Source organism: Eublepharis macularius, chromosome 3 (assembly GCF_028583425.1).
Source record: "Eublepharis macularius isolate TG4126 chromosome 3, MPM_Emac_v1.0, whole genome shotgun sequence".
Taxonomy (NCBI): Eukaryota; Metazoa; Chordata; class Lepidosauria; order Squamata; family Eublepharidae; genus Eublepharis; species Eublepharis macularius.
In genome coordinates, this window is record NC_072792.1 from 5586650 (window position 1) to 5730828 (window position 144179).

General features: G+C 45.7%; 1 protein-coding gene and 1 pseudogene across 1 annotated transcript; one reads left to right on the forward strand and one right to left on the reverse strand.

Annotated features, from left to right (window-relative positions):
* The first annotated feature begins 5590 nt into the window (after nucleotides 1–5590).
* Nucleotides 5591–69646, forward strand: LOC129325668 (protocadherin-8-like). Its single transcript, XM_054973489.1, is given in 3 exon segments — nucleotides 5591–5695; nucleotides 67650–69369; nucleotides 69372–69646. Coding segments are annotated over 3 exon segments (2100 nt in total).
* A 27352-nt stretch (nucleotides 69647–96998) lies between these two features.
* On the reverse strand, nucleotides 96999–97952 carry LOC129325669 (serine/threonine-protein kinase MAK-like; annotated as a pseudogene).
* Between the last annotated feature and the right edge of the window lie 46227 nt (nucleotides 97953–144179).

Consider the following 144179-nt stretch of genomic DNA (forward strand, 5'->3'; position numbering starts at 1 on the left):
CCGCATAGAGAGGGCAGCCACCAAGAAATCCCATCGTCCTTCAGAGGTGGCCGCCCATAGAGGTGTGTGGATGGGTACATGGGGGGTGCCACCAGGTGGCAGCCAACCTCCCTGCCCCCTAGAAGGGAGGAAGCCATCTGACTGACTGCTTCCCTGACATTGTTTATGTTTGGGGGTCTCTCCCATAGTCAATTGGCATGGATGGCTCCAATTGTATTGAATGGGACTTTCCTGGAGGCACCATGTTTGGGGATGTATAACTTGGAGATCCATGCTGGAATCTTGTGGAAACTTGGAGGGTGGCTGAAGCAGAGGCTCCTGAAAAGTCCCTGTGAGTATGGGCTGTCTGAGCATCAAGGGGGTGCCAGGGGGATCCACAGAACATGAACCATGAACTGGTTAATGAAGCGGTGGAAGTTCGTCAGTTTCATTTATTTTATTTATATTTATTTATTTATTTCAAATTTGTATCCCGCCCTCCCCGCAAGCGGGCTCAGGGCGGATAACAACATATTAAAATACAATTAAAATACAGTTAAAAATTCATATTCATTAAAAACAACACATTTAAAACAAGATGGTGGACAGCTTTCACAGGGAGGGTTTTATACACCCCTTTTTTCCAGGCCGGCGGAGGCCCAGCCTCAGCCATATGCCTGGCAGAACAACTCTGTCTTGCAGGCCTGGCGGGCCCTGATTTCAGCAGACAGAACGTTCCACCAGGTGGGAGCCAGGTCCGAAAAGGCCCTGGCTCTAGTCAAGGCTAGGCGGGCCTCCTTGGGGCCAGGGACCACCAACAACTGTTTGTCCCCTGATCAGAGTGTCCTCTGGGGAATATATGGGGAGAAACAGTCCCGTAGATATGCTGGTCCCAGTCCGCACAGGGCTTTATAGGTCAATACCAGAACCTTGAATCTGATCCGGTCCTCCACTGGCAACCAATGCAGCTCGCATAAGAATGGTGTTATATGCACCTTATTTGGCACTCTCGTAATAACATGCACCGCTGCATTTTGTACCAGCTGTAATCTCTGGGTCAGGCTCAAAGGCAGCCCTGCATAGAGCAAGTTACAGTAATCTAGCCTAGAGATGACCATTGCTTGGATCACTGTAGTTAAGTCACGGGTTGACAGGTAAGGGACAAGTTACCTGGTCTGCCGCAAATGGAAAAAAGAGGACGACAACCACTGTGACCTGTGCCTCCATTTTCAGGGAGGCATCCAAGATCACCCCCAGGCTCTTAACCTTTGGAACTGGCACTAATGGTGCCCCATCGAGGGCCAGGAGCCGGGGTCCCAAACCTAATCCCCCGTGGCTCAAGTACAGGACCTCCATGGTTCGTGGTGCATCAAAAACGAATGAACCCCGGAACTCACAGTTCGGGTTTTTTTTCGGTTTGTGCCCATGTCTAGTCTTGTGTATAGCAGAACAGGGCTTAATGCCACAGAGGGAGTGTAGCGGAGAGGAAGGAGCAAATAGGAGCTGGAGAGAGAGAGAATTGGAAAAGAATAGGGGAGCTCCTAACTAACAAACTACCTATCTGGAGGTTAAAAACATATACCCATGCATTCATAAATATTTCAAGTATATATTTTTTGGAAAAGCGCAAAATGCAAAAAGTGCTCAGACTATTATGAAGGTATATAGAAATATACACATTATCAGTAATCCACTGTTTACTAATATCCACAGATTATTACATTCAGTAACAATTTTCCATATCAATAAATAAATACTATAAATAGTGAATAGTCAATGCAATAAATAAACAATGCAATAAATAGACAACAATTGTACATTCCAACTGGTGAAGAACAGTCCTGTATGAGGAGGACTACTGGAATATGAATGTCCTGTTCCAGAGGCGGTAAGTAAATTCCCAAGTGTCTATATATAATGATTCAACTTTTCTTTATTTTCAGGTGCAGTTTCTCCTGCTGTGAAAAGCGTTAGGGGAATTTTTATTAATATTACTCTGCTTCCAATTTGTAAGTCCCCTACTACCACTAACCCATACGTATTTCAAGACACAAACACAGTGATTACAGAAAAAATTGGGTTTATTATTTATTTCAATAACCCCATGACACTGCCTTTCATTTGTAGAAGACATGTAAAGACCAGTAGCATTGGAGGGCCTTATATACCCTTCAGTACTGATTGTTTACAGAATAATTGCTATTTGTTTACAGAATAAAAGATCAGAGGTTAGGATGAAACCCTGTTAAAATGATGCATGTTCCAAGAGAAGATGACATGTGATATGCTTGAGTGTCAAATGATTTATACAAATACTAGTAACAACAAAGCCCATTGTAGGAAAAAATACAACGGGCTCTAGGAAGGGGAGGACAGGCAAGCGGGCATTGTCTCCTCCTCCGTGACTGATCCCGGCCGGGCGAAGGTGGGGGGGTAGACATTGTCACCTGCTCTGCTCCTTGATCACGGCCACATGAAGAGGGGGAAGGCATTGCCATCTTCTCCAGGCCTGATCTCAGCCAGATTGGGGTGGGGGGCAGGTATTGCCACCTACTCCGCTCCTGATCTCAAAATGTAAAGAGAAAGAAACATTGCGCCTTGCGCTTTTTCCCACTCCTGATCCTGGCCAGGTAAAGGGGGGAGGCAGGCATTGTCTCTGCTCTGCACCTGATTCTGTCCAGGTGAAGGGGGTGGGCATTGCTGCCTGCTACATAAGAGTGTGTCATTTTGGGAGTTGAAAATTAATTTTCACAAATGTCCTAGTGAGAGGGTTTAAAAATATGTTTTTGGGTGTCAGGAATTCAAATCTGCAAATATTTTTTTGATTGGACAACATTTAGCTTGGTAAATCTACATTTGAGCAAAACACACATGCACTGTTCTCAGAAAAATGAAATGAAATCATGCCCTCAAGTCATAGCTGACGTATGGCAACTCCTGGTGGGGTTTTCAAGGCAAGAGACTACAGAGGTGGCTTGACATTGCCTGCCTCTGCAACCCTGGTTTTCATTGGAGGTCTCCCATCCATTTACTAACTAAGACCAACCCTGCTTAGCTTCTGAGATCTGACAAGATCAGGCTCTCCTGGGCTATCCAGGTCAGAGCACTCTCAGAAAACAACATATAATAATTTTAGCTTCTGGAAAAGTCAGGTAATGCTATCATTTTTTTCTCTGTATAAAACCTATCCTATTACACATAAAACATATCCTTGTAATCATAAAACAACATGAGAAAGTAATGACATCAGTTAAAATATTCAAACAATCAGTTTCATCAAGTCTTGCTTTGATTCGTTCTTGGACATCAGCTGCCAATTTGCTTCTTGGCCGCTTGATATACTCCTCCCGTTTCTCGTGTGTATACACCCTGCCTGCTGCCTCTGTGACTTGTTTCACACACCCCTCTATAGACTGACCATGACAGGGCCACTGTGGCGCTTGCATGGGCTCATCGATGAACTTCTTTACTTTCACTGTCATCAGTTTGCATGTCAAAGGAGGTTCATATACCCCCATCAGACCAGTCTATCATCTCCAACAGGGAAGAAGCACTGGGATTGATGGAAGATGTCTTCCTGGGGTGTACAGAAAGATCTCCCAGTGAGTCATCATCTCTACCTCTCAAGTCAACCTTTTACACACCTGCTCTCCTCACTGTCATTGGAGCACAAGAGTGTCTGGATTATCATTTTGCTGAATACATGACATGCTGAGCATTGGATGGTTGGCAAAATAGCATCCACTACAGCCTGCTTTTGCAGCCTAAGTAGCCACAGCTGAAACCAGGTGTGGCATGGGCCTTCCACTCAAGACTGATTTACTTTGATCTTGAATCAGCAGGAGAATAAGTCAAGGATGTATTCCACTGTCAGTCTTAAGTTGCTGAGAGTTTTGCCTGTAAGGCCGTGTTTTGAAAACCATATGTGGCAAACCCTGTGTCATATATGTCTTACATATCTGCCATGAATATTCTCTGTGCTCTGTATTATGTGTTGAACCTCTGAGAGTATGAGAAGTGGCACTTTGAAGCCTGTCTAGCTGAGGGTGCTTATCTCACAGATGCCTGCCACAAAGTCTACTTTCGTTTTCACAGCCGCTTGGGAATGTGTCCTTGAGTACTGGCTCCTCCAGGGAACTGACAATAACTTCATCTCTCCTACAGTTCTTCTCACCTCCTGTCTCAACTCCCCTTCTCCCCCGGCTCCTTCGCGCCAGAAACATAACCGTCCCTATCATAAAGGTGGGAACCTTCCCTTCGACCTTATATACGTCACTTCTGCCAATTATCTTGTCTGCATTTGCTGATACTAATGGATCTCTAATAAAGTAACTTTAACTCATACCTTGGAGTGTGTGCAGTGGAGTGCTGTGGGGATCTCACTGCCAGAGCCTGACATTTTGGCAGAAGTCCTTTTAGATCCTTGGACCTCATTCTCTACGGTTGCTACCTGCCCCATGGCGGAAGCAGTGGACCAGAAAATCAACGAGAAACCAAAGGAGCCTACCACCAACATCATACAGATGCTGGCCTCTGTGGGGAGAGGACTGGGAGCCATTCCCAAGTTTGGGGTGAACCACAAGGACCGGTTGCTAACTACTCCACGCGAATGGGTGCCCCGCAGATCCAAGAATCGACCAGACCTAGAGGTGAAGCAGAGATGCCAAGGCAGGCAGTTCACCCAGAGCATGATCGACCTTGAGGAATTTCTAAAAGGGAACCGGGGGAACCCAAAGAAGTCCCCCTGATCCTAGAACAGACCCAGGCAGTTCCAGACGACAAGGGAGACGATTGGGCCGGACTGGATGACCAGGTGGAGCCGGATAAACCTGAGGAAACTCCTGTCAACTCTGATGAGGAGAAGGGCCCCAATAAGGGGAATGACAACCATGAACCCACTGACCCCGTCATCTCCCCCCCAAGAAGACAGATGATGAGATGGAGGATGAGGAAGGGTCAAGTGGGAGCGAAATGGAGGGCCCCGATGTGGCTGAGAGCCTACAGCATGCAAAGCAAGATGCAGATTATTTGGGGGAGAGTTAAGCAACCTCAAGACTGATATGAAGCAAGTGATGGGAGGCATACAGGAGCTGATGCATCGCCTGCCTGTCCCTGGACCCCTGGCCAGACCAGGGCCAAGTGGAGTCCCTACAACCCCACCAAGACAAACCCTGGTGGCCACACCACCTCGAAGAGCACCTGCCACTCCACTGGGGACACCTCGTGCCACCCCATAACCTCCAGGAGGGCTGGTAGCCCCACCGGGGGTTCTGGTGGTCCCACTGGGAGCTCCCCCTCCTGCCGGATGGCACAAACTAGAGACCCGTTTTGAAGGAGACCCTGAGGAACTAGGATTTTTCCTGGAACAAGCAATAGAATTCTTCAAAGAGTGGGGTCACACCTTCCCAAATGAACACAGTGAAGTAAGCCATTTGGGCTTGCCGCCAAGTGGTATGTAACTCTGTATGAAGTCAGAGCCCCGAAGCTGAATGATTTGGAAGCGTTTGTGTGGGCCCTCCGAGCTCAATTCGAGGACCCTCTAGAAGAGAAGCAGGCCAGAACCAAGCTGAAACAGATAAGACAAGGCAACCAGCCTGTGTGAGAGTATGCAATGGAGTTCCAGCAATATGCAGCCAAGGTGCAGGACTGGATGGAGGGGATCAAGATTGAGCTTTTCTGGGCCGGCCTGAACCCCAACTTAGTAGCCAACGCCCTGGTACAAGATGATCCCAGAACATTGTTGGGATGGATCCAACTCAGCATGGAAAACCGAGAGCAAGTAGTTAAACTTCTGAAAATGCAACACCAAGTGGGGGTGTGGAGAACCCACCTGGAGGGACCCTCAAGAGAGAAGAGGCTCCCAAAGACATGGTCCCCAGAGACAAAAAAGGCCATCCGGATGAGAAGAGGTCTTTGTCGCCGGTGCAGAGGAACCAGCCACTTTGCCGCCGACTGCCCTTGAGAGAAGAGGGACCCCTCAGAGAAACCAACGGCCATGTGGAAGGCTGCCACATCAACGAGTAAGACCCCCTCCCCCCGTAAAACCTCTAAGAGACGGGGAGAGGCTGCAAACAGCCTGGATGTGGGAGGAAACATGGAACCCTCCATTGAGAAGCCTTCGGAGGAGGAAGAAACACCCCCCCTGCACCAGCGGGAGATACCACCAACCTGTTGTGAGGAAGCCTCACCAGCAGGTTGCAGAGGAACTGGCACCCACCGAGGTGAGACTGAAAGGAGTTTTACTTTACATGCCAGTGACTCTAGTTAATCCCCGGAGGGGGACTCACATTTGAGTGCATGCTCTAATTGACTCGGGGTGCACTCGGGATTTGATTGCCCCTGCACTAGTTACAGGGTTGGAGCTAAATGTTTGTAAATTAGCCCACCCTTTAATTTTCAAACAAATGGATGGGTTGCAAATGAAAGGGGCTTCCCCCAGTTACGGGACTGAATTAACCCTCATGGGAATGGGGAGTCATTGGGAAGCCAAGAGCTTCATACTTACCGAAACCTCCAAATTTCCTAAGGTGCTGGGGATACGATGGTTATGGGATCATTACCTATACGTTAGGTGGAAGACGGGCGAGCTATGTTTTGTGGGAGGGAGCTGCCAAGACCATGTGTGGAATAAAGAATGGGGCCCAGCCAGCCCCCATCTCCCAGAGGTGGCGTTAATAAGTTGGGAGGAGCAAGGGCAAATCCCCTCAGAATACCATGATTTGAGGCAAGTGTTCAATGAAAAAGAGGAGGATGAGCTTCCCCCCATAGAGGGGGAAGATCTGCCAAAAAAAGAACTGGAAAAAGGTGAAAACAGCAGCTGGTACCAAAAAGGTAAAATGTTCGTCCCAGCTAGCCTTAGAAGGGAATGTTTAAAGAACTGTCATGATTCCAAGCTAGTTGGACATTTTGGGTATGTGAAAATGTTGCATTTAGTACAGAGACAGTTTTGCTGGCCCAACATGAGACGGGACATTTCTCAATATGTTTCTTCTTACCAAGTGTGCTTGATGGGGGGGAGGGGGGAAACCACTCGGGCTACTACAATCCTTGGAAACCCCCTCCCAACCATGGGCTGTGGTATCAATGGATTTTATTACTGATTTCCCACCTTCTGAGGGGAAAACTGTGATTCTGGTGGTGGATCTGTTTTCCAAGCAAGCCCATTTCATCCCATGCTCCAGAATCCCAACTACCCAGAAACTGGCCAGCCTTTTCATGCAACACGTAGTCAGGCTGGACTCGTCCCTGAGAAAGTAATTTCAGACCACGGAGTACAATTCATTGCCAACTTCTGGCGGGAGCTAATGAAAGTCGTGGGGATTGAACAGGGAATTAGCTCCATCCATCATCCCAAGACCGATGGCCAAACCAAAAGAGTTAATCAAGTGTTGGAACAGTTCTTACATTGCTATATCAATTAACAACAAGGCAGTGGGTGGGCATTGCTACCTGCTCCACTCCTGATCCCAGTTGGGAGAAGGTGGAGGGCAGGCATTGCCACCTGCTCTGCGCCTGATCCTGGCCTGGGCTTCCTGCCGTAGCACATTCTCTGGAGGGACAGGCTGCCTTGTCTGGGCTTCCCTCCACAGCAGCGCCCTCTGGAGGAGTACCAAGGTAGGAAGTGAGTTGTCTAGAACATAGTTAGCCTTTTATATAGTAGGATTTGATAAGTTGGCGCCATGAGCCTGACTTTTCTTGGGAAAGGAATGCAATCAAGGTTAAATCTTACTTGTCTAATTAGAATAACCCAAAACAACAAAATGTTTACAAATTGCTCAGGAATGTGACACTTACAGCAAGCCTTTATTACTTGTTTACAGATTTTTGTGTGCTGGTAGCTTGAATGTATGCTCAGAATAAGATTTTATGAAATGGAGCCTAAAAATTTCTTAACAAAAAACCTCTCTGAAGAGATCACATCAAAATGCAATCCCAGAGCCTAACGGGGTTTGACAGCATATCCCAAAACTTCCTGTTTTGCAGTAAACTTTTTGAAAGGCTCGTTAAATTGTTCACTGTCAATAAAACATAAAATAGTTCTCAGAAATCTCAATCTCATCATTTAGTTGCCACTATCCTTAGTAACCCAAGACTGCTCAAGGAACAGAAAATTCTCCCACTGAACCAGGTTTTGAGGCCAAAGTTTAAAGTCAGTCTCTGAGTTTTGAATCAGCATTCTGTAAAGTTGTGTTTGAGCCCTGTGAAGCATCTGTCACATGGTACAGCCTTCTTTGTCCACTGGGACAGAGGCAAAAGGCACAAATTTGAGATGCTTCACATGATAGTGAGTTGGAAGGACTGGTTGTGTAAATCCAACTGCCGAGGCAGGCTGATTTAAATATGCAACGCATGATTTCAAGCTCCAACGATTCTTAATTAACATTCAATGTCAGTTCTCTTAAATCAAGACCAAGTCTATATAGGAAACAATTAATTAGAAGGGATCTAAATCAGAACTGAACTTGAGCAGGCTTGATGGCTGATGAGATTAGGAAAGAAGGAGAAAGCATTAGCACAGCATTTAAAGGAAGCTTGTTCAAATCTGGGTCTTGTCTGAAGTCATTAGCAACTTTTATCCTCTGGTAGAATGTGTCATTGGTTAACATCTGTAGCAGGACTTGAAGGCCACGGCTTCATTTTGTTTTGCCACTCTGAGGTTGAGAACATCTTGCGATGCCTTGGAAGACTGAAAAAAGCCCAAAAAGTGTTTCCAGTAGCTGAATCCCTGGAAATTACTCCTCCAAGTGGAACATATGCAAACCTATGGTGTATCAATGGCTCAGACACAAGGATGTATCCCTGCACTGTTGGGCTATAGCATGAGGGCAGAGCACAGGTTCAATCCAGTTCAGACATTTTCAGGCATCAGGGCCCAAAATCTTGGAGAAACATTATCAGTTGGAGTAAGCACAGTTACCTTAGATGGACTAATGATTGTCATTTTAACATTTATTAAACATAAAAAGACCAAGCCTGAATTCTCCCTAGAAGCTAACATGTTCACATCATGAGAAGGCAAGATTCTCTGGAAAAGTAAATAATGCTAGGAAAAGTGAAAGCTGTAGGAAAAGAGGAAGACCTGAAACGAGATGGCTGGACTCAATAAAAGAAGCCACGCCCTCCAGTCTGAGCAAGTCTGTTAATGATAGGACATTTTGGAGGTCTTTCATTCATAGGGTCACCATTGGTTGGAGGCGACTTGACGACACATAACACACACACAAACATAAAAAATACTTTTTGAAGAAAGAGATCGGGAAAGTTTTGTTCACGTACTCATCACCTGAAAAATGGCCATGCCTAATCCAAGCTGTAATAGCAGAGAATTCTGAAGGTTCTTCTGAAGAGAAGTATCGAAAACTGGAGGGGCTCATAGATCTCAGGCTATTTTCTCAGGCCAGAGTCATGGTTTATCTCTGCTTCCTTAATTTTTAATTGCCCCCCTTTGCAATTTTAATTACCCCTGCCTAGGAAAACAATCCAGCTAAATAGATATAAGCCACCGGCAGAGAAAAGCAGACGGTGGCTGCAGTTGCTTCCAAGAAGACTTTGGGACAGAGTCTGGCTTCCATGACATTCCTCTCCATGGGCAGCCATACTGAGCTTGAAAAGTTTTTCTGATCACAATGATATTTTCAAGGAACAGCACAATAAAATTGTATGAAAGACTTGAACAAATAATTCAAAGGAAATGAGCTACGAAGCAAAATAATCCTTAAACGGGAGGCAAAGCATCCCATTCCTGTACTATAAATAATTCATTTTTATTTGAAGAAGCAAATTAAAAAGTGTAGACATAGCCTGCCATGATCATGTACACTGACATCAGAGCTTCTCAATGCCTGCAAAAAAAGAGTCAGAATTAGTGGCAGTTGTGCTCAGCCGTGAGGGGCTTAATGAGGAATGATGTGCATGTTAAACACCTCCTGACTTCAAGGTTGGAAAGACAAGCCCTTGAAAGATCAAATGTGGCAGGAAGGCTAGTGAGGAAGAAAGCAGAAGGGACATAGTCCATTTTAAAACAAAGCAGAATCATAGAATCTTAGGGTTGGAAGGTATCTCCAGGGTCATCTAGTCCAACCCCCTGCACAATGCAGGAAATCCACAACTAGGAAGCCTGAAACAAATCTTGGTCCAGTTTTTAGAACGGAGGCAGTGAATTATATGCCAGTTATCAAAGAAGTGAGTGTGGGAGCAGCTTCTTTGGATTTTCTGATTCGATATTGAACTCCATGTGCAGACTGTATGGGTCTTGCTTTGCCCAGTGGGAAACACGGAACCAGGAAGGCACACAAACTTGTTGGGGCACAAGATTCTGTTCCAGAGACTCTGATCAGAACCAATCCTTGAAAGAGAAGGCAGAGCAACTTAAGATAGACACAAATGCTTAAACAGTGAATCCAATGAAGCTGAGGTGATGATAGAAAATACATTAGTGAGGAAAAGATAATATGTGCTGCAAATTAAAGGAGAGCAGCAAATGGCTGCAAATGGTTGCCTAGTAATAAAACTCAGTTCTGCCTCTAGCAGCCTGCCCTCCTAATCCATCCACTACTTGAAAGCTAAGCCTTATAAATCACTTTAAGTTTCAAATGCATTTCCACTATAGTGACTTATCTGTGGATTGGGCCCAGGATTCCTTCCGGTAACACCAAGGAGGAAGAGAGGAAGTGAGGAGAGGAGACCCATATAAACCATTTTGGGTCCCTGTTGGGGAGAAAGGTGGGGTACAAAACCTATAAATAAATACCAAAAACTTGCTGTAAAGAAGCATGAACTGATTTGGGGATCACGTGAGGAGGACTACAGCCTAGCCCACACTTCCCAATCCCATCCCCAAGCACAGCTGAGAAAGAGGCCAAAGAAATATTTATATACTGGCCTGCCAGTGCTTGGCAACAAGCACCACTAGCCACCCCTGAGGTAAACTGGGACGGTGCTACTGCCTCAAGAAGAACGAAGATGTCAAGGGAATGGCTATTTTACAGCCAGGAAACACTGGAGATGTTTAACACCAGCTTTAGACGAATTAGAGACAGAGACAGAGAGATCCATTTTCTTAATAGAATATACACCTTGTGTCAGAATGGCAAGAATGCCAACAGCTGCCAAACATCTTTGCACTTCAAAAAGCAGTGACTTCCTTCCTCAGGTTTCCTGACCTCGTTGGTTATATTAATGCTTTTTTAAGCTGCACACCTCCACTTGCCTATAGCTTCCGAATCATCCTGAGGACCACGTGTCCTACATTCACTAATGATGATGAGGAGGAGGATAAGATTTATATCTCGCCCTTCAGGACAACTTAACACCCACCCAGAGTGGTTTACAAAGTATGTCATTATTATCACTGGCTCTCAGGGAATGGCTAAGCAGCCCACTCCCTTCCGAAGTGACTGGCGGCAGAATGAGAGCCATTCCCCCATCTGCCTAAGGATCCTCTAAACCAGCTTTGAACCAAATATCCATTAAGCCACTCTTTCCCCCTCTGCTCCTCCCTCTCCCTTCTCCCTGACAGCCCTGATTGGCTGTTGCTTGCTTTCTCTGCCAGACCACCAGGGTACAAAGGGGGTTGGCAGGTACAAAAAAGGCGGTGGGCTTGGCTCTGTTCAGCACACCTGCAGGTTCAGATAAGGGTGCAGCCGGGTCTGCACATGGGTGCTTGGCTGTCACATCACAGCCATTACACCTTTATTTACTTAATTTGTTTTTTCGATTTCTATCCCGCCTTCCCCATGAAGAGCTCAGGGCGGACTGATGTTGCAGGCAAACATTCCCCTCTGTTTGTAGGTGGCTGGTACTGGCAGCACTTACTGGCAGTATCTGAAACAAGCCCTGAATACAGTAAAATACGTGAACTGTGAAGGGGCTGTAGACAGCTGTTCTGGTGATTTATGTTAAGTGGGGCATTGACAAGACAGAGCAGGTTGCAGAACGTATTGGAAGTGAGCGAGCAAGGATGCCTGCGCTGCATGTGTAATAACCCCCCTAAAATTCTACAGAAAGAAAAGCTCAATTCTTTAGCCTGGTGTATGTTTTTAAAAATTAAATGGAACCCGATGAACGTGCACAATTATTTTGCAAATCCTCTTCTGGGGAGGAACCTAAAGGCACTTATGCAGCCATCAATTAGGCTTCTGATAGTCATCTGGCATTCTCCCCCTCCCCCCTCCGCAGACAATTTTCAAGTTTATTGTTGCAGCCATAGGGGCTAGAAAATTGAGTCACTAACAGTGAAATCCTAAGCAGAGTTACTCCAGTCTAAGCCCTGTAGTAACATTGCTTAGGATTTCACCATAATACATTTTAAATCCCACTGATTCCAGTGAAAGAAAGTGAGGTATGTTACAAGTGGTAACCTTGGCTGGATTATGCTCTTGCTCCTGTTCGCTTTTGTTTCAATGGAGGTTCTGATTCTTACAAATCTGACTTCTGTGTCCAGCATCTCAATGTAATTTTTTCTGGGCTTACACAGAGTAGCCATCGAAATGACCTCCTTGTCTTCCAAGCAGAAACCCACACACAGTGACCAAGGAGGAGATTCATGTTTCACTGTCACAGCAAATTGATGCCTGAGCCCTAGAAAGGAAACTCGGGCCACTTGGCGCTGAAACTCTACCACTTGATCTCCCTCCCCAAGGAGAAAACAAAATCTACTCCATTTCTCCGAAGTTGTCTGGGTTTCTTTAAGTCAACTTGGAACTTGAAAATGTTTCAATTTTCTGGGCAAAATCTGATCTGGGAAAGGATGTTGTAATTTTTTTCCTAAAGAAAAAGGAGGGGGGGAAACCCTCTTGTGTTTAATTTTTGGCATATGAAAGAACGGAATGTTTATTCGAGAAAAGATTTGAAGCCTTTTGTTGTTTCCTTTTTAAAAAATAGAGATAAAGGCAATTCGTGCTGCAGTTCATGAGTAAAGTTGTTTTACAAGCAAGCTCTCCCGGGAACTGAGAGCTACTCCCCAGTGTTTTGGCATTATTCAGTATAATTAAGGATATTTTTTTCTCCCTTCCAATAATATTTTTCCAGAAGCTGATATTTCAAAGGCTTTCAGTTCTCTATGTTATTATCAAATAATCTTTCTTCTTTTTTTTTTGGTACTTGGCTGTTTATTATTGGATTGCAACAACGATAAAGCTCTCAGGGTTTTTTTTGTCTCCTTTGGTATGTTAATTAGCCACTTTCCCTTTGATCTTTCTTTTACTGAAAACAGTGAAAGCTATCTCGGCAGGGAATCTTACTGATGTACATTCATCCCCTCATCTCCATAATCTGAGGATCAGACAGAGAGAGAGAGAGAGAGAGAGAGAGACAACATTTTCACTGCCGAATGGGACTGCTCACTTTATCATAGCGCCTGCTTCTAAAGAAGGCTCAGCACAATTTATGCGGGATATATTAGATGGGGCGGGGACGAAACTGTGAGCAAGACATGAAAAATAAATCCTCACTCTGACCTGCAAGGAAAAGGCACGGATCAATTTAACACTTTTTAATTTTTATTAAAGTCCCACTTTTTAATTTTTATTGAGTCTCACTGAGGGTATGGATGCATGAGGGTTTGGATTGCAAAAAATTGAAAACAAGCAGAAGTCAAATACAGAGCAGGAACAATGCTGCAACGAAGCACAAGCAATTTGGCATGACACTTTAAATGGTGCTGAAGCGGCCCAGTAGGAGCATACTTACACTAACAGACAGTGTACAGAAGCGTAGTCCACTGTCCCGGTCACTTGACCAAAGCATCTCTTGGAACCATTTCCTTACCGCCCAGCCCTATTGCCTGTGTAAAAAAGCCCTCCTGAATGATTCAGTTTTGCTCTCCAAACCTCATTAGGCGAGCCATTCCATAAGGTGGGGGGCCACAACAGAAAAAGCACCATGCACAGGCACTTTTTGATTTTGCCCATTTGCAGCGTGGCACCTACAAAAAGCCCTGCTCAGATGAATGAAGCTGCCACAGCATAGGGAGACAGGTGGTTCTGCAGATATGAGGGGTCAAAGCTATGAAGGCTTTGTATGTGATAGCTGATTCCTTGAACTGAGCCTGGTAACTGAAAGGTAGCCAGTGGAGTGACTGTGGGATGGGAGTAATAGGCATGCTCCACCTAGCATTTTATAATAGCCGAGCTGCAGCATTTTGCACCAACTGGAGTCTTCAAGTTAAGTTTGGGGGGAGACCTGTAGAGAGGATATTAAATTAGTCTAATCTTGACGTTTCCATGGAGTGGATCTAGGTGGCAAGACTGGCCATGTCAAGGTAGGGGGCAATCTTCCAAGTCAATCTGAGTTGGAAGAAGGCCTTTTTTTCCAGCTGTAGTTACTGGCTTCTCTAGCAGCAGTGCTGGTTCCAGTATACCCTCTAGGCTCTTAACTGAGTCAGCCAGGGTCAACTGAACACCACTGAAAGCGGAATGCACAATGACCTTCAAGATTTTTGCCTTCCCAGCCAGCATCATTTCCACCTTGTCTGGGTTGAGTTTCAATTTGTTTACTTTCAGCTATCTCATCACAGCTGTCAGGCAGCAACTCAGGATTTCTACTGCATCACCAGGGGATTTGAATAGCAAAATATAGCACTGGGCATTATCTGCATTCTGACGACATCCAGTTCCATAGCTACAAATGATTTATCCTAAAGGCTTTACAAAGAAGTTGACTAACATGGGGGATAAGATTGTGCCTTGTGGAACTCCACAAGGTAATTCCCACCAACAGCAAAACTTTGAGTTTGCTCCATGAAGAACAATTTAAACCAGTCCAAGGAACATCACCTACTTCTGCCACTAAATGCCACAACAGAATGGCATGATCTGATGAAGACAACTGTGGTTCTCAAAAGCTTATCCTACTATATAAAAGGCTAACTGTGTTCCAGATAATTCACTTCCTATGCTGGTGCACCTCCAAAGGGCACTGCCATGCAGGGAAGCCCAGAAGATGGAGCCCTTCCCTCTGAGAGCGCACCGCAGCGGGAAGCCCAGGCTGGGATCAGGCATGGAGCAGGCGGCAATGCCTGCCCCCGCCTTCACCCAGCTGGGGAGCAGGGCAGGTGGCAAAGCCCACTCCCTGCCCTCACCCAGCTGGGATCAGGGGTGAAGCAGGTGGAAATGCCCACCTCCTGCCTTCACCCAAGTTGGGATCAGGAGTGAAGCAAGTGGCAATGCCAGCCCACGCCTTCACCCAGCTGGGATCAGGAGTGGGGCAGGTGGCAATTCCCACTCCCTGTCCTCACCCAGCTGGGATCAGGGATGGAGCAAGTGGAAATGCCCACCCCCTGCCTTCACCCAGCCGGGATCAGGAGTGGAGCAGGTGGCAATGCCCGCTCCACCTTCAACCCACTTGAATCAGGTGTGGAGCAAGCAGGAATGCCTGCCCCCTCCTTCACCCAGCCAGGATCAGATGCGGAGCAGGCAACAATACCCGCCCCCTTCACCTGGACGGAATCAGGCAGGAGGCAATGTTTGCCCCCCTTCACACGGGTGGGATTAGTCACAGAGAAGGAGGCAATGCCTGTCTGCCTGCCCTCCTCTTTTTACAGCCTCTTGTATTTTTCCCCACAATGAGCTTTGTTACTAGTGCTACAATAAAGCTGGTTAGTCTTAAAGGTACTACTGGACTCTTTACTGTTTTGCAAGATAGATACAGGAGACCATGTCCATGCACAATTTCTTCAGGAGGGATCTCCCTACCCCTTCTTTCAAACAAGCTGGAATAACACCCTCTCATAGTGAGGTTGACCTCTTGGACACACATGAGCAGTTCTTGTAGTTAGAAACTATCAAAGGGCCAAAGTTGAGCCTACATAGGTGTAAGCCAAAGGGGGGGGTGAGGGGCTCAAGCCCATCCAGATTTGGCTGGGAAGGGGCAACCAGTGACAAACTCGCATGAGGTATATATTTTCTTTGGGGCTCTGTTCCTGTTTTTTGCTCATATGTATTGGTGTGTTTATTAAGTATTTATAATTTTAAAAAGGCACTGCAGTTTATATAAACAATTTATTTAAAAAGTTACAGAAGAATTAAGAGATTCTGATGGAAGATATATGATTTTGAAAATCAGGCTCCTGGAAGACAAGATTTACTCACTTGCAACAATATATGCACCAAACAATGCAAGAGAAAAATTTTATGAAACTGTTTTCCAGTCCATTTTAGATTTTCAAGAAGATAATGATCTTCGGATATATGAATGGGGTAATGGATCTAAACAAAAAGATAGGTGAAGGGGGGGAAGAAGGTCTATGTTTTTAAGGTAGAGTTTTTAAGCCATGTGCTATGAAAGCAAGGTATATATAATCCTAAGTAGTATAACTGTGAGTTTTCTTTGGGGTCATGACAAGCACTGTTATGAATTGCCTCAAAATGTGCTTGTACTCACTTATAGGATACGAGTTTGAAATGAAAAGGTGATTGCTACTACTCTGAACTCTGTACTTTGCAAAGAAATCGAGCGCACAGCAACTGTTTTGTATTCTGCCCTTGTTCAGACTTCAACCATACATTTATTTTTTATTTATTATTTATTATATGAGATTTTTTGTCCGCCCTCCCCACCAAGCATCTGTGATGCTACAATTTAGTGAATTTCAGTACTAAGTCACCCTTATGAATAAGGCAGAATCAAGACTCCTGTAAATGAACATCCAGGAAAACTTTAAAAATGTTCCCTTGCCTAGCTAAAGTTTGGGACCAACTTATTATAGACAAAATAACAGAAAATTTAGCTAAAGACTCATCCTTGTCTAATTTTTATGAAAAATGGTGGCATTTTCTAGAATTTATAGACAGGACAGAAGTACACCCTCCAAATCATCTATATCAAAAAATTTTGGATAGCTAGTTTTACAAGCATATTACATTAACCGCATTTTGCACATTGTTTACAAGTTGTATAAGATAAAAATTTCAAAATCTTGTTAAAAGTTTAATTGTAAGCAACTTTATTGATATTCCACAATTACACCTTCTGTATTTACTGTTTATCTTTAATGTTTATTGTTGTTCATTATTAAAATAATTTTTTTTTAAAAAAATGTTCCCATACAAGCCTTTCTGTGTTGCCTTTCTTAGTGTCAAATTTGTGACCATTAATTTGTTACAGATCACAGAATCACAGAGTTGGAAGAGGTCATAGAGACCTTCTAGTCCAACCTCCTTCCCAATGCAGGATGAGCCTAAAGCATCCCTGACAAATATTCATCCAGCCTCTTCTTGAAAACTGCCAGTGAAGGGGAGCTCACCACCTCTCTAGGCAGCTGATTCCACTTTTGAACTACTCTGGCCGTGAAAAAGTTTTTTCAGCTGGTACCTTTGTGCATGTAATTTAAACCAGTTGCGTTGACTCCTACCCTCTGCTGCCAACTGGAATAGCCCTTTGCCCTCCTCCAAATGACAGACTTTCAAATATTTAAAGAGAGCAATCATGTCCCCCCTCAATCTCCTCTTCTCCAAATTAAACATTCCCAAGGCCCTCAGCCTTTCCTCGTAAGGCTCAGTCTCCAGACCCCTGATCATCTTCATTGCTCTCCTCTGTACCCTCTCGATTTTGGCCACATCCTTTTTGAAGTGAGGCCTCCAGAACTGCACACAATACTCCAGGTGTGGCCTGACCAAGGCAGTATAGAGAGGGGCTATGACCTCCTGCGATTTCGACGCTATGGCCCCTTGGATACAACCCAAGATTGAATTAGCCTTTTTTGCCACCGCATCACACAGACTGCTCATATTTAGTTTACAGTCCACTCTTACACCAAGATCTTTTCGCATACACTACTACCCAGAAGTGTATCCTCCATCCTGTATTTGTGCTTCCCATTTTTGTGGCCCAGATGTAATACTGTGCACTTGTCTTTGTTGAATTGCATCCTATTCACAGCTGTCCACTTCTCCAGAGTATTCAGGTCTTGTTGAATTTTAACTCAGGTAAATCACATCGACAGAGTTCCAACGATCCAGTAAGCTCGTCACTTGATCAAAGACGGAAACCAGATTGGTCTGACAAGATCTGCTGGGGACAAAACCATGCTGACTTCCTCAGATCACTAAGTGGTCCTTCAGATGTTTACAGATCAATCCCTTTAAAATCTGCTCTAATATCTTCCCAGCAACAGAAGTCAGACTGACCAGCCTGTAGTTTCCCGGGTCATCCTTCTTCCCTTTCTTAACGATTGGGATAACAGTCTCTCTTCTCCAATCTTTGGCACATCTCCAGTCCTCCAGGAGGCCTTGAAGATGATGGACAGAGGCTCTGCAAGTTCTCTAGAAAGTTCTTTCAGCACTCTTGGGTGCACACCATCTGGCCCAGGGGATTTGTATTCATCCAATGCAGCCAGGTGCCTCTCCACAACCTCTCTGTCAATGTCAACTAGCTCCCCAGGTGTCCTGTCGTGTCTACTACCATCTCTAGATGGGCTTGAGTTCTTCAGGGAGAAAACAGAGACAAAAAAGTCATTAAGCCTGTCTGCTTTTTCTCTGTCCTCCATCAGAGTTTCTCCTTCCACTCCCAACAGCGGTCCAATTGCCTCTTTTCCCTTGCATTTGCTTCTCAAATAGCTGTAAAGGTTATTCTTATTGTAGCGAGCCCTCCTGGCCAGACCCAGCTCATACTGAGCTTTGGCTTCTCTGATGGCTGATTTGCAGTACCTAGTAACCCTCATATATTCCTCTTTAGAGGTCTGACCTTCTCTCCATTTCCTGAACATTTCCTTTTTCTCCCTTAGCTTATTCTGGAGCTCTCTGTTCATCAACATCAATTTATTTGGAGCCCTTTGTCAGGTCCAGTGTATATCTAAACTGTACTGACTCCATTTTCTAATGCTTCTAGTGTTTAAGTGCTTTCTTCCCAGGTGCACCAGTTCCCAGGCAGCATTCCCACCGGAGACGACTGTTTTGTCTAACACCGTTCCACCAAGCATTGGCCTTGAAGGAGAGCAGCTTCCCAGGACTGAGAGATGTTGTTTTGAGAACTGTGGGGGGAGGCAAATCCAGATGGGTATTGTTACTCTGTACCTCATGCTTTGCCCTTCATTGGTAACAATGACTATGTACCATCCTGAGTCTCCTATTCAGGACAGTGGACTATAATGGACCTTTTCTGCAGTAAAGTTTCCTTGTTCAATCAATGGACTCCTGTTTGCTTTTGAAAGGGAACCTGTAGGAAGCGCCTTATCTAGCCACAAGCTGACATTTTGTTACCAATCATGCCTGAGTCGGGCCCAGTGGAATCCAAGGTTGTCCCGGACAGGGATCCTTTGTTTGATCCGTATGCGTCCCCCGACAGTCAAACAGTGCAACCCCAAGAATCTCATGTGCCAGCCGGGGCTGGAGCTTCGACGTCTACATCGCCTCTCATCGACCTCAGCAGTGAGGGGACAAGGCCGACGGCTACCGCTCTCCCCTTGATCTCGTTACCCACCCCGTCAGAGTGGGGAGCCAGACCCCGAGAAACGCGAGAGCGCCGGGCCGGAGGGCTTCATCCAAGAATTTCGATGGACGGACGCCGAAGCCTAGAGACTGTCCCTGAGCTGGATAGCAGCCAACCGTGGCTGTTTTGGAACAGGACGGCCGAACAGACGGACGGGAACACATCTCGCCGCGGTGCCCTGAGTTGGGATTATTCGGAACTTGTCCCATGGAAAGAGCCAACGGAAGTTCCTGAACAAAGTTGGGTGCAAATGCAAAGTCGCACCCATGCTGACTTCCGGTTTGGGATTCATGGAGGTCTAACGCAGCTCCATTCGCGGAGCTGACCGGACTGCCGTTTTAACCGGCCGGAGGGGTGAAAATAGCCCGCGGCCGACTGCTCTCAGGCGGGGAGCAGGCAAAGAACGCTCAAGACCCTAGGGTGAGCTAGATCTCGGACGAGGGGGGGCTCTGCCCAACGAGTCTCCCCCCGATCCTTGAGGTCCCACCTTGCGACGGGTCGGCTATAATCTCTGCGGCAGTTTTGGGGCCAATTCGGCTGGCATAAGACCTACATACCCAAGCTTCGATTGGGAAAGGAAGCTGAGAGGAGAATTTAAGATCGAAACAGCGATTACAACCCGAGAAAAGTGAAGAGAAGGTAAAGATCGCTATCTTTTGATACGGGACAGATTGACAAAAACAGAGAGGAAAGAAAGTAGATTTTTAAACTGCAACAGACTAGTGAAAAGGAGGTGAAGACTCGGCAGGAGTTGTATTTTAAAAGAGACTAAGTTTAAAGAAGTTATTAAAGAAATCGGACTATTGTTTTGAATACCTGTGGTTTTGGAGCTGTGGGAAAAAGACACCATCGCGAGACCTGCTGTGGGAAGACGGGAGACAGGAAGTGCGTAACAACAATAGAGTGGCTGGAGAGAAGCGGCCCTTGCCGAAGGACAGGAAGTAGGGAATCGCCATTTTTGAAAGGGGAAGGGTCGCGGCTTCAGCGGAAGAGGAAGTAGGCCATTTTGGATTACAACAACATAGAGAAACCATAGAGAAAAGACGCCCGACATTTTGGACACTTTAAAATTTAATTTTGGCAAAGATTGGGACATTTGAAAAAAGAAAAACGTTTAATTTTACGCCACGGAGTTAAGGAAGAGAGCAGATTCGTGGGAGCGAGCTAAAGCAAGCCCCACGATGACGAAAAAAGAGTGGCAATCGGCAATAGAAAATCTGGATAAAAATCTGGACAAAAAACTTGTAGATATGCTTAAAGAACTTAAGGACACGAAATTGGAGCTTATTAAAGAGGTTAAAGAGGTTACACAGACAGTAAAGTCGGAGCTGTCAGAAGTGAAAAAAGGTATGGAAACGATTCGTACTGAATTACAATTGCAGTACAATCGTACTGATTCGTACAATTACGCAGCAGAGAGTTAAAACAGTAGAAGACGCGATGGAGAATTTAATAGACACGCAACAAACAGAGATGAGATTGGTGAAGGGGAGGATGTCAGTTGCAGAAACTAAACACATGGAGAAGCAGCTTCGTTTTCGTGGTCTGCCAGAAGTGGAAGGGAAGTCAGCGCAAGAACAGATGACTGAGGTGTTGGCTGAATACCTGGGGAAGGAGGAGGAGGAAGTTGTGGCTATCCTAGATGTGGCGTACCGTGTGAACTCGAGAATTGCAACCCAGAGGAAATTACCAAGGGATGTGATTGTGCAGTTTACAACTAGAAACATGAAAGAGAGGATTGTGACAAAACAGTTTCAAGATCCATTGGAGATTGATGGCAAGACGGTCATTATAATGAAGGAACTGCCCAGATCAGTGTTATTGGACCGGAAAAAATATAAAGTGCTAATTCAGATTTTGAAGGACATGAATATCAGGTATAGATGGGAACTACCGGAAGGAGTGTCCTTTGAGTTTGGAGGGGCAAAAAAACGCATCAGATCTGAGCGAGAGATGGAGCGATTTATTAAGGACAATGAAAAAGACTTACCAACAAAACTATGAATATGGAGTGTAAAGTATTATCTTGGAATGTAAATGGACTAAACTCACCGAATAAGAGGAAAAATATTTTTCATTGGCTACTAAAACAAAAATGTGATATTGTTTGTTTGCAAGAGACCCATATTAGAAAACAGGATGTAAAATATTTAAAATCTGGAAAATTGGGCAAAGAATTTGTAGCGGCCTCCAACAAGAAAAAAAGAGGAGTGGTGTTGTACATAAAAGAGGAGCTACAGCCAAAATTTGTTATGAGAGATGTGGAAGCTAGATTTGTAGCAGTGGAATGCAATTGGAATTTAAAGAGAGTGTTGGTAGTCGGACTTTATGCACCTAATGGTGCAAAGGAAAGCTTCTTTGAGGATTTAAGGAAGTATTTAGACGATCTTGCATATGACCAGATAATTCTTGCTGGAGACTTCAATGGAGTGACAGACTTGGAACTAGACAAAAAGACTACAACAGCACAAAAGAAAAGAGGACTATTGCCAAAGCTCTTTTTTGAGTTGATTCAACAAGAGACTCTCGAAGATGTATGGAGGAGAGAATATCCTAAAAGTAGACAGTTTACTTTTTATTCTGCAAGGCATTTTACATTATCAAGAATCGATATGATCTGGGCCTCAAAAGACTTAGCGCTATGGACTAAGGAGGTAGAAATAATGCCGATGGTAGGCTCAGATCACAACCCAATTATGTGGAAATTTGGAAAAAGGAGAAAAAGGAAAGCCTGGAGAATAAATGAGGATTTGTTACAGGAAAGAGAGAATATGGAAATACTGAGAAGAGAGACAAAGTTTTTTATACAATACAACGTGAACAAAGAAGTACCAACCAACAAAGTTTGGGATGCGTACAAGGCGGTTGTAAGGGGCATACTAATGGACCTAAATGGCAGAGCAAGAAAAAAGAAAGAGGAGAAAAGACAAGAGATTGAGGAGAAAATAAAAGCCAAAGAAACACAGTTAAAAAAGAGACCAGGGAAAAAGAAAGTATACAAGGAAATTAAAATTCTTCAAGAACAGCTAACAGCAATGAGTAATAAAGAATTGGAGTGGAACCTTAAAAGACTGAACCAAAAAGCGTTTGAGGGTGCTAATAAACCTGGGAAATATTTGGCATGGCAATTGAAGAAGAAAAGGGAAAAGAAAATAATAAATAAAATCTGTGAAGAAAATAAAACGTACTTGGAGCAGACTACCATTAGTAGAGCCTTTTATAAATTCTATGCTAAGCTGTATAATAAAAAAGAAGTAAACAAAGAATCAATAGCATCATATCTGGAGAAAACCAAACTTCCAGAAATCTCGGAAGCTTGGAGAAATAAGTTGAATAGTGAAGTAACTGATGAGGAAATAAGCAAGGCAATACAATCTGCAAATCTAGGAAAGGCGCCAGGGCCAGATGGACTTACGGCTAAATTTTATAAGACAATGGCCAATGAACTGGCACCATTCCTAAAAGAGGTGATGAATGGAGTTTTTAGGGATCAAAGGATTCCAGATACTTGGAGTGAAGCGAATATATCATTGATCCCAAAAGAGGGCCAAGACCTGACTAACGTGAAAAATTACAGACCCATATCACTACTTAACAATGACTATAAAATTTTTGCGAAGATATTGGCGGAGAGATCGAAGGGGTGGCTCTCGGAAGTCATAGAGGAGGAACAAGCAGGCTTTTTGCCAGACAGACAAATAAGAGACAATTTAAGGACAGTGATCAATGCTATTGAATATTATGACAAGCGTTGTGACAAAGAGGTTGGTTTCTTCTTTGTAGACGCTGAAAAAGCGTTTGACAATTTAAACTGGGACTTTATGTTTGCCACTATGGAAAAGCTACAATTGGGAGAAAGATTCATCAGAGCAATTAAGGAAATTTATAGAGACCAGACTGCAGCAATTGTAGTGAATGATGAATTGACCAAGAAATTGACGATTAGTAAAGGAACAAGACAAGGTTGCCCGTTATCTCCATTGTTGTTCATTTTAGTATTGGAGATTCTGATGATACAAATACGACAAGATGAGGAAATTTGAGGAATAAAAATAAAGGACTATTCATATAAGGTCAGAGCATTTGCGGATGACATAATGTTAATTGTAGAAGACCCACTGGAGAACATGCCAAAAGTGATAGATAAGATTAAGGAGTTTGGAGACTTGGCAGGTTTCTTCATTAACAAAAAGAAGTCAAAGATATTATGCAAAAAAATGACCAAGCAGAAACAACAATTGTTAATGGAAACAACGGATTGTGAAGTAACAAGTAAGGTGAAATATTTGGGAATTGAGCTGACTGCAAAAAATATAGATTTGTTCAAGAATAATTATGAAAAACTATGGACTCAGATAGAGAGAGATTTGATCAAATGGAATAGATTGAACTTGTCATGGTTGGGTAGGATTGCAGCAGTTAAGATGAATGTGTTACCAAGAGTAATGTTTTTGCTACAGACAATACCAATCATCAGAGACTCTAAACAATTTGAAAAATGGCAGAGGAAAATATCAGATTTTGTCTGGGCAGGCAAGAAGCCTCGAGTGAAAGTAAAAGTTCTACAAGATGCAAAGGAAAGAGGCGGAATGCAACTGCCCAACCTGAGACTTTATCATGATGCAATCTGCCTAGTTTGGTTAAAAGAGTGGATGACATTAAAGAATAAGAAACTATTAGCCCTAGAGGGATATAAAAAAATTTTTGGATGGCACGCATACCTATGGCATGACAAAGTAAAGGTCAACTCGATGTTCCTGCATCATTTTGTAAGGAGAAGTTTATATACAATCTGGAAGAAGTATAGAATTTACCTACAAGAAGGAACCCCCTTGTGGGTGGTTCCATACGAGGTGATAGATCCGAGAGCTGTTGATAATGAACAACAATGTTTAACGTACAAAGAAATAACTAAAACCGAAGTATCTAAACTTAGAATAAAGACGCAAGAGGAACTATCACCTAACTATGATTGGTTCCAGTATAGACAGATTAGAGACTTATACAATTCGGACTCTGCAAAGGGGGGCATACGAACAGAGAACTCGGAACTAGAGCAGACCCTTCTTAAAGAAGACAAGAAAAGAGTATCCAAGGTATACCAAGTACTGTTGAAATGGTATACTGAGGATGAGATAGTTAAAACACAGATGGTGAAATGGGCTATAAATTTCAACAAAGAAATAACAATGGAGGCATGGGAATACTTGTGGAAAATTACAATGAAGATAACGACGTGTACTAATATTAAAGAGAACATTTACAAAATGATTTATCGTTGGTACATGACGCCAAAGAAGATTGCGCTAGGGAACTTGAATACTTCTAATAAATGCTGGAAATGTAAGAAACATGAGGGTTCCCTCTATCACATGTGGTGGTCGTGTGAGGTAGCTAGGCAGTACTGGGGGGAAATAATAAGAGAAATGAGTGAAATTTTACAGTTTCAAATAAACAAGAACCCAGAACTCCTGCTGCTAAACTTGGGAATGGAGGGAATTCCAGCCCATCACAGGACGTTGATATTTTATATGACAGCAGCAGCTAGACTTTTGTATGCGCAGAAATGGAAAGTACAAGAAGTGCCAACTATCGAAGATTGGATCTACAAATTGCTGTACATGGCAGAAATGGACAAGATGACAAGAAAATTGAGAAATCTGGACTCAGGGCAGTTTAACACAGACTGGGAGAAGCTGAAACAATATCTGGAGAAGAAATGGGAGGTGGGAGGAAAACTGTGGCAGTTTGAGAACTACTGAAGTATAATAAAAGTATAAAAGAGAGGGGTGACTTTACCGGGGGAGGAAGAGATAAATGTGAATTTATAAGCAGTTAGATTGATAGATTGACATATATATAGATATGTATAGGTTAACAGATAGAATATTGATAGAAAATAATTAATGATAAGGTTTAAATATGAGGATTGAGTAACTAACGATATTTTCTTTCTTCGATAAGATTTATACGCACCAAACTGAATGTACAGAAGAGTCAAATTGATTGACTATGTGATGAGCTATATAGAACTACCATAAAAAGATAGAATGAGTAATATTTAGAGAACAAGTCAAATTGTTTGATTTACATGTAAGATTTTTATGGTTTATGATATATAGGTTTATGATATATAGAAATATTCAAAACTGGAAAATGGGATAAATTGTTTATCTAAAGACGTACAGTTTGGGTGTACAAAAAGAAAAGTAGTTAAAGATGTACTGCTTAATATAATGGAGAATGTATATCTGTTTTAGACAGAGGAATTGGATAGAAGTAAGGGAAAAGGGACAAAGGGTGGGAAAGCTGTTGGAAGTCAACAAAAGGGGGGGAAAGGGAGGGGGTTAGAAATGAAAAATTTGGGGAGAATTGAATGTAATGTAAAAATAATAATATTCTAACCCAATAAAAAAAATTTAAAAAAAAAAAAAAGCAAAGTCGCACCCATGCTGTAGATTCCGGCATCTCGGCAGTGACGGGCCTAGCCAAAGGAATTCTAGCAGCGAGATCACGAGTCGATCAAGGAGATCCGCCGCCTTGGGGGCCGTTTTCCCCGGTGAGTACAACCGAGGGAGGTTCCGTGATGGGGCAACCGGGTCCTAGCCGAATGCAACAGTTGGAGGCTAGGCTGATTGATATGGAGGAAAGTTTGGCTCATGCCATTCACCTAATCTCAGCGATGGGGGCAGGGGAGAGAATCTCACCTGAAGAAATGGCGGTACAAATCGCCACCCTCCAAAGTGTCATGTCCTATCCAGTGGAGGACGCCCCGCAGCAGCCGCTACCTTCGGGAGAGGAGGAATACTATCCGGGAGAACCGGGAGAATCGCCCGCGGAACTCCCTAGGATAGACGAAACTCCGCCGGGCGGGGATACTCCAGCTGAGGCACCTGGAGAGACTCCGACGGAAACCCCAAAATCGGACGGGGATCCATCTCCCAAGGAGACTCCAGCGGAGGAGCCTAGAGAGGAGGAAGAAGGGCCAACCCGTCCAACCGAAACGACGGTGATACCCCCTCCCGCTTCTCCAACGACAGTTCGGCCGGATCAGACGGAAGAGCCCCCGGCCCCTTCAGAGGAGGAACGGCCGCTAGAAGTGGTTCCCATTCAACAGACCCCGAGCGCCCCGACGCCACAAGATCAGCCTTTGCGTCCCAGAGACACGACGCCGAGAGGGGTAAGCCCGCACGGCCCACCACCCATCAGGCCTTCGCCGCTGCGGCCCCTTCCGCTTCGACCGCAACTAACTCCTTCGCAGCAACCGATACGTTTGCCACTTGAGCAGCCCGTAATACCACCTCCGAACCAACCGGTGGGGCCTACACCACTACGACCCCACCAACCCGTCCCTCAGCGGCCGGTCATTACTCAGCCGCACCGGCCACCTCCACCTCAACCGCTACTGCCAGCACCTCCTGTATTGCCACCAGCCAGACCGAGATTGCAGCCGCCTGCCCGGCCACGACTGCAGCCACCGGCCCAGCCGAGAGCACCACCGCCAGCCCAGCCGAGAGCACCACCGCCAGCCCAGCCGAGGCCGCTACCCCCGGCTCAACCGGTGATGCCGCCGCCAGCGCAACCAGCACCGCTACCACAACCGGGTCCCCCCATACCTCAAGTGCCATTGATGCTTCCGACAGACTTCTACCCAGCACCGGCTCCGAGGCAAGACCTCCCGATGGGTTGGGTGAAACTGGAAGCTACTTTTGATGGGGATCCCTCCAAACTGGGATTTTTCCTAGTGCAAGTCGTGCAATTCTTCAACCGGTGGGGACACCTCTTCGGCAGCGAGGCCAGTCAAATTGAACATCTCGGCTCCCGCTTACAAGGCAAAGCAGCGGACTGGTATGTAGGACTATATAATATCGGGGCCCCAGAACTCAATACTCTCCAGGGGTTGGTGGATGCTATTCGAGCGCAATATGAAGACCCCTTAGAGGAAACCAGGGCCCGAACAGAATTGCAAGCCATTAAACAGGGCAGCATGTCGGAGAGAGACTATATCACGAAATTCCGACAATTGGCTGCCAAATGTCCTAGATGTGAGGAGTCCACCAAAATCATTCTGTTCAAGCAAGGACTAAACCCGAGACTTTTGGACAGAGCCCTCATGCAGGACAATCCCCCTACGTTGTTAGGCTGGATCCAACTTGCATGCGAAGTTGAGAATCGCATTTTGGAAGTCCGTTTGGTTGAACAACAACAACAAACGGGACAAAGAAGACCCTTGACTTTACAGAAGGGAGGACGGGGAGCTGGGTACGCCACCCGTGGAGCGAGAGATGCTAGATGGCAACAAGGGCTGTGTTTGCAATGCGGACAAGCCGGTCACTTTGCAGCACAATGCCCCTACCGGCCTGTGCAAAGACCTCCGCTTCAACTACGGCGCCCAACCCTTGCTCCATTTCCTACTCTCCAACGCCCGATTCCCGCACCACGAGCGAACAGAGGCCGCGGCGCTTCCCAAAGGCCCGCCTCAGAGAGAGGACTAGAAGCGGAAGAAGTTATGGAATACGACCCCGCTTCCCCAAACGCAGAAGTCAATCCAGAAAGCCCCCAGTCGGGAAACGAGATGGATCTGTCGTAAAAGGGCCCAAACGACAGATCCGCCCCAAGCCCGTTCCTGCACGGAACCGGCCGCCCGGGTCCATCTTATTCATGCCAGTGACTCTAATCAACCCAGAGAGAAAAATGCACATCCGAGTGCAAGCCCTTATCGACTCGGGCTGTTCGAGAGACATCATCGCCCCAGCTCTAGTCAATGGACTAGTCTTACCAACTCGGGAATTACAAAATCCAGTAATCTTTGAACAAATGGATGGCACCAATATGAACCCTGTTACCACTGAAACCATCCCAGTGATCACAGGCATGGGGCAACATTGGGAAAAGAGATCTTTTGTCATCAGCTCCACTGCCAAATACCCGTTAATTCTAGGCAGCAAATGGCTATGTGATCACAATCCCTACATAGACTGGGCCCAAGGATGCATCACCTTCAGTCATGCCAACTGCAGAAATCACCGTTGGAACCAAAACTGGGGCAATGATCCAACTCACACTGAAAACGCCCTTCTTACTCAAGAAGAAATCAATCAAATACCCGAACCGTATTGGCCTTTTCTAAACGCTTTTTCCGAGGAGGAAGCTGATACTCTACCCCCGCACCGACGAACGGACTGTGCGGTGGAAATTTTACCCGGAGCCTCACTGCCCAAAGGACGACTCTATCCCATGAGTCTCCATGAACGAGAAGAGCTCCGGAAATTCATCGACACCAACCTCCAACGAGGGTTCATCCGCCCAGCCAACAGCCCCCACGCCGCTCCGGTTCTCTTCGTGAAAAAGAAGGATGGGGGACTACGACTATGCACGGACTTTCGAGGACTTAATGCAGTGTCCACCAACAACGCCTATCCTATACCACTCATCCGAGACCTTCTCAACGTCGTGGCCCAAGGTAAGATCTTTACAAAATTAGACTTAAAAGATGCTTACTTCCACGTCCGTATCAAGGCAGGGGATGAGCGGAAAACCGCATTTAATACGCCCCTCGGACAATATGAATACCTAGTTATGCCTTTTGGATTGACGGGAGCCCCGTCTGTATTTATGTCCATGATAAACGAAGTTCTGCACGAATTTCTGTACAAAGGGGTGGTGGTGTACCTTGATGATGTCTTAATTTATTCGGACACAGAGGAAGAACATATTCAAATGGTACAAAAGGTCCTGGCCACCTTGATGAATAATAAACTGCCCATCAAGTTGTCCAAATGTGAATTCCATAAAACCGAACTCACTTACCTTGGGTATTGCATCTCCCAAGAGGGTTTAAAAATGGATCCAACCAAAATACAAGCGATTCAAGAATGGCAAACACCCACCACCCGTAAAGAACTACAATCCTTCCTGGGTTTTGCCAACTTCTATAGAGACTTTATAGCAAATTTCGCCCAAATCACGCTCCCCTTAACAGAATTGTTGAAAACAAAAGATAAAGGGGACCAAGCTAAAAAACCCTCCTCCAAACTACAATGGACCTCCGATTGCCAAACTGCTTTCGAATGCCTGAAAAAGCAATTTGTAACGGAACCCATCCTCTCCCACCCCAACGAACAATCCCCTTTCGTAGTGCAAGTCGACGCCAGCGATACGGCAATAGGGGGAGCTTTACTGCAGAAGGGGGAGGATGGAAAATTGCGGCCTTGTGCGTTCTTGTCTAGAAAATTTTCGGAAGCGGAAAGGAATTGGAATGTATGGGAGAAGGAGGCTTTTGCAGTAAAAGCAGCCCTTACTAATTGGAGACATTGGCTGGAGGGGGCGCGATACCCCTTCGAGGTCTGGACAGATCATAAAAATCTGGAGGCCCTCCGAAGCCCACGCAGACTGAATGCCAAGCAATTGCGATGGGCGGAATTCTTTTCCAAATTCAACTTCACTCTAAATTATCTCCCGGGCAAAACTAACTTTTTGGCGGACGCCCTATCGCGCATGCCCCAACACAGGAGCAAACGGGAGGAGACTGTCGACACGGTCTTCTCGCCTAAGCAACTTGGGGGCGTGGTGACTACTCGCAGTCGAGCCAAACAGCCCCTCCCGGCCAACCAGGAGTGGAAATCGAAACTTAAAACTGAGGTGGAAAAGGAGGGGGATAAGGCTCCGCGAAACAAACTGGTCCAATCCCCACAGGGGGATTGGCTAGCTGGGAGCAAGTTTTATGTCCCAGACAGCCTCAGGCTGGAGGTCTTGCAGCGCTGTCATGATGCTCCCACTGCTGGTCATTATGGGTATCTGAAAACATTGCATCTAATCCAAAGGCAGTTCTGGTGGCCGGGCATGCGCAAAGACATTTCCCAATATGTTAGTTCCTGCCCCGTTTGCCTCAGCGCCAAAACCAGAAAAGGAAAACCTCCGGGTCTCCTGCAACCATTGGAAACACCCAACAGACCTTGGGAAATAATATCTATGGACTTTATCACTGATCTACCTATTTCAAAAGGACATAATTGCATTTTAGTCGTGGTAGATCTGTTCTCCAAACAAGCTCATTTTATTCCCTGTACTGCTATACCCACCGCTCGAAAACTAGCAGATTTATTTTTAAAACACATCGTAAAATTACATTCTTTTCCGTCCAAGGTGATTTCGGATCGCGGCGGACAGTTCGTTGCCAACTTCTGGCGGGAGCTTTTGAGAATGTTGAATATTGAGCAAGGCATCAGCTCAAGCCACCACCCACAAACCGACGGACAATCCGAAAAAACAAACCAGATACTAGAACAGTTTCTTCGTTGCTACATTAATTTCCAACAAGATAATTGGGTAGACCTTCTCCCTCTGGCCGAATTCTCATATAACAACAGTGTACACGCTTCAACTGGAGAGGCCCCTTTCAAAATTGTCTATGGAGCTCACTTCAATCCCTTCCCGTTGGACGCTCCCCCTCTCCATTCCTCTAATTTGCCAGATGTATCTTCGTGGTGGGGGGAGGCGGCGCAACAATGGACTCTTATTAAGAAACATCTTGAAAAAGCCAAACTGGATTACAAAAAATACGCAGATCGCCATCGTGTGGCCGAATGGGATTTACAACCTGGAGATCATGTGTATATTTCCACAAAGAACCTGAAACTAGCTCAGACAAGCCGCAAACTCGCTCTGAAATTCCTGGGACCTTTCCCTGTGCGCAAAATAATAAATAAAGTGACTGTTGCTGTAACTTTGCCCAAGAACTTACGCCACGTACATGATACATTCCACGTCAGTCTTTTAAAAAGAGCTCCTACCGATGACAAGTGGCACATCAAAGCTCCACCCATTCCAACTTTAATTGACGACCAAATACACTATGAGGTACAACAAATTTTGGACTCTAAACTCAAACGAAATCAGCTTTTTTACCTCATTAGATGGAAGGACTTTGATTCTGGGTACGATGAGTGGGTGAACTCTATACATGTTCATGCTCCTAGATTAACCAAAGCTTTTCATACTCGCTACCCATATAAACCAGGGGGGGATCTGTTTTAAGGGGGGCAGAATGTCAGGTCCAGTGTATATCTAAACTGTACTGACTCCATTTTCTAATGCTTCTAGTGTTTAAGTGCTTTCTTCCCAGGTGCACCAGTTCCCAGGCAGCATTCCCACCGGAGACGACTGTTTTGTCTAACACCGTTCCACCAAGCATTGGGCTTGAAGGAGAGCAGCTTCCCAGGATTGAGAGATGTTGTTTTGAGAACTGTGGGGGGAGGCAAATCCAGATGGGTATTGTTACTCTGTACCTCATGCTTTGCCCTTCATTGGTAACAATGACTATGTACCATCCTGAGTCTCCTATTCAGGACAGTGGACTATAATGGACCTTTTCTGCAGTAAAGTTTCCTTGTTCAATCAATGGACTCCTCGTAGAGGTACCAAGCACCAATCCATATGCAAAAGAACCTCCTCAGGTTACAGTGAAGCCTCCCGCCATTAGCATTCCACACCCTGGGAAACTCTTACAGAATGACTCAGCTCAACCCCACCCCTCCTGAGTAGATACAAATGACCTACATCTTTTCCACACTGTGACACTGAGAGATCTCTGTCTTTTGGTGCTACACCTCTGAAGATGCCAGCCACAGCTGCTGGCGAAACGTCAGGAACTACAATGCCAAGACCACGGCAATACAGCCCGGAAAACCCCCAACAACCAATGGACTCCTGTTTGCTTTTGAAAGGGAACCTGTAGGAAGCGCCTTATCTAGCCACAAGCTGACACCCTTACCATGTTTCCATCTTTCTGGAATAGTGAGGGCTTGAGCTTGCAAAAGCTCATGTTTGAGAAGAGCCCACCCTTCACTCGCTCCTTTCCCTTCCAGCACACTCCCCCACAGAATGACTCTCATCAAACCTCTTAGTTCATTGAAGTCAGCCCTACGAAAATCTAACCTACGAGTCTGGCTATGAACTTTCTTGGCCCCCCACAGCAACTGGAATTCAAGGAGGACATGGTCACTTCCCCCTAAGGTACCCACCACCTTCACCCATCTACCAATCCTTCCCTGTTGGTTAATATTAAGTCTAGTATGGCTGAGCCCCTTGTAGCTTCCTCTACCTTTTGAAAAAGGAAGTTATCGGCCAGGCAGGTCAGGAAGCTGTGTGAGACTTGTTGCTTTGCTGAGCTTGTCTCCCAGCACACATTGGGGAAGTTGAAGTCACCCATAATTATAAGGTTCTGTTGTCTGGATACTCTACCAATCTGTTCAAAGAGGGCAGCATCCATTTCCTCTCCCTGGTCTGGCAGTCTGTAACAGACTCCAACAACAATACCCTTTGTCCTTCCTCCCCTTATTTCTACCCATATGCTTTCCACCGGGATGTCCGCCCCATTCTCCATAACTTCTTGACAATCAAGCCCTCACATACAATGCCACTCCACCTCCTCTTCTACACTTCCGGTTTTTCTTGAACAACTCATACCCATCCACTAGCACATTCCAGTCATGGGAATTATCCCACCAAGTCTCAGTAATTCCTACTATATCGTAGCTTTCTGTTTGCAATAGAAGCTCAAGCTCTTCTTTCTTATTACCCATACTTTGGGCATTGGTATATAGACACTTGTAGCCTTGTACCTTTGTTTGACCTGTCCTACCCAGGTGGGTCCCCACTGTTTCCACTTTGTCATTGAAGTCGCCATGTCGATCATCCCCTGCCCCTTGCGGCATCAGTTTAAAGCTCTCCTGATGAAGTTCTCCAGGTTCGTTCCAAACGTTTTCTTCCCTGCCCTTGAGAGGTGAAGCCCATCATGTGCTAGAAGGCCTTCTCTAAGAAAACCTATCCCATGGTCCCAGAACCCAACGTGCTCCTGCCGGCGGCACCACCTCAGTCAACGATTCACCTCGAGTATGGTCTGCTCCCTTTGCATTCCTCTTCCTTTGACAGGAAGGATAGAAGAGAATACCACCTGTGCCCCCACTGTTTTTAACTGCCTTCCAAGAGCTTCATAGTCCTCTTTAATTCTTGCAATAGTATTTGCGGCCGTGTCATTCATTCCCACACGAACCAGCACAAACGGGTACTGATCAGCTGGTCTGATCAGTTTCAGCAGTCAGTCTGTAATATCCTGAATTCTGGCTCCCGGCAAGCAATACATCTCTCGGAGTAGGGGATCTGGCCTGGACATACAACGTTCTGTACCCCTGAGCAGAGAGTCCCCGATGACCACCACCTTCTGTTTTCTTCCACTTCTGTGTTGCCCCATGCCCTCTTCACTCACTCCTCCAGGTTTTTGTGGTTCTCCTTCCACTCTCGTCTCCATCACCATCTCAAGCACCTCAAAACGATTCTTGAGCTCCAGTGGACCAGAGCGTTGCCTTAGTCTACATCTTCTGGTTTGTATTGCAAAACTGAGAGGAGATTCAGAAGATAGATCGACTCTTCCTTCTTCTCTTGAACTTGTTTCATCATGCTTGTGCAGAGCCCCCAGGCTCTTCTCAATAAAGTCCTCCCCTTCCTTGATTTCCTGAAGAGTGGTGATCCTCTCCTCCAGGCTCTAAATCTTCTCTTCCAAAAGCCTGACCAGCTTACACTTCTGACAAGTGAAGTCTGCCTTCTCTTCCAGGAGGAAAACAAACATGGCACACTCCATGTAGGTGAATGGAAAGGGGCCTTCTGTCAACATCACTGCCTTCCAAGTATATTCCAAGAGTACTCTTCTAGCTGCAGGTCCTTTTCCTTCTCCTTCTCAGAACCCAGATGGCTGTATACACATGGTATGTATATTTGTAGGTCTTAAAGTGACTATTCTAAAAGTGAATTTCAAAGACAGGACACAGCAGGAGATTGCTGAGACAGTATTATAACCACTGGCCAACTCCCACCTTTTCCTAGGTTTGGCCCACCTCAGGGATGTTGTTGGGGGGGGGTCCCCCTAGGTCCCCCTAAATTTGTGGGGAGCCCCTCCATAAATCCTCCATGGCCCCGCCTGCATAGATGGTGGCAATGGAAGCCTCCCTGTGATGTCATTGGCTCCTCCCTATGATGTCATTGGGCCCCAGTTCTTGGGCATAGCAATGGCTCTGACCCAACCCCAGCCCACCCACCCTGAAATTGGAAAGTCTACACCCCTGAGCCTAGATATGGCAAGCAACACACTTCTAATCAGCATGTTCATTTCATCAGGCTTTATCAGCTGCAAGTCATCTGTGCAACTAGGACACACTATTCTCCAGTAGCATCTGGGGATTGAACTGAACCAACTGTGGCATTTAAGTCAAACTGGTGAAGGATTTTGTCTGCAAAATGCATCAAGAAAGAGTCACAATGAACCTGTGCCTCTTCTGGGCCTGTGTTCTCAGGGGCCTAACACAGAAGGCCCTGGCAGATCTCTGCTGGACAGCCATGCATGGATGCAATGGTGGTGGTGAAGTGTACTCACTGCTCCACCATTCCAGCCACTGGGTAGGCACGATAATGCATTCTCACCCATGCTCGATCATTTTATCTCCCCGAGCACCAGTGAACAAAAGCACATGGTGGGTTCCGTAGCAACAGGTGGACCCATGAAGCTGCGTTATACTGAATCAGACTATCGGTCCATCAGTGCCGGTCTTGTCTAGAAAGTCTGTGGTTCTCCAGCCTCTCAGGCAGAAGTCTTTCACATCATCTACTGCCTGGTCCTTTTGACTGCATTCCACAGCTGCACCAGAGCTTCAACAAAAGCAGGAACCAAGGAAATTTTTCAGATCCATCAGCCTCCTCTAGTGGACCCTTTTAACCTGATCACCACAGTTATGCTGGGTGTACAATATGTATGCAATATTCTTCTAAAACAGAACAGAACATTTTAATTTGTTAACAGTGCAAACCTAAGCAGAGTTACACCCTGCTAAGTCCATTGACTTCATTGGACTGGGAAGAATGTAATTCTGTTTAGGATTGCAGGATTTGAGTCCAGTGGCACCTTAGAGACCTACAAGATTTTCAGGGTGTGAGCTTTCGAGAGTCAGAGCTCCCTTCTTCAGACACATCCGTTTAGGATTGCGTGGTTAACCTGTGCCAGCCAATTTTAATGTGGATTAAAGCCACACCTTAGATTTTGGTTGTGGTGTGTTACCAAAATAGGGAATGAAAAATAAAATATTGATAGTCTTTTCTTCTAACAGTGAGGCAATTTGTGTTGATTATATTTGCTATCTTATACTTCCTTCAGGGCCTCAAAAAGACATCACATTTGATACTTTGGTAATATTCAGGAATGCCCAGAAATATTGCACAAAGATTGATAATTAACCATTAGTCAATTCTCAAGTGAAGAGACGCATGGTCAGGCTTGCCACAGCTGGGTTAAAGCGGACCCCAGTGGTGGTGGTGCTGACAGCTGCCTACCCTTCCTCTATGCCATGATTGAACAGTTAGTCCCCTTTCTCTTACTGCACTCTGACCAGATCCACTGTAACTTGGATGGGTATAAGCTTAGATAGAGTAATGCCTCTTTGTGGCTGTTAGTTAAACTGTGCTCAGACAACAAAGGGTGGTAGCTCTTACCTTAAGGATATGCTTTTAATTTTCCAGAATTATCCAAGTGGTTTCTGTCAAAAACAGAATGTGACATGATCGACCTTGACTCAGATCCAGCCAGGCAATCTTAGTCCTGGCTTATATCCCACCACTAAATCTGTAACCTCCCTTTGGACCATGAAGCCTTCCTCAGATGGAAAAGGAGGCTCCAAGTTTTGCACATATCTGTGCATAAGTTTTCAAGAACCACAACTCTCTTTGTCCAATGCATCTGTACCATAAGCTTTCAAGAACCACAGCTCTCTTAGATGCATCTGTACCATAAGCTTTCAAGAAACACCGTTCTCTTCATCAGATGCATCTGTAGCGTAAGTTTTCAAGAACCACAGCTCTCTTCATCAGATGCATATTTTGCATCTTTTTACAAAGAGCAAAAAAATGTCTGGTCATGAGGAGAGTACACAAAACATTAGGGATGTGCTCAGACATTTTATTTGTTTAAATTTTGACTTGTTTCAGTCTTAAAACATTTTTATTCTTTTTCTTCCTTACACTTGTTGCATCTGCGGAACAGACACTGTGGTGACAGTCTTTCTCAGCCTCAGCTACCTCACAGAGTTGATGCTGTGAGGACAAAATGGGAAGCAGGAATCACATAGTCCGCTTGGAGCTCCTTAGATAATGAAGGGGAGAAAATGTGATAGATGTTGGTTAATTTTGTTCTGAAAATGCCTGTCTTCTTTCAAGCATATTGCTGGTGGCCAACTGCATGGCATCACCACGTATAGCTGCTCTGCCTCTACATTATCTTGCAGTTGGTGGTATTCCGTGGGAAATGGACAGTGAATTAGTACTCCATTCCGATTGGGTGGTAACCAAGGCCAGGAAGGAGACAGAGTCCCGTTCTCCAGCCACAGAGAACATACATTCTCAACAATGTATGTGTTCAGCCAAGATCCTTTCTAGGCCTTGGAATATGGATACTTGTGTCTTTCAATAAACCTTTTGAAATCAAGAAATTGTGCTTCTTGTAGAAGGGGGAGACGAACTCTAGATAACAGGGATTCCATAGTCTGACAGTTACCGCCCAGTGTCGAACCTCCCGTTCCTGGGCAAGGTGATTGAGCGGGCAGTGGCGGTACAACTGCAGGAATTCCTGAATGATGCTGTAGTCCTGGACCCATTCCAGTCTGGCTTCTGTCCTGGCCATGGGATGGAGACGGCCTTGGTTGCCCTCACAGATGACCTTTGCAGGCATCTGGATCGAGGCGGGTTGGCGCTGCTTGTGTTACTCGATCTCACAGCAGCGTTTGACACGGTCGACTATGATTTGTTGGCCAGCCACCTCGCCGACGTGGGGATTAGGGGGACAGCCTTACAGTGGGGGTCGGGGACAGAGGGTCAGGGACAGAGGGTGGCACTCGGGGGAGATCTATCACCCCATCACCCTTTGGTGTGCGGGGTTCCACAAGGAGCAATACTCTCCCTGATGTTATTTAACATCTACATGCACCCCCTCGCCCAGTTGATGTGGAGGTTTGGGCTGGGCTGTCATCAATATGCAGATGACACGCAGCTTTTTCTGTTGATGGACGGCCAGCCAGACATGGCCCCAGACAATCTGGCCAGAGCTCTGGAGGCTGTGATGGCATGGTTGAAACAGAGCAGGCTGAAACTGAACCCGGTGAAGACAAAGGTCCTGCAGCTGGGACGGGGGCTGCCAGATGTTGGGATCCAGCTCCCTGCCCTGAAGAGTCTGGGTGTGCTCCTGGATGACTCCCTGTTGATGGAGGCCCAGGTCACGGCAGTTGCCAAGTCTGCATTTTTCCATCTTTGTCAGATCAGGCAACTTACCCCCTACCTGATGCCCCAGGACCTGGCTACAGTGAACCATGCAACAGTCACCTCCAGGTTAGATTACTGTAACTCACTCTATGCTAGGCTACCCCTGGGCCTGATCTGGAAACTACAACTGGTCCAGAATGCAACGGCACAGGTCCTGACTGGTATATCCTTCCATTCAATTCAATTCAAATACCTTTAATGGCATACAGCCCTTCCAGTCACATATCATACCTGTCCTGCGCCAGCTGCACTGGCTTCTGGTTGAATTCCGAATCAGGTTCAAGGTATTGGTTCTTACCTTTAAAGCCCTGAGCGGGTTGGGACCGGCATATCTTCGGGACCGCCTCTCCCTGTATGTTCCCCAGAGACCGCTTCAATCAGTGGATAAATGTTTACTGGTGGTCACCAGCCCTAAGGAAGCCCGCCTCGCTTCAACCAGGGCCAGGGCCTTTTCAGTCCTGGCCCCAGCCTTGTGGAACGCTCTGTCAATGGAGACCCGGGCCCAGCAGGACATATTATCGTTCTGCGGGGCCTGTAAGACAGGTAACTACTGTGGCTTCCCCCGGTAAATTCTAGCAAAAAAGGAGCAAGAGAAAAAATGTCCCGTCCAGGGGAAAGTAATAATAGTTGATAGTCAGAAAGACCAAAGAATCATATATTGAATTAAATCATACACTAACAATACAATGTTCTTTTTTTTTTTTTTTGAAAAATTTTTATTGGGTTAGAATCCATTATTTCCACATTTACATTCAATTTTCCCCAATTTTTTCATCTCTAACCCCCTCCCTTTCCCCCCTTTTTGTTGACTTCCAACAGCTTTCCAACCCTTTGTCCCCTTTCCCTTACTTTTATTAGCTTCCTCTATCTAAAACAAATATATATTCTCCATTATTCTAAGCAGTACATCCTTAACTATTTTTAACATTATATGCCCAAACTGTAAGTCTTTGTTTCCATCTTAGATAAACAATTTATCCCAATTTTTCAATTTCAGATATTTCTATATATCATAAACCATATAGATCATACATTCGTTTATATCAAACAATTTGACTTATTCTCTATATATATTACTCATTCTATCTTTTTATAATAGTTCTATATATCTCTCCTCACGTAGTCAATCAATTTGACCCATCTATATCTTCAGACATTCAGTTTGGTACAAAACTTGTCAGAAAAAAAAGAAAATATTGTTAGTTAATCGCTCCTTATATTTAGTCCTCATAATTAATTATTTTCTCTATGTTCTGTTTGTTAACCTATATATATCTATATATATGTCAATCTATTAATCTGACTGCTTATTAATTCACATTTATCTCTTCTCCCCCCGGTAAAGTCTCCCCCCTCTACTTCAATACTTCAGTAGTTCTCAAACTGCCACAGTTTTCCTCCCACCTCCCATTTCTTCTCCAGGTATTGTTTCAGCTTCTCCCAGTCTGTGTTGAACTGCCCTGAGTCCAGATCTCTCAGTTTTCTTGTCATCTTGTCCATTTCAGCCATATACAGCAATTTGTAAGTCCAATCTTCAATAGTTGGCACTTCTTGTACTTTCCATTTTTGCGCATACAAAAGTCTAGCTGCTGCTGTCATATAAAATATCAACGTCCTGTGTTGGGCTGGAATTCCCTCCATTCCCAAGTTCAGTAGCAGGAGTTCTGGGTTCTTATTAATTTGAAATTGTAAAATTTCACTCATTTCTCTTATTATTTCCCCCCAGTACTGCCTGGCTACCTCACACGACCACCACATATGATAGAGGGAGCCCTCATGCTTCTTACATTTCCAGCATTTATTAGAAGTATTCAAATTCCCTAGCGCAATCTTCTTTGGTGTCATGTACCAACGATAGATCATTTTGTAAATGTTCTCTTTGATATTAATACATGTCGTTGTCTTCATTGTAGTTTTCCACAAGTATTCCCATGCCTCCATTGTTATTTCTTTATTAAAGTTTATAGCCCATTTCACCATTTGTGTTTTAACTATCTCATCCTCGGTATACCACTTCAACAGTACTTGGTATACCTTGGATATTCTTTTCTTATCTTCTTTAAGAAGGGTCTGCTCTAGTTCCAAATTCTCTATTCGTATACCTCCCTTTACAGAGTCCGAATTATATAAGTCTCTGATCTGTCTATACTGGAACCAATCGTAGTTAGGTGATAGTTCCTCTTGTGTCTTTATTCTAAGTTTGGATGCTTCAGTTTTAGTTATTTCTTTATACGTTAAACATTGTTGTTCATTATCAACAGCTCTCGGGTCTATCACCTCATATGGAACCACCCACAAAGGGGTTCCTTCTTGTAGATAAATTCTGTACTTCTTCCAGATTATGTATAGACTTCTCCGAACAAAGTGATGCAGGAACATCGAGTTGACCTTTACTTTGTCATGCCATAAATATGCGTGCCATCCAAATATTTTTTTATATCCCTCTAGGGCTAATAGTTTCTTGTTCTTTAATGTCATCCATTCTTTCAACCAAACTAGGCAGATTGCATCATGATAAAGTCTCAGATTGGGCAGTTGCATTCCGCCTCTTTCCTTTGCATCTTGTAAAACTTTCACTTTCACTCGAGGCTTCTTGCCTGCCCAAACAAAATCTGATATTTTCCTCTGCCATTTTTCAAATTGTTTGGAGTCTCTGATGATTGGTATTGTCTGTAGCAAAAACATTACTCTTGGTAACACATTCATCTTAACTGCTGCAATCCTGCCCAACCATGACAAATTCAATCTATTCCATTTAATCAAGTCTCTCTCTATCTGAGTCCATAGTTTTTCATAATTGTTTTTGAATAGATCTATGTTCTTTGCAGTTAATTCGACTCCCAAATATTTCACTTTACTTGTTACTTCACAATCCGTTGTTTCCATTAACAATTGTTGTTTCTGCTTAGTCATATTTTTGCATAATATCTTTGACTTCTTTTTGTTAATGAAGAAACCTGCCAAGTCTCCAAACTCCTTGATCTTATCTATCACTCTTGGCATGTTCTCCAATGGGTCCTCTACAATTAACATTATGTCATCCGCAAATGCTCTGACCTTGTATGAATAGTCCTTTATTTTTATTCCACGAATTTCATCATCTTGACGTATTTGTATCATCAGAATCTCCAATACTAAAATGAACAACAATGGAGATAACGGGCAACCTTGTCTTGTTCCTTTACTTATCGTCAATTTCTTGGTCAATTCATCATTCACCACGATTGCTGCAGTCTGGTCTCTATAAATTTCCTTAATTGCTCTGATGAATCTTTCTCCCAATTGTAGCTTTTCCATAGTGGCAAACATAAAGTCCCAGTTTAAATTGTCAAACGCTTTTTCAGCGTCTACAAAGAAGAAACCAACCTCTTTGTCACAACGCTTGTCATAATATTCAATAGCATTGATCACTGTCCTTAAGTTGTCTCTTATTTATCTGTCTGGCAAAAAGCCTGCTTGTTCCTCCTCTATGACTTCCGAGAGCCACCCCTTCAATCTCTCCGCCAATATCTTCGCAAAAATTTTATAGTCATTGTTGAGTAGCGATATAGGTCTATAATTTTTCACATTAGTCAGGTCTTGGCCCTCTTTTGGGATCAATGATATATTCGCTTCACTCCAAGTTTCTAGAATCCTTTGATCCCTTAAAACCCCATTCATCACCTCTTTTAGGAATGGTGCCAGTTCATTAGCCATTGTCTTATAGAATTTAGCCGTAAGTCCATCTGGCCCTGGCGCCTTTCCTAGATTTGCAGATTGTATTGCCTTACTTATTTCCTCGTCAGTTACTTCACTATTCAACTTATTTCTCCAAGCTTCCGAGATTTCTGGAAGTTTGGTTTTCTCCAAATATGACGCTATTGATTCTTTGTTTACTTCTTTTTTATTATACAGCTTAGCGTAAAATTTATAAAAGGCTCTACTAATGGTAGCCTGCTCCAAATACGTTTTGTTATCTTCGCAAATTTTATTTATTATCTTCTTTTCCCTTTTCTTCTTCAATTGCCATGCCAGGTACTTCCCAGGTTTATTAGCACCCTCAAACGCTTTTTGATTCAGTCTTTTGAGATTCCACTCCAATTCTTTATTGCTCATTGCTGTTAGCTGTTCTTGAAGTATTTTAATTTCCTGGTATACCTTCTTTTTCCCTGGTCTCTTTTTTAGCTGTATTTCTTTGGCTTTTATTTTCTCCTCAATCTCTTGTCTTTTCTCCTCTTTCTTCTTTCTTGCTCTACCATTTAAGTCCATTAGTATGCCCCTTACAACTGCCTTGTAAGCATCCCAAACTTTATTGGTTGGTACTTCTTTATTCACGTTGTATTGTATAAAAAACTTTGTCTCTCTTCTCAGTATTTCCATATTCTCTCTTTCCTGTAACAAGTCCTCATTTATTCTCCATGCTTTCCTTTTTCTCTTTTTTCCAAATTTCCACATAATTGGGTTGTGATCTGAGCCTACCATAGGCATTATTTCTACCTCCTTAGTCCATAATGCTAAGTCTTTTGAGGCCCAGATCATATCAATTCTTGATAATGTAGAATGCCTTGCAGAATAAAAAGTAAACTGTCTGCTTTTAGGATATTCTCTCCTCCATACATCTTCAAGAGTCTCTTGTTGAATCAACTCAAAAAAAAGCTTTGGTAATAGTCCTCTTTTCTTTTGTGCCGTTGTAGTCTTTTTGTCTAGTTCCAAGTCTGTCACTCCATTGAAGTCTCCAGCAAGAATTATCTGGTCATATGCAAGATCGTCTAAATGCTTCCTTAAATCCTCAAAGAAGCTTTCTTTTGCACCGTTGCACTACCAACACTCTCTTTAAATTCCAAATACATTCCACTGCTACAAATCTAGCTTCCACATCTCTCATAACAAATTTTGGCTGTAGCTCCTCTTTTATGTACAACACCACTCCTCTTTTTTTCTTGTTGGAGGCCGCTACAAATTCTTTGCCCAGTTTTCCAGATTTTAAATATTTTACATCCTGCTTTCTGATGTGGGTCTCTTGCAAACAAACAATGTCACATTTTTGTTTTAGTAGCCAGTGAAAAGTATTTTTCCTCTTATTCGGTGAGTTTATTCCATTTACATTCCAAGATAATACTTTACACTCCATACTCATGATCTTGTTGGTAAGTCTTTTTCATTGTCCTTAATAAATCGCTCCATCTCTCGCTCAGATCTGATGCGTTTTTTGGCCCCTCCAAACTCAAAGGACACTCCTTCCGGTAACTCCCATCTGTACCTGATTTTCATGTCCTTCAAAATCTGAATTAGCACTTTATATTTTTTCCGGTCCAGTAACACTGATCTGGGCAGTTCCTTCATTATAATAATCGTCTTGCCATCAATCTCCAATGGATCTTGAAACTGTTTTGTCACAATCCTCTCTTTCATATTTCGTGTTGTAAACTGCACAATCACATCTCTTGGTAGTTTCCTCTGGGTTGCTATTCTCGAATTCACACGGTATGCCACATCTAGGATAGCCACAACTTCCTCCTCCTCCTTCCCCAGGTACTCAGCCAACACCTCAGTCATCTGTTCTTGCGCTGACTTTCCTTCCACTTCTGGCAAGCCACGAAAACGTAGCTGCTTCTCCATATGTTTAGTTTCTGCAACTGACATTCTCCCCTTCACCAATCTCATCTCTGTTTGTTGCGTGTCTGCTAAATTCTCCATCGCGTCTTCTACTGTTTTAACTCTCTGCTGCGTTCCTTGTAATTCACTTCGTATTGTTTCCATACCTTTTTTCACTTCTGACAGCTCCGATTTTACTGTCTGTGTAACCTCTTTAACCTCTTTTATCAGCTCCAATTTCGTGTCCTTAAGTTCTTTAATCATATCTAAAAGTTTTTTGTCCAGGTTTTTATCCAGGTTTTCTATTGCCGATTGCCACTCTTTTTTTGACATCGTGGGGCTTGCTTTAGCTCGCTCCCACGAATCCGCTCTCTTCCTTAACTCCGTGGCGTAAAATTTAACGTTTTTCTATTTTAAATGTCCCGGTCTTCTTATAGAAATTAAATTTTAAAGAGTCCAAAATGTCGGGCGTCTTTTCTCTATGGTTTCTCTATGATTTTGTAATCCAAGATGGCCTACTTCCTCTTCCGCTGAAGCCGCGACCCTTCCCCTTTCAAAAATGGCGATTCCCTACTTCCTGCCCTCCAGCAAGGGCCGCTTCTCTCCAGCCACTCTATTGTTATTACGCACTTCCTGTCTCCCATCTTCCCACAGCAGATCTCGCGATGGTGTCTTTTTCTCACAGCTCCAAAGCCACAGGTATTCAAAACAATAGTCCCATTTCTTTAATAACTTCTTTAAACTTAGTCTCTTTTTAAATTCAATTCCTGCCGAGTCTTCCCCTCCTTTTCACTAGTCTGTTGCAGTTTAAAAATCTACTTTTTTTCCTCTCTGTTTTTATCAATCTGTCCCGTCTCAGAAGATAATGATCTTTACCTTCTCTTCACTTTTCTCGGGTTGTAATCGCTGTTTCGATTTTAAGTTCTCCTCTCAGCTTCTTCCCCCAATCGAAGCTTGGATATGTAGGTCTTATGCCAGCCGAATTGGCCCCAAAACTGCCGCAGAGATTATAGCCGACCCGTCGCAAGGTGGGACCTCAAGGATCGGGAGGGGACCCGTTGTGTAGAGCCCCCCCTCGTCTGAGATCTAGCTCACCCTAGGGTCTTGAGCGTTCTTTGCCTGCTCCCCGCCTGAGAGCAGTCGGCCGCGGGCTATTTTCACCCCGCCGGCCGGTTAAAACGGCAGTCCGGTCAGCTCCGCAAGTGGAGCTGCGTTAGACCTCCATGGATCCCAAACAGGAAGTCAACAATACAATGTTCAATGTGTAAGCGACAAGCTTATTTCCTTTAACAGTGTATAATTATAACAACATTAATAAATATGTTTACAACTGGCTGTCTATCAATTCATAAATATAATCAACAAGCAAGAGTCCCACTCTTGAAGTTCCAGGGGTGTAAATGCAAATAGTAACCAAGTAAGTCTCTGAGGTTATGTCATTTTAAATGGTTGCGTCTTTGCTTGTCTTTTTAGCTGGAGGTACGGAGAAGATGGAAATGCAACAGGGGGAAGATAGGGCCTGTAAGACAGAGCTGTTCCGCCAGGCGCTTGGTGGTTGAAGGGGGCGGTGCCATGTTGGCCTCCCACCTTTGGGGTGGGGGGGTTCCCCCCACCATTGCACCTGGTTAATTTATTTCATTATTGTTTATTGTATGTTGATTTTAGTATTGTTGTTTTCTTGTTTTTATTGATTTTAACTTGTTCACCGCCCAGAGCCCCTGAGGATGGGCGGTTTATAAATTGAAATATAAAAATAAATAAGACCTGCCCATCAAGCTAAGTTGGGCTTTGACTGGGATGTCCGGGGTGACAGAGGGAGTGCAGACAGAGTTCAGGCAGTCCCTCCCTCCGTTGCCGAGGCAATTGATTGAAGGCACCTGTCTGGCTTCCCGAATAGCGGACAAATGCAACGAACGAGGCTTGCGACAACCACCTGTTCGCCTGGAATGGCGCCTCACGAAGGGCCCCCTTGTGAACAGACAAACGGGCTGTTCGTGGGTTTTTTCTGTTCGTAATGCTGTTCATGCCCATGTCTACTTTGAAAGTCTCTTCTTTCTCCAAAGTTAAGTGCAAGAGAGAATTTGCATCTTACCATTGTGACAGGACAAAGCCGAACTGATTCATAGAATCATAGAGTTGGAAGGGTCCATACAGACCATCTAGTCCAACCCCCTGCCCAGTGCAGGATCAGCCTAAAGCATCTCTGACAAGTATTCATCCAGCCTCTTCTTGAAATCTGCCAGTGAGGGGGAGCTCACCACCTCCCTAGGCAGCTGATTCCACTTTTGAACTACTCTGACAGTGAAAAAGTTTTTCCTAATATCCAGTCGGTACCTTTTTCTTCATGTAGTTTTAGCCCATTGCTTCGTGTCCTACCCTCTGCTGCCAACTGGAACAGCTCTTTGCCCTCCTCCAAATGACAGCCTTTCAAATATTTAAAGAGAGCAATCATGTCCCCCCTCAACCTCCTCTTCTCCAAACTAAACATTCCCAAGGCCCTCAGCCTTTGAGTAAAGGCTCAGTCTCCAGACCCCTGATCATCCTCATCGCTCTCCTCTGCACCCTCTCGATAAGAATCTTTTCTCCATTTTTGGGCTAATATACACAAATTGGTATTCCACAGCTATACTTTTTATAACATCACAGCCTGGCCCCTTTAAATTGAAGGCACTGGGTTTTTATCTTTAATAATGAATATAACTTTAAATAGTGGATGTAGTCAGCACTACCCCACCCCATGAAGTAAAATCATTTGGGAACAGAAGCTTCTAAGAGAAAAGTAGCAGTAGCAGACTATAATTGGTGAGTTTTTTTCTGTAATGTTTGTGTCTGCAAGGTCTGTTTAAATGTAATTCGCATGTGCTGTTAAAGTAACCTGGCTTTTGGGAAATGGGATTCTTTGCATCTATGCAAAAGAGAAAAGTATCAATAGCAGACTATAATTGGTGAGCTTTTCTCTCTGTAAAAACATTTGCTCTGATTTCTGCATGGCTGTATATACCAGCAAGGGCAGTTTGAATGTAATTTACATGTGTGGTTAAAGTAACTTTGGCTTCTGGAAATGAGACACTTTGTAACTATGTAACACTGTTTGGCACACTGGCTATTTCAAATGATGTATTCCTTCATTTATTTTAGATTTACATGTGGCTTCTATGTAAAAGAGAAAAGTAGCAATAGCAGACTATAATTGGTGAGTTTTTCTCTCTTTGTAAGTGAGAGACCTTGTAACCTTGTAACTATGTAAGACTGGCACACTGGCTATTTCAAATGATGTATTCTTTTGTTCATTTTAGATTTACATGTGGCTTATGACAAAGCACATTGTGTGAAACGGGGCCTAATTTCCAAGCCAGCAAACCCGTTGCCACCTCCAGCCGGGAGTTTGGGAATTCTTCATAACTCCTCGGTTGATTTTGGCTTATTATGTACCTTACAATTGTGTTCTGAAAGCAAGAAAATTGATTTTGGCTTTTCATTGTGCCTTATATTTGAGTTTTGATAGCAAGAAAATTAAACTCTTTTGTACATGGTCCTGTTCTTCGGCTTCGTTTCATTTTGTTTGGGACCACCCCCTCTTGGATCTGCAGCTTACACTTCTGGCAAGTGAACTCTGTCTTCTCTTCTGGGAGGAAAACAAACATGGCACACTCCATGCAGGTGACTGCGAAGGGGGCTTCAGTAGACATGATTGCCTTCCAAATATACCTAGAGTACTAGCAGAACCAGTATACCAGCAGAGTTTCAGGTCCCCCAGGCCAATCCCTAGGCTAAGAGCCACAGGGCAAGAGCCCTCTGGCGAGGAGGAGCCTTTTGTTTCAAAAGGTCACTTCCTGCCTAGCCCAGCAGAGCCCCAGGACACTAGGGGGTGGGGCTTGTAACCACGAGCAACAGCAACCAGCAGCAAACAACAGCAATTCCCTCAGCCCCCAACAGCCCCACACAGAACTTAACCAGAACCACTCTCTAGCCAGCTACGCAGAACCCACTCACCCTCAGCTTCTCACACAGTAGCTAGGAAAGGCAAAAGGCAGAAAGACAACAAACCCTTACCTTCTAGCTTCAGCTCTCCACCATGTGCTCTTGCCTCAGCTCAGCTGCTTCAGGACCATCAGCTACTCCGTCCAGCCGGGGTGGCCTTTCCATAAAGAAGATGCCCATTTCAGAATAAAGCCAGCCTGGTACGTATGGAGCAGTATCATTTGAAATGCAAAGAGTGGTCCTTGATGCTGCTGGGATCAAGAGGGAGGCGGTGGTGAGAATGGCAATCATGAAACGGAACACATTCATTCCCTAGGAACCGGCTTCCTCTTGGCTCGGCTTCTGAGCAATGGCTGACATGTTTGTCTAGATCCAAAGGAGCTAGCCACATTAGTTTGTAGTTGCAAAACAGTAAAAAGTCCAGTAGCACCTTTAAGACTGGTGCTACTTTATTGAGGCATAAGCTTTCGAGAACCACAGCTCACTTCGTCAGATGCATCATTGGATGATGCATCTGACGAAGGCTGCTTCCACACACGTTGGATAATCCACTTTCAATACTCTTTAGTGAACATTTGAAACTGATTTTCCATGTGTGGAACAAAAAATCCACTTCAAAAGGATTGCAAAAGTGGATTATTCAAAAGGATTGCGAAAGTGCATTATTCAACGTATGTGGAAATGGCCAATCAGTAATCAATGGCATATTTTAGGGTTGGTGGTTGGTGTTTTCTTTCAAATGGGAAAGGTAAGAACAGGAAGTTGGGTTGAATAGCTAAGCCCATAATGGAGAAAAGTATGAAAGGATTCTTTGGTTGTTATACCATTTTTTCATGATTTGATAACCTGGAGACTTTAATATTCCCATCAGAAGAGCATGTGCGCATTTGATGATGCAATATATCTCCCATGTTCCAGGTTACCCCGCTGGACAAAACTGCTCCCTTATTCCTAGTTAAGAAAATTTACCAGATTAGGAAAAGAGGCAAAATCAATGCCATTAGTTCAGCAACTTTCAGACAATAATTTTCCAAATTGTATGTGTCCAGGGGAGTGAAGTGGGCGTGATTTAGGTTTGTTGGGGGTGCCAGGTGACCTTTTTTTGTAAAGCTTGACACAAACAAACTAGATTCAGAGAAGCCAGGTGTGTGCCCCATTAACACGGCAGCTATACAGGTTTCACTGCATTCTTTCCAAAACCTTCCCCAAATCTCAGAAAAGCAAGTTTGAAAAAAATCAGAAAAAAATTGGACAACCCCCTGGAGGCACAGGAATGCACCAGAATGCTGTGAGGAAACAGGGGAAAAGATCTGTTTCCCATTCCCATGGAACCCAGGGTAAATAATCCAAGTGGAAATGGCCTTGGATTTAAATGCCTGATGTAAGGCATCATACTTTTGACACAAGCCTATCTCGGATCTTGATTCCCTACAAATCCCTGAAATCTTCCTTTTTGTAAGCAATAACACAGGCTAAAGGTGGCCCAGTGTTTTGGGGTGGGGAGTTTAAAAAAAAAGGTGCCAGTATTCATATATCAGGTTGTGCCAATTTTCACTCCTCACCCCAGACTTGGAAAGGCCTAGAAAAAAGGAGCCAGCACTCAGTAACAGGGACTCCTATCACAAAAAAAGCCCTGGGGTGGATTAGATTAATTTATCCCTTTTAAGCAACTGTTTCCAGTAGCTGGGGCTGTGCCATCTGAGGCCTCCAGACAGGAGGGTCCTGTCCCTGGGCTGTTCCTATGACTTTCAGATCAGAATGCAAACATTATTATTATTATTATTATTATTATTATTATTATTATTATTATTATATTTATAAACCACCCATCCTCATGGGCTCTGGGTGGTGTAATCAATTGGTTGCATATTACATTCACCCTCAGTTTTCCTTCTTAAATTGCTCTTAATCTAATGCACCAATACCAAACCAAGGTATTTGAACCAATGCCAATTTAAACTTCAATAGCACAGATATGATGCAAAAACCTTTTACCGTCTTTTACATTTCTCCATGTTTGTACTTCAAATGCAAAAATTGTATGACTAGAATGTACATTACTTTTAAAACAAACTCTCTTCTGCTTACTGTAGTAAAATAACTTTTGCAAGACACACATTTTGAAGCAGGAATTATGGAGACAGAGGGCAGTTTTTCAGAGAATTGATGATAACTGTTAACTATGTATACACTCACTTTTCTTCCACTGTAATCTCTAGTCAAACAGGTTTTAGAGTACTTCAAAAAACCTGCATGACCTCTTTGATCAGAGAGAAATTCAGCAAGTGACCATGCCTTGGGAAACGATGGCTCTTCATAACCCAAATTCGTGGGCTGGATCCTGCCGTGAGTGAATAGAAGGAGCTCACACAAATGATGTTTACCGCCCCCCAGTAGTTTTCATGTCCCCCCCCCAAACTGCTAAGGGGATCCTCATGAACAAAATGCCACATGGTGCCAGAGGGAGTAGAAAAGAGGAGAATTGGGCAAAAAACGGCTTCCCTCTCACCTTTGTAATGATTTTGAATCCCACTAGCCCCAAATAAGCAGTTTATTTAACAAAATATCTGGTGCAGAACTTGGAGCAAACGTACCTAATGGGCTGGTAAAATGCCTGATGTGTCAAGCAGGCCCGTCCTGCTGGTTGTGACTTGCCTTGCTGATGGCTAAACCATCTACTCTGGCCTGCCTTGTGTTCCCTACACACGGTTTTTGCAAGCCCCAGCAGGCAGCAAAACAGGAGGTTTATTGTGTGGGCCACCACACACAGCTGAGGCAGAGGTTGTGCATGCCTGCTTGAGCCCATTTCAGTCGAGGCAGCATTAACATCTCTCCAGTGAAACTTGGAAACTTGCATTTCAACTGGCATTTAACTGCAACGCCCCTCCTCGGACAGCCTACTAATTCCTTAAAGATCACCAAACAGCACTCACCGGCTCCTGTTCCAAAATTCAGGTCACTTTGACTAATCTGAGATGGATTCCGACTAGCAGCCCAGGGCAATGGTAAAAGAATCTCTATCACATCCCTAATTCAGCGAGTCATTCAGCCTCCCCAAAGCAATTTGCTTTTGATTGATGCCTATTCTCACAACACAGTGAATTTATATTTTAGCTGAGCACCAGCAGGATTTTGTAATTTTGTGTAGGCAGTGGGCTGGTTGTTTTTTTGCAATTGCAATTCAAGCTGAGGAGTCTTCAGGAGAGCGAATGATGATGACAAGGAGAAATAATTCAGTCACATGGCTCAGGCGCGGAGCAAAACGGGAATGTTTCTCAGTGCCATTCAGAATTAAGCAGCTAGGACAGAGAGCTGCAAAATGCTCCGTTCTGTCCTATGACCAGTCTGCACGGCTGAAGGATAGCCCATCTGCACTGAGCTGCAAGAAGAATTAAAGGAGCACCAGATTCTCTTTAAACATCGGATAATGTCCGACACCAAGGGCAAGGACCTGCTCCGTGTGTGTGTGTGTTCTACTGAATAATTTTTATACTGTTTTAAACGTTGTTTTAAATTTAAATTGTTTAAAATGTTTTCTCTTTTTAAATGTTTTAATGTTTGCTGCCTTGGGGACCCTATTTGGGTGAAAATGTTGCATACAAATGCATACATACATACATTTGAAAACAAGCCCCTTTTGTCCTGCTTCTCCTGGTAATTTAAACTAATTTCCTAGAAGCTTCCAGCACGGGCCCCTTACCTGGGAAAGAGGGAGGTTTAAATAATTCCCTTTTTCCTTTGAAACAAACATGATTGTTCACTATTTTACAATCATAATTATGCAATTACTATCATGAAAAATAAAACAAGCACACTGCAGTCAGAAGAAATGTGATCACTAAAACTTCCCGTTCCCAACACCCACCTCCACACCAAAAGGATCCATGAGGAATACATTTAGATATTTGAGCTCCACAATAAAAAAGGAAATAATCACTTAAGCACCCCAAAAAAATCAGAAGTTTTTTGGAAAAAATAGAATCTTCATCACTTCTGTTGTTTTAAAACAGCTTTGATTCTCCTTAAGACTTAATTAATTACTTCCTGTTTAAAGTGTGGTGGGGAAAGCATTTATTTATTGATTTATTAGATCTGTATACCGCCTCTCCCTCAAACGAGACTCAAAGTGGTTTACAAAATTAAAAGCAATTAAAAAAACAATATTAAAAATTAAAAAATCAAATATATAAATATTGAAACTAAACATCTCACTAATATTAAGGGCCCCCACAAATACAATCAACAGTTTAAAAAAAAACTCAAGCAGGTGGCAAAGATTCCATGGTATATCACGGCTGGTCAAAAGCCTGCTGAAATAATCTAAAGGGTCAGTAGCTTTAACATCCCTCATTAGAGTTCTGTCTGGACATGGGCAGCAGGCAATTGTAGAGGGGGGGGGAGCAAATTCCCAAGCAACAATGCAGAAAGCAACAGTTTGACCATGAGAACATCTAGCTCCTCCATTAAAAATAACACGAGCAAATCATATTAATTACCCAAAAAATGATTGTGCGGAACCGTCGTCACGCTTCTGAAAGAAAATGTCTGAAGGACCAGTTGGAGGTTGAAGGTAGAGCCAAAGGACCAGATTAATCAAATGCCCTATTGCGGAGGTTCACATCTCAATGAGAGTTGGAACTGTGGTTTAATAATCTGGAAGCTCTTAGTATAGAGTGTGGAACTAGCCTGTTTTGGTAATATTTCCATGTCCACAGATAAAGACTAACAGAATGAGGGATGGCTTAAAACAATTTTCACATGAAGAGCAACCAGAACAGCCTTTGCCTAGAACTAAGGTGAGGCGATGTTCAGGCAAGACTACAAACAATGGCTTCCCTAACACTTTTAAATATATAAGGGAATGTCTCTAAAGGGTAAATTCTATCATTACTGTTTCTTCTACTAGGCTCCTGTAAAATTCACTTGGTATTGAACCCACAAGTACTTTAACAACAACTAGAACAATAGAATCATAGAGTTGAAAGGGGACATACAGACCTTCTAGTCCAACCCCCTGCCCAGTGCAGGATCAGCCTAAAGCATCTCTGATAAGTATTCATCCAGCCTCTTCTTGAAAACTGCCAGTGAGGGGGAGCTCACCACCTCCCTAGGCAGCTGATTCCACTTTTGAACTACTCTGACGGTGAAAAAGTTTTTCCTAATATCCAGACGGTACCTTTCTGCATGTAATTTAAGCCAGTTGTGTTGACTTCTACCCTCTGCTGCCAACTGGAACAGCTCCTTGCCCTCTTTCAAATGACACCCTTTCAAATATTTAAAGAGAGCAATCATGTCCCCCCTCAACCTCCTCTTCTCCAAACTAAACATTCCCAAGGCCCTCAGCCTTTGAGTAAAGGCTCAGTCTCCAGACCCCTGATGATCCTCATCGCTCTCCTCTGCACCCTCTCGATTTTGCCCACATCCTTTTTGAAGTGAGGCCTCCAGAACTGCACACAATACTCCAGGTGTGGCCTGACCAAGGCAGTATAGAGAGGGGCTATAACCTCCTGCGATTTCGATGCTATGGCCCCTTGGATACAACCCAAGATTGAATTAGCCTTTTTTGCCACCGCATCACACTGACTGCTCATATTGAGTTTACAGTCCACTCTTACCCCAAGATCCCTTTCGCATATACTACTGCCCAGAAGTGTATCCCCCATCCACTATTTGTGCTTCCCATTTTTGTGGCCCAGATGTAATACTGTGCACTTGTCTTTGTTGAATTGCATCCTATTCACAGCTGCTCACTTCTCTAGAGTATTCAGGTCTTGTTGAATTTTAATTCTATCTTCTTGGGTGTTTCCTACTCCTCCCAATTTGGTATCATCAGCAAATTTAATGAGCAGTCCTTCCACTCCTTCATCCAGATCATTGATAAAAATATTGAAAAGTACCAGGCCCAAAACCGAGCCCTATGGCACCCCACTGGACACCTCCCTCCAATCTGATGAAACGCCGTTGACCACCACTCTTCGAGTGCGGTCCTCTAACCAGTTCCCTATCCACCGAACTGTCCTATATTCCAGTCCACAGTCTTCCAGTTTGCCCATCAGAATGTCATGGGGGACCTTATCAAAAGCTTTACTGAAATCCCGATAAATCACGTCAATAGAATTCCCCCGATCCAGTAAGCTGGTCACTTGATCAAAGAAGGAAACCAGGTTGGTCTGGCAAGATCTGTTAGGAACAAAACCATGCTGACTTTCCTGGATCCCTGAGTGGTCCTTCAGATGCTTACAGATTGATCCCTTTAAAATCTGTTCCAATATCTTCCCAGCAACAGAAGTCAGACTGACCGGACTGTAGTTTCCCGGGTCACCTTTCTTCCCTTTCTTAAAGATTGGGATAACATTCGCTCTTCTCCAATCTTGTGGCACATCCCCAGTCCTCCAGGAGGCCTTGAAGATGATGGACAGGGGTTCTGCAAGTTCTCTGGAAAGTTCTTTCAGCACTCTTGGGTGCACCCCATCCGGCCCAGAGGATTTGTATTCATCCAGTGCAGCCAGATGCCTCTCCACTACCTCTCTGTCAATGTCAATTAGCCACTCAGGTGTCCTGACACATTTTCTACTATCTCTAGATGTGCCTGAGTTCTTTAGGAAGAAAACAGAGGCAAAAAGTTATTAACCCTGTCTGCTTTTTCTCTGTCCTGCATCAGAGTTTCTCCATCTACTCCCAACAGCGGTCCAATTGCCTCTTTCGAATACTGTTGCAAGAATTAAAGAGGATTATGAAGCCCTTGGAAGACAGTTGAAGACATTGGGGGCTCAGGTGGTATTCTCTTCTATCCTTCAAGTCACAGGAAGAGGAGCATGCAGGGAGCGGACCAAACTTGAGGTGAATCGCTGGCTGAGATGGTGGTGCTTTGCTGAGCCTGTCTCCCAGCACGCATTGGGGAAGTTGAAGTCACCCATAATTACAAGATTCTGATGTCTGGATACTCTACCAATCTGTTCAAAGAGGGCAGCATCTGTTTCTTCTCGCTGGTCAGGTGGTCTGTAACAGACTCCAACAATAATACCCTTTGTCCTTCCTCCCCTTAGTTCTACACATATGCTTTCCACCAGGCTGTCTGCCCCATTCTCCATAACTTCTTGACAATCAAGCCCTCTCCTCACATACAACACCACTCCACCTCCTCTTCTACCCTTCAGGTTTTTCTTGAACAACTCATACCCATCCACTAGCACATTCCAGTCATGGGAATCATCCCACCAAGTCTCAGTAATTCCTTCTATATCGTAGTCCTCTGTTTGCAATAGAAGCTCAAGCTCTTCTTTCTTATTGCCCATACTTTGGGCATTGGTATATAGACACTTGTAGCCTTGTACCTTTGTTTGACCTGTCCTACCCAGATGGGTCCCCACTGTTTCCACTTTGTCATTGAAATCCCCATGTCGATCGTCCCCTTCCCCTTGCGGCATCAGTTTAAAGCTCTCCTGATGAAGTTCTCCAGGTTTGTTCCAAATGTTTTCTTCCCTGCCCTTGAGAGGTGAAGCCCATCATGTGCTAGAAGGCCTTCTCTAAGAAAACCTATCCCATGGTCCCAGAACCCAAAGCGCTCCTGCCAGCACCACCATCTGAGCCAACGATTCACCTCAAGTATGGTCCGCTCCCTGCATGCTCCTCTTCCTGTGACTGGAAGGATAGAAGAGAATACAACCTGAGCCCCCAATGTCTTCAACTGCCTTCCAAGAGCTTCATAATTCTCTTTAATTCTTGCAACAGTATTTGCAGCCGTGTCATTCGTTCCCACATGAATCAGCACAAACGGGTACTTATCAGCAGGCTTGATGAGTTTTGGCAGCCGGTCGGTAATATCCTGAATTCTGGCCCTTGGCAAGCAACACATCTCTCAGAATAGGGGATCTGGCCTAGAGACATGGCGTTCCATACCCCTGAGCAGAGAGTCCCCGATGACCACCACCTTCCGTTTTTTCCCACTTCCATGTGGCCCCATGTCCTCTGCACACCCTCTTCCAGATCTTTGCGGTTCTCCTTCCACTGTCACCTCTGTCTCCATCCCTAGCACTTCAAAACTATTCTTGAGCTCAAGTGGACCAGAGCGTCTTCTTCGTTGATGTCTTCGGGTTTGTACAGTAGATCTGAGAGGAGGCTCAGAAGGGAGATTGACTCTTTCTTCTCCTCCTTGACTTTCCTCTTCTTGGCTGTGCGGAGCCCCCAGGCTGTTGTCAATAAAATCCTCTCCCTCCTTTATCTCCTGAAGGGTGGTGATCCTTTCCTCCAGGCTCTGAACCTTTTCTTCCAAAAGTCTGACCAGCTTACACTTCTGGCAAGTGAACTCCGTCTTCTCCTCTGGGAGAAAAACAACCATGGCACACTCCATGCAGGTGACTGCGAAGGGGGCTTCAGTAGACATGATTGCTTTCCAGATATATACCTAGAGTACCAGCAGAACCAGTATACTAGCAGAGTTTCAGGTCCCCCAGGCAGATCCCCAGGCTAAGAGCCACAGGCCAAGAGCCCTTTAGCTCTCGCCAAAGGCTCACACCTCTGGCAAGGAGGAGCTTTTGTTTCAAAAGGTCACTTCCTGCCTAGCCCAGCAGGGCCCCAGGACACTAGGGGGCAGGGCTTGTAACCAAGAGCAACAGCAACCAGCAGCAATTCACTCAGCCCCCAACAGCCCTACACAGAACTTAACTAGAACCACTCTCTAGCAAGCTACGCAGAACCCACTCACCCTCCGCTTCTCACACAGTAGCTAGGAAAGGCAAAGGGCAAAAGGCAAAAAGACAACAACCCCTTACCTTCTAGCAGCAGCTCTCCACTACATGCTTTTGCCTCCACCCAAGTGCTTCTGCCTCTGGCAGCTACTACTACTACTATGCTTATATACCGCTCTTCTAGACAGATTAGTGCCTCACCCAGAGCGGTGAACAAGTTAGTATTATTACTATCCCCACAATACAGCTGGGGAGCTGGGGCTGAGAGGAGTGGCTTACCCAAGGCCACCTACTGAGCTCATGGTAGGACTGGGATTCAAACCAGTAGAGTGCTGATTTGCAGCCAAACCGCTTAACCGCCATGTTTTGTTAATGGTTACTGGTCAGAACAGGTTTCAGGTGGGTAGCCACATTAGTCTGCAATTGAAGAACAAGATCCAAGTCAAATATTGGACCCAGATTTTGGTCAGAACAAGCCTGGTCAGAAACTAATTGGTTAACAGAGTCCACATGCTGAACTGATCACACAAATGGACTGATGGGTAGTCTGTCAGGGTCCTTCCATTCATTCTGGCATGTTCTGGAGCAGTTAAAGGGGTCTTTAACCCTCCTCCTCCCAGGATCGCTCATCTGTTCATTCTCTTCCCATTTAAGTGCTTGAGCACAGATCTACGCAGCGGAGGTGCTGAGAAGTTTGCCAAAGTCTTTGCTGTGCTCAAAAGGTTTTGGGTTTAAGGAGACTTGGGACAGTGCCCTGGATTACACAAGAGAAAATTGCTAAGGGGCTTCTTAATATGTTGGAGGTCAGACAGAAGCCTGCGAGGGTGGACTGAAATTTCCATCTTTGCTCTAGATTCCATCGCTGTTGTAGATTCCCAAAGAATCTTACAAAGGGTGTCACCTGTAGGAAGTGTCTTAGTTTGGAGATTGAATGATGAGTCAGAATTATGACAAGCGCTGCTCCAAGAATCACCGTCTGAGGACAGCAAGATACACAATAGGATTACCATCCTCCAAGTGGGGCCTGGAGTCCTCCCAGAATTACAACTGATCTCCAGCCTACAGAGATTGATTCTCCTGGGGGAAATGGCAGCTTTGACAGCTAAATTATACAGAATCAAATCCCCACTGACTCCCTCGCCTCCCCAAATTCTACACTCTGTAAGCTCCACCACCCAAATCTCCAGGAATATCTTATGCTGGCAACCTAACTGGCAGGAAAGCAGACCAAATTCTTCTGGCCTAATTAGGGATGTTGATGTCTGTGCATTAATAAATATCAGTGAAGCAAATGTTTTGTCTCAGAAGCTTTTCACCTTTGCTTTAAAATGCTGTGGCCTTGTTCAAATCAGAATAATTATTATCAAAATACCTTTTGCCAAGACGCATTTATTTGATTTAAAATAATGTGTAATCTGCTGCCACTAAAAGGATACAGAAGCAATTACTGGAAGAAAGTAAAAGAATAATAATATCATAGTGGAATCTGATTCAGAATTACTTCAGTACAAGCCCAACAAATTCCATCTACATAGGATTGCACTGTGAGTAATACCAAGAATATGTGGCGGGGGTGGGGGGGAGGGCAGGGAGATACCCTCATTGCAACAGATTGTATGTAAAGAACCTTGAATGGGACCCTATAGGCATATCCGAGCCATGACGGTGGGCTTACGCTGCCACAGTAACAATGCAGTCCTAGCTAGGAGAACTTCCTTGGGAGTAAGCTCCATTGTACAGACCTGAGCAAGATACTGGGTAGCCATGCTTAAGCTCGCTTACAATATTCAACGAAGGAGGAGTCAGATACCTAACATTTGGGAGAATGTTAAAGCACAAAACCTAAAGGTGTGGGCTAAGCAGATGTATGACTGAAAAGAGTGAGTTGGATCCAGCCAGCCCTCCCCCCGCAATTTTACCTCATCCCCCTCATCCCATATGACTTTTATCCACGCAGTTGCCCTGATACCCAGCATCGCTGTCTTGGTGGTCAAAAGGGGACCTCCTGTGGAAAAGCTGATTGGGTCCAGCTCCTCCTTCAGTCCCACAGCATTTCATAATATACCAAAGGTGAAGCATTTATCATCTATATGTATGAATGTATGTATATTTATATTCTGCGTTTGTCACTGAGACACAAGGTGGATTACACAATGTAATTTAGTATGATTAACAGCTGGGACATTGAATAAATAATACTAAAGGGTACTTATCGATGCTGATACATACTTACACCATCCAAAAAACACCAGAGATGGCCTTTCTCTCTGAGTCTGTCTAATCCAGTATATGTTAATAGCCAACACATCTCTAAGGTCAAGGACTTTATAAAGTCTATTTTTTCATTTCTGAAAGTGGTTGCAGTAAACCAAACAATACTAACAAAGGAGATGCATGCATGGAAGGAAGTTTTTGAGTGTGTGACTAATGAAGATGTGCATTAGGATGTATTCCACATCACACTTCTCATCCATGCCTCATTGAACTGGCTGAACATATCTAGATGTACATCCTCCTCCAAGACCCCGAGTATTACATGCAATTAGTTTGCATGGGAATACAGTAGGATAAAGGATAAAAATGTATACCTATACAAAGAGACTTGATCTCCTGGCCTTTAATTTCAGTGACAGATACTTTAGAAATGTCATGTACAGTGAATTCAAGAAAAATACTGCAGGCAAACATAAAACTCAAATAAGAGTCCATGAATCCCCCTGTTCTAAATTAATTTGTCAGACACATTGAGATTGGCAAAGGGATCTAGAATGCCCTTATTCATGGATGTGTGCCTCCCTTCCTCAGATGTGCAACTTGACAATACCCTAGTCAGTTAATCTGAGCTTCAAATATCCCTGAACAGTTTCCTTGGCGTTCATAGATGTATGGTTATGCAATGTACATCTTTCCACTTCTTCTGGCTGACTGATAGTGCTTTACATGTGCCAAAGTAATGGAAATGGAGTGTCTACTTTGATTTTTGTCTAACATTCATGGAGACAAAGCTGGTGATGTGAATTTAGCAAAATGATGTTCTCCCTTGGTTGAAATTCAAATATGAAGTATTCATAAAAGATTACTCTGATCTGTGAATCTGAAAATCCAATTACATCTTTCCAGTATAAAGATAATCAGACAAACAGATATTGTTTTTTATGTTCTTTATGAACTGTACCTTGGTCAATTAAGGCACTTTTTTCTGGCATAAATATGGTATTGAGTACCTGGGGAAGAACATATTGGTGCCGGGAAGTGCCTTCAAGTCGCAGCTGACTTAAGGCAACCCTCTAGGGTTTTCAAGGCAGGAGACCAACAGAGGTGACTTGCCATTGCTTGCCTCTGTGCAGAGACCCTAGTCTTCTTTGGAGGTCTCCCATCCAATTACTAATCAAGGCCGACCCTGCTTAGCTTCGGAAGTTGAACTAGCCTGGGCCATGCAGGTCAGGGCAAAAAATATTTCTGCTTCATAATATTGACGAAATCCAATGTTAAAACTCTAATCACCGAGATCAGATCTGAACTATTTCCAATGTACCTATGTAAATAGTCTGAATCCAAACAGCTGGGGGCAGGCTTTCTGAACAGACCATTTATTTGGGCCTCTCGTGGTCTAGTTTCCTTCTTTTCGGGCAGCAAGGGAAGACAAAAACTCAGCAGATTTGTGTTTGACAAGGATGGGATATCATCCAACCAAAAGTTGGTTTACTTTTTGGCCAAACAGGATCAACATCATTGGCACTTCAATTCACAGCATTTCACCTTTTGGCAATTGCATTTACTCATTGGTTTGGGCGGACTTTCTGCTCTTATGTAAACATGGATTTACATGAGCTGTGGGGGAGGTGGCACCCACATTAATCTCAACATGGTCAGATTGTAGGATTGTACTCACCCTCTCTTTACTCCTCATGCATGTGCTCCTGCACCTGTGTGATAATGTCTCTTCTGGGAAGTGATGTCATTGCACAGGTGCAGTAGCACACATGAGCTTTGCAGTGGGCCGATTTGGGTTCCAAAGAGGCTCAATTTGGCCCACTTGGAGCCCAAATCAGCCCAATGCAAATTGTGGGAGCATTCTCAGGGAGGTGTGATGATGTCACTTCCAGGAAGTGACATCATTGTGCTGCCTCAGGAGCGTGCCCAGGAGGCCATTCCCATGCCTTTCCCCCTGCTGGCCAGGTGAGTGATGGTGGGAGGCAGAGGTTGAGAGTGGGGGATCCCCTGCCCCTACTAGGGGACCTGGGATCCCTATTACATTGTTTCTCCCTTCTGCCTAGCCCTCATCTCATTGTACTTTACTGTCTTACACCAACATGTATTATCTTTACTTTGGAAACTAGAGGCATAACTATTTAATTCTTGTTTTGTTCTCAGCTTCATCTTAATAAGCTGAAATTATGGAAAGCCTCTGGACAGGGAGCATAATCGGAGATGAAAGAACAGTCTTCCCCTCAACTCCTCAAACAGAAGATGGCTGCAATTAAAATATATTTCATCTCTCAACTTGTTGACCCTGAATAGAAGTGAAACAGCATTATCATCCCAAATGGCCAGTACGTTCAAAATGTGTCAGGAGACTGGACACCCCATTCGCTGAGAGGAATTTGAACAGTTTGAATTCCAAGAGTGAAATTGTTTGCTTCTGTTATATCACCAGAACAAGTCATCATAGTTGAATTGGAGGTCAGCATGAAGCCATAGACTGAAGCTACTGCAAGTCTGTTGCTTGTGCTCCAATCACAGGCCTGGTAATTAGGGACCCCCCCCATTATACAACTGGATGTTACTGTTTGATGTACGGCATTATTAAAGATACATGGCTGTTAGGAATAAAAGCCATCACTCTAGAAATGTGATGTATTGACTATATATATTTGAGATGCGTGCAGCTATGTTTCTAAAAACACAACACAGTTGATTTTGTATAGCATAGCATGACTTTATTTAACTTTACCCTCGATTGTGCTGATCCCTGATGATATTGGGGTCAGTCTTGAATATCTCTACACTTTACCCCCAGGAAACTTACCGACCTTGGAAGGATGGAAGGCTGAGTCAACCTTGAGCTGGCTACCTGAACTGGGGTCTTGAATATCTTATTTGCCATTTCTTTATTGCTTACAGTGGGAGTAAAGCATATATATGTGTGTGTGCCTTCTGTAAACAGACCCCCCCTCCATTTGTGGATTGATACCCCGCATGGTGTGGTGGCTAAAGTGTCAGTCAAGGACCTGGGAGACCCAGGTTTGAGTTCTCACTCTGCCAGGGAAGCTTGCTAGGAGACCTTGGGCCAGCCCCACACACTTAGCTTAATGTACCTTACAAGGTAGTTGTGAGGATAAAACGGAGAGGACAATAAAGCAAGCCACTCTGGGTCCTCACTGGGGAGAAAATGGAGCATAAATCAGGCAGGCAGGCAGGCAGGCAGAACTGAAAAAGAGGTCTTCAAGGCCCCTCCGTACAGAAGCAACCATTACCTTCATTCCTTGCTTGTGAGTGTTCAGGGGCATCTGGCTACCTTCATTTGAAAACAGAATACTGGACTAGGTGGACCTTAGTTGGGTCCAGTTCTTGTATCTGAAGACTGAGATGTGAGACCTGAGTCCTTGTGATCCAAGAGCACCAAGATTCTGCTTCCCCGGATGCCTTACTCCATCTCTTTCCAGGAAATGCCATGGAGGTTTCCTGTCCAGATATTTTCAACTTTTTCTCAGAAATTATGAAAGTGGGAATGTCAGGCTATAGGGGACAGGATATGGTACCATTGCAACAAGAAGTCCAAGCTCTTGGTTAAATGGTTTTATTCAGAAATCCAGTCTTTTCCATATATATTTCCAGAGGCCGGAAAGCATCTCAGCAGTATACGCTTCTTTGATAGGAATAGGAACGTGAAGAAAGTGCAGCTCTAAATACTCAATCCCCTCCTCCCACTTAGACCTCAAGTTCGCATGGGAAAGGGTCTGGGAATTTCTTCTGGAGTTTATACATCAGCCTAGACAGGACAAAGAGGCACAAGAGAAACGGCAACATTTCGGACAGTACAAGGTCACTTCTGTGAGCTTCAAAGAAAAGAGGTAAGACAGCTGTGTTCTCAGGCTGCTGGAGAAATGGAAGTGATGGTTAGACCATTTGCAAAATGAGATCAAGGTACAGCATTAGCAATGGTTCATCACAGAGAACAATGACATGAATGTAGGGGTACAGACATGACAGAGAACCATCTTTAATTTTTTAAAAAGCAAATTTGGATAATGCTTTGGGGCATTCTAGTCCACTGTGCCAGTGCATTCTTCTTTCTGCCTGGATTCCTTTTGGGAAGGTGAGCCCACATCCCTCCCTCTGGCCCTCCAGCCAGAACATGCAGTTGCTGTTCCTATGATTGCTACTAGCACCCAGGCTGGTTCTGAAGCAGGGAACCCTTCCAGATGGCTGACCCAGATAGCTTGGCTCCCTTGCCCACACCTTCCATTTACTGATTGGTCTGTATTCTCTTGTGTGATGTGGCAATGCCTAATAGGAGGGGGAATGTGCCAAAGACCGAAGCAATTCAGCAGACAACAACAAGGAGTGCGTATGTGCCAGAAAGCTTCCTACTGGTTTTTTCCGTCATGTTCATAAATGTGTCATTGGAAAGTTCACTCTCAAGCACCAAAGCAGCTTGGCTGGCTGTGCTCTTCCCTTCTTATAATTATAATTCCTGCTTTAATGGACTTGGGCTTGTGGGTTTGTCTCATTAATCAGTTGGTTTCAGTGAACATTTGATGAACTTCTGTTTTCCAGGCAAAGCAGAAAGGGACTTTTGAATCAGCAGGAGAGTTTAGAGTCAATAGCTATGTTTGTCACCAAGTTGGACATGAGAAATGGAGCATGTGCCATACACTTTGCCCTCCCTCCTGGCAGAGTTTTGTGTTTGAACATTTGGTCTGGGTTTACATTCCACTCCTGCAGGAATCCTTATACTGTGGCAGACAGATGCCTCTTGGAGGCTCTGAACTGGAGCTTTTAACAGCAAGAAAGTCCTTTTTGGTAAAAGTTTCCACAAAACTAGAGCGCCTTTTAAATTTATATCACATTGAAAAATAAGACTGTAACATGAGCCAAGCAGAAGGCAACCCGTGTAAGCTGTGGCCTGGGGCTTGCAAGCACATCAGGGTGCCAAGGGGGATGTATCACACTGCTTAACTGTTATCCTGCCTGTCACTCCTCTGGCACATTACTGTGCTCATTTGGCCTCCAATCCCCCACCCTCTTAAACTTCAAATGCCCTTCACAAACTGAACGCGCTGTGCTGGAGAACTGCAAAGGCAGGGTGTTGCTCCCTCTACAGACCCTGAGAGAAACCCTACGATCAGATTGTTTTGCAACTTGTGATAAAAGGTATGACAGGATGACCAGTCACAAATTTCAGGGGGGGGGGAGAAGACACTTCCTCTGCAGCAGCAGCTCCCTAAGAGCAAAGATGATGATGATGGACCGGATGAAACACAGAGAAGAGCTAACAACACCCCTGGACATCCTGCTATTCCGGGACAGCTTGTTGCTCGTGTTTCTGTTTTCCTGGCTCTTTTGTATTAGCAGTACACCATAATGGTAATGATTTTATTTAATTTATACTTCGGCTTTCTCCCCAGTGAGGACCCAAAGCAGCTCCCAATACTCACTCTGCGTCCATTTCATCCTCACAAAAAGACTGTGAGACGCGGGTTAGGCTGAGAGGATGTCCCGGGTCAAGGCTACCCAGTGAGCTTCCATGGTTTGTTAGCGGGATTCTCAGCCTGACCACTTCACTGCTGACCTTCTCACCACACTGGATCCCAGAATATCAGAACGGGTGTGGCGTTCAGGGTTTTTGAATAGTTTCAGGTGGGTGGCACCTTAGAGCACTTAGTGGCACTGGTGGCACCTTCGAGACCAACAAGATGTTTACAGTACAAGCTTTCAAGACTCAAAATCTTCTCTAATGAAGGGAGCTTTGATTCTTGCAAACAAAGACCCCCAAAATCTTGTTGGTCTTTAAGGTGCCCCTGGACTAGGATTACTGGACTTTCAGGTGTGACTTTCTGAAAGTATTTCTTTTGAGAAATTAAACTGGGCTGTCTCTCATTTGCAGCTAAACTTTGCAAAGTGCAGAATCCAAAAGTCACATGGATTTGGGCATTACTCAGATGTCTGTGGCAGGCCTATATCTGGACTATACCCTCTCTGACAGCAGGTGGAGGCTCATCTATATACTGTAACACCTCCTCCGCATGCACTGGTAGCCAAGGCCTAACCACGTGTTACATTTGCTAGCAAAACAGGAGTGGAAAAGTGCGTGGGGAAAGAACCAACTACAGAACATCATGGGAAGGCAAAAGCCTTGGCTACAGTTGAATAGCCCTGAAGGTGTTTGCCCCCAAACCGTCAAAGATACCCCCACACACACACACACACACACACACCATTCACTTCCGATCAGGAAAATCATGGGAGAGAGAAGGAGTAACGTCTCCTCTCCCCTCAGCCTGCAGTCCCAGTTAGAATCAAGGCCTCCTGTGTGTGATTTTTAAAGGGAAAGAAAAATGCTGGCAACTCCAGCGATGGAAGTCCCAGCATCTCAGGAAACTGAGCTGCAGTGCACTCAAGAGCAGCAGCTCCAGACACCGATTAATCCATGAGTGGATGAGAGTCCTATATGAGCTCTGGCCTGCAAGTGCAGGGGGCCGGATTTTAGCCCAAGGATTTAACTTGGGCTTGTACTGACCCACTTTTTTGTTTTTGGTTATTTATTGTTAAAAGCAACCTCCTCTCCTTCATTCCTGTCTCAGAAGAATGGCAAACAAATGGTACCTCAAACAGTTTTCTTGGCAGCCTGAAGACAGAAGTAAGACGCCATCATCTCTCCCCCCCCCACCCCCGCCGCCCAGAAGCACACCTGCTCAGCGCCATTTGGGAGCTCTGCAGCTGTCACCTCTGGGGCTCACGAGGAGGACTGTCCCTTGAAGTGATGCTGATGCCGGCCAAAGGGCTTCACATTCTCCTGCAGAGCTCTTGCCTCTCACATTTTCTGTAGGCCACTCCAAGCGTGACTCACAAGTGTGAACGGCATTCCATCATGAACAAGCTTTGTGTGAACATCAGTTTGCTTCTGTTAAGGAAAACTGATCTCCGTATCAGAAGCTACTGTTTGCATCTACTCCTCCCTCCCCTCTCCTCCTCTATATCTGACCAGTTTCTTCTTGCCCTCCATGCATCTGACGAAGAGAACTGCGGTTCTCGAAAGCTTATGCTACAATAAAGTTGGTTAGTCTTAAAGGTGCTACTGGACTCTCTTTGATTTTGCTACCACAGACTAACACGGCCGACTCCTCTACCGTATTTAGTACAGCTTGTTCCACAGTAAGTGTTCGTTCATAGGAGAGCAATGAATTTTCTCTGGATCAGGGCCATTACAGGAAAATCCACCCATTCCATTTATTTAAAAACACCCCCCCCCTTTGGTTGTTGGGGGTTTTCCGGGCTGTATTGCCGTGGTCTTGGCATTGTAGTTCCTGACGTTTCGCCAGCAGCTGTGGCTGGCATCTTCAGAGGTGTAGCACCAAAAGACAGAGATCTCTCAGTGAGAGATCTCTGTCTTTTGGTGCTACACCTCTGAAGATGCCAGCCACAGCTGCTGGCGAAACGTCAGGAACTACAATGCCAAGACCACGGCAATACAGCCCGGAAAACCCCCAACAACCATCGTTCTCCGGCCGTGAAAGCCTTCGACAATACCCCCCCCTTTGACGCAGAAATCTAAAGGCAGAAAGTTTCTGAGATGGGAAGGGGGCTGCAAACTGGTTAGAGGCTGATCTCAGAAAATGCCATTTCTTCTGCTCTGGACCCGAAGGGGCAATAGCAATCATCTCGGGTCGGGATACCTGAGCAACTGGAAGGCATGCCCATGTTGATTCATTGGTTTTCAGGCAGTGGGATGTAGATATTTGGGCTCAAACTCCTGCTCTACCATGAAGCTGGTTGGATAGGCCAGTCCCTCTCTCTGAAAGGTGACAGGGTCGGGCAGAGATGTTGTGGACGGCACCTGCTCTTTTCAAAGGGAAGGAAATGTGGCCAGACGTTCCTTACTGCATCCTCCTTTTTCCACTTTCTAGGCCTTTTTCCACATTGTGCCTCACTGCATCCTCCTTTTCCCACTTCCTAGGCCGTTTTCCACATTGTGCCTTACTGCATCCTCCTTTTTCCACTTCCTAGGCCTTTTTCCACATTGTGCCTCACTGCATCCTCCTTTTTCCACTTCCTAGGCCTTTTTCCACATTGTGCCTCACTGCATCCTCCTTTTTCCACTTCCTAGGCCTTTTTCCACATTGTGCCTCACTGCATCCTCCTTTTCCCACTTCCTAGGCCTTTTTCCACATTGTGCCTTACTGCATCCTCCTTTTCCACTTCCTAGGCCTTTTTTCCACATTGTGCCTCACTGCATCCTCCTTTTCCCACTTTCTAGGCCTTTTTCCACATTGTGCCTCACTGCATCCTCCTTTTCCCACTTTCTAGGCCTTTTTCCACATTGTGCCTCACTGCATCCTCCTTTTTCCACTTCCTAGGCCTTTTTCCACATTGTGCCTCACTGCATCCTCCTTTTCCCACTTTCTAGGCCTTTTTCCACATTGTGCCTCACTGCATCCTCCTTTTTCCACTTCCTAGGCCTTTTTCCACATTGTGCCTCACTGCATCCTCCTTTTCCCACTTTCTAGGCCTTTTTCCACATTGTGCCTCACTGCATCCTCCTTTTTCCACTTCCTAGGCCTTTTTCCACATTGTGCCTCACTGCATCCTCCTTTTCCCACTTTCTAGGCCTTTTTCCACATTGTGCCTCACTGCATCCTCCTTTTCCCACTTTCTAGGCCTTTTTCCACATTGTGCCTTACTGCATCCTCCTTTTTCCACTTCCTAGGCCTTTTTCCACATTGTGCCTCACTGCATCCTCCTTTTTCCACTGTCTAGGCCTTTTTCCACATTGTGCCTCACTGCATCCTCCTTTTCCCACTTTCTAGGCAATTAATCTACCAGGCACTGAATATCCAGCTGTTGCTTTTTTGTTGTGGAGAAGCAGGATGTCTTCTTTCAAGCAATCAAGAACTTTCAGAGAGAATGCATTTTCCTAACAGTCAGACTGCACTACATGCTTGAACGCAAAATAACAATGACCTCTGTCCCAGCTATACACCACTTTTAGAGAATTGTGCTGCAGTGTAAATCTCCCTGTACAGACTCTTAAAAAATGGAGGGGGGCATGGTTTCCCCGTATCAGTAAGACCTCTTGAAGGAATGTCAGTCCAGCCATCCAAGCTGGAGGGAGATTGTTGAAAGCAAAGGCAACGCTTCGTTCCACTGCATGTCCCACCTGGCACAAAACCCACCCCAGCCAGGCCCAAAAAACTCCCCTCCATCTCTGCTTCTATGAAGCCGACCACTGGAGCCAGCCCAGGCTCGAGCAGGAGGGGAGAGCACCAGTGCCTACATTTGCCTACAATTAGCCATATGAGCCCCGCGGAAGGGCTCCGCAGCAGGGGTGAGGAGGGACCGAGGGCAGCAAACTTCTGCGAACAGCAGAAGCCCTTTTCGGATCGAGCCATGACCGTTTAGCCCCTCCTGCTGGCGGCTCTGCTCCAGCCCCTTCTGCGCCCCGGAGCTCACGGAGAGACTATCCGGTTCAGCGCTGACGAGGCGGCACCTTCCGGCACCATCAGTGGGGTGCTGGCTGAGGAGCCGCCCGTCGAGCAGCGGGCAAGCGGCTTCCGCCTGCTGCAGCAGCCGGGCAACAGCTCGGCGGTGCGGGTGCGCGAGCGGGACGGGCAGCTGAGCGTGGGCGCCGAGCGGCTGGACCGGGAGGCGCTGTGCGGGCCGGCGGAGGAGCCCTGCGTGCTGCCCTTCGACGTGGTGAGCCTGGGCGGCGGCCGCGGGGGCGCGCAGTACCGCCGGCTGCACGTGGAGCTGGAGGTGCGCGACATCAACGACCACGCGCCGCGCTTCCCGCAGCCCGTGCTGGCGCTGGAGGTGTCGGAGAGCGCCGCGCCGGGCACCCGCCTGCCGCTCGAGCTGGCCCGCGACCCGGACGCCGGCTCCAACGGCGTGCAGAGCTTCGCGCTCTCGCCCGCCGACGGCCCCTTCGGCCTGGAGGCGCAGAGCCGCGCCGACGGGCGCAAGGGCGCCGAGCTGGTGCTGCTGCGCGAGCTGGACCGCGAGGCGCAGGCCGCCTACCGCCTGGAGCTGGTGGCCAAGGACGGCGGGCGGCCGGCGCGCTCGGGCACGGCCACGCTCAGCGTGCGCGTGCTGGACGCCAACGACAACGCGCCCGCCTTCCCGCGCGGCGCGCTCCTGACCCTGGAGCTGCCCGAGGACGCGCCGCCGGGCGCGCTGCTGCTCGAGCTGGACGCCGCCGACCCGGACGAGGGCGCCAACGGGCAGCTGCTCTACTCGTGGGGCAGCCAGGTGCCTCCCGAGGCGCGCCGCCTCTTCGCCCTCGACCCGCTCTCGGGCCGCCTCAGCCTGCGCGCCGCTCTGGACTACGAGCTGCAGCGCGCCTACGAGCTCGACGTGCAGGCCAGCGACCGCGGCGCCAGCCCGCTGGCCGCCAGCTGCAAGGTGCTGGTGCGCCTCCTCGACGTGAACGACAACGCGCCGGCCCTGGCCGTCAGCGCGCTCTCGGCGGGCCCGGGCGGCCCGGCGGCGGGGGCCGAGGCCGGCCTGGCCTTCGTCAGCGAGGCGGCGGCGCCCCAGAGCCTGGTGGCGCTGGTCAGCGCCTCGGACGGCGACGCGGGCGCCAACGGGCAGGTGCGCCTGGCCCTGCTACCCGCGCCGCAGCAGCCCTTCGCCCTGCAGCGCGCCTACGAGGCCAGCTACCTGCTGCTCACCGCCGCGCCCCTGGACCGCGAGCGCGTGCCCGAGTACAACCTCACGCTCGTGGCCGAGGACCTGGGCTCGCCCCCCGCCCGCACCGTGCGCCGCCTCACCGTGCGCCTGGCCGACGAGAACGACAACGCGCCGCGCTTCGCCGAGGCCCGCTACGAGCTGGCGCTGCTGGAGAACAACGCGCCCGGTGCCTACCTGGCCGCCCTGCTGGCCTCCGACCCGGACCTGGGCGCCAATGGCCGCCTCTCCTACCGCCTGCTCGACGGCCCGGCCGCGGACGCCTCCCTTGCCACCTACCTCTCGCTGGACCCGGCCACCGGCGCCCTCTACGCCGCCCGCGCCTTCGACTACGAGCTCCTCAAGCAGCTGGAGGTGAGCGTCCAGGCCGTGGACGGCGGCTCTCCGCCGCTCTCTGGCACCGCCGTGGTCCGGGTGCGAGTGGTGGACCAGAACGACAACGCGCCCCTCATCACTCACCCGCGGGGGACCTTCCCTTGCCCTTGGGCGCCCCCGCCGGGTTCCCGATCGCCCGCCTGGTGGCAAGCGATGCAGACACGGGCCCCAATGCCGAGCTGTCCTTCTCCCTCCGGGTGCCCGAGCCCTTCGCCATCCACCTGCGGACCGGCGAGCTCTTCCTTCGGCAGCGGCTCCCCGCCGGTGCTGCATCCCAAGCGGCGTTCCGTCGAGGACAGCGGGAGGCCCGCGCTGACCAGCGCTGCCGCTCTGCGGCTCATTCCCACGGGCGCGCTGCCCTCTAGCGTGGAGATTCTGGTCCTGCAGCCTGCGGAGGCCCGAGAAGGGACCCTGGTCCCTCCGTCGTGCTCATCAGCCTGCTGGCGGGGGCTGCAGCGTGCTGCTGGTGGCCATCCTCCTGGTGGCGCCCTCCACCTGCCAGAGCAGGAAAGGACTCCTGGGATGGTCGGGGTGCCCGGGAGGGAGACTGGCACCCGCCACAGAAAAAGCACCCTGTGAAGGTCTGAACTCCTCCCGCCCTGCTGAAGGAAGATGGGGAGATGGCTTGTGCCCGGCCACGAGGGACAGCCCCAGCCGCACCTCTCAGGTAAGCAGATCTGGATCAGGGTCTTCCCTTGAGCTGGAGGTCATGGCAGGTGCTCTCCCAGAAATGTTTCTTGGGGGAGAGCCTGCAAGCAACGCTCTGTAGCTGGGAGGAAAGTGCTGCCAGCGCCTCTGGGGGTCAGCTGCTGAGATCACAGTTCCTGAATGGTCTTGGAACAGCTTTTGCACCGGCTTCCCACAGGGCTGGTGCGTTGGCACCTTTTGGCACACTCCTCCCTCCCTCCCTCCTCCGCATCAGGATTCCTTGAGGTCTCGATGAGCAGGTTCTAGTTTTGACATCTCATCTTCCAGAGAGCCAACTCAGTGTAGTGGTTACGAGCGAGGGACTCTAATCTGGAGAACCGGGTTTGATTCCCCACTCCTCCTTTTGAAGCCTTGGGTCAGTTACAGCTCTTCCAGAGCTCTCTCAGCTCCACCCACCCGGCACAGTGATTGTTGTGGGGATAATAATTACTTTGTAAACCGCTCTGAGTGGGCATTAAGTTGTCCTGAAGGGCGGTATATAAATCAAATGTTGTTGTTATTATCATTATTATTCCTGGGCTGATTTTAGCCTTTCTCAAGAAATGTTTGGCAGATCTAACTGGGAAAAGAAGGGTAAAGCTTAAAAAGTGAACCTGCTGCTGCTCAGAGCCTGGCATGGGGGTGGGCAGTAGCCTCCACCGCCTCCCCATGAAAACCAAAGCAAGTTGTTTCTGTGTTAAGCTGATCTGCGCTCATTGAAATCACTGGGATAAGAAAGGGAGCAAAGCGCTTGCAGGTGGCCCACGGAGAGGCAGGCAGGCCGAAGCAGGAACCGGGGAGGCAGTTTATCTCCGCCCCCCCCCCCCCACAGCTCTTATGTCTTTCAGGGTAGCCCACGGACGTTGGAGCCAAATGGCACTTTTCATCAGGCCGAGGGATCAGAACAGACCACAGACCTGGTTCTGAGGGGTTCTCGTGATAGGCTGGCTTCTCAGGCATAGTTTGAGGCCGTCTGAAGCTGCTCGTCTCAGGGCCAACAACTGTTTTGTTGGTTGTTTACTCTGATGTGGTGGAATCTCTCCTCCCCCCTTTGGACTTTCTTCTGTCAGGGTGCTGGAAAATGTTAAAACAAAAACAGATGTTGCAAAACAATCCAAGTAAAAAACCAGTTCAGGGTTGGTTCCAGGTAGGTAGCCATGTTGATCTGCGGTAGAATAGGAGGATTTGAGTGCAGGGGCAGCTAGGAGACAGACAAGGTTTGCAGAGTCAAAGCTCCCTTCAGATACAATGCACCCCAAGGGAATATCTCCAAATATCAGATTCTTGTATCTGACGAAAAGAGCTTTGTGGAAAGCTCACACTCTGCAAATGTTGTCAGTCTCTTTGCTGCCACTGCACTCAAATCCTGCAGATCAGGGTTGGGTGGCCAACTATTCAGCATTGATCCTGGCTGCTGCTCTTGTGCCTCCAAGGCCAGTGTCAGGCTCTGGATGACAGAATACAGCAGGCAGGTCCCTGGTTCATTATAGCAAGACACAGGTCCTTGGTTAAATGACTTTTATTCAGAAATCAGCTCTTTCCATATTCAGGTCCAAAGGTCTACTTAGGAGTAAGGCAAGTAACTAAGTAGTTCTAGTAGAAGTTTGACAAGACTGACAACATGGGAAAAACACATCCCTTTTCTACCCGACTTTCCTTCCCCCTCCGAATTCCCAAATAATTCATTGTTGTTCTTTCTGTGTGAGAACATTGTGCTGTCACGCTATGAAGAGAGAAGACATATCATAGTCCGTGGAAAAGGTTCAAAGTTGTAAACAGACAGCCACCTGGGAACGTGTGAGATCCCACTGGCTACAGAAAATGGAGTCACACTAGGCAATTAAGCATATACTTGACAAAAGAAATATCGGCATGGATGAACGGGTACAGTCAAACATGACAGCCAGTCCAACGCTAGGCAATGAGCAGGTGAGGCTTTTCACAGCATAGAGATCTCCTGAAAAAGACGTCTTCCTGGATGGCTGCTCAGGGACAGGCTGAAAGTAAGACTTCCTAGAATTGTTCTTACGAAGCAGGCGTTACTGGGGTGTAGATCAACCCTGATCCTCCAGTGGCAAGAATGCGACCTATTTTGTCAAATAGTTCCCACCCCTTGCCTTGAGTACTGTCCAGGGTTGGCTCAGTGCCATGGATTGTTGGGCAAGCAGGTAAAGAATTCATTCTTGGTCTGGGGAAAAATCCCTTTGAAGATGGGAGGTTCTCTGTCATGTCACTTGAGTGTGAGAATCATACTCAAGGGTTGGAAGGTACCTCTGGAGTCATCTAGTCCAACCCCCTGCACAATACAGGAAATTCACAACCACACCTCCCCCCCAAACTGCCCCAGTGACCCCTGCTCCATGAAAACACACCAGCAGGTCAAGATCCCTTCAGAATCTGCAGTTAATTTCGATTTTAGAAACTTTCCAGACTCTGTGCTCTATTGAATGCCAGAATGCACACCTCTCTTGCCTTTGAAAACTGAGAAATCTCACTGCTGTGCATGTGGAGGGTGGCACAAGGGCAAGAAATATGGCATGATCCTCAGAACAGCAGATTTGGGGTCCAGTGGCACCTTAGAGACCAACAAGATTTTCAGAGTATGAGCTTTGGAGAGTCAGGCCTCCCTTCTTCAGACACCTTCAGCTTACACTCTGAAAATCTGGCCGATCTCTAAGGTGCCACTGGACTCAGATCTTGCTGTTTTACTGCAGAGCAACATGGCTACCCACCTAAAGTGATCCTCAGTATGTTTACTTGGGAGTAAGTTCCACTGTATTCATTGGATCTTCTTACTGTGTTTGTGGTTTGGGATTATAAGTAAAATTATGTGCAGTTATTGAGATGGGGGGGGGGGGAGAAGACCTGAGGTCTGTATTCCACTCCAGCTCCTGAATTCTGTGGAAGGCTAACCCAGACCCCTCTACTGCTACTGCTTCTCATGCTGCCTTTGAGAAGTCCTCTTTGTCTCAGTGGGCGCATGGCAACTGGCGGCTTGCCAGCTGCCCCCCCCCCCCAAAGCACGGAGTCTGACTTGCTTCGGGGCCTTTGCAGGAAGGAGCAGGCGAAGCTTTTCACAACCTGATGATAAAATGGTTAACTGCTGCTGATGTGATGGCTGTGAAAGGCAGGCCAGTGTAGAAGATGAGCCTCTTCAAAACATATTATTTATTTCTATTTATTAAAAGATTTATACTTTGCCATTCCTCTTGGTTAAGGGTGGTGGTCTGCTTGAGAAAAGAAATCTAGAGAGACATGAGAGTAAACACCATAATTGGTCCTTCGGAAAATATTTTAGAATGTAACGATGGGGCCTTTCCTTTCTTGACGGGCTCAGGTTCTCCTTCCACTTCGTGCCTCGGCTGCCTGGGAGGGGGGCCAGACTGCATCAAGCCCCCGGTGAGTGCAGCACTTTGCTCAGACCCCTTCCTCCTCCCCCTGCTCCCACAGTGAACTTGGGGCTCCCCCATGTGCCACAGGCCGATGCTTTGCCTTCAGAAGCAGAGATGTTCCAGAGATGGGATGCGAGACTCTGCCCCATGCTCCAGAATGGCTTTTCTCTTACGGGGTTCAAAATGTATTCTGAAACTCTGCTAGGAGGCAAGCCATTGGGGGAGAGATTTGGAGCAGGGGCATGGAGTGGTGGGCTTACAGCATTTGTATGGACACCACAAATACCTCAAAGGCAAGAAAACCAACCTGTAGTGGAGTATATCCCATTATCCCTGGTCTTTGTGGAACTGGTCTTCCCATTTTGCCCTTTGTTTCAGTCTGCTGAGCCCCCTGAAATGCTGTTCCTCATGGTCAACTGACCCCTGCAAAATACTTTGGGGGCAAAGGGGGTGTGTGCAGCGGGAGAGAGGAATCAGCCGAAACTGCTGCCTTTCAGGCTGGGGATGTGCCATTGCCTGGAACTGCTTTCCAAACAAATCAACCCTGTAGCAGAGGCCAGAAAAAAACCCAAAGGCAGCTTTCTGTGTGTAGGAGCTAACGACTGACTAAGTGGGGTCCCCTGTCCCCTTTTGCCGTTTGACCATTTGTATTGGGCAAATGGCGCTCCCTTTCCTCTGCCAGCACTCAGTGGAGCAGGATGGGGGAGGGGGATGATGGCACTGTACAGGGTGGGTGGGTCACTTCCAGGTTGGTAGCTAGAAGTGAGGTTGTGGTATCGTGCAACACCTTTGAACCCTCTGCCCCCAAATGCTCCTGCTCCAACTCCAAAAAGTGCTGCTATGTGTCCTTTTCTATTTTCCTAGAATGGCAAGGAGCAGGGACGGCACCAGGGTTTCCGGCGCCCGAGGCTGGGGTTGTGCGCATGCGCGTGCGCACCCAAACTGCGTGATGATGTCACGTGTGATGTCATCATGCAGCGTGCGCTGCAAGCCGGCCCCATTGGTGTGGTGGGCGGCTGGGACGGTACACGGGTGCCCTGCGCTGCCCCGGATGCCTGCCGCGTGTGGTCCGCGGCTGCTGTGCCCGGCCGCAGCGCAGGACAGGAGGGCTGGGAGGCTGCAGCAGCTGTGGCCTCCCGCTTAGCCCCCAGCTCCACGGCATGCGCCTCCGCCCCTGGTGCCCCCTCCGGCCCCCCACACTCGAGGCGGGAGCCTACCTGCCTCAATGGGCATGCTGGCCCTGGCAAGGAGTATTTATTTATATCATGTATCACTTTTTTCACTGAGAATCAAGGCGGATTACATAGTGTGAGATTAGTCCAATCAGTATCAAGGAGATTTCAATAAATAATGCCATAGGGTAAATAAATGCAAGTTTACAAAGACAGAGCATTAGCAAGAATCCAATACAGAGTTGAAGAAATGCTGAAACAGAATGTAAGCAATTCTAGGACTGACATTAGACAAGCTCATAGGAGCACATACTTAAAGCAACAGATAGTATGTAAGGCAACATAGTGGTGAAGTCTCTGGTCCCTAACTTGTTAGTGAAGCATCTGAGACCCCCTCCCTACAATTTAGCACTCGTATCTGTGTAAAAAGCCCCTTTGAATAATTCAGTTTGCATTTTTTGCAGAAAGCTAGGAGAGGGGGGGGCTCACCTGACCTCCTCAGGCAGGCCATTCCACAGGACAGGGGCCACCACAGAGAATGTCCATGTATGGGCAGCTGCTGACACGTGCAAAGTGGCACCTGCAGGAGACCACGGAAGAGACCCTGTGTAGGTCATTTTAAGGGTTTAGATTGCTGTTGGCAAAAATGTTAAGGATGACAGTTAAGTTGTCTCCGCCTCCATTGTTGTCCTTTGTAGTAAGTCTCCCTAACCACTTTTCCTTTCTCAGTCCCCAATGAACTGAGCATGAGAGACAGTGGAAATGGAGACGGTGAATGCAGTGACAGTGACTCGGAGGCCAGCAGGGAAGTGCCACAGAAGGCATCTGCAGAGATGGCAGAGAAGGAAAGGTAAGTAGACAGACTGGCGGCTCTGTGCCATTCCTCAAAATTTCTTCCGCTGTAGGGATGTAGAGATTAGGGGTTGGATTCAGCCGTCTTTTCTACTTAATATTGATCAGTTTCCTTATTACAGCCTCTAAAGTCCAACGAAATTCTGGGAATTTCTAAAGTGTCGCTCAGCAAGGTGATGTCACTTCTGAGTCTTCCTATAAAGCAAGAGGCACTAAAAGGGAAGGAACCAAAGAGCAAAACCAACAATTCCCCTCTCAACTATCATAGAACAATACAAAAATATATACAATTTTAATGAAGTACAAATAGTGAAAAACGTGCAGTAAGTCTTAAATAATCGCTGAAAAACAACGACAACAGTATAAGTATACAGAACAATCAGTCAATGAATATACAGTAAATAACAGACCAAAGTATCATGAATTACCACCATGAATTACCATCATGAATTACCCACCATGAGGTGGGTGGGGCTGAGAGAGCTCCAGAGAGCTGTGACTAGCCCAAGGTCACCCAGCTGGCTTCAAGAGGAGGAGTGGGGAATCAAACCCGGCTCTCCAGTCCCGCACTCATAACCATACTGTATATTCATACAATATTCAATAACAACGCCTGGAAACTAGGCATAGCATTACACAAATAAGTAATTCAAGGTACCACGATGACAATGTCAGTTCCAGCTAGTGAAATCAGCCAGCTATTCTCACCACCGGGATCCGTAGCATGGCCACAGTCGTTCACACGGAAATTCAAAAGGGCGTGGGAGTTGCTGGCTATTACTTAATAATAATAACAACAACATTCGATTTATATACTGCCCTTCAGGACAACTTAATGCCCACTCAGAGTGGTTTACAAAGTATGTCGTCATTATCCCTACAACAAAACACTCTATGAGGTGGGTGGGGCTGGGAGAGCTCCAGAGAGCTGTGACTAGCCCAAGGTCACCCAGCTGGCTTCAAGAGGAGGAGTGGGGAATCAAACCCGGCTCTCCAGTCCCGCGCTCTTAACCACTACACCAAACTGGCTTTCAGCCCAACAAACAGCTAGCAAAATCTGTTTCACAGTAAGAGCTTTCTCAGGGGCTACCGTATCTGTGTTGGATAAAAGTCAAACTCTTAGCAACTACTCTACTACGTAACTAGTGCTATTTCTCCCAAATTATACTTGCAGAAAGTGGAAAACAGAGGAATCACTGATCTGGTCTGGTCTTGACAGCGGCAATGTCCGTAAGCACGGGCAATGGACATCCTAGTAGGGCCATTTGCTTTAGAATTCAGGAACATCTATCTAAGGTGAGGAGAGCCGTTGTGGATGCACCCCTAACTGCTCACCTTCAACTATTGCACCGCAACAAAACAGATATAAGATTTATAGTTCTAGAAGTCGTTCAAGATAAGGAGGGGAGGATATCAACTAGAAAATTACTCCAACAGGAGAGTTTCTGGATCTTTCATTTAAAATCTTTAGCACCTATGGATTTTGACATGACATGTTTCCTCTCGGAATTGGGTTGTGATACAGTTATAGGACATTATCTCTTTAAATGTAAAGTATTTATGGTAGGACTAGCAACAAGGTCCATTGTAGGAAAAAATACAGCGGACTCTAGAAAGGGGAGGGTGGGCAGGCAGGCATTTGTTCCTCCTTCATCACTGATTCTAGCAATTCTGGTGAAGGAAGGGGTGGGCATTGTCATCTGCTCCACGCCTGATCTGCCTGATCTCGGCCATGTGAAGGGGTGGTGGGCTTTGCTACCTGCTCCATGCCTGATACATGCTGGGTAAAGGGGGGCACTGCCTCCTGTTCTGCTCCTGACTACGTCTGGGTGAAAGGGGGCAGGCATTGCTGCCTGCTCCGAGCGCGATCCCACCTGAGTGAAGGGGGTTGGGCATTGCCACCTGCTCCCCGCTGGGAGAAGGGAGGAACAGGTATTGCCTCCTGCTCCACACCTGATCCTGACAGTTGAAGGTGGACGGCGGGCTTAACTACTTGCTCTGCTCCTGATGCCAGCTGGGTGAAGGGGGTGGGCGTTGCCAAATGCTCTGCTCCTAATACCAGCTGGGTTAAGTGGGGAGTGGGCATTGCCACCTCCTCCACTTCTGATTCCTGCCGGGGGAAGGGGGGGTAGGCATTGCCATCTGATCTGCTCCTGATCTCAGCTGGGTGAAGGGGGTAGATTTTGTCACCTGCTCTGCACCTGATCCCAGCTGGGTTAAGTTCAGTGGTGGGCATGGCTACTTGCTCTGCTTCTGATCCCAGCTAGGTGAAGGGGGGAGGGCATTGCCAAGTGCTCTGCTCCTCATACCAGCTAGGTTAAGGTGCGGGTGGGCATTGCCACCTGCTCTGTTCCTAATACCAGCTGGGTTAAGACCGGGGGGCTGGCATTGTCAAGTGCTCCGCTCCTGTTCCCAACTGATTCAAAAGGGAGGCAGGCATGGCCACCTGTTCCACTGTTGATACCAGCTGGGTTAACGCAGGGGTTAGGCATTGCCACCTGCTCTGCTTCTAATACTAGCTGGGTTAAGGCAGGGGGTGGGCATTTCCACCTGCTTTGCTCCTGAAAGCAGCTTGGTTAAGGAGGGCAGAGGGCATTGCCACAAGCTCTGCTCCTAATACCAGCTGTGTTAAGGTGGTGGTGTGTGGGCATTGCCACCTTCTCCGCTCCTAATACCAGCTGTGTTAAGGTAGGGGTGGGCATTGTCACTTGCTCCACTCCTAATATCAGCTGGGTTAAGGCAGGGGTGGGCATTGCCATCTGCTCAGCTCCTATTACCAGCTGGATTAAGGTGGGGGGTGGGCATTGTCACCTTCTCCACTCCTAATACCAGCTGGGTTAAGGTGGGGGTGGGCATTGCCACCTTCTTTGCTCCTGAAAGCAGCTGGGTTAAGGTGGGCAGAGGGCATTGCCACAAGCTCTGCTCCTAATACCAGCTGGGTTAAGGTGGGGGTGGGCATTACCACCTTCTCTGCTCCTAATACCAGCTGGGTTAAGGTGGGGGGGCAGGCATTGCCTGCTCTGCTCCTGATCCTAACTGGTTCAAAGGGGGGCGGACATTGTATGCTGTTTCACTGTTGATACCAGCTGGGTTAACGCGGGGTTTAGGCATTGACACATGCTCCGCTTCTAATACCAGCTGGGTTAAGGCAGGGGGTGGGCATTGCCACCAGCTTTGCTCCTAATGCTAGCTGGCTTAAGGTGGGCAGAGGGCATTGCCACCTCCTCCGCTCCTAATACCAACTGGGTTAAAGCAGGGTATGTGTGTGGCAATGCCACCTGCTCTGCTTCTAATACCAGCTGTCTTAAGGTGGGGGTGGGCATTGCCACTTGCTCTACTCCTAATATCAGCTGGGTGAAGGTGGAAGGTGGGCATTGCCATCTGCTCCCATCCTGCTCCCGGTCTGGGCTTCCCACCATGGCATGCTTTCTGGAGGGAAATGGTGCCTTGCCTAGGCTTCTCTCCATGTCAGCGCCCTCTAGTGGTGTACCAAGGTATAAAGTGAGTTGTCTGAAACACGCTTACTCAATTATATAGTAAGATGTTCATTGCCCATGCTTACAGAAATTGCCGCCGTGGAGACTGCGAAACAGATTTTGCTAGCGGGTTGTTGGGCTGAAGTAATAGCCAGCAACTCCCACGCCCTTTTGGATTTCCGTGTGAACGACTGTGGCCATGCTACGGATCCCGGTGGTGAGAATAACTGGCTGATTTCACTACTTGGAACTGACATTGTCATCGTGGTACCTTGAATTACTTATTTGTGTAATGCTATGCCTAGTTTCCAGGCGTTCTGACTGGACTCTGGTTGTTATTGACTACCATTCATGATACTTTGGTCTGTTATTTACTGTATATTCATTGACTGATTGTTCTGTATACTTACACTGTTGTCGTAGTTGTTTTTCAGTGATTATTTAAGACTTACTGCACATTTTTCACTATTTGTACTTCATTAAAATTGTATATATTTTTGTATTGTTCTATGATAGTTGAGAGGGGAATTGTTGGTTTTGCACTTCTGAGTCTTCACCAGGAAGTGACGTTGTCGTGTCATACACTGCTATCCCCAAACCGCCCGCTTTTGCCAGGCCCAGGGACAGGGGCTGTAATAAGGAGGGTCTTCACCTGGAAGTAGTGCTGCTGCAGAGGGCCGTGTTATCTCTCCCATTTTCCCCATGGCACTCCATTGAGTGGGGGCAGGGAGCACCGGCAGGGAGTGCACAAATGACAATCCTGGCTGGTCCATATGGCCTTTGTCCCTGCAGGTCCCATGATGCCCAACTCACCCTTTTTGGGTGGTTAAAAAGGGTCTCTTCCTCTTTGACCACCAAATCCCAGGAGTGCCTCACATTGAAAGTTTTGTTTTTGTCCTGTATTACGACACTGGGCAAATTAGAAATAATGCTGATTGTAGAATCTGTCCAAGACCCTTTTCCCTTTTCTTTAAATTTTGTTCCCTCCCATACTCAGTTCAGACTGGAATTATTTCCCTCTCTAAAAACTCAACAGAATATAGAATTAGAGTCCTTATGTTTCAAGAACCTGTTTACCTGTTAAAGGGAAAAAAATATGTTATGGTGCAAATGATTTGTCAGTTTGGTCTATAATAATGATATGATTTCTTCCTTACGGTATCTGAAGAAGTGAGCTCTTAACTAATGAAAGCTCATGCTGGAATGAATGTTGTTAGTCTTTTAAGGTGCCCCTGGACCTCTACTTTATTTTGCTACAATAGATTAACATGGCTGCGGCCCTGGAAGTAGAATAAGCAGCCAGCCCAGGATGGCCAGATGGCAGCTGCGGGCGAGAGGGATAAAAAAACTACCTTATTGCTCTGGGGGGGACCAAGTCAGGCAAGCCTTTGAACAAGACCCCCCCCCCTCAAAGAACATGAAACCCTCACTCTGGCTGAGAGGGAAGATGGGGAAGTGAGGAAGAACAAAGCTCTGCCTCCAAAATGGTGGCACCGAGCTCTGCTTTTCTCCCTTCCCTTTCAGACCTTTAATGGGTTTTTAAAAACTTAACTGCAGATCTCTGCAGTGTCTCTCACTTCTGCACTCAGAATTGTGGGGCTGCTTTTTATATAAAAAAACCCTCTTGAGGTTGCATTGTCCTGTCTTTTTATTCTCCATGTTATCTTGCAATGATCATGTGAGGGAGATTAGCTGAAAGACTGGCTCCTGGTAAACCCTGTGAGCATCCTGGCAAAGTGGGGATCGGTACCTGGATCGCTGTGGTGCTAGTTTTGCCACTGTACCACGCCAGCTGTCAGAAACTAGGATAAAACATTTTTCTCTTTAAAATACAATTCCAGTATATCACTTTCTTCTCAGGGACTATAGGCTTTGTGAAGGAAACATCCCACAGAGACATAGAAGGCTGCAGCAAACTTCAACTGCACTTCTCTTCAAGTCTTCCATTTCATGAGAAACACAGAAATACATTTTTATGTTCCGCAGTTCAGACTTACAGACAACTTCCTCAGACACGGAAAATTTATGTTCATCCTGAGCTCTGGACACCAAGTGAAGGCTGTTCGCCAGTTCAAAGCCAAAGACTGCAGAGTGTCTATGAAAGAGGACTTGGTGAAGGGACAAGACTGTTGGAGGAATTGCCTTATCTTCCACAGAACTCTTCATCAACTAGCGTGTCCGAAACAGCAACATCTTTGTAATAAAACAAGGATAGATGTTATGTACTGGAATCAATGAGAATTAAAAATGCTTGATTTAGTTGGATTAAATCTGATATTAATGTGAAAAATATTCCTTCCAAACATGTATTAGAGTCATCCAGAAATGTATACAGAGGAGTTAGCCGTGTTAGTCTGTGGTAGTAAAATCAAAAAGAGTCCAGTAGCACCTTTAAGACTAACCAAATTTGACCAGTCTCTGTATCAGGCATCTGACGAAGAGAACTTGATTCTCGAAAGCTTATGCTACAATAAAATTGGTTAGTCTTAAAGGTGCTACTGGACTCTTTTTGATCCAGAAATGTAAGTATCTTTAAGTTATGGTATAAGAAGTTGTTTAGAAAGTGTTTTTTCTATTAACTCTTTTACATGTTTATTCTTGCTAAAAATGGAAGCTAAAATATGCTATATATATTCTAAAGTAATGTAAAAAATTATTTTCATGGCTGCTGTGAGAACTGTGTGTGTATAGCTGGACTTGGCCTCTTCCTTTCAAAGTTGCACATGTCATTCAAAGGAATCCTAGTACCTGTTACTGCTCAAAAACAAATTGACCTTCGAAGTTGAATTTATGCAGAAAGATCCTGTTCAACAGTCTCTTTAGCAAAAGGAGATGTTAATAATCCTGTTAATAATCTTGTCTCTGTTTGGAACCTACCTGTTGGGGCAAGTCCCTGATGGCACCTTGTGCCGTCCGCTTGGCAGCATGCCCGCAGGACTCCTGCATGCCGCCGAGCGAGCTGGCAGACGGGGTCACAGTGCTTCAAATTGCAGGTGTGTGTGTGTGAGATCAAATTTTAAATGCTTCCTGTAAAAAAAAACACCCTCTGCAAATAAACTACTACATCGGAAGGAAAATTTTCTGTCCTAGCCCTTTGCATGCTGTGCTAGTTTTCCACTTACAAGGAACTGTGAATGCATTTTACCCATAATACCTTCCCTGTGGACTGGGGAGGTAATGACAAGTATCATACTTAAATAAAAATATTCTGCTTGAATAAACGGGGGTTCCGTGAGGTCATCGGTCAGCATCTTCCTTGGTTCTCCTGTCAGGAGCCCTCCTGGGCATTCACCTTGCGCAGCGCTGAAATCCTAGACTCTCGTGGCAGACAGCTTTCCTCCTAAGCCGTCTTTCTGCCGCCTCCTAATTGCCTGATATTTGCACATCTCTTCTTGCAGGTACTCAAAACCAGTTTTGAATTTTCTAATGGGCGGGGGCATCATCTGGCTGCTACTGGAAACAGCTGATGTGGTCCAGCTGGGCCTTTCTTGTTGTTTTTTACGATTGTGGGTGATCTCATGAAATCTCTATGTTCAAAGGCACTATACCACCTAATTCTTTTTTTTTTTAAAGCTATTGCTCTAAATGCCTATGAGAACATCTTTTTCTTCTGTAACTTCCATGGGAAATATACCTAAATGCAAAGGAAGTCATTTTTCATAATGTATGTGTTTGTACAAATTGATGCAAATCAAGTAATTGGTGGGCTCTCCTTTAGAGGTTTTTAAGCAGAGGCTAGATGGCCATCTGACAGCAATGCTGATTTTGTGAACCTAGGCAGATCATGAGAGGGAGGGCAGAGTGGGTTACATCAGTGCTTAGTTCGTGTGGCCTCTTCTTACGTGCCCAGGGTAAGGCTGATCGCCACCTTGGGGTCAGGTAGCAATTTTCCCCAGGCCAGTTTTGCTAGGGATCCTGATGGTGTTTTGCTACCTTCTGGGCATGCAGCAGGGGTCACCGTGTGTGTGGCAGGGGGAGGTGTGGATTTTCTGCATTGTACAGGGGGTTGAACTAGATGACCTTGGAGGTACCTTCCAACCCTATGATTCTATGAGTAATATTTCTTTAATTCAGTGCTGGCTCTAGCTGGAATGCAGATCACACATATTTGCAAACTCATGCATCATACAGGTTGAAGCCTGGCCTGGCAACAGATCCTTCTTGGAAGTACATTCAATTTGTCTCCATAGAAGATGTGAAGCAGTCCTAATTCACACCCTCCTTTTCACCTGGTAAGCTCCAGACCTGGGAATCAATCCCACATTTATTTGCAGATGCAAATACCCTGTGTGAATGAGCAACACTTGCACCTGGCTCCAGCAAAAACAGAGAAGCCATAATGTGGCATAACGACTTATAAAAGGAATTCATGTTTTTGCACTGAGAGAGGGTGATGTTGAGCTCCCCAAGGGTTTCTGTTGGCTGCTAGTCACTTGCACGTGCAGGACATCTGCACTCAGGTGACTCTGGCCATATGGCAGAGCTCAGGCACCAGAGGTCGGGGGATCAACACAAGCCTTTCATTACTTATGTCCTGGAGGCCAAGCCCGAGGGTTGGGAAAAATCCTCTCTCCCAAGTGCAAGACTGCTGCCTGCAAGCACAGAGCTTATTTGCTTTGAAACAGCTGCAGCCACTTGCCTCTACAACAGAACCCCTCATGGAAGACCACAGCTTGCTTTCTGTAGCACACTGAACTAACTGCATGCATGTAGACAGGGCGTTTTTTCTGGGAAAAGAGGTGGTGAAACTCGGTGGGTTGCCAGCAGAAGGGGCAACTTTTGACGGGAGGTGTTGCCCCTGGACCACCTCCCAGGACTGCACAATGACATCAGTTTGGAACAAGGGGGAAGTTTTTTAAAGTTTAAATGGTCCTCAGAGAAAATGGTCACGTGGCCGGTGGCCCCACCCCCCTGATCTCTGCCAATGGCGCGGAGGGCAATCTAAACTCCCCTCTGTCTGGAGATCAGGGGGCGGGGCCACCGGCCATGTGACCTTTTTCAAGAGGTTCCGGAACTCCATTCTACCGCATTCCAGCTGAAAAAAATCCCTTCATGTAGGTATATATCCTGGTTGCCTCTGGCACTCTGATGGATGCTCATAAATATAACATCTGGCTTTTGATGTGAATTCTTTTACCAGCTTAGTGAAGTTTGTGCCTGGGCTGGACCATTTCGGACTGGAGGAGGTGGAGAGAGGGATATGCTCCCCCACAAATCCTTCCTACATATAGAAAGCTAGCTTATCAGGGAAAAGGTTAGGTTACAAACTAGGTATCTTGTTTTCTGTGTGTGAGGAAATTTTCATCTGGAGGACTAGTGTGATTTTGCACTCAGAGCCTGAAGCAGAGTACATACCAGCGTTGGCACTGGGAATCCCTTATACTCTATCTTACTTGTGCTTATTGAGGCATATCCCCCTGTGGTTTTTTTGTGTTACTTTATTTTGATTTCGTAGTAGCCCAGTTCACAAGTTCCAGCGAATGCCTATACAATCTCTGTATGATGTATACTTGATTTTTCTTTATATACACATTGAGTAATTGTCAGCTTTACAGTCAACGTGAATGTGTAATTTAACCCCCCACATTTGTCCAGCTACCGGTCTCCAGTTTCCTTTGTAAAGTTAACACATTTTGGGTCTTCTTACAAACAGATTTACGCATGTACAATTAGGATGCGTGTGTATGCATTGTAAGTTGTGAACAGGGCTAATATAAATTGTGTTTTAATGTGTTGTGAACCACCTTGAGTAGGGAGAGGAATGTTAAATAAAATACGTAAACTGTGGCCATGTACAATTCCTGAAGTCTGACTGCTATCGTAGACTCTGCTTTATCTCAGCTCTATTTTTGTAAGCCTACTGCTTCATTGTGCAAAAGAACCTTTTCAGGCTTATTTGTAGCTAGCCAATAGGCTGTTGGCAGTTCCAAAGCCCTGGAAGTTGGGGCAGAGCTGACCTGCTTGTCTGGGTCTGGAAGAAACAACTTTGCAGTTTGAATTTGAACAGAATTCCAAACAAGACTGAGTAGTTCTAGCTGGCTGACTCTTTTGTTTTAATTGTTGTCCTTGTATTTTAGTTCTGGTTTTAATGATGTCATATTCTTTTTGGTTGGTTTTATTAATAACAACAAAACAACAACAACAATAAATTTTTATTTATATACAGCCCTTCAGGACAACTTAATGCCCACTCAGAGCGGTTTACACAGTATGTTGTTATTATCCCCTCAACAATCACCCTGTGAGGTGGGTGGGGCTGAGAGAGCTCCTAGAAACTGTGACTGACCCAAGGTCACCCAGCTGGCTTCAAGTGGAGGAGTGGGTTCTCCAGATTAGAGTTCCATGCTCTTAACCACTACACCGAACTGTTTTAATGTATGATTTTATTATGTACGGTTTCATTTGTCAGCTGCCTTGGTGGCTGTTGTGAGGTCAAAAACATATGTAGGTGCTGTCAAGTCTTGACTGACCTATTGCGACCCCCGAAGAGGGCTTTAAAGGCAAGTGAGAAGCAGAGGGGGTTTACCATCACCTTCCTCTGCAGAGTCTTTCTCAGTGGTCTCCATCCAAGCACTGACCCTGCTTAGTTTCCAAGATCTGATGAAATTGGGCTGTACCACCATGGTACTGCCATGCCACCTTCCCTCCCAAAGGCAAAAAGGTTGAAAATAAATTTTGTAAATTCAATAGTCGTAGAAACCTGCTGTTGGCTTTTGGTCCTGGTGTTCCTTCAAGGCTACCCTTGTCTGTCTCTGCCTTCCTGCCTCCCCTGGTTTGGTCTGTGTATCTAAAGAACCAGTACATTTTAAAAGTCATAGTAAGTCTGTCTTCCCAAGCAGGCAAACTCTATAGGCTGCTTCTGAAATTCTCTACCACTTGGAAAAGATAGGGAACACAAAATGCCACAATTTGGAAAACAATGTAAACTGTAAATATGTTTCCTGGCACAACTGAAACCTCCCCTGAGAAGTTCTTTCATTACTGCATGTCATTAAAGACAGCCCCTGAGTATTCCCATGTGCAATATAACTCTCCATCCTTCCTGGGAGATGCCGTTCATTCAGAAATGGACTTTTCTCCAGCTCTCAAGGGATTGCTCAAGAGATGTTCAAGAATATTGTAATTGGCTGTAAGAGGAAACAAATCACTTGAAGACTTCTGTGCTCTTCTGACATTGAGAAGAGACATGAAAATTCATTGGCATTGAAAAGAACGGGAGACAGTATAGGCAGTGACTGGCCACTGATGGGTCATTGGACAGGTGCCCATTATTGATCTATCGGGTGTGGGTGAATTCCGGTGAGGTCATCTGATGTTTGCTCCAGTGTAGAGATGACGTAATGGAAGACATCATAAAAAGTAATTAGGAAAACATCAATTATTTAGAATACATAGCTGAAATTAAGTACACTAATTACTGTGCACTGATTCATTAAGCAAATAGACGGATGTGGCAGCCTGGAAGACCTCCATGTTCCAACAATGGAATCTGTTAGTGGTGAAACGGGGCCTTTCCTCCCACTGGTAGACCCCGCTCTGCCTACCCCTCCCTTTTCGCCTCTGGCCAGGCACCTGAAGGGGCTGTCTCCCTTTCCTGTCTCCGGGTATTCGCTGCCACCACTGTCCCTGTATGGGGTCCTGGTTAGGCGGGACAGCCTCCTAACCTCCCTCCTCTGCTAGTGGGCCCAAGCGGTTGGGGGACTATGTCGAACAGCAGAGCTTTCTTCCTTCATAAATTCCAAAACTCATTTATTTACCTTCTAACAGGCAGGAATAATAAAACAGAAACTGAGACCCCTACTCTATCTCCCTCATGCCTTAATTAGATGTTGTGTAGGGCAGGCCCAATCCTTTGATACCTGGGGTTACATTAGATCTACATGTCCCCTCAGAGCCAACTCTCCCTCCACTCTATCTACCAACTGTCAACTCCCAACTCCCCTCCACCAACTGACTCGCTCTCCCTCCAATCACATTCTATTCCAGAACTAGCTCCTCCCCTCGGCAGCCCATAGAAAGTTAACTCCACAAACAGAATGGCCTTTCTCCACAGTTAGCATATTGGGTTACAGGAGAAGGCTATTCTGCATATACGAACCATCTTTAATCAAGCGTTTCCACTCTTGCGTAAGGCAGGAGTTTCTATGTACATAACATTTATCAGGAAGTTTTAATGGTCAGCTGGAAGAGCTGCTCATGATAGAATGATAATGATTAAGTCTTTTTGAAATTTGATAGAATCTCTGTTTAATTTATGCATTTCTAGTTGGACAGTAAAGAAAGCTGACAGGAAGAAAATTGATTCATTTGAAACATGGTGCTGGAGGAGAGTTTTGCAGATACCATGGACAGCCAAAAAGACTAATAAGTGGGTACTAGATCAAATCAAGCCTGAATTCTTCTGTGACGGACTCAGCTTAAACTGCTGGGCGTTGAAACAGAAGAAAAGAGGGGAGGAAGATTGACATCCCCCCGCCCCACCCCCACCCCCAGTGGCTGGCTTGAATGGCAGTTGGTGTTGGAATGTTGAGATGACAGTTGGTGCTACCAGAGGGAGGGCTGGACAGTTGGAGAAAACTGAAGAGTGAAGAGAGGGTCAGCCAGAGAGTCCTCTGTGAGGAAGGAAGGGAAAGGTGTACCCTTAAACAAAAAAGTGGGACTAAAGTGGGAAAGACAGCACTAACTTCTGGGTAGACACAAGAGATCTGGGAATTGTACTGGCACAAGGATCAGGGTTATAGCTTGGACATAACTATAACTCCTGCCCAGTATCTAAAAAGGGTTTTGAATCAGTGGAGTATTCTTAGGTCTGCAGAAAAGGGGAAGTCGTGCTGTGTAGGTGTTAAAATTGGAGCACCTAACTTGTGAAGAAGTGCCAACCTCAGAAAGAACTCTAACAACTTTAAGTCTGATAACACCCACATCTCTCATACAAGCCAGCAACTTAAGAACCACACCAAGTGTTTTGTGCTTCACACTAGTGAAGTATTCAGTACAAAAACATGTAAGTTACTTCAGTTTTAAACACTTGCCTACACGCCTACTTATTCAACCTACTTGTAAATAAACCTTCTGTTTCCTTTTGAATCTCCATAAGTCTCGTGTGCCAGTTTCTTTCTAAGGGAAGCACAAACCCCTGATCTTTCCTCTACTTGGACTTGGTTTGGTAACTGAACCACTTATATGTTCCTTAAGGGTGGGACAAGAAACAAAGTTGAAGCTAAACCTCAACCATACTACTAAAGGCTTCCCAGCCCAGTATTCAGCTTCATAAGCTTTGGGAGGAGAATGTTACCTCAGGGTAGGGGAAGGTGTGACATCTCCCTAGAAGCTAAAATGACAAAACAGGCTATCGTACTTTAGTCACATCATGAGAAGACAGGATTCTCTGGAAAAATCAATAATGCTAGGAAAAGAAGAAGACCTAAAACGAGATGGCTTGACTCAATAAAAGAAGCCACGTCCTCCAGTCTGAGCAAGTCTGCTCATGATAGGATGTTTTGGAGGCCTTTCCTTCATAGGGTCGCCATAGGTCAGAGGCGACTTGACAGCACATTTGTTTGTTTGTTTGTTTGTTTGTTTGTTTGTTTGTTTGTTTGTTTGTTTGTTTGTTTGTTGCATTTCTAGACCGCCCTCCCCGTCAGACAGGCTCAGGGCGGTGTAACAACATACAATTTGTAACGTACAGTTTAAAAACAATAAAAATATTATAAATAAACATTTAAACACTATTCCACATACAATAAAATTTCTGAATTGGCAGAACAGGCAATAAAATTTCTCGACTGGTGGGATAAATATTAAAATACAGCATTTTAGGCACAGGGCTTGGCTCTTACATCATGCCCTGTGCCACACTTATGAGCTCCTGCATGGGTGGTGGACGGTCTTCAGTGGTATGGCTGGCGAGAGGACAGCCTAGCCCCCACCAAGTGCCTGGCGGAACATACACACACATGCAAAAAGTGAGCTAGAGTCATGGGGCAGTATGAAAAGCAGTGTGGTGGGCGTGGGGGTTGTCTTTGGCCTGTTGTGAATCAAGATCCATAGTGCCTTGGTAACAAAAGGGGATAATCTGGAGATCTGAGCTCCTCTGGTTCTTTTGATTGCTTCTCTTCCATCTGGACGTGCCAGGGGGTAGTTTCGTGCTGCCCTTCAAAATCCAATTCCAGGTTTTGTCTCTTTGGGCTACCGGAACAGCTAATACTTGGGAATGGAGATTGGCAGAACTTCTGACTTCTGCTTTCTGTTTCAGAACCTTTTAAAGTGTTTATTTATGTAGCTTTGATTGGGAGGTATCACAGAATGCAGATTGCTAGAAAGAAGAGTTTTCAAATACATTTAACGATGCTGCTGTGGCTCTCAGTCACTTACGCTTAGGTGCCACCTTCACAGTAGCCCAGGCAAAAACTTACAAAATGTTCATGAAGTAGGCATTGGTGCCCTGTTGAAACTTTCATGATGTTTGATCTTCAATATAGAGTAAAAATCCCTTCGTGCCAATCTTTCACACACACTCTTGCATCTATTTGCAGCCATTGCTAACCATCTGCAGCTACTTGAGTGACATTTTTTTCGTTGAATCGTCTTCATTGCTCAGTCCTAGCTTATTCGGGAGGTTTTAGCCCATTGCCCACAGCTTTAGCCCATTGCATAATGACTTCCTGGGTAAGGGAGAGGTGTCCTGCTGTACAGAAGAAAATGGGATTAAATGTTTTAAATAAATAGGGGAAAATATTTATTTATAGCCTATTTTGCTCCATGAAGGACACAAAGTGGCTTACAAGAAAAATACTTAAGTGAACAAACATACAAAACAGGTATATCTCAGGTGGTCCAGGATTCAGTGGATGCCTTGGTTGAAGTCACAAACGAAGAGTGACAGCAGGGCTAAGAGCAAAAGCAAGATTCCTTTGGCACTTGCCCCTCCGCTCACACCTCTGGACATACCCAAGGTCCATACGGCACTTGAGTCAGGAAGGGGGAAAACGTTCCATCTCTTACTCCTTTCCTCCCTTATCTGAATAAAATATAGTGTGCATTTCAATAATTTATTTTTTTAAGTCCATTTCCATGCAAACGAAACTAATGTTTCACCCCAATGTTCTTGGTTAATTTGTCAGTTTCAGCAGTTTCCAATCCAAACATGTACAAATCAATAAAACTGCAAGAAGCCAGCGACCTGGGGCCTACTTTCACAGGTTTCCTGAGCCACTTTTGGGTTGGGACCCACAGGTTGAGAAAGGCTGGTTAGTACCATGATGTACACAAATAAAGCAGCTTTATGCCAGTGCTGGTGAGCTGGTGTGGTACGGTGGCTAGAACGTTGATCTAGGATTTGGGGGACCAAGGTTTGATTCCTTGGTCTGTCATAGAAGCTTGCTGGGTGAGCTTAGGCTAGTCACACACAGCCTAACTTATCTAAGTTTTTTTGTGAGGAAAACATGGAGGAGAAGAAAATGATTTTCTCCTCATTGGGGAGAAAGAGTATAAATGAAAATAAAATAAAATGCCAAGTATGAACGTTGGTCTCTCAAGGTTAGAATTGTCTCTGCTCTGAGTGGAGAACTCTGTTTACTGGCATTCATATCAGTTTAATTTATCTCTGTCTTCCCAAATTAGTGCACTTTTTATTTCAATGGAGGTGATATTTTTTATAAACCTTTTCCTGTAAAAGAAATAACAAAAGATCGTTTCTCAAAGAACAGAGCAGGAATAAAAGAATCAAAGGAAGAGAGGGTAAGGGAATAAAAAGACATGAAGGAAAGCTTGGGGGTGAAGAGAGAAGGGGAAATGGACCCACAAGCTAACTAAGGGAAGCCTGGATGCTTAGCAGTTCTCCTGGTCCTCCAGCGGTTGTGGCAACATAGCCATCGAGAGCTCATTTGAACGATGGCGGCCAATTAGGAGTCCTGCCTTGCTGTGGCCTGAATGCTTTCTGAAAAGCTTGGCAGGCTGTTGCTGCCCTTCTGAGTACTCGTGCACTTGCAAAGCGCGCGCGCACTCCCAGACTGCACAATGACGTCACTACACGTGACATCATGCAGGGCATGCTGCTGCGATCCAGCCGCCCCATTGGTGTGGCAGGCAGCTGGGGCAGCATGCAGTTGGCCTCCCAGCCCTCCCACTCAGTTGCCCCGCGTACCACCCTGGCTGGCTGCCGCACCTGGTCCGCAGCTGCTGCGCCCAGTCGGGAGCACCGTACTGGCAGCAGCGGCAGCGTGGGCAACTGAGTGGGAGGGCTGGGAGGCCACCCGCTCAGTTGCCCCACGCTGCCGCTGCCAGCATGCACTCCCAGCTGGGCGCAGCAGCTGTGGGTCAGGTGCAGCTGTAGGCGTGGCAGGTAGCTGGGGCGGTGCATGGGCAGCCTCCCAGCCCTCCCGCTCAGCTGCAGCACTGCCGCCGCCAGCTCCGTGGCATGCACTCCTGGCCGGCAGCCGCACCCAGTCGGCACTGGGGGCAGGCAACCCCCCTGCTCCCCCTGTAGATCTGGCCCTGCCCCTGTGCTAGCAGAAGATTCACTATCAGATGTTTTATAGTAAGTTGGCAATCGATCCCATAACAATTCAAGGAAAATCAGTGGTGGATCAAATACTAACCTGAAGCTACTAATTGCTTCAATCACTGAAATTACTTCTACGCTACCCAATATTAGTGTGCATGCAGACAATAAGCACAAAGGGAGTCAGCAGGGCAAAGAGAACATTTCCAATATTTTAAAATAATTATTTGGGAGCTCTATCCTGCTCCCTCCATCTAGGGTTGCCGGTCTCCAGACAGGGCTTGCAGATCTCCTGGAATTCCAACTTATCCCCTGGAGAAAATGGCTGCTTTGGGGGCTCGGCTCTATCCCTGCTGAGCTCCCTCCCCTTTAGGATTTCCAGCCTCATGGTGGGGTCTGGAGTTTTCCTGGGATTTCAACTGATCATCAGATGGGAGAGATCAGCTCCCCTACAGGAAATGCCATCTTTGAAGGCATTATACCCTGCTGAGTTTCCTTCCCTCACCAAACTCCACCTTCCCCATGTACTACTTGCAAATCTCCAGGAATTTCCCAAACTGGAGTTGGCAACTCTACTCCTCAGGCTCCACCCTCCCCAGGCTCCACCTCCAAATTTCCAGGAATTTCTCAGCTTGGAGCCTCCAGATCACAGGCGACCTTTCTAAGAAGGAGCTCTTGGGCTTCTTTAAGAACTAGGGCCTAGGCAAGGGGACTCTCTGCTCCCCGGCTCCCTGCAGCCCCTAGAGAGGCAGCGCCGGAACTGCTGGGGGGAACAGGGCCACTTTTGCTGTCCGTTTCCCTGTAATGTTCAGGGTGGGCTTCGGTCATGGGAGTGGCGCAGAGAGAGTCCTCAGAGGCGTGTCATGGCTCTCAGTGGCCCTGCCATTGGTAGGCCCGTGCCAGGGTTGCTCTTATCCCCTTCAGTCCTCTGACAGTGCTCTGAAGATGAAGAGAAGTGTTGGGGGGCAGCAACTGTCTTTTAACTATTTCTTTAAAAAATATTTTTTATTATTTTTCCACACATACATATACAAACATGAGACATTTTGCTTGCCGATATCTGTTATCTATTTCTTTACCTCTTATATTTCATCTTGTTACATCTTTAATTGTGAGTTCTATTATGTCATTATACAGTTAGTCTTAGTATCATATTTATGTTTAAACGTTGTAATTATTTGTCATCCATTTGTAGAAGGGATCCCATAGTACAGAGAAGTCTTCCTCCATTTGCCCTTTCGTTAACAGTGTTAATTTATCCATTTCTGCCGCCTCCATTACTTTTGTTATTAATTCTTCTTGCTGAGGGATTCTTTGTTGTTTCCAATAGGTTGCTAATAAGATTCTAGCACCCCTCCCCATTTTTATTGTAATTTGTTTTAAGTAGTTTTATAAAAATCCTTAAGCCGCCTTGGGTTGCAGTACTGGTAAAAAAAAAAGCAAAGGAGAGATGGATTGAGTGAACTTGCTGCACTATTTGTTATATAACAATAACAACGTTCAATTTAAATACAGGACAACTTAACACCCACTCAGAGCGGTTTACAAAGTATGTTGTTGTTATCCCCACAACAATTACTCTGTGAGGTGGGTGGGGCTGTGAGGTAGGTGGGTGCTGAAAGAGGTGTGACTGACCCAAGGTGACCCAGCTGGCTTCAAGGGGAGGAGTGGGGAATCAAACCCAGTTCTCCAAGTTAGAGTCCCACGCTCTTATCCACTACACCAAACTGGCTCTCATAAGTGGGTGTTGTAGTACAGGTAAGAGACTCAGAGTGAAATCCTAAGCAGAGTTACTCCAGCCTAAGCCCATTGACTTCAGTGGGTTTAGACTTCAATGGGATTTCACTGTTAAAGAATATGCAGTATGAAGCTGTGTTTTGGGGAAGAAAACAGAACCCCCAATTAGCTGGGGCAGGCTGTGAGGAAGGGTGTATGGAGAAATGTTGCTTACCTTTTTCAGGACAAAATTTCCCTCCCCCAGCTGACTTTTTCATTCACAGCTGGAAATACAGGGACAATCTATGATGAAGCCTTTATGGATCCTGTCATTTAATCCTGAATTTTTAAAAAAGAATCTTCAGTAGCTGCTAAGGGAAAACAATGTCACTGTTCAGTAAGCTATACAAATGTTCTTGCAATAGTCAAAACCTTTTAAGACTGTTGTTTTATCAATGTTCAGGAAAAAATCTAGTTTTTATTTAGATAAAAAAGGAAAGGAAAACAATATTCCGAAGTCTTTCTCAAGAAGAACAAATCAAACCTGTCATTTGGAGTCTCCACTCACAGGGGATTTCTTTGTTAGTTTTACTGTCAAGAAATGAAATCTGTCAATACTAAAAATGTATCTGTCTGTGATTTCCTGGCTTCTTTTTATATCAAGCTTGATAGTCTTGACACAAGGAACTCTTTTTAAAAATTGCCTCTTTAGGCAAGCAAATAATATTTGCCAAATTATTTGGCCTTAAAAGTCTGGCCAAGGTTCAACTTGATCAGGTTTATTGGTGCCACAGAAAACCTGGGGAAGGTCCAGTTTCCAGAACTGCCCTTTTATGAAGAAGTGAGGGGGAAGTTTTAGCTTTTGGACTTCCCAGGTTAATGAACCATAAAAATGCTTCTTGATTTTAACCTCTGCAGGACTGCAGCACCAGGAGGGGCTGGTCCATTGGGGCAAATGGGGCAGTGCCCCACTGAGGCTGGATGAGTATTTGTCAGGGATGCTTTAGGCTCATCCTGCACTGGGCAGCGGGTTGGACTAGAAGGTCTCTGCGTGGCCCCTCCTGACTCTTCTGTGATTCTTTGATTCTGTGACTCAGGCCACCACCACACCGTCCCCTTCTGCTTGCTTTTTTCACTACTCTTAGCAGACAGTTCAAGGATGGCAGGATAGCAGCAAAGTCAGTCCTTGTCTTTCAGAATTCAGCCCAGCAGACAAGTAATGCAGTGGCTTTTCTTCCCTTGGTGACCGTGCTTGCCCACACCAGGACATTAGTTCATTGGGCAGGGAACTGTCCTTATGAGTCCTTGATTGGCCAAAAGATCCATATGAATCCATTGACCAGACCACTCAATCTTTCTTTTTTCCCAGGGAAGAGGGAAGGGAGGGGGAGAAAAGGAAAAATTAGGGATTCTCTTGGATGGAGAGCTTTTATGGTTGCCAAAGCCCCATTGGTTGTCTCTTTAAAGCCTCTGTGTCTCTGCTATTCAGAATCAGGTTTATTGCAGTAGAATGAATCTGGGGTGCAGGTTTTTTAAAAAGGACACGTGCCTACTTAGTCAGGACATTTAGCACCACCTCTCCCAAAAGGCAGCCATTTGCTGTTAGTAAAAGGGGGAAATTATGGAGAGGAGGGTTAGGGTTAGGAAGAAAATAAGGCTGCACCAGAAAGGATAAAGTGGAACAGGGTGCAATTGAGAGTTGTTTATGTGACCTTTTAGATCCCTTTTAGAGGAGGCAGGGTTGTAAGGTCCCTGGGGGCCAAGATGGGGGAAGGGGGGAAACAAGTACTTATCTCTAACCATTTAGTCAATCAATCAATCAATATACTGTGTTTAGCCGTAGGCCATCACAAAATTACAAAAATTCCCACTAAATAAAATACATTTATACGTACAGTAAGAGATCAACTGAAACAAAAGTTCAATATTTTTTTTAAAAATGTTAAAAAAACATAGTGAAATTTATTCTGAAGAATGCTTTCAAAATAAACCATACATATTGTCTTTTCTTCCTAGAGGTAATAGAAACAACATGCTCTCAGTTATTTCAGGAATCAATATTCTCTTTGTAGAAATGTGTTTTAAAGTGTCCCAGAATAAAAAAGATGGAGAGAATGTAATAATAATAACAACAACAACAACAACAACAACATTCAATTTATATACTGCCCTTCAGGAAAACTTAATGCCCACTCAGAGCAGTTTACAAAGTATGTCATTATTATCCCCACAACAAAACACCCTGTGAGGTGGGTGGGGCTGAGAGAGCTCCGAGAGAGCCATGACTAGCCCAAGGTCACCCAGCTGGCTTCAAGTGGAGGAGTGGGGAATCAAACCCGGCTCTCCAGATTAGAGTCCTGCACTCAACCACTACACCAAACTGGCTCTCCATAACTGTCTCTCCGCAACAGTCCACTTTATCCTTGCTGGTGCAAGGAAAGAAAGCCCGTTAGGATTTTTGGCGCGCAGTGCCTGGGAAGAAGGGAGGAGGGGAGAGATGAGCTTAGTTCAGTCTCTGTGTTGAATCCAAGGTCAAGTTCCCAGGCTTTGCCAGAAACTCAAAATCAAAACACCTTGCCTGCAAGATAAGCAGTTAGCAACAACACAACAGAAATCAGTTTTTACTCTGCATGTACTCAGAGGCATATTCTTCTAGCAAGAAACACTTAATACATGGCAGATATGCCAGAGGCTTATCTGACAGTGGCCAGACATAGAAGACTTGGGCTCAGAACTTAGACTAAAGAGAGATTCCTTTGTTTTCTTTTCATTCATCATTGTAATGCTGGATCTCAGTGCTTTATGTGGTTAAAACAGGTTCTGCAGAAGAAACCCAGTGGGTTCTATTGCAACAAGAAGCATTTTGGGCTTTGGCCCCCAAGGGTTTGCATTTGAATTTGGATTTGTCCTGTTATTTATGACTGTGAATATAGCTATAAGAGCCTTTGTACTCTTAATGATTGTCTCTGTCTCTATAAATACTGCAAATTGTGTGGGGTGTGCTGCGGAATTGCGCTGGACAGGAAACAGCTGTTCATGTAATACAGTAATGTTGGATTGATGTAAGTTTTTATTGTAATTTGTTTACATGCAAAGATTTGTGTGCAGTAGTTTATAAGATGATTTATTTTTCACAGCTTTGGAGCATTGTTACAAACAGGCACACTCTTGAGGAAGAGATCCGAAATGAGCATCTTGTTGAATACATGAAGCCGGGCAGCTGATTTCTCCACAGACCTTTGAATATGAAATTGCCACATAGACTCATTGTTGATGGTCTTCACCTGTTTTGGTTAACACCAGACATATAACCTTGGGAACGGACTCTTGGGGGTTCCTGCAAATGAGAAAAAAACTGTTTGTGTCATGCAGCTGGGTGCATTTATGAATTATTGATGAATTATTTATAGATGGCTGATTGATTATCTATTTATTTGTACTTACTGATTTATGGACATAGGAATATGATGGGGCAAGCTGTTATCTTTGCCAGCTATTTATTGCCCTTGAGCACTTTGTAATGTTTTTAATTCGTTTCACTTAGCGCACTTCGTGAAATGGTAATATTATTATTATTATTTATTAGATTTATAGTCCGCCCGCAAACGGGCTCAGGGCAGATCACAACATACAGATAAAAACACATTGATAGAACAGTATAATGATAAAAGCCAGATTTAGGGGCATAAAAATAAACTCTGTACCATTTTCCTAATATCCCAGGGCGGGATTCACTTCACCCTTCCCTGTCAACCATAAGGGGAAGAGAGGGGTGGAGGCGTGAGTTGGTGCGCGATTTGCTACCATTCCTACATGGGGCAAATTACTCATATAGCCCCCCCCCCCATTAATAGGAGACAGGCAGGGAAGCCAATCGGTGGATCTGAATACTGGCCTCAACCAAATGCCAGATTCAATATTTAGTTGTGACTGTTGATAGTATCTGTCACAGTTGATACAGATTCTTGCTTGGATGGAGATGGCTTTGGCTTTTTGGGTTGGCCTGACTTAGAACCACCTCCAGATATTGTGGAGGTGGTCCTAACACTTGGGACGTAGGAATATTTCAATACCTGACTTGCTGCAGGTCGTTTCCTTGGATTCCAGTTAAGCATTTCATTCATAAGGTGGATTGCCTCCTTGCTGGCATTTGGAATTAGAGTCTTTAAATTTATGGCAACACCGAGGGAAGTGGAAGTTCAGTGGAAGTGGAAGTGGAAGTTCATTGCAGCAGCATTATGGCCAATCACTCTTCTCTGGGGTTCCTAACACTTGGCAAATTTTGAAAATTTCATCTACTTCACTTGTTCCCAGAAATGTATATAGTTCAGCCAACAGCCCATATATCAATAGGGGAAATATACGTAGAAGATCTCAGTAAAACCTCAGGTCCACAATACCACCTGGTAGGAACATAATCTGTATATGGAGACCGAGATCTTAGCTCTCTAGCCAATCCAAAAACAGCTATTTTAATAAGTTTTGGACTAATACAGAGAAGGTTTTCAGGTTTCATATCTCAATGAAAATAACCCTGTTTATGTAAAAAGCAGTATCTGATACATAATGTTTCTGATGACTGACTCTGGGAACAACTTATTTCTGTCCTTCATTAACTGATAAAGATTTTATTTCATATATTCAGACTCAAAATAAAGATGGTCCTTTTCTCGGATATCTACTTTCAGCTTTATCACATTTTCATGATTCAGTTTCTTTAGTGACTTGTCTTCTCTCAAATTCACACATTCATGCCAAGAATAGAATTTTCATTCTTTTGATGGCCACAAGCTCCCTGATTCTTTTTTCTTTCCCATCAACAGGCAGCCATAAGTTCCATCTCGAAGTTGTTTCTTAGTTGCGTAATGATTCATTTTGCAAAGCCAGATGAGCTGATCATGAAAAATGATGAAATCCTCTTTTCACGTATGGACTTCCAAAACATTGCTGTTACATGAGTGAGTGATCTGTCATAGCAGTTGCTTAAGCCATCAGTCTTTTCTAGTATTATAACTAGGGCTGTGCACTTCGGTATTTGCTTCAGGTAAAAATACCCAAAGCGGAGCTGATCCGGAAAGATTCTGGATATCTGAATCGATTCGGAAATTCTGAATCAAAGCTTTCCAAAGCTTTCGGAAAGCTTCAGGGCAGAGTTTAAAGGGCCCTGCTGCTGCTTGCAAGCAGTGGCGGGGCCCTTTAAACATCCCACACCCACCCACCCACCTTGTTGGCAGCAGCTGCCACCACCTGAGCCTGCAGGGCGTTGGGGAAGGCCGGAGGTGCCTCCTCCGGCCCTTCCTGGCCCTCAAATGGCTGCAGTGCGCCGGCGCACCATGGCCATTTGAGGGGCAGGAAGGGCCGGAGAAGGCAGCTCCGGCCTTCCCCAATGCCCCGGAGGCTTAGGCGGTGGCGGCAGCATGAGACTGCAACAGCCTGGAGCCTCCAGGCTGTCGCAGCCTTGTGCCGCTGCCACCGCAGCGGCCTGCAGCACAGCTGACCCTCCCACCAGGTAAAGTAAGTGGAGGGGTGGTGGAGGGGTTCCCCAGGGGTGTGAGGGGTGGAAGAGTTGCCCCGGGGGGTGGGAGATAGGGGTGAAGGAGTTGCCCCCCTCGCTTCAGTATGCTCCAAATGTTTACGGAGCATACCAAAGTGAGTAAAGTACCTTCGGAATTAAGGTATTTCCAACATTTCACCCGAAGCGAGAAACCCGAATCAGTCCCCTCTTGCACACCCCTAATTATAACCACTTCATCCAGAAATAATGTAGCATTGAAAAGAATGGTGCTGCCATTCTTAAAAATATCTGTGGAGCTCCTGGCTGCCTGTAGAGTTGCCAAGGCCTCCCCCTGTGAATCCTCCTTTCAGCCACCTCACTCAGGCACCGAACCACCAACCGCCTCTTCACCTCTGTTGGCCCAAGTTCTGTTATGCCAGCTCTTCTCCTAGGCTACAGCCAGCTGAGGAAATCAGAGAGCTGCCAAGCTGGCATGAGAGAGGCACATCAGGGGAGGGTGAGTTAAAGAAGGAAGAGACCAGAGCAGGAGAGGCTGTGATTGGCTGACTACAAGTTCAAGTAATATCCTCTTTCTTTGCAGTGTTAGACCTTATCCTCATAGCAGCAATGGCAAAAAGTGTGCATCAGTACCAGAAAGCAAAAATATAATTTTCTCAGTGTCTATGTAAGAGGTTAGACAACATAAAATTTCCACCAAAAACTTAAACCTAGGAACAGAATATAAAGGACAAAAGAGGATATAATAAGGTAAATCCTCTAATGCATGAAATAAGTTAGTGTTTGGGGCCAATTTTTAGAGAATTGGTCCCCTTGATAACCTGCTGCTTCTGCGTTGTTCCAGAAATGATATTTTCTGGTGACTTGGGAGTGCATGTGCCCATTTCAGCCACACACCTCCCAGGCGGAGTGCATGCAGTTGGCCAGTTCTTTGCACCTTCTCCCCTGCCGGCCAGGTGAGTGGTGGTAGTGGGTGACAGCTGGTGGTGACTGTGGACCGGGGACTGGAAACCCTAAGAGGAGGAGGGTTCAGACGTGTCTCGGAATGAAATTTTACTGCAACAGTAGCTTCTCTCCTAGAGTCTGTGTGTCTGTTGTTGGTTGTGGGTGGGTGGGTGGGTGGGTGGAAGGGAGACATTGCCCTCCAGCATTTTCCCTTGCTCTGCAAAGCTGAAGAGAGATGGTAAGGGAGATGGAAGGCAACTCCTTCAGTGGTTGAATTGGGGGAAAGCTGGAGCTTCCTCTCCAGTTACAGCTTCCTTGCCCAAAGAAAACCAGTGCTCCTTTTGTTTGAGAGTAAATGTTACTGAATATAAAAAGACAATTAACAAAGCCTGTTGTAGGAAAAAATACAACGGGCTCTAGAAAGGGGAGGGCGGGCAGGCAGGCATTGCCTCCTCCTCCATGACTGATACTGGCTGGGTGAAGGCAGGGTGTGGACATTGCCACATGCTCCACTACTGATTCCAGCTGGGTAAAGGAGGGCGGGCATTGCCACCTGCTCCGCTCCTGATCCCGGCTGAAGGGAGAAGTGGGCATTGCCTCCTGCTCTGTGTCAGACTCTGGACAGTAGAATACAGCAGACAGATCCCTGGTTCATTGTAGCAAGACACAGGTTCTTGGTTAAATGACTTTTATTCAGAAATTAGTTCTTTCCATACTCAGATCCAAAGGTCTTCTTAGGAGTAAGGTAAGCAACTAAGCAGTTCTAGTAGAAAGTTGACTAGAATGGCAACATGGGAAAAACACATCCCTTTTCTACCCGACTTTCATTGTTGTTCTTTCTGTGTGAGAACATTGTGCATATTTGTGCTATCGTATTACAGAGAGAGAAGACACATCATAGTCTGGAAGGAAGTTTGAAGTTGAAAATAGACAGCCACCTGGGAATGTGCAAGAACCCACTAGAGCAACAGGAAACGGAATTATACCAGGCAACTAAGCATACAGAGTTATGGCAACTGAGCATATACTTGACAAGAAATATTGGCATGGATGAATGGGTACAGTCAACCATGACACTCTGAACTTGATCTCTAAACCTAAGGTGGTGAACCACAACCAGGGTACCAAAAGGAAACTCAATGATATGTAGAAGTGATTTTGTATTTTTTTTATAATTTTTTAAAGTAACCCAGTGTATATATTTTTATAATTTTTTAAGTAACACAGTGAAATTAATGTCTATCTAATGAGAATAAATATATATGATAAATACAATCTTATACAAATTTCTATTCACAATCCAATAAATAAGTACACAAAATTACACAGTTAATAGGTTAACAGATGGCCAAGGAAAAGCAAAGCTCTCGTGCGGATACTTTAAATCTTATTGCACATTGGAGAGTCCTTTGTGAGTCCTTGTTTGTTTTTTCTTTCTCTTTTAGGAGCAATGAAAAAGGAGTATTCCCAAAGGAGTCCCCAAAGTATAAGGTAAGTGTCCAAAAATTAGTATAATAATAATTCTTAATGATGTTATTCTTCTTTTACAGGTCAATAGACCTTTCCACTGTGCATTGAACTCTCTTTTGCGTCAGTCAGGCACACCTCACCTGCTGGCTGATTTACCAGATTCGATGCATGGTGGAAAGGGCTATTGTCCCCTGATGAAGCAATGCATTAAGAAACAAGCATATTAATAGCCGGCCCCTTGTTGGGTCCGTGGGTCCTTGGTGACTTCACATAAGTCGATGCCACCTATAAAAGAAGAATTACATCATTAAGAATGATCTCATAAACCAGATTCTTCTGATTAGGGTATTGAGGCTTTATGAAAGGGGAACATGAAGTAGGATTTCTCTTCTGCATTGGTCATTCCTCCTGTTAGTGCAAGTACTGTAACAAGGTTTGCCAACCTCCAGGCAGGACCTCCTGGAATTACAAATGATCTCCAGATTACAGAGCCCAGTTCCCCTGGAGAAGCTGGAAGCTTCAGAGAGTGGATTCTGGCAGCACATCCCCCCTTCCCTCCCCAAACTCCACTCTCCCCAGGCACTGCCCCCAAATCTCTGGGAACTTCCCAAGCCTGAGTTGGCCACTCTAATTGTAGCACAAGGAGAGATAGCATTAGTTTGGGCATCTGCATAGGGATTAGATAAGTGTTAAAGAACTTAAATAGTGACACTCAGTGGCTCAGGAACCACATGTGGCTCTTCTGGGCACTGCTCCCCAAGACAGTTGATCATGTTTCAGGAAAGTGGACAAGATCCTTGCCAGGCGGAGCTTGTGATTGACACGTAGTTTCCATCTTTGTTCTTTCCACAAGTTGTGGAGTAAGTACCACTGGCTCGAATGTTTTTTACTGTCATTGCAATAGAGGACTGTGGGAAGAAACCCAGAACTAGTTGGCTCCGCCTACTGTTTGCTCCGGTTCTGATCACCACTGACTGCCCTGACCTATATTCCACCAGACCTAAGGGGTACCAGTTGCCACTGTACCACATTGAGTTTAGAAGTGTGAAGAACAAAGAAAGCCCTCCACCTCCAAGTTAGGGAGATGCACAAAAATATATTAAGTCATAGATAAAGGCTTGATAATTGTATTAAATTACATCCTCTGTCTCCATGTATAAAACACATTGAAAATATCCAGTTCAGAGGATTTTAAAAAGCATAAGCATCAGAGATTCAATATGAAGGATGTGGGATATCTGTGGTCAGGATCCCACACATTTCTAAATATTAAGTGTAAGTCCAAAAGTGTTAACTGCAGTTCTCACGTTTATATTTCCACCCTTCGATAAACTCTGTTTTTTTTTCTGGCCTTGCAGTGAGAGATGAGGCAAGTGGCAGTGAAAGGTATGAAAGAGGCAAAGGAGAGAAAATTCTGCTGGAGGATGCCTCTTACATACCCTCTCCTCATCGTAGCCATCAACATGTTTAAACACAGATCACCTGTGATCTATCAGATCATACTAGAAGGTTCTACATTGTCTAAAATATGGTCCAATGATTAATGCCAATTAATCGTACCTGCCAACCTATTTGACCATCTTATTCCCCTCTTCCATTTATCCTGGACAGAAGAGAAATAAATGACCAGGATTGGTCAGAAACCCTTCCTTTTTTAAGTCCAAAGTCCCTAGTCCCTTTATTTATGAGGCAAACTAGTCAGCTCTTATGCCACGGTTGTGAATTTTTTTATAGGGTCTTGCTGCTGGCTGGGATGAATTTTATTGGGAACAAGTGTTGATTCCCATACCACTGTTGGGCAAACAGACATAGCCTATTTCCCAACAACATCCTATTGTTTCTTGGTTCGTTCCATGGCTCCCCAGCACGGGTGACCCTAGGACGGGTGCACTTCACCCTCCTTCCCTTAAGAAAGTTAAGGTTACACACTTAATATAATGCTTAAAGGACAGAGTTTTATTCTCTACAGAGGCTAAGACCACAAAGCAATTCTATACAAAGATGAACACTTAACGTTATACTCTAAGTCAGAATACAACTTAGCACTGTTATGGTCTTAGAAATATTGTTATGGTCTTAGAAATATTACTAAGGCAGATTAGAGAAGATGACAACATAAAAGGAATAAAAATAAAGGGATCCTCATATAAGGTCAGAGTTTTTGCAGATGATGTGATGTTTATAGCAGAAGATCCACTACAAACTTTGCCAAGATTACTGCATAAAATTAAGGCATTTGGAGATTTGGCAGGCTTTTTTATAAATAAAAAGAAGTCAAAAATAATAACTAAGAATATGACCAAGAACAGGAACTGAGTGAATTAACAAATTGTGAAGTGGTACACAAGACTAAATATTTGGGAATAGAGCTGACAGCTAAAAATATTGATCTATTCAAGAATAATTATGAAAAGCTCTGGACACAAATTGAAAGAGATATGATAAAATGGAATAAATTAAACTTATCGTGGTTTGGTCGGATTGCCACAGTTAAAATGAATGTGTTGCCTAGAATTATGTTCCTAATGCAAACAATACCAGTCATAAAAGACAAAAAACAATTTGAAAAATGGCAGAAGAAAATATCGGAATTTGTGTGGGCAGGGAAGAAACCAAGAGTAAAGATGAAAGTACTTTGTGATGCTAAGGAAAGAGGTGGAATGCAACTACCTGATCTTCGACTTTACCATGAGGCAATATGTCTAGTCTGGTTAAAAGAATGGGTGTCTTTAGCCAGTCATAAATTGTTAACTTCGGAAGGCTATAACAAACTTTTTGGATGGCATGCGTATATGTGGTACGATAAGAACAAAACGGATGCAATGTTTCAGCACCACTATCTGAGAAGAAACTTATTGTTGACTTGGCTAAAGTATAAAAAGTTTATAGATCAGAAGAAACCACTGTGGATTATACCAGCTGAGGTGATCAACCCAAACCTAGAATATAAAGGAAAAGAATGGCTTACCCTCAAGGACTTAACAGAAGTAGTAGATAAGGAGGTAAAACTCAATCCAAATGAGGAGTTGCCATTTAAATATGGTTGGTTACAATACAGACAAATTAAAGACCTATTTGATACAGATCAAAGGAAGACAGGTTTTAGAATTAAGAATTCAGAATTTGAGGAACTTTTTAAAATATATATATATATTTTATTAAAGGTTATCAAGCACATAGTCTAATTCAAGTCTTACTTTTACATTCACATAACAATAACTTATTTACAAGTTTACTATTAACATTTAAAGTTTCTTTTTCTTTAAATGGTTTTCCTCATATAGATCCATGAAAGTTTTGTTGTTCTTCAATTGCTTATATTTCTATTAATGACTGGTAGATTGTGTTCGTAAATTGTATGTTGCTTGTTGTAATGTAGTCAAGAAATGGCTTCCACTTACTGTAAAATTCTGTTGTCTTTTCTTTTTCTGAGGATTATTGAATTCTTTCTGTAATTTTTTCCATAATCATTTGGTCCCACACCTTACTAAGCCATTGGTCTATATTTGGTGCTGCCTTAGCATTCCATTTTATTGTGATTATTGTTTTTGCTGCTACAAATAGACTACTTATGAGTTCTTTTCTAATTTGTGGAACTTTATTGTCTTGCCATAAGTCTAGAAATATTATTGTTGGTTGCAGTTGTATTGAATAGTTAGTTATTTTATGTATGATCTCTGTTACTTCTTCCCAAAAGGCCATTATTTTCGGACATGTCCACCAACAATGGCTATAGGTTCCTGTACCCCTACATTCCCTCCAACACAATTGCGAGTACTTTGTTGTTAGCTGTGCTAATTTCTTTGGTGTGTAGTACCAATAGGATATTATTTTAAATGTTTGTAATTTAGTAGATATTATCGACAAATTGAATAATTTTGATGACCAGACTTTCCCCCATTGTTCTGATGAGATTGTTAATTCCCATTCTTGTTCCCACTTTTTTTGATCCATATGTCTTTTTACGTTTCCTGATTCTAATAAGATTTTATAAATCTTAGATAAGAGTCCTTTCTGTTTATAATCTTTTTGTTCTAATAATATCTCAAAATCAGTTTTTTGTTCTTTAAGGATCTCTACAAGACGTATTTGAGATGCCATATGATTAATTTGAAAATATGTAAACCATGGGATTTGTTGGTTTGTTTTTTCTTCAAGTTCTGCCCTTGTCAAAATGCTCTTATTTGTTGTTATATCTATCAATCTTGTTAGTTTAAGTTGTTTCCAGAATTTGTTTATCTGCTGCTTTTTACCTGGGGGAAACCAATCCTGCATTGTAAATGAAGCGTACCAAGACATATTAGGGAGAAGTCTTCCCTTTTGGGTATCCCATGTTTTGAGGATGTCTACTAAGAATTTATTTTGCTTTATATTTGTCCATTGATTTCTTTTTTTATTCCATATTATTTCCTGAGTCGTGTAAGGATAGTACATTGGGATCAATATTTGTATCCAATCAAGTTCTTTTTTATCTTGCAGCAACTGTAGAGCATTAATTAATCTAGATACAACTGCATATATCTTTAAGTCAGGGTAACTAAAAACCCCTTGGTGTACAACCAGTGGCAAACGAGATTCTTGATTTCTTTTTATTCCATAAGAACTTGTTTAATATTGATGGTTGTTGTGGGTTTTCCGGGCTGTATTGCCGTGGTCTTGGCATTGTAGTTCCTGACATTTTGCCAGCAGCTGTGGCTGGCATCTTCAGAGGTGTAGCACCAAAAGACAGAGATCTCTCAGTGTCACAGTGTGGAAAAGATGTAGGTCATTTGTATCTCCTCAGGAGGGGTGGGGTTGAGCTGAGTCATCCTGTAAGAGTTTCCCAGGGTGTGGAATGCTAATGGCGGGAGGCTTCACTGTATCCTGAGGAGGTTCTTTTGCATATGGATTGGTACTTGATGTGCTAATCTTCTCTGCAGGGCTATTGTCGGGGATAGAATGTTTTGTTAGCCTGGTGTTTTTCAGAACTGGAAACCATGCTCTGTTCATTCTTCAGCTGCTGGCGAAATGTCAGGAACTACAATGCCAAGACCACGGCAATACAGCCCGGAAAACCCACAACAACCATCGTTCTCCGGCCGTGAAAGCCTTCGACAATACATTGTTTAATATTGTTTGCCATTGTTTAATAATTGCTTGTGGTGGCGTTATAGGAATTGCTCTTAAAAGAAAAAGTATTTTGGGGAGAATAAAAGATTTTATAATATGGAATCTATCTATCCAAGTATACTGTTGTCTATTTCTTTGCTCCAGTTCTTGTTTAATTTCTTTGATCTTTTGATAATGATTGTATTGCATTAGCTGATCTAGGTCAGCTGGAATATTTATGCCCAAATATGATAATGACTTGTCTTCCCATCGATAACTAAATTTAGAGGATAAGAAATTCTTCATTTGTGATGAAATGTTTAAAGGCAGTATAGTGGATTTGGACGTATTTATTTTTAAGCCAGACACTTGTGCAAATTCCTTTAATACCTCATGTAGGTAAGTCAGTGAACTCTCAGGGTTAGTAAGGAAATGTGAGGCCCCGCCCCGCCTACCGCACCCTCCCCTCGTCCTGCCGTCCTCTTGGGCCGCCACCAGGGGAGGTGTAGGAGCTCCCTCCGCCTCAGACTGGCTAGGGCAGTGGTTCTGGCACCAAGCTCTGCCTCCTAGCCGCTGTCCTGGAAGCCTTTCCCTCTCTCTCTCGCTCGGCCCGCTTTCCAGTCAGCCTTCTCCTCCTCGGCATCACCAGGAGCCCCTCTTTTATATTTCCTCTGGTGGTCCCACCCCTGGCCCTTCACCAATCCCCTCCCCCGGTGCAACTATCCCCTGTCCCGTCACCCTGTCTCTCATCCCCTATTGGCCCCCGCCTCCTTCTGTCTCCTTCACCGCCCTCGCCTCTTCCCGTGGGCCATCAGTCTCCCTCCCCCGCCCCTCTCCAATCCCCAGCGGCGTTTCACACCGGGGAGCCCTCCCAGGAGCCACCCAGCCAACCCACGGCAGGGAGGGCTAGTTGGGATTCCCTCCCCTTGGTCTCGTTCCCTTGGCCCTCCCCCTCCCAGCGCCCGGCCATGCCCGTCCCTGAGACGCCGTCCGGGGCTGCCGCCGCGGGAGCCACGCAGCCGTCCATGCCCCGGCAGTCCTGTCCTGCGGCACCCTGCCCGGCCCCGGTCGCCCTGCCGCCGTGAGTGGCGGCGGCGCCGGCGGCGGGTCCCGCTGCCCCGGCGTTGGCGCTGGCGGCAGGCTGCGTTGCTCCGGCGGCGGGTGGCGGCGGCGGGCCGCGTTGCCCCGGCGGCGGCAGGCTGTGCAGCTCCGGCGGCGCTGGCAGGCCCCGTGGCTCCGACGGCCACGGCGCCAACATCGGGCCTGGCCACTCCGGCGGCCGTGGCAGCCGTGGCAGGCCTTGCCGCTCCGGTGGCCGCGCCGGCGGTGGCGGGCCCCGTTGCTCCGGCGGCTGCGCCGGCTTCTGCAAGCCCCACCACACTGGCGGAGGTGCGCCCGGGCCTTCCCAGGCCGCGGCCGGCCTCGGGCTTATCGCCCCGTGCCCCGAGGTGAGTGGGGGCTGCTGGCGGGGGTGTGGGGGAGGGGGCGAGGTTCCGAGGGGCCGGGTGGTGGGACAGGGTGGGCCCAGTCCGGGACGGGCGGGGCCCGCTCCGGACGCACACCCCCCCTGGGGCCGGGCGTCTCCTGGTCCGGTTGGTGCTCCGGGATCCGTGACATATAGTCCGCATTCACGTGGAGCCGGCCTGGCCGATGTCGCAGCTTGAAGCTGAAAGGGAGCAGAGAGAGGTACCATCTGAGAACCCGTGGATTGTGATCCTTCATGCGGGCCATCCATAGCAGGGGGGCGTGGTCGGTGACCAGGGTGAAGGGATTGTTGGCGAGGTAGAATTGGAGCGCGCCTACCGCCCACTTTACGGCCAGGGCCTCCTTCTCCACTGTGGCATACTTGTCCTCCGCGGGCTGCAGCTTCCGACTGATGAAGAGCACGGGGTGCTCCTGGCCATCGGCTTCCTGGGAGAGGACGGCCCCCAGCCCGAAGTCGGAGGCATCCGTCTGAACCAGGAAGGGCCACCTGAAATCGGGGTTCCGCAGGACCAGGGCCCCCGACAGGGCCCCCCGCAGGGTCTCAAAGGCCCGGAGGCGGGTTAGGTTCCAGCTGATCGTAGCGGGTTGGTCCTTCCGCAAGCAGTCGGAGAGAGGGCTGGCCTGGCTGGCGAAGTGGGGGATGAACTTACTGTAGTAGCCCACCAGCCCCAAGAAGCGCCGCATCTGCCACTTAGTCCGGGGGCGGGGGCTTTGTTCCAGTGTAGTGACCTTGTCGGGTACCGGACGCAGGACCCCTCACCCCACCTGGAACCCGAGGTACGTGAGTTCTTGGAATCCAATCCGGCTTTTGTGCGGGTTCACTCGTAGGCCTGCGCTGGCCAACGCCTCCAGGACCGCGGCTAGGTGTTCTAAGTGCGACGGCCAGTCGGGGCTAAAAATGATGATATCATCGATGTAGGCCTGGGCAAATCCCTGGCAATGGGCCAGCACGTGGTCTACGAGGCGCTGAAAGGTGGCTGCCGCTCCATGCAGCCCGAAGGGCATGACCTTGAACTGGAACAGGCCCTGGGGTGTCGTGAAGGCCGTCTTTTCCCGGTCCACCGGAGCCATGGGTATCTGCCAATACCCTTTTGTGAGGTCCAGGGCTGACAGGTACCGGGCGGTTCCTAGTTGGTCAATTAGCACGTCGGCCCGGGGCATGGGGTAGGCATCAAAGGTAGCAATGGCATTGACCTGTCAGTAGTCCACACAAAAGCGGACGGAACCATCCGGCTTCCCCACCAACACGATAGGGCTCCTCCATGCGCTGCGGGAGGGTTCTATCACATCGAGGCGGAGCATGTCCTCTACTTCGCGGGCAACGACTTCCCAACGTTTCAAGGGCAGAGGTCTCCAGGGGGCCCGCACCACCTGGCCTGGAGGGGTGGGTATGTGATGGGCCAACACGGCGGTCCGGCCTGGGCGGCATGAGAAAAGTCCCGGATTCTGGCGGATAATTGCCCTCGCCTGCGCCAGCTGTTCCCTCCGAAGGTCCGGGTCAAGGACGGGTTCCTCCTCGGCCGGCCCCCCTAGGGTCCACGGTAGCTCGCCTGCTGGGAGCTCGAGCGGATCAGGGGACAGGTTGCACTGGAGGGGCGTCGCCTCGTGCCACGCCTTCAGATCATTGACGTGTAGCCTCTTCCGGTGTCGGGGACTCGGCCCGCACTGTACCTCATACGACAGGGGTCCCCGCACTTTGGTGATAGGGTAGGGGCCCCTCCAAGGGTCGCCTGGTCCCGGCCCCATGACCCAGTGGTGGACCAAAACCTTCTCTCCCACCTGGAATGCCTGGGCCTTGGCCCCCCAGTCATAGTACTCCTTCTGGACCTGCTGGGCGGCCAGTAGGTGCTTGCGGGCGGTGGTACGGCAGATTTCGAGCCGTGCCTGGAGGTCCCGGACGTATTCGGGGGCGGGTCGCCCCTCAGGAGCGGTCGGTGGGGCCCATTGTTCCTCTACCAGCCCCAGTATTCCGCAGGGTCAACGCCCGTACAAGAGTTCAAAGGGGGAGTACCCTTTGGAAGTCTGGGGGGTCTCGCGGACGGCAAAGAGTAGGGGATCTATGTACAGGTCCCACTGTTGAGGGTGGTCGTGGGCCAGTTTACGGATCATCGCCTTCAGGGTCTGGTTAAACCTCTCCACCAGCCCATCGGTCTGGGGGTGATAGATGCTGGTGAAGATCTGGTGGACATGTAGCGCGTGGCACAGGTGCTTAGTGAGCTGGGCCGTGAAGGGCTTCCCGCAGTCCGACAGCACCTCCCGGGGCAGCCCTACTTGGGCGAAGAAGCGCAGCAGCACTCGTGCGACGCCTGGGGCCCTCATGTCCCGGAGGGGGACAGCTTCGGGGTAGCGAGTCGCGTAGTCCATCAGGACCAGGATGTAACGGGCTCCTCTCGGGGTCCGTGGGAACGGACCGACGAAGTCCATGGCGATCCGGGAGAAAGGTTCCTCAATGATGGGTAGGGGGGCCAGCGGGGCCCGGGCCGGGCGGCGGGTGGCTTGGCGTTGGCAAAGAGGGCACGCCTGACAATATTGCCTGACCTCCTTGGTCAACCCGGGCCAAAAGAAATGGGCCTCGATCCGGGCCGTAGTAGCACGGGCGCCTTGGTGGCCGCCCCAGGGATAATCGTGGGCCGCTTTGAGGACTTCGGGGCGGTAGGCGGCCGGGACCAACAGTTGGGCCACTTCCCCCTGCTCTCCCTTCATCGGGCGGTACCAGCGCCCCTCTTGGCAGATGACTCGCGGCAGCCGCCCCCCCCCGCCGAGGGTCGAGGACCCGTCCTTCACTTACCGCGGTCAACCGGCGCAGGCCCTCCAGCGAGGGGTCTTCCGCCTGGGCGGCCGCGAACCAGGGTTCCGTCCCCCATCCCCTGCAGAGTTGGGCTGGGCCCCTCCCGTCTTCCCCGTCCTCTGCGGGGTCCCCATTGTCGCCCCCGTCGTCCCCGGCCAGGGTTTCCCACGCCCCATCCTGGTCGGGGGGGATGGCAATCCTCATGGCAGGGCGGAAGTGGGGGGAATCTCTTCCGAGGAGGACTGGGTAGGGCAAGGCTTGCACGCGGGCCAGGGGCGTCTCGCAAGTCCGGTCGCGGTAGGTCACGGGGACCAGGACTACTGGACACTCCTCCACGTGATTATGCATGCATGCGATAACAGCTTGGCGGACCACCGGGAGGTCGGGGGGCAACAGGTGGGAGCGGATCATCGACACCGAGCTGCCACTGTCAAGAAGCGCCGTCAGCCTCCTCCCCAACACGGACACCAGGACGAGCATGGGGGGAGGGCGGGGGGCCCGTGCGGTCGCGGGTAGGGCAGTATCCCATCCCCAGTCACATTCCATGAGGGGGCACTCCCTCTTCCAGTGTCCCCGTTGCCCGCAGGTGAAACACGGTCCCTTGTCTCCTTGCTCCCGGCCCGGGCCGGCCGGCTTGGGTGCGAGGGTCCCTGGCGGCGGTAGGGCCAGCCGGGGCCCCGGCAGGGTCCCCCCAGTCGTCCGGCCCAGGGAGGTGGGGGCGGGCGGGCGCAGGCCCGTCCAGGCCCGTCCCCCTTTTCCACCTGTGCTGACACTTCCGTCGCTGCCGGTGCGGGGTTATGGTTTTGGGGGTTCCCGGGCCTCCACCACCATCACATTCTCCCACAACACGGTGGCGTCCTTCAAGGTGGCGGGCTTGTTGTATGCCACCCAGTTCCAGGCTCGAGCGGGGATGACGTTCAACAACTGCTCGAGAACCACCTGGTCCGCGATCCGCCGGCCCTCATCCGTCGTGGGTTTCAGCCACCTGTAGGCGGCATCCTGGAGCTTAGCCACCAGGGTGCGAGGCCGGTCCGTCTTCTGGAAGGCGAGGGTCCAGAACTTTTGTCTGTAAGTTTCCGGGGTGATCTCATAGCGGTCCAAAATAGCCTCCTTAAGTTTGGCGTAGTCCGCACTCTCTGCCTTGGGGAGGGCCTTCAAGGCGGCCTGCACCTCCCCCGTGAGGTAGGGCCCCACGATGAAGGCCCACTGTGCCGGGTCCCGCTGCCCCGACATTGGCGCTGGCGGCAGGCTGTGTTGCTCCGGCGGCGGCAGCGGCGGCGGGCCGCGTTGCCCCGGCGGTGGCGGGCCGTGCAGGTCCGGCGGCGCTGGTGGGCCCGCGCGGCTCCAATGGCCGTGGTGCCAACATCGGGCCCGGCCACTCCGGCGGCCACGGCGGCCGCGGCAGGCCTTGCCACTCCGGTGGCTGCGCCGGCGGTGGCGGGCCCCGTTGCTCCGGCGGCCGCGCCAGCTTCCGCGAGCCCCGCCGCACTGGCGGAGGTGCACCCGGGCCTTCCCAGGCCGCGGCCGGCCTCGGGCTTATCGCCCCGTGCCCCGAGGTGAGTGGGGGCTGCTGGCGGGGGTGTGGGGGAGGGGGGCAAGGTTCCGAGGGGCCGGGTGGTGGGACAGGGTGGGCCCAGTCCGGGACGGGCGGGGCCCGCTCCGGACAGGAAAACTAACATATCATCTGCAAACATATTAAGTTTATATGTTTTAGATGCTATTTCTATTCCTTGTATTTTCTCCTGTTGCCGAATTGAAATTGCCAGAGGTTCCAGAGCAAGCGCAAACAGGGTTGGAGATAAAGGACATCCCTGTCTTGTCCCTCTTGAAAGTATGAATGTCTCTGAAGTCATTTCATTTATTTTAATTTGTGCTTTAGCTTGGGTGTAGATTGTTCTGATTGAATTTATAAATTTTGTTAGAATTTGAGGAACTTTTGTTAGGAGATAGTAATAAAGCAATTTCTAAAATGTATAAATTGTTATTGAAATGGTTCACAGAAGATGAAACAGTCAAGGTACAAATGGTAAAGTGGGCAATAAACTGCAACAATGAAATAATGATGGAAGCATGGGAACAGTTGTGGAAAAATACGTTGAAAATATCAACATGTACCAGTATTAGAGAGAATGGCTATAAAATGTTATATAGATGGTATTTAACACCGAAAAAAATTAGCCATAGCTAATAAGCAGCTATCTAATAAGTATTGGAAATGTAAGGAGCTTGAAGGTTCTCTATTTCATATGTGGTGGACTTGCCGTAAGGCTAGAGACTTTTGGGCTAAAATATGTGCTGAGATGTCTTTGATACTCCAGTATAATGTTGTTAAAAATCCAGAAATGCGGTTATTATCTTTGCACTTAGAAGATGTTAATAGAAATGATAAGACATTGTTATATTGTCAGCAGCAAGAATATTATATGCTCAATACTGGAAGAAAGAAGAAATACCTGAAATTGAAGAATGGACAAGGAAATTGTTGTACGTGGCTGAAATGGACAAACTAACAAGAAACTCGAAGGATCAAGAACCAAAAACATTTTTGGAAGACTGGAAAAAGCTGAAAAAATATATGGAAAAGAAATGGGATGTTAAGGGACAATTATGGTCTTTTGAAGGGTTTTAATGATACTAAGTAAGATAAGATATAGTTAAGATCTTTACTTATAACAAGATAAGAACAACTATAATATAGAAACAATGTGATATTAATAGCGGGGGGTTCGAGTGCTGTTGGAAGTCAACATCGGAAAGGGGGAGGGGAGGGGTGGGGAAATATACTTGTGGGAATTGAAATGGATTGTATTTGTGTTTTAATCTGACTATATATTGACCCATCCAATAAAAATTTATTAATTAAAAAAAAGAATACAACTTAGCACTTTAAAGTTATGAATATAAGGCATACTTAATGCTATAATACTTAACCTAAGTCATGACAAAAGCAAGGGTCCCTTGGACTGAGCTCAGCCAGGCTTGAGAGGATTCCAGGCTGGAAACCTCTCTAGCCGCTTGGCCAGGGCACCAGCGAGGTTCTAATGGCAGGCACCTTCTTTTAAAGGTGTTTTCCAGGAGGTGTGTCTTCGCTGGCAGAGTGTTCTCGTGCCAAGGATTTCATGAATCCTGCCTTCTTGCTTGTCAGTTTTCCTTTGCGGGGCAGAGGCCTTTGGCACTCGTTTCAGCGTGCTCAGCAGAAAGCAAGGAACTTCAGGCTGAAGGAACCTGATGTGCTCTGTGGGCAAAAGCGAAAGGACCTTGAGGTGTCACGAGGTCCCTGTGTGCTACATTCTTTCGCTAGCTTGCTTGTGGGGGAGTCGGACGGAAACGAAAGTTAAGAGAAAGGGAGGGCAGAGGTGAAAAGCCTCTGCTTTAGGAGTTTTAAAAGCCTTTTTCTCATAGGCCTGGATTGAACGCTGTTAACAGCCTGGGATTTTCAGAACCAAACTCCATAATTCCCACGACAGCCACCTCCCCACATCAAATTTGTTTTATAGCAACATTTGGTTTCAATTAACTGACATTTTTCTAAACATCATTTCCTGGAGCTTTTGGTCACTATTTCTTGGGTCATATTGACCTATTTTTCCATTTTGTATACTGGAGATAGAGGGAAGAAGACCAAATAACACCAGAAAAGTTGCCCTAAGTGACTTCATCTCTGGGAATCAATCAGTGGATGTGCTAAGATCCCTTGGCTTCTTGGTCTGATCCAGCAAGGGAAGAGGGATCGGAGCTTCTCCCAATATGAGGGTCCTTGATGCCAGGAAGAGGAAGAAAAATATCTCTCTCTCTCCTTGCCTCAGAGGTTTCTTTTTTCTGACACCCAGTTACAATTCTGGGCCAACTTAACCCAAACGCTGTTGCCTAGGAAAGCCAAACTGCATGACCTGTATACAATAGGCAAATGTGCATGTGTTTTATTGTTAGTCTCCTGCTGGCAAGAGAGGGACAAGGAGCTGTGATAAGGTACTGAGGTCCTCCTCACTGATCCATGTAGCTCCAGCTGAGCCCTCCAAAAGGTTCCAAGATTTCAGGAGGTGTTGCTTCCACTTAAAGTGTATCATGGCAGTAATAAGGGCTGGAACTTGGTTCATTTCAAAATGAAAGCAAGGAGTCATTGCTATGGCTGCTTCTCTGCAACGAGGGCACTTAAATAGCAGTTTCTTGTGAACAGCAGGACACTCATTAACGGTGATGCATAGTCCGCGGGAACATTTCTTAGTAATTTCATGGGTCTCCCAAGAATCCAGAGCAATGAGCAGAATGATAAATTAATTTTCCCCCAGCAATGATTTAAAAAATAGGATAGTTAATCTCAAGGCCTTGTCTTCTTTAGGGACTTTTATCATTTAATAAGTAGATTGGTGGCTAGGTTCTGCCTCAAGTCACATCAAATTATAATGATGCTCAAAACAAACAGTCATTAAATAAACTGAAAATGTTTAAGAGCCTCACAATGGGAAGCGGTTTGAATAACCTGAGGAGTGAAGGGAAATAACACAGTTGGTGAAATTCCTAATAATTTGAGAAGCAACAAGTTTCAGATATTAAACTGTATTTTCTTCTACCTCCCATTAACACCCTTTCTTCTGCTGAATCATACGAGAGGGTTTCCTTTCCCTATCACTGACCTCTAAATTTTCCTCCTGTCAAGCAATTCTACATAACAACAACATTCAATTTATATACCGCCCTTCAGGACAAGTTAACACCCACTCAGAGTGGTTTACAAAGTGTGTCGTTATCCCCACAACAATCATCCTGTGAGGTGGGCGGGGCTGAGAGAGCTCCAGGTGACTCACCCAGCTGGCTTCAAGCAGAGGAGGAGCTGGGAATCAAACCTGGCTCTCCAGATTAGAGTCCTGCCGCTCTTAACCACTACACCAAACTGGCTCTCCTGCCAGGGTCCATCATGTTATGTACCTTCTTGCAGATCAGAAAACTAGGTTTGGGTGGAATGTTCAACCAATGATCAGCAGCTAGGCTTGTTATAGTTATTTCTTACTAGAAGGTTAAGGAGGAAATGATATGAAGTTCAGTCATGGCATAAGCCAACGTCTTAATGCCTCAGGTATTTGTGAAAGTAGGGCAAACCATATATGGTCGTATAAGAGAATACTATATATGAAACAGGTTACCCTGTTCCATAGGATGGCATGGAAGGCCATCCTATGGCTTGTGGGTTCCAAGTGGCACAGCATGCAGGGCTCCTAGACCGGAAAAGGAAACCCCATGACTTTCAGTGGATGCTGAGAACTCTCATTCTCCTTCTAAATTTTGAAAGTCACTTTTAGTCAGGCCAGAACATCTTGGATGTTTTTGCACTGGTTATTTGCCCTGAGTTTGATACTCTTGGTCTTGGGACATGTTTTTTCCTCCCTTCACCACAGCATCAATGTGCATTCATGCACCTCTTAGGGTTTACCCAGCTTTTCTGAAACCTGCTTTGCTCAAGTTTTGGAAAAGATCACAGCAAAGCTTGGATGGCTGCCATCTGGGTAAAAAAGTTTGAATTGTCCTGGTCCCGCCTAGATGCCAGCCATTTCCACCACAGTATCCATTTCCTTTTCTTACTGCAGAGTTTTTTCTTACTTTTTTAAAATCAGCGATTTAATAGTATTATATGGATATAGTGTTATACAGAAATATTCCTCAAGTTCTCTGAATTCTCAGCTTTCATTTTTAAAAAAAAAGTCTCCAGTCTCTTAACTTGCTGAGATATATGAAAAAAGCATATCTCCGCAATGAGATGAGCTACAGAAGTACTGTCACAGGCTGGGCCAGCCCAAGCAGGGTGGTTCAAGTCCAAACCTTAATGGCAGAGTCTGAGGGGAGTTCCAAGAGCAAAAGCCAGGTCAAACCAGTGGTCAGAGCACGAGATAACGCCAGGAGTGAGTCCAGAGTCCAAGAGCAAGGTCAGGTACAATCCAAGGTCATTTACCGGTAGTGTCAGGTCCAAAAGCGGGCACGGGCACGGGCACGGGCACGGGCACGGGCACGGGCACGGGCACGGGCACGGGCACGGGCACGGGCAAGGGCAAGGGCAAGGGCAAGGGCAAGGGCAAGGGCAAGGGCAAGGGCAAGGGCAAGGGCAAGGGCAAGGGCAAGGGCAAGGGCAAGGGCAAGGGCAAGGTTCACAGAACACGGAGTGGTTGCAGGCAATAGACACGTTGCTTCCACACCCGGCAGTTCCTCCAGACTGGCTCTTATAGCCAGGCGTGGTTTTCAGCCAGCTGCTGGGGCTCTATCCTGCCACTACTCATTGTCACTCTCCAGCAGCTGGCGTTGGCTCAAGAGGCGAGCACTGCGCCGTCTCTCCTGCAGTTCCAGTCTCTGGCGCTGCCTGCGGCGTTCCTTGGGCGTGGGTGAACCTGGGGGGGGGTGAAGGCTCTTGGCTGTGTTGCACCTGTAGAAGTCCCTGGCTGAGCTTCCTCTGTAGTATTGGAGCTAGAGGGTGCTGGTGCCTCAGCTGCTGGCTGTAAGCTCTGATCAGCCAGCAGCTGTTGCTCCTGATTGCTGGCTTCTGCTGAATCAGGGCTAGGGCTGGCTACACAGGGCTCCTCTCCTCCTGAGGAGTCCTGGCTGGCTACACGAGGCTCCTCTCCTCCAGAGGAGACCTCACTCTCAGACTGGGCCATGACAAGTACTTTTGAAAAAAAAATGAAAGCTGGGAATTCAGAGAACCTGATACATATTTTAGAATAATGGTGTATCGATATAATGGTATTAAATCACCAATTAAACAAAACTAGCAGGGAAACCTGCTGCAGCAGACACAAGGAAACTGCACAGCAGGGAAACTATTTTTCTGTCCCCGTTTGGAAAATAACCCTGTGACCCATGAAGCTGAACACATCAGCCACAGAGCCTGATGGGGTCTTGATACCCCCCCCCCTTTGGCAGTTTCTCTGGTACTGCTATCAAAGTGCCTGACCGGCCACAGCATATTCCAGTAGTAACAAGAGATTTCGAAGGTCACAGAATAAGGTGTGGGACTGTACTTGGCTTGGTGGGTCAGAGGCTGCACTGTCAACATGTACTTTTTATTTCCTGTTATCTGGGTTGGTCACACCACTTTTCTGTAACCTGTTTCTTGCAGTTATATCAAATTACATCAGTCTTAATTTATTTGTCATACATACCCCTCTTCAAAGAGCTCAGACCAGCTGAAGTGGTTCTCCAGCAGTCTGGAGACCACACAAAAAAGCAGCCCTGGTCAGTTTCAGTTAATTCCTCATTTTCTCTGCCACATTTCTGAGCATCTCTCTCCTGTGCATGTGGCTGGATTGTGTTCAGTCCAACATTAGCTCAGCCCCTCCATTATTTGAAATTTTTTATTAGACAGCTAGTAGTTCTGCCTTCCAGAGGCTGAGAAATGTTGTCCAGTTTTGTGTCATCCATTTAATTTTATTCAAGCCATATTCCCCCCTTTTTAAGACTCCACCTTATGATCATTCTGTCAGATTCACATTTCTTCACCTTTCTATGCATGGATATCTTATATACTAATAGCCAAGTGGCCCTGATATCAGAATTCTTAAATTCAGAATCTGGAGCCATGAATGGACAAGACAGATCATTCTATATACCAGAAAAATGTCCCAGGTTTGCAGAAAAATCAATTTTTTTAAAAAAAATTATATTTTTAAAACCCAAAATGATAAAAGGAGCACCTGTAGCTATAACCATATGGGCTCAGTGGCTGTTGCTCAGCAACCATAACAGTTTAACCAGTATTCTAGGCTTGGTTTCTGTCAGTAGAAGGCAGGGGAAGGAGGCAGGGCCTTTTCCAGGGCTGTTTTGGCCTTTAAAAGAAGAATAATTGGAGTCAGGCCCAGAAGCAACACTGGGCAACTTGCTTCTAGGAGACTTGCAAGATGGACTCAGGCCCAGAAGCTTACTACAGTTCTCCAGCAGCCCCCTTTTCCAAAAAGCCCGGTTAGAGTTTCAGTGTAGGATCTGAGAAACCCAGGTTAAAATCATCACTCTGCTGTGGAAGCTCACTGGGTGACTTTGGCCAGTCACACACTTTCAGCTTAACCTACCTCTCATTGAGGATCATATGAGGCAAGGATGTAAGGTGCTCTGAGTCCCCATTGTGGAGAAAGACAGTATATAAATGAAGTATATTAAGAAATATAGGTGAAGATAGAGGGACATCTAAGGTAAGTTATTTAGTGGGTTTGAAGGAGTGACAGTTGTAGGAAAAGTGAGCATATGGAGGCTACAAGGAAGAGGGAATAAAAAAATAGTCTGGGGAAGGGGTTATAGGGGAAAGTAAAGTTCCCCCTGCAAACCCTTGCAGGTTCCTCACGTTGCAACTAGGCCATAGGGGGGAGGCTGCCAAGGGAGGGGGAATGGTTAAGACAGGGAGGCAGATAAAGGTGGGTGGGAAGGAGAGAAGGAAGCAGGAAAAGGGGGAGAGACTATGGTAGGGGTAGGAAAAAGAAAGAAAATATGGTAGAAGGGGAAATGAAATGCCCCCACAAGAACTTGCAGGTTCTTGTATATTCTAATAGCCAAGCAGCCCAGTGAGCCATGCTGAGGCTACACGTGCCTGCAGCGAGATGCCCCATGATCAGGAGAGCCCCAAGGCCAGCCGTGAACCGTGCTGAGGGGGTGGGAGAGAGATGGGGAGGGACCAGGAAGGGTCTTTGGGAATGTGCATGAGGAACCTTCCAAAACCTTTCTCCTTTGCAACCCCACCTTCCCAGACACCTTTCCACATCACCTGCACCAAACACCCTTCTCCTTCCACAGGCTATCCAGAGTCTTTCAAGAAAACACATAAATATATAATCCAACAAAGAAAGTATTCTTAAATCACTTTCCTTTCTCTGGAACTTAATAGCCTGTAAGCCATATATCGAAGTATGTTATGAATGATTTATAACTGCCTAAGTAAACATGGCTAAATCACATGTACACTTTTTTTTATCTTAGCAAGATGATTAATTTCTGTTGTTCTGAACTGTTCTGTAGCCAGTCAGTCCAGGGAGTAATATATTGATTATGAAGTGAAATATAACAGAGGCAACTAAAAATCAAAAGGCCATCTGTTGACCTTGCAGCTGCAAAACAAGAATGTTTTGCAGCTGCAAAACGGGAGGGGAAGAGACTTTGATTCCTTTGTAATCTTGCCTAGACAAAGCTATTGTGTTCTCATGTAACTTCTTAGGTTTTCGTGCCTAAATGCAAACTGCTCAAGGGAAGCGGGGAAAAGATTCTCCCTGTATCAATAGTGCTTTTGCCTGTATAATCATTCCTGCCAACTTTCCCATCTATGGATGTACCCATGAACTTAATGGATCTCTGAATAAAAGTCTTTCATCCAATGCACTGGAGTGCTTGCTGTGAGGAGCTTGGGGAATCTATCTGCCATGGACTGCCGTCCCTAGAACTGACACAGGCATTGCCACATACTCAGCTCCTGATCCTGGGTGGGTGAAGGGAGGGAGGGCATTGTCTCCAGCTTTGTGCCTGATTCAGTCTGGGTGACGGGGGGGCAGGCATTGCTGCCTGCTCTGCATCTGATCCCAGCAGGTTGGAAAGGGAGCGGGCATTGCCATCTACTCCTCTCCTGATCCCAGTCAGGTGAAGGCATTGCCACCTGCGGGCATTGCCACCTGCTCTGCTCCTGATCCCAGCTGGGTGAAGGTGGGAGGGACATTGCCGCCTGCTCCATGAGTGATCCTGGCCAAGTGAAGGGGGGAGCACATTGCCTCATGGTCCTAATCCTGGCTGGTGAAGGGGGAAGGGCATTGCCTCTTGCTCCGCACATGATCCCGGCTGGGTGAAGGCGGAGGACGGGCATTGCCATCTGATACCAGCTGGGTGAAGGGTGGACAGGCATTGCCAGCTGCTCCATGCCTGATTCCAGCCTGGTGAAGGGGGAGGCAGGCATTGCCTCCTGCTCTGCTCATGATCCTGGCTAGCTGAAGGGCAGTTGGGTATTGCCACCTGCTCTGCTCTTGATCTCAGACGGCATTGCCTCCTGCTCCACTCCTGATCCTAGCTAGCTGAAGGGGGTGGGCATTGCCAGCTGCTCCTTCCCTGGTCCCGGCCAGGTGATGGTGGGGGTGGGCATTACCACCTACTCCACTCCTGATCCCAGCTGGCTGATGGCAGGGGGTGGACATTGCCACCTGCTCCATGCTTGAACCCACCTGAGTGAAGGCAGGGGATGCGCATTGCCTGCTCCATACCTGATATCAGCTGGGTGAAGGTGGGGTTGGGCATCACCCCCTGCTCCGCACCTGATTTAAGCTTGGTGAAGGCTGTGTGAGGGCATCATCACCTGCTCAATGCCTGATCCCAGCTGAGTAAAGGCAGCGGGCGGGCATTGCTACCAATTCTGCTCCTGATCCCAGCTGAGTAAAGGCAGGGTGCAGACATTGCCACCTGCTTTGGTCCTGATCCCAGCTTGGTGAAGGCGGGGGGGGGGGCGGGCATTGCCACCTGCTCCATGCTTGATCCTGGTCTGGGCTTCCTGCTGCAGTGTGCTCTCTGGAGGGATGGGGCTGCCTTGTCTAGTCTTCCCTCCACAGCAGTGCCCTCTGGAGGTGCACCAGGGCAAGAAGTGAGTTGTCAGGAACATGGTAAGCCTTTTACATAGTAGTATAAGTAGTAAAAAATTCAGTTGCACCTTTAAGACTAACCAACTTTATTGAAGCATAAACTATTGAGAACCATAGCTCCCTTCATCAGATGCATCTGACGAAGAGAGATGTGGTTCTCAACAGCTTATGCTTCAATAAAGTTGGGTAGTCTTAAAGGTGTTATTGGACTTTTTAGTATTTTGCAACTACAGACTAACATGATTAACTCCTCTGGATCTATTTTCTGATAAGAAAAATGGAAGTAAATAAGGAAGCATTTCTGGTTGGCTTGAAGTTTTAGTGTAGCCCAATCTTTTTAAGTAGTTGATTTTGTACAGTTAAAAAGAATTTCTTCAATGAGTCTCTAAAACTTAGTCTCAGGTTTAATATTACAAGTTTTGAATCAATCGGGCTGAACCAAGTTCCCAACCAGGAGTCAGCTGTTACTAATTGCAATAAATCAAATCCCTGGGCAGCAGACCTTCTATCAAAGCAAGCGGAGATACTCCATATTATATCGATTATATCCATATTATATCCATATTATATCGATTAATCATGAATTTGACATAAGGTTCTCATAGGAGTCCTCTGAAAAAATTATCATCCATCCTATAAAGTTTTTACCAGGATTTTACCAAGCCAAGTGTAAAACAAAAGAGTTTCTGAAGAGTGGAAGCATGTTGATGTTAATGGGTGTACAGTAGTGAGGGTGTTTTCTGATTTTTAAAAAATAATTTTGGATTATTTTTAGTGTGGAATAATTGGCCCTTTTGTTGCTTATGGCCTGTATATTTACACCATAGCCATTAAACGTGATTTAAGCCTGAGTTGCACTACTTGTTGCAGTAGTGTTGGGTAGGCTAGAAGAGCAGACTCATACTTTGTGTTCTAGATGCAGAAAAGTTAGCCGTGTTAGTCTGTGGTAGCAAAATCAAAAAGAGTCCAGTAGCACCTTTAAGACTAACCAATTTTATTGTAGCATAAGCTTTCGAGAATCAAGTTCTCTTCATCAGATGCTGTATCATGCATCTGAGGAAGAGAACTTGATTCTCGAAAGCTTATGCTACAATAAAATTGGTTAGTCTTAAAGGTGCTACTGGACTTTTTTTGATTATACTTTGTGTTGAGGCTCAAATGCAGAATGGCTGGAATGTTCAACTTCACAGAAGCTGAAAATGTGATTCAAAGATAGATGTACTGGTTGAGGGCCAAAAGATATTTATATGTATGAGAAACTTGAAACAACTTGAATGTTGTATCGCATTAATTTTCTGTGCACATATGTAAGGATCTGCCAAGCAACTCTCAAATTACTTCACTGCAGGCAGTAAAAGAACTTTACTGAAAAGCTTCTAGTATCATAAGCTTACTCCATCTTGCCAGGAATAACATTCACACACAAGCATCAAACATATATAGGCTTCCAAAGCGCAGGCAAATCCTAGAATCCTCTCCCCCTAGTCTAACGGTCAGCTAAGCTCAGCAGGAAAGCATCTAAGTGGGAAAAAAGCCGAACTGATGTATGGGATTTTCAAGGTTGTTGTGTCTAGAGACTATTGGGTGCAGTTCAGAGGAGCATACAGATAACAGCAGGAACAAACACCTCCCTTGCATAGTTTCACATTGCATGTCTGAAAGGCAAGGCGAGTAACGTTTGCAGTCCAGTCACAGAATAGCCTCAGCATTTAACCATAATCATAATATAAAACATTAGACTTCAACTGTAACAGTAGGGGGTTGCTGCGTATGACAGGTGATGCTAAGTACCTGACAACATATTTGTACGTAATGCTGTGCCTGAACATATATGAAAGATGACACTGATAGATGACACGTTTTTATTGTAGATTCTTAGTAATTATAAGATGATTGGGTTTTGCAACATAATGTACCTCTTTTTGCATAAAAAACATAGTGGGTCCTGAATATATCAAACAGGTTGATCTCTGGTCCAGGGTACAGACTGGGCATACTGGGTACAAGGTCCCCCAGAGCTATGAGGATCATCATGTGGTCTTGGGAGAGCCACCATCGCTCAACGTAATCTATCTCCCAGGCTGTGGTGAAGATGGGATAGGATAATGCCAAGTTACATAATTCATGAAAATACGGAACAAAATTTGCATCCAGTAGCACCTTTAAGACCCACAAAATTTGCCAAGGTGTGAGCTTTGACTCGTGAAAGCATATACCCTGGAAAATTTTGTTGATCTTTAAGATGCTACTGGATTCAATTTTTGTTTCACTATTACTGGCTGACTGACAGGGTTTTGCACCTGACACTGTGGGGACAGGCTTGCCTCTCTAACCGCAATGTCAATGGTTTGTTGCCCATAGGAATAATTCAGAAGGTAACACACACATATTCCCACTGTTCCAGGTATTTTATGTCACCTGCTTTTCATTTTTTTAAAAACCAAAGAATACAGAAGATGAAGAGATTTGGTTAGCATTCTTGCTGTGTCCAGTGACCTAGAACTATTTGAGAGAAGATTTGTACTGTGTGATGGAGCTACAACTTTAAACTCCTTTCATTATATTCTAGCTCTGAATAACTCCTTCTCTCTAACTTTTGGATCAAAACTAATTGCAGTATTGTATTTAATTTAAAAGAAACCTGTGAAAATAACCTGGTATGAGTAAGGAAAAGCCATACAACTCCTTTTGCACAGCTACTGATTTGCATAATTGCAAGCTAAATAAAATATTAACCTGTATTTTTAGAAGTGTGACATGTATTTCCACCTCATTAAAGAAAATCACTGGGACAATGGTTGGGGTAGAAATCAGGTAGAAAGGGTAGACTCCATGGAGCTCACCTGGAATGGAACCCATAAGTCAACAGTTTCACCTAAAATACAGCCAGGGATGTTATTTCATATCCTGGTTCGACCCCTTCCTCGCAAATAATGACGCTGGCACAAGACATTGAGCCCAACTGGGATTTCTTTATTAAATGGCTGATTGGAACCTGGCTTTAGTTCAACATCCCCCCTGCTACCGGGTTGCCCAAGACATGTCACCCCCACTCCAGGTGCACAGCAGATTGATCCACCTGCAGCTTTTCCTCATCTGCATACAAGAAAATGTTACTCCACCACCCTCCTCCTATGCTGTTACTGGAATCAGTCTCCTTGCAAGTAGGGAGAATTAGCAGCAAGGAGAAAGCTATGTGAGAGGGGTAACAAGTAAGGTCTCCACCAATTTTTATGGGGTCCCCTCCCAAGAAATTGGAATACATTTCAAGGATTCTTGGGAGATAATTACCTAGCAGAGTAGCAGAGGAGTCCATGGAGGAAGAGGGCTTCAAACGGCCAGCGTTCTTGACCAGGAGAGGCTCAGAGAGACTCAGAGAAGTAGTCTCTGAGGGTACAGCGCTCGGATCTGAATAAGCATGCACAATTTGAATGAGTCAAAGCCCAGATTCTTTTAGGGCACATCAGGCCCTGGGGCTGGAGAGTACTTCAGCCATTAAGAAAAAGAACCTTAAAGGTCACCTCCTGGGAATGACAAAGGTTTGAGTACCTTTGATTGGTGCTACTGGGGCGTGACAAAGGAATCAGATTGGTTGTGTCTGGTGCCTTACAAAGAAACGTCAGTTAATTAAATGTTCCCAAAGCTTAGCTGATGAATTGAGAGTTTTTTCTTTTCTTTTTATGAATTTAGAGTTTTGACTGTTGTTGTTGTTGTTGTTGTTGTTATTTATATTTATGTCCCACCCTCCCCACAAGTGGGCTCAAGGCGGATTACAACAGAAGATTAAATGTTCCCAAGAAGTACTGCAAACTTAACAGAGCTGATTGATAGCCCTCGATTGCAGGACAGGATCTAATCAATGGGAAGAGGGGAATTCAGAATGTTCAGGGAGGTGACTTAAGATTGTCTTTGAGTGATTCTGCACATGTTGGATAATGCACTTCCTATCCTCTTTATAGATCATTTGGAACGGATTTTTTCATGTGTGGAACAAAAAATCCACCTCAAATTATTGATAAAGTGCATTGAAAGTGCATTATCCAGTGTGTGCGGAATCACTCTTTATTGTCAAAGATAGCATGTTCCACAGTGTGGGGAGGCAGGAGCCAACCATGTCCTGTTGCTCAGCTTGTATGCACATTCCATTCGTGTCTCATTCTCCTGGGTAGGATCTGGCAATGCTTTGCTCAGCTGGCTGGTTTGCTAAAGTGAATTAAAGTGCATCAGATTCACTGGCTTATTATTTTTAGATCATAACCAGCTATTAAAATGGTAGAGGCCTGGCTGACTTCTCACAATGCAGGCAAAGACAAGACTGAGAGTGGTAACCCTCATATATTCCTCTTTAGAGGTCTGTCCTTCTCTCCATTTCCTGAACATTTCCTTTTTCTCCCTTAGCTTATTCTGGAGCTCTCTGTTCATCCACATCGGTTTCTTGGAGCCCTTACCATGTTTCCGTCTTGCTGGAATAGTGAGGGCTTGAGCTTAGAAAAGCTCATGTTTGAGAAGATCCTACCCTTCACTCGCTCCTTTCCCTTCCAGCACACTCCCCCACAGAATGACTCTCATCAAGCCTCTGAGTACATCAAAGTTGGCCCTATGAAAATCTAACCTACAAGTCTGGCTATGAACTTCCTTGGCCCCCCAAAGCAACTGGAATTCAAGGAGGACATGGTCACTTCCTCCTAAGGTCCCCACCACCTTCACCTCATCTACCAGTTCTTCCCTTTTGGTTAATATCAAGTCTAGTATGGCCAAGCCCCTTGTAGCTTCCTCCACCATTTGGAAAAGGAAGTTATCGGCCAGGCAGGTCAGGAAGTTGCATGATTCTTGTCACTTTGCTGAGCCTGTCGCCCAGCACACATTGGGGAAGTTGAAGACGCATAATTACAAGGTTCTGGTGTCTGGACACTCTACCAATCTGTTCAAGGAGGGCAGCGTCCATTTCCTCTCCCTGAAGCAGACTCCAACAACAATACCCTTTGTCCTTCCTCCTCTTATTTCTAATAAGGAGAATGGGACAATAGGAGTCCCATTCTCCCAGTAGGGTCAAAGGATCCCTGCTCTTGTTGCCTGCCCTTGTGTGTATGTGGGAAATTTAAAAAAAAACATTATCACACGCAGCATCATGTCACTGCCAGTCAAAAAAAGGAAGTGACGTAGGGTAGCTCCAGGAATTGCTGGAAATTCTATGGTCTTACCATAAAGTCTCTGGTGGTTACTAGAGCTATCTATGTTACTTCCATTTTTTTTACCAGAATTGATGTGACACCACAGCTGGCATTGTTCCTGCCCATAGCCCTACTGCCAGTTTCTAGGCACTGTTCAGCTGATCCATCACTTGTAGATCCACTCCTTAAGTGGAAGGTTGTTGGCTGAGACCCCTAACAGGTCATCCGGGATGGTATACCTTTGGCAAATGGTGGATAGAAAGCTAGGCCGTGTGGGGTCTTTGGATAGTAAGCAATTTACTGATTGGCAACTTAAGGAGTCAGAACTGGAAAATTTTATCCTTTTCCAGTATTTTAGAACTGCAAGGTGTACCCGCGCCCTAAGGGAGGGCAGTCCTGTTTCGGCCCTCATCAGGGTGGCAGGGGCACCTTTGGGTAGAGCCAAAATCCGTCTCAAGAACTGGTTTTGGATTACCTCAAGGCTGGTTAGAATATCTTCCTTCCAACCCCACACTTCAGCTCCATATAGGAGGTGAGGGACTACCTTGCTCTTAAATAATTTCAGTGCTGGATCTATCAGTCGACCCCCCTTTGTATAAAAGAAATGTATGATTGACCCTACAGTCCTTGATGCTGAGGATTTAACCGACGCAAGATGTATCTTCCAATTCAGAGTCTCTTTAAAGGTTACCCCTGGATATTTAAAGGAGCTGCATTGTTGGATTGGGTTGCCAAGGATGCTCCAGCGGGAGATTTTGGGCTTTCTCCTGAAAACCATTACTTTTGTCTTTGTGCAGTTGACATTGAGAGCTTCTTCGTTACAGTAATGGCCTAACTGATCTAAGAGTCTCCTCAAGCCGATCTTGGTCAGGGAGGTTAGGACCATGTCATCTGCGTAAAGGAGAACTGAAATCTTCTGTTGTCCCAGAGAAGGCGGCATAAATTGGGGACCTGACAGAGACTCATTGATATCATTGATGTACAGGTTAAATAGTAGAGGGGCCAGCACACGACCCTGTTTCACGCCTCTACTAATCGGGATTCTGTTGGTTAATGATCCAGAGGTTCCCACCCTGATTTGAGCAAAAGTATCTTTGTGCAGCTCACGGAGCAGAAATGGCAGTCGCTTATCGATGTTAAGTTTGGCAAGCTTGGACCATAAGCGGGACCTATTGATTGAATCGAATGCGGCAGCCAAGTCAACAAATGCTACATAAAGTGCCTTTGTTGGCCCATTTATTCCAGCACTTCTAGAGGTTAGCAGGTCCTGGCATAGACAGCAGCTGCTAATGTCAGTGAGAAGTGAGAATGGCTAAATTCTAACTTGTCAGCAACTGCACACTTGCTCCATATTTGATACCTTTTTCGAATTGTTTAACCTTGGGAATCATGGTCCTATTGCATTGTTTTTTGGATGTCTTATGCAATCCGCCTTAAATGTCAATGAGAACAGTGGGCAATAAGTGAAGTCAATCAATATTTCCATAGTGAGGCTCACATATTCCAGCCCTGCTCATGTTGAATTAGGGAAATTACAATCCAGCTTGCACTTGACTCTTTAGTAACCCTACACTCAGCTCTTGGAGGTGTCAGACAGACTCGGCCTGCCAGGGGATCCCTTCATCAACTTCTCCATTATCCCATGTTCCCTGTCCTCCTTTAAATCAGCCCCAGAAAAATAAAATAGTGGTATTCAATAACATTTCATTCTGTTTTAAATTGTATTTGCAAAAGAAATAGACCATGAAATTAAAAAAAAAGAGTTAAACTCTATTTACAGACATATTTAAACCCTTTATAAAACTTGCCTCCTTTTGACTAGTCAGGGAATGTCTGGCTTGGGTCTCCCACGAGTCCTCTGGACGGCAGCCACCCGGCATTTTTGAGAGCCGTTTCTGCAAGAAGAAACAAAAAGATTGTCCAATGCAGGACTTTGCCACAAGGGGGCAGTCTTGCTCTACATATGAAAAGTAAAAGCTCTTCTTGCAAATTTATTTCAGTATCGTCACTCTAGAGATATCTATAGAAAGGTGTTTTAAAACACTGTGTGCCAGACTGAAAAAAAACCCCACAGATTACACGTGATGCTGAAATGTTTAATTGGTTGATTCATTGATCGCAGATGAAAACTGGATTATTGTCTGTACTCATCCGGCCATCAATGTATGCGTATCTCTTTCTCTTGATTCTGAAAAGGAGTTTGAAATTGTTTTGCAAACAATATATTCTTTGTCTTTCTTCTTTTGCCAGGGAAATTGCCTACTTCTATAGTGGCTCTACACACTATGGAATATAATTCCTCTTGTTTACTTTATTTATTTATTATTTATTTATTTTATTCGATTTATATCCCGCCCTCCCCACAGATGGGCTCAGGGTGGCTTTGACCTATCTGGCTGAATCCCAGCCAGTTTCAGAGCTATATTGTTCTATTTCAGGGGGAATATTTAATTCTCAATGTAGCTAAATGAATAATAGAAAGATTCAAAGTGACAAATGGAAGATTCATGCTGAACATTAACAGCAAAAATATTGTCTATTTTCATTTAGTGAAAAGAACTTGAGACCCCCACAGCCCACTGTGGAAATATATTTTATTGCACAATCTATGAATTATTTGGTCTCTCTCCCCCCACCCCCCTTAATCTATCTATCTTGGTAGACCGTTCACATAGTGTGCATTTCCTGTGTAAAAGCAAATGAAATAGTGTCAGCAGTTTTATTATTAAAGCTTTTTTTGGTAAAGCAATTTTCGGTATCATTTCTTGATGCCTTTTGCTTACCTCTATTCTTTAAAAATAAAAAGCAACAACTGACTTGTATATACATATAATTTGGCAGCCAATTAGTCTCTGATTTAGACAGCATCTTTTCATATCTTAAAAAAAGAATTTTTTTAAAGGCAAATAATTTACATTTAAAAGCACTGGTGCCTTTTAAATAGAGCATGTCAAAAAGAATGAGAGAATGTGGATATAGTTACAGGGAGGCAAGTGTACCACAATGTGCAAGAAACGTAGAAAACAGTGGAAAACAGCTTCTTTTGTTAGATCAACCTTGAAGTATTTTAGATTTTATCCGAATTTAACTCCATGCGTGAGGTAAGTCCAATCTCATTTCTTCTAGTGCTATACCAGTGTGGGCCTTGATCCATCACTTTTAACATCAACCTGACACACGGACCTTTAACAACTGAAGTACATTTATTCCAGCATTTCACAAATGAAGATAAGGGAACTTGTGTATACTTGGAGCACTCCAAGGATCACTGCCTAAGCTCCCCCCCACCCCAGATATTGAGCTAAACTGGATCCCACCAGCTTTTCTGTTTGATGATACCCAGTTGCCTTCTGCACTGCGTTGTGGCATTTGGTCCTGCATGGCTTTTTTTCTGCTAGGAGGTCCCATAACCCCTCTGCATATCCTCTGTGATGGTCAGAAGGGGCCCCTCTTGCCAATGGCAATGCTGGTAAGAGTAAGTAAATATGAAACTGACCACATTTGAGCAGTGCTTTTCTTGCAAAAGAAAAGGTGCGCTGATACTCATAGGTAAGGTTGTACTGATTCCCATCAATCTGCACCCCCCAGACTTGAGAAAGCTCCCCCCCCCAGAAAGGTGCCTGTAGTCAGAAGTGGTGAGAACTGCCAAAAAAAAAAGAAAAGCCCTGCCTTTGAGGATCTAGGACCACTTACGATGGTAGCATTTGTTTTCAAATAGTTATTCTAGAATCCACCTTGAATCTCAATGAGAAAGGCAGACTGTAAATGAAATAAGTAAACAAATAGTTGCAACTCAAATTCTGCAACAGTTATTATCTCTATTGACGCTTATGGGATACTCGTGCATGCTGCACTTACTTGCATGCATGCACACTATTTATTTATTTATTTATTTACCAGATTAATAAAATGCTTTTCAGCTGCTGCTCCCAAAGTTGTATCAAGAAGGCTCAAACAATTTTACATTGCAGACTAACAAATTATATCAAAACGAAAACAAAACTACAAATGGAATGGCAAAGTGGGTTTAATTTCCAAAATGGAATGACAAAGGATGCCTCTATGCGCTTCCAGAACAGCATGAGATAGGAAGCCCAAGGTACAACTTCAAGAAGTGAGCTCCAGAACTGCATAGTCAAGAGAGATTTGCTTTCTTCTCCAAAGATAATCAATGTTGGAGACCTAGAAGAGGTTAGAGCATATTAATGACCTTTTAAAGCAGCAGTCTCTGTATTCTCCCCAGAGTAAAACAGAGACAGAATAGTAACAGTAACTTACCAGGGAGAGGTTTCAAAAAATAGGGACATTTCTGATAAAAAGGAGTAAGAAAAAAGATACAGAAAGACCATGGGAGGTTATGGAGGTATATGTGAGAAAAAATACTTGAATTTTATAAAGGCAATAGAGCTATACTATAACAGAATAGTTCAGGGAGTCACTTTATAAAGGGATGGTGGAGGATATCATTGTGCATAGGACATGTCATTAGTTTGCAGCACGTACTGCCCTGTTGTCATTGCATTGTTTACTATTGAGGTGACAGCATTTCTGATCTTTATATCCACATTCTCGATCATGCCTGATAGGCTAGGCTCTTTCAGATTTCAGTAATCTGGGCCCCAGCACGCTGCCTATTGGATGTCTCTTCATATCGACAGTATATTGACCTATCCTGTGCTTATTAGACGACTCTTTGTATAACAACAACAACATTCAATTTATATACCACTCTTCAGAACAACTTAACACCCCCTCAGAGTATTTTACAAAGTATGCTATTATCCCCACAACAAAACACCCTGTGAGGTGGGTGGGGGCTGAGAGAGGTCTGGAAGAGCTGTGACTGACCCAAGGTCACCCAGCTGGCTTCAAGCAGAGGAGCTGGGAATCAAACCTGGTTCTCCAGATTAGAGTTCTGCCGCTCTTAACTACTACACCAAACTGGCTCTCGGTATAGACTTTTACTGACTTACACTGCATAATCTGCTTTCTTTCTCAGTGAGATAAGTGGACTATAAATATAGTAAATGAGTAAGTAAAATAAACTTATTTGTGTCTGACTGGCAAGGAGGCAGGACTGCCACCCACCCCAAGGTCTTGTAAGACAGGCAGCATAAAGTCTACCCAGTGGGCATCCCAAGCATTCCTCCAGCTCGCAGAACCACGTGCTCAAATGGCCTGCACTTTCAGGTGGTCCAGCCATCCCTACTGGCCAGGAGTAGTCCTTCTTTACTGGTCTCCTGGTTCTCTCCATGTTGGTATTGGGGCGAGATGTCAAGAAACCCTCCTTAATCCTTTCCTTGTGTGCATTAGTGCACTCTTTTGAGGTGCCCCAATTTATGACCCAAGGTGAAAGGGAAAATAGATCTCTTGAACTTCACAGCTCCCCTCTGCAAGCTTTTTCTTGGACTCCATGTGTTTTAGTGTTCCAGAAGGGAGTTCTTTTGCTTTTGGAAATTAGTCCGATGCACCCTACAAACAGGCTGTATGTCATGCAAGCTTATACCACAATAAATCCAACATCTTTTAAGGTGCCACAAAACCTTTGCTTGTTTATGCTCCACTTGTATATTAGTAAACATTTGCTATGTTTTATCCGGTCTTTCCTCAGGGCTGAGGGCCTCTTTGGTTTTTTCCACCTACTTACAGTGAAATCCTAACCACTGAAGATCTTAAACTAGAGTAACTCTGCTTAGGGTTTCACTGTTAGTCTCACAACAACCCTGTGAGGGAAGTTAAGCAGAGAGTAAGTAACCGGCCCAAGGTGACTCAAAGCTTCATGGCAAATAGGGATTTAATCTGGTTCAAGACCTGGCCCTCTAACCATTGTGCCATACTTGACAACTCTACTAAAAGTCTCCAGCATGCTTTAATCCAAAGGAAAGCTGCTAGTAGTGCTGGCTCTTGACAGCTGAGTGCCTAACAATATAAATCGGCCACAATCCGTTGGTTTGTACACACAACCATGGAACTGCCATAATTGGAATGACAACCTCTGCAGATTTCCCCACCAAACAGATGGTTGCCTTGAAGCTGGGTGAGTGGGTGGGTGTTCCCCAAAGGTAAAGCCAACCTGGAAGGAAAGAGCAGATTAAGATGGTGTAGCCAGATGAAGGTGCTTAACAGTTTCATGATCCCCTCTGTAATTCCCAAGACCTCCTGCAATCTGGCTGCTCTCTCTTCCATCCTTTAAAAGGAAAGAGGAGCCCGAAAATCATAAAAATCTTCTGCAAAGATAAATTGCACCTTTATAACCCTATTTAGCGAAGTATTTATCTTTGTAATTTTCAGACTGTCACTTTGACAAAAATTACAGATGAACAAGTTGCCCTTTCCACATTTAATGTTTTCTTTCTTCATATTTGCAATTCACCAAATTCTGCTTTGATTAAAGAACTGGTGGAAATGGAATTTATAATGGTCAGTGCACGATGAATACATTACTTTCACGCTGGAGGAGAAGACTTTTTTAAAAACACACTAGATTTAGTTTCTTCACCTGAGAAACTTCCTAAGAGCCCCCCTCCCCCCCTGCCGCCTAGCTGGCAGCATCACATATGATATGCCTCTTTCCCTGAAACGCTAAGGGGAAGGTGCATGATTTAAAGAGAAAGAGACAAAAGTCACAGTGGATTTTTTTCAGACCCGGCAGATGAATCGTGCGAGGCAACCTGACGGTAATCCCAAGATGACATCCGACTGCTGGAGCCGAGGCCTCGCCAGCATGCTGACGGCTCCATGGTGCTCTGCCCTCTAAGATAGCGTCAAGCACCCCATGGGAAGGGACGTGCATCCATGGATGACACAAAGAACACACAGCCACAGCTCAGAACCTCCCAGAATGAGCTCTTCAAGTAGGTCAAAAAGAATTGCCTCTAAAAAAAAACCAATAACTTGCCAGGAGCATTAAATATTGAAATGGTGCTAGAGAGTTTCAGACTCTTTTTAAAAACAGAAAGATCTGTTTGTTATCTCCAAATATCTTTGGGTGCACAGTAGTCTTTTCACCACAAATAAAATTCATGGGATTATTTAATTACCATTTTGTTATTATATCATCCAGTTGTATCATCCAATCATTTGTAGGATGTTGTTTCAGGCATGGAACGTTGTGTTTGTCATGTCTGAGCCCCATCCAAGCCAATTTTGATTCTGTTCTGCTGAATACAATGTATCTAGCTATAGCTAAATGTCACTTTGCTAGTGTCATAACTATTCTTCCTCAGGATTTCACAGGTGGTTGGTTATCTGTTGAACTGTAGCAGCTTCCAGTGTTTATGACTTTGTGCTCATTCCCAGACAGTGCTGTGTCTTGCCTCCTAGTAACTCATCGTGATATCACTAATATGTGAAATGTTCTCACACAAAGAGAGCGCCAAAGTATTGTTTACAGTTGGGAGGGGGGAGAAAGGAGTAAACCAGAAGGGCAAAAGAAAAGTCTCTCTCACATGATGTCATTCCTGTCAACTTCTGCTCATGCTGCTTAGATGCCTTGCTTCTAAGTAGGGGTGTGCAAGCCAAAAATTTTCGGCTATAGCTGAAAGTAGAAAGCCGAAAGAAGATTCTCTATCGTTAAAGCCGAAAGCCGAAACAAGAATCTCTTTCGGCTTTCGACTTTCGGGATTCTTTCGGCATTATTTCGGCATTCTTTCGGCTTTTTTCTAAGGGAAAATGCCTCCGTCTTCCAGGATGCCTGGAGGAGGCATTTTCCCACCGAATAAGCCCAAAATTGGTGGGGACCTTCCTCTAACCCTTCTCTAACAACCACCCAAGTTTCAGACAGATTGGACTTTGGGGGGCCATGTTATGGCCCCCCAAAGCAGGTCCCCCCATCCTCCCATAAGAAAGCGAAGGAGCAGCATATTGTTAGCATGCTGCTGCTGATCTTTCTTCATTATTTCCTATGGGGAAAAAATGAAGAGGCAGGCTTCCTTTGCCAGGGGTGGCATTTTGCATGCAAAATGCCCCCCAGCCCTCAGGGGCCCTTCTCCCACCCCTCCTCCCACCCCCCACCAAGGCTCAGCCTGCTCCCACTTGGGGGGGCCATTTCATGGCCTCCCCAAGTAGGTGCTCTAATCTCTACCACTGACAGCTGGGGGAGGCTTGTGTTGCCAGGGGTGGCATTTTGCATGCAAAATGCCCCCCAACCCTCTGGGGCCCTTCTCCCACCCCTCCTCCCACCCCCCACCAAGGCTCAGCCTGCTCCCACTTGGGGGGGCATTTCATGGCCTCCCCAAGTAGGTGCTCTGCTCTCATCTCTACCACTGACAGCTGGGGGAGGCTTGTGTTGCCAGGGGTGGCATTTTGCATGCAAAATGCCCCCCAGCCCTCTGGGGCCCTTCTCCCACCCTTCCTCCCACCCCCCACCAAGGCTCAGACTGCTCCCACTTGGGGGGGCCATTTCATGGCATCCCCAAGTAGGTCCTCTCAGCCCCTAAAGTCCACCCCTTACAGCCCCACACAAACCCAATTCCCCCCCAGCTGCCACACACAGACCCAAATCCCCACATTAGCCCCTCACAGACCCAAATCCACCCCCACCTGCCCCACACCCATAACCCCAGGAACAGGCTGGCAAAGGCCAGCCCTCTCCCTTTGTTCCCTATGCTGGGAACTTCTAAACTCTCTTTCCCTAGGCAATTCTGCACAGCCCAGGGGTGCCACAATGGTGGGCACACTTCTGAGTGCCAGCTGGTCCCTGTGAAAGAGCACCTGAACCACAGACACCCTCCCTCAAATTCCCCCACCACCTACAGAGATGGCTGGCCAGCCAGCCCCATTGTTCCCTATGATGGGAACCAACTGCACAACAAAGAATAAAACAAGAACAACACAAAATAAAGTTTTAAAAAAATTATTTTCTCCCTTCCAAAGTACAAGTAGGCAAAGCATTATTACACAGCAGGGGGGAACACCAAAGGGCATGGCAGCACTATCTTACACAAAAATAACACAACTCACTTAACATCAGAGAATCACAAAAACACAATTCCTGGCAAAAACACTTTATTTCTTGAACAGCTTTAGGTTACACAGTAGGAGGGCACAACAGGGCATGATAGCAATGTACTACAAAAAATAATACAACCCACTTCACCGTTTTTGACAGCAATTGTGTTTGTGTGATTCTCTGATGTGAAGTGAGTTGTGTTATTTTTGCGTAGTACACTGCTTTCCTGCTCTGCGGTGCCTTCCTACTGTGTAACCTAAAGCAGTTACAGAAATAAAGTGCTTTTGACAGCTATTTTTTGGGGTGATTCTTTAATGTGAAGTGAGTTGTGTTATTTTTGTGTAAGATACTGCTTCCATGCCCTTTGGTGTCCCCCCCCTGCTGTGTAGCCTAAAGCTGTTCAAGAAATAAAGTGTTTTTGACAGGAATTGTGCTTTTGTGATTCTCTGATGTTAAGTGAGTTGTGTTATTTTTGTGTAAGATAGTGCTGCCATGCCCTTTGGTGTTCCCCCCTGCTGTGTAACCTAAAGCTGTTCAAGAAATAAAGTGTTTTTGACAGGAATTGTGTTTTTGTGATTCTCTGATGTTAAGTGAGTTGTGTTATTTTTGTGTAAGATAGTGCTGCCATGCCCTTTGGTGTTCCCCCCTGCTGTGTAACCTAAAGCTGTTCAAGAAATAAAGTGTTTTTGACAGGAATTGTGTTTTTGTGATGCTCTGATGTTAAGTGAGTTGTGTTATTTTTCTGTGTGGGGGACTGCTGGTGTAATGTGTCATAATGCTTTGCCTACTTGTACTTTGGAAGGGAGAAAAAAAAATTTAAAACTTTATTTTGTGTTGTTCTTGTTTTATTCTTTGTTGTGCAGTTGGTTCCCATCATAGGGAACAATGGGGCTGGCTGGCCAGCCATCTCTGTAGGTGGTGGGGGAATTTGAGGGAGGGTGTCTGTGGTTCAGGTGCTCTTTCACAGGGACCAGCTGGCACTCAGAAGTGTGCCCACCATTGTGGCACCCCTGGGCTGTGCAGAATTGCCTAGGGAAAGAGAGTTTAGAAGTTCCCAGCATAGGGAACAAAGGGAGAGGGCTGGCCTTTGCCAGCCTGTTCCTGGGGTTATGGGTGTGGGGCAGGTGGGGGTGGATTTGGGTCTGTGAGGGGCTAATGTGGGGATTTGGGTCTGTGTGTGGCAGCTGGGGGGGAATTGGGTTTGTGTGGGGCTGTAAGGGGTGGACTTTAGGGGCTGAGAGGACCTACTTGGGGATGCCATGAAATGGCCCCCCCAAGTGGGAGCAGTCTGAGCCTTGGTGGGGGGTGGGAGGAAGGGTGGGAGAAGGGCCCCAGAGGGCTGGGGGGCATTTTGCATGCAAAATGCCACCCCTGGCAACACAAGCCTCCCCCAGCTGTCAGTGGTAGAGATGAGAGCAGAGCACCTACTTGGGGAGGCCATGAAATGCCCCCCCAAGTGGGAGCAGGCTGAGCCTTGGTGGGGGGTGGGAGGAGGGGTGGGAGAAGGGCCCCAGAGGGTTGGGGGGCATTTTGCATGCAAAATGCCACCCCTGGCAACACAAGCCTCCCCCAGCTGTCAGTGGTAGAGATTAGAGCACCTACTTGGGGAGGCCATGAAATGGCCCCCCCAAGTGGGAGCAGGCTGAGCCTTGGTGGGGGTGGGAGGAGGGGTGGGAGAAGGGCCCCTGAGGGCTGGGGGGCATTTTGCATGCAAAATGCCACCCCTGGCAAAGGAAGCCTGCCTCTTCATTTTTTCCCCATAGGAAATAATGAAGAAAGATCAGCAGCAGCATGCTAACAATATGCTGCTCCTTCGCTTTCTTATGGGAGGATGGGGGGACCTGCTTTGGGGGGCCATAACATGGCCCCCCAAAGTCCAATCTGTCTGAAACTTGGGTGGTTGTTAGAGAAGGGTTAGAGGAAGGTCCCCACCAATTTTGGGCTTATTCGGTGGGAAAATGCCTCCTCCAGGCATCCTGGAAGACGGAGGCATTTTCCCATAGAAAAGCCGAAAGAAAGCCGAAAGAATCCCGAAACGTTTCGGCTTTTTTCTTTCGGCTACCCGAAACGTTTCGGCATTCCCCGAAACGTTTCGGCATTCCCCGAAAGAAGCCGAAACACTTTTGTTTCGGCATTCTTTCGGCATTCTGAATGCCGAAACGCACATCCCTACTTCTAAGTAGTCCTATGGACCTGCATATGGAAATGATCTGATTTCTGAATAAAAGCCATTTGACTAAGTACCTGTGTCTTACTGCAAATGGGTCAGAGATCTGTCTGCTGTATCCTGTCATCCATAGCCTGACAGTGTTGGTTGTTTCTATATAAATAAGGTCTTACATTTATTTATTAATCCTACCTTATTCATTATTTGGTTATTTGAGTGGCCTCTGGTTTAACCTTACAACAACCCTGTGAAGTAGATTAGGGTCAAAGTGTTTGAATGGCCCAAGGTTACCCACCAACTTTCCTTGGCAGAATGGGGGTTCGAACCGGGCTCTCCCAGATCTTAGTCTGAAACCTCTTGGACTTTTTCCTGCAGAAAAGAAAAGACAACTTGGAAGAAGAGGGCAGACAGGAGGTGGAAAGTGAGAGAGAGAGAGAGAAAAGAGAAAGTTACTTTCTCTCAAAATGTAAAGAGTTAGGGTTGAGCTATATGAGAGGAGGAAATATATGATTCTTTCATCTGACATTCTTTCATCTGACATCTTTTGAGGGTGAGAATTAAAAATATCCTGCTTTCTGATTTCTCCAGCTATCACTGAGCATTGGATTATGTACCAGTTTTCTGATTTCTCTGTGTTGTAGAAGTGCTCCTTCTCCCTCCAGAGCATCTTCGTACAGAGAATTGTTGGCTACTTGTATGTTTTTAGCATATTTGATAAGAAACGGAGTTCTTCAACTGGCTAGGCTAGTCCTGTAAATAAGTGGATTTATTGTCCTGAGCCAACTGCCCAGTAATGTCTGGAGTTCACCCCACAATGAATGTACCTTTGTTTTTGCCGTGGGAGTCTATCATCTCCCTCAGCCCTAGTGCATCTTTATTGCCATTCTTGTCACAATTGGCTTCTAATTGCATTAATCTCATTCTAGTTAAAGGATCAGGAACAGTTTCAAGCCACTCATAATGAAGAAGTAGTGTTAACAAGATTGTGTTTAAGAACATTTAACCACATTGGGCAAGATTAAGGCTGAGATGTGGAGACCGTGTGATCTGAGGACAGAGACTACGGTTATCTCTGCCTTTTGATTCCATGGTGGCATAAGAGACAGGAAAGCACTTTTTGGCTCTGGGAGGAAACTAATCACCTTACAGGCAGAAAATGACAGTAAATGGTATGTTCAATTGCCTGATGAAAATGGACGTACTCAACTTATCTCCAAGAGGTTGGTCCTCCTTGAAACAACCACCCCTCTCCTTCTTCCCTGAAGGCCTCCAAGAGCAACCTTGAAGAGACCTTCCTTCCCCTTTTAGAAGTAAGTGGCTGCAGTAAAGCAGGTACAGATAGGAATGTTTCTGCATGTCCCAATTTAGCTCACATTCTACTCACTGGTCATGAGTGGGAAATCAGCTTTTCATTGGGCAGTTGAGCTGTTCACTGGGTTACTTTTCCACAGGTTCAAGCATGCAGTACAGTGCAGTGTAATTGCACATACACACACCTTACACAGCCCAATGGAAGCGCCAGTTACCCCCCCAGAACGTTCATTGTTGCTTGCTGCCCCACAGCCAATCGTTTAAATAGTGTGCAAACAAACAAAAACAATGGTATAGTGAGAAAAATTAATAATAATAAAAATAAATTGACAACTTTGAACTCACTGCCCCCATTCTTAAGGAAACAGTAGTTCATGCCTGAATCTCCGAGCTGAAAAGACATATGTGTTTGAGTTTTGATTATCCCAGGCTCTCTTGTAAACAGGCTTTTCACATAACATGTCATGTATTGGGAATTAAATCCCAGCTTTCATCCAGCGGGCAAATTCTCTCCTGTGTGGATTACATTTGGTCTTTTTTATTCTCCTGCCTTCTTTTTTCCCCCTGTTCTTCCCACTTTTTAACACTGCTCCGTGTCACTGAAGACATTTTCCATTCAGCACAGGAGAGACCCTTCATAGTCCCCTTCCTGCAATCTATTTGAAATCTGCCAAAGTAGCAGTCTGGATTGCCTTCACATTCAAAGCTTCCTTCATGGGAGGACAGTCTAAACATATATGTATGATTGCTTTAAACCTTAGAGGAGCTCAATGCAACGTTCAATAACTTCATCAAATAAAACTCTGAATGCAGTGGCACAAACGCCAGTCTCCACAGTTCAGTGAACTTCTGCAAATGGTACACCGCCTGCCTATATCAAATTTGTACAAAAGAATTGATTTCTTTTGGTGTGTGTATATGCATTAGCAAAAGGCCATTTCATTTGCTTTGCATGCTTTTCTGAAATAATAATGTGGTATTAAAAGTAAACGATAAATAGGTGACTATTTTAAAGTATTATTTGGCATGTTAAGAGGTAAATGTAAGGCCTTCTGTGGATACCTGAGCAGCAAACATTAAAATTCTCCTTCCTGGTTATTAAAATTCTCCTTCCTGGCAATCATGCAGCATAGCTGAAGGATTCTTTATGACCAGTGGAAACAAGGACAAGCCTCTGCTTTCTTAGCTGGACAACTTCCCGTCTGTATTAGGCTTACAGAGAGAAAGAGACTGCCATTTTTATTCTCCCAACTTTTAAGATGTTGTATTGACAGAATAATATATCACAACAGCAGACAAATTCAGAATATGGTCCCTTTCTAGCCATAGAGTCCATGTTAATCAAAACACTGGAAGTTAAATGTTATTTTGATGCCCGTGAAATGCCTCAGCCTCCTTCTCCTTCATAATCCCAGGTGCTTTTTGTAATAAGGTTCTGTTATTATTATGAGTAGTACTGGCAAAGTCAGGTTTCAAGATGTGCAGGCTTTATTCCCTGATACTCAAATGAAACTAACACATTTTTCTTTTACCTGTTTTATTGGAAGGGCTCCATAATACAGGGGGGTACCCCAAGTCACTTCTGGATCCTGATCCACTGCAAATACCTGGGCTGCTTCTACACATGCTGGATAATCCAGCTTCAATGCTCTTTAGTGATCATTTGGAACTTGGTGTTTTTGTGTGAAACAAAAAATCCACTTCCAAAAAACTGCTAATGTGCATTGAAAGTGCATTGTTCAACATGTGTGGAAGCAGCCCTGGTTGAAAACTTTAGGTCAGGAATTCAATCAGCTCAAGAAGTGTGTAGTCCAGAACAAGATTCTACAATTCCTGAGACCCATCTTTACTTTCCTTTGCTCATACATTTTATTCTACCTTCCTCCAAGGCACTCAAGCTGGCTTACGTAGTTATCCCTTCAGTTTTATCCTCACAACAGCATCATGAATTAGTGAGGCTGAGAGAGCAGGAGAGAGAGAAAATGGTTGGCTCAAGATCACCCATCAATCCTCATGGCACAGTGAGGACCGGATTCCAGATCTCTCAGCGGCTAGTCCAACACTCTAACCATTATACCATGCTAGCAATCAGTGGGGCGGCCCCTTCAGTGCTGCCCCCTGCACACTTAAGGGGAATGGAGAGAAAAAGTAGGCTTTGGAGATCAGTATAAGAATGCCAAAATTGGGAGTGAGCTTTTATCAGATGTTTCAGTCTTTTGGGGACCAGGTTGACCTTTCCTTGTTTGAGTTCTTGCTGTAAAGAAGAAGACGGTGGAAATCCCACACACTCCAATGCCCTCTAGCCAGTAACAATGTATTTGCATTGACATTGGTCAGTGCTGACTATCTAATATGCCAACCTTTCCCTCAAATTTTCCCAGTCCCTCTAGGTGTGTATGACATCAGCTTCATAATTTCCAACTCAATATAGGTTCTAGCTGTGCGATTTCTTGCCTGTCAGGCTTTTTGTGTGACCATTTGGTTTTGATTGGGACAAAGTTCATTCACTTTTCATTCACTTCTCTCTATGGTCAACATGTCCAACCAGTTGGTTGCATCGGCATGGTGGACGCTTGAAGGACTTGCTCCAAACCCCAACTCCCTGCCACGGCTAATTTTAAGCGCCCAAGCTCCAGCAGCCTTTAAAAAGCTATGGGCAAAGTCGGTGGAGGCAAGACTAAGCCCTCTGGTCCGACAAACCCAACTCTAAAAGCTTACCTGGAGCCTGTAGAAGCTACTCAAGCTGCAGCTGAAAAAAGAGGAATGCAGGCTAAAATGGCTGCCGGGGGGAACCCTGAAGAAACAGAGAAGATTCAAGCACTTGAAAGTGAGTTAAAAATGCTATGGATAGATTGGAGGAGAAAATAGTCACTAGAATTGAAGGCATACTTAAAAATCAGCTCAGTGAAATAAAAGAGACTTTGCAACAGGTTTCTCAGACTGCAAAAAATGCTATGGAGCTGGGTCTTTTTGCACAAGAAAAAGTCCAGGTCCTGGAAGCTAAAAATGCTACATTAGAAAATAAAATAATTGACCTGGACAATAAACTGAGAAATAATAATGTGAAACTTAAAGGTTTTGAAGAGAATGATGATGAAATAAAGATTTAATATCATTTATAGCTGAATGGCTAGGCAATGAGCTGAAACTGGAGGAGGGAATTACCCCCACCATTATCAATGCTTACAGATTGGGCTCAGTGAGAAACTTAAGAGCCAGGCAGCAAAGAGACATTGTTGTAAGCTTTCTAGACAGTAGGACGAAAGACAAAGTAATGAGGGAAGCAAGAGCAAGAGGTTTTTTTTCTTTTCAAAACAAAGGAATATTTGTATATCAAGACCTTTCAAATGAAACATTAATTAAAAGAAGAGAATTAAAACCTGTCATCAACAAACTCAATGAAGCAGGTATAAGATATCGATGGATATCATCAACTAAACTGCTAGTGCATCAGCAAGGGAGAACCTTCCAGGCAGATAACGAAGAGAGTGGGCTCAAAATGCTAAAGGCTCTACAACAATTCATTGCACTAGACCCTCCAAGCAAGAACAAAGCAGATTACACTAGATCACCTACAAGCTCAAGCAAGATTCCAGTGAAGAAAGACTCTTAAAAAGAACACCTGGAACTCCTTAAACACTTCTCTGACAGTGATGCCAGGATTCTTCTATACTGCAGCTGACTCCTTTTTTTCCTTTTCCAGCAGCAAGGGCATACTCAGCTTAGAAAATAATGGCCGGGGGCGGGGGGGAAGATTAAGGTTCTGAGCCCTTCTTTGCCCCCAGTTTAATTAAGCTGAGCTGGGCATTTAGCCCAGGTTTAACTGAAACTATTTGGTTTTATTTTATTGTACTTGTTCAATTTGCTTGTTAAACTCCAACCAGAGATTTGGATCTGGTTTCATTATAAGAGTTATATTGTTTTTTATTTCCCTTTTTAAGGGAAAGGTTCTGGTGGTTGTCCTCCTTAGAGAGGAGTTGTTGTATATAACGTCTACTAACTTTTTCTAGTCTATAAACCTTTCTTTTTTTTTTCTATACTCCTTTTCTTCTCTCTTCTTGTTTCCACCACCTCCTATCTTTTTCTTTCAAGTTCAGCTACTTTGATAATATATACAAGGAAATAACTGGGGTGCGAGTGAAAATTTAAAACCGCACTCCAAGTTTGTATAATTTTATTAAAACAAGTCAATATACTAGAGTAAGGGAATAAGATATAGCTTGGCTGTATAAAGTCTATCATCAATACAACATATTGTAACTTTTCTTAATTCTTTTTTATCCTCAGGAAATGGTTCTTAAAGTGATCTCATTAAATTGCAGAGGTCTTAACAATGTAATTAAAAGCAAAAGAGTTTTGACAATGCTATTAAGACATCGCCCGGACATACTACTATTACAAGAAACACATCTAACAGCAAAAGCAAATCAGGTATTTAAGTCAAAATGGTGGGGATACCAATATCAAGCATTTGGTACATCCAAGTCCAGGGGTGTGGCCATACTAATCTCAAAAAATGCTAGATTTGACTGTAAAAAAATAGAAGTAGACCAACAGGGCAGATATATATTCATTAAAGGAACACTAGAATCCGCAGATGTTACATTAGCTTCAATCTACGCACCCAATAATAGCCAACATGTATTCTCGAAGGATACGTTTACCAAACTAATAGCATTCCAGGAAGGAGGTTTGTTGCTGGGAGGAGACCTGAATTTAATTGCCAACCCAAAGCTAGACCACTCAAATAAAAAGAGAAAAATCAAGGTCAAACAATCTAATAACCCCCAAACAGAGCAACTATCATATATTTTAGAACACTTTAATTTAGTTGATGTTTGGAGAAACCACCATCCAAACGAAAGGGATTACACTTTTTTTTCACCCAGACATGAGGTACACACAAGGATAGACTACATACTAGCTTCTCCAAATCTAATGCTACAGATCCCGTCTTCAAAAATTGGCTTGAAAATGTGGACAGACCATGCATGGGTGGAATGTTCATTTATGCCTCTGGAACAAAATAACCGACAACCAAATTGGAGCTTGAATAAATCTCTTTTATTTGATACCGAAGCCTATGAAAGTATAGGCGAAGAGATCCAATTATCTCAGGAACATAAAATCTTTATGGATCAACATATATCTCTTCAAGAGACACTTGAAGTAATAAAAAATCTAAAGAACAACAAAACCCCAAGGAAGGATGGACTCCCAGCAGAATTTTATAAAAAATATTCAACTCTGCTAGCTCCAACATTAACCAAAGTTTGTAACCTAATCCTAGATCAAGGAGTCCTACCCCCTACGTGGACAGACTCAAACATGGTAGTTATTCCTAAACCTAACAAAGATACAACAAATCCAGCTTCATACCGCCCCATAACTCTCCTAAACCAAGATAACAAAATATTTACTGCAATTCTAACAGCTAGGTTAAACAAAATAATCTCAAATTACATCAATTTAGATCAGTCAGGATTCATTCCAAAGAGACAATTAACGGATAATATAAGGAGAACACTGGACATAATACAACACAGTAGAAAAGCTAAGCTATCATCAATTATTTTGGCTCTTGATATAGAAAAAGCTTTTGATCGGGTAGAATTAAATTATATTAAAAACTAT